Source organism: Diceros bicornis, chromosome X (assembly GCF_020826845.1).
Source record: "Diceros bicornis minor isolate mBicDic1 chromosome X, mDicBic1.mat.cur, whole genome shotgun sequence".
Classification (NCBI taxonomy): domain Eukaryota; kingdom Metazoa; phylum Chordata; class Mammalia; order Perissodactyla; family Rhinocerotidae; genus Diceros; species Diceros bicornis.
Window position 1 is genome coordinate 20,585,153 of NC_080781.1, and position 144,179 is coordinate 20,729,331.

The 144,179-nt window shown below is 40.9% G+C and overlaps 1 protein-coding gene, 1 long non-coding RNA gene and 1 pseudogene across 4 annotated transcripts; 2 read left to right on the forward strand and 1 right to left on the reverse strand.

Annotated features, from left to right (window-relative positions):
* Window positions 1–4,263: 4,263 nt before the first annotated feature.
* Window positions 4,264–103,602, reverse strand: PCYT1B (phosphate cytidylyltransferase 1B, choline). Of its 3 annotated transcripts, none has more exons than XM_058535591.1 (8): window positions 103,379–103,601; window positions 76,718–76,817; window positions 66,827–66,943; window positions 46,220–46,371; window positions 43,606–43,684; window positions 33,534–33,676; window positions 30,653–30,841; window positions 4,264–5,273 (listed from the first exon to the last, which is right to left on the reverse strand). In XM_058535591.1, the coding sequence occupies exons 1-8, from the start codon at window positions 103,493–103,495 to the stop codon at window positions 5,061–5,063; spliced, it is 1,110 nt and encodes a 369-aa protein (XP_058391574.1). In that variant the 5' UTR covers window positions 103,496–103,601; the 3' UTR covers window positions 4,264–5,060. The 3 variants fall into 3 exon arrangements, with proteins under 3 accessions (XP_058391574.1, XP_058391576.1, XP_058391575.1); XM_058535592.1 differs by lacking the exon at window positions 4,264–5,273 and adding an exon at window positions 26,063–27,426 and having other exon boundaries at window positions 103,379–103,602; XM_058535593.1 differs by lacking the exon at window positions 66,827–66,943 and having other exon boundaries at window positions 103,379–103,600.
* Window positions 58,517–58,689, forward strand: LOC131401544 (U2 spliceosomal RNA; annotated as a pseudogene).
* Window positions 103,395–114,321, forward strand: LOC131400829 (uncharacterized). Its single transcript, XR_009217465.1, has 3 exons — window positions 103,395–103,481; window positions 110,923–111,212; window positions 112,343–114,321. It is a non-coding gene; the product is annotated as an uncharacterized LOC131400829 (long non-coding RNA).
* The last annotated feature ends 29,858 nt before the right edge of the window (window positions 114,322–144,179 follow it).

Sequence of the window (144,179 nt, forward strand, 5' to 3'; positions counted from 1 at the left end):
TGTGTGTGCGTGTGGTTTGTGTGTGTGTAAACATTTTTGTATAGTGTACCTTTTTATCCCAGGGATTCTGTTTATTAACAAAGACTAACTCTCCTTGGGGAAAATATCAGAGATCTTAACCATGAGTTTTATTATGCCTTAGAACTCATTATTTTTCCCTTGAGAACATTTCTGAGGTATCATGGAAGTCAGGAAGAAACCTGTGACTATTACTCTAAATACAACCTGTCACGAATGTGTTTGATCTGTGTGGCAAAGCCAAGTAATATGGTCTATGAATAACAGGTATTCTGCTTTTAAATGAATTCCCTTGCTGACTATAGGCCTGGCTTTATTTCTTCTAGACTCGAGGCTAATATTAGAACTGTTGTCACTTCAAAGAGCTAACCCTCGCCAGATGGAGTTAATAGATGCTCCTAAATTCGGCTGGTGGAGGGCATGAGCACAATTCTCAGAACATCGACGTCTGCCTTAATTGCTGGATTTGGGATCCTGATTTAGCACCTCCACCCCCATCTATCTGCTTCAGCTTATCGAAGTAGCTTTTCCACAAAGAGGGAAAAGTGGTGGAAATGGCCACGCCCCACTGTTTAGGTACAGGTGAGAAGCATTCCATCAGGTGACAAGATAAGAAAGGCGAGTGGAACCGGAGAGCCTGTGGAGGCTGAGGCAGGAAAGCGGCCACTGATGCTGATGCTGTCCGTTGTGGGGGCCCCAGGGCACCTCTCCAGCTTCCCACTCAGTGAGAGGTAAGCACCTTCTCATGGTCGCCCAGTGACAGCATCCTAGCTGGAGAAGCTTAAGGACAATGCAGGTTGCCTCATAAATTCCTTTACAGGCAAAGGAGACCTCAGAAACCATTTCCTTCAACTCCCTCATTTTACAAAAGCAGACACTGAGGCCAGAGAAGTGAAGTGGTTTGGCCAAGGTCACAAAGCAACTTAGTGGTGGACCTACAACTCAGGGTCCTGACTGGGCTCCCCACGTGACCTCCCATCCAGATGAGTCTGTTCCTAACTAGCTTTTAAGTCAGGTGTGGGCCCCTTGGCAATGCCAAGACTTTGCCCTATGATGCACAGTACCGAGTCCCATCTTTCTGAAGTGCTGGGGCCACAGCTGGGCAGAGCCGGGACAGCTGCTACTCCTGTATTTTTCCACATTGAGCTAGAACTCACAAATAGGAACACAGAGCAACACACTTTTAAGAAACACAACCAGCAAAAGTGCAATTCTGCATCCCTTTATTTATAAACAAATTGGGATTGACGTGTTCCGTTTGGGAGCAGGAGTGGGTATGGAGCAGGAGGGCAGGAGGGGTTGGGGGCTGATTCCAGAAGTTCGCGTTATTCAGCACCAGAGCAAATGCTTGGGCATAAGGTCGTGCTTTAACCCAGACAAGTTGTTGTCGTCTTGTCTTATGTACAGCATAGTCAAGTATGTATGCTCTTCTTATGGCTTTGTCCCGGGACACAATGCAGTGACACAACAAAAAATTCAGGTCTAGAGATAAATAGAAGTTGCAAATGCCTCATGAGCTCATTCTTTTTAAAAAAGTCTGATGGCCAAGACTAGTGCTGAATGGATACCTGAGGAACAGGGACATCTCTGCTCCGTACGGGCTCATCTGATTCAGCTGAGTCTGTGACGCCATCTCACATGTCTCCCTGGGGTATGCCTGGGTGCTAAAATAAGTCCTGAAGATGGAGAGAAAACAAATCCACATTCTTCCCGTCCCTCCCTCAAAGGATGGATTTGCAGTAACTACAGCCTAAGGCATGGAGCAAGATTGCAATCCCACAGCTGTGTCTCTTCCCCACAGAGCGGGTCAGAAGGCAGACTTCAGTCTTGCGACCCTTCCTCTTGAGGTTGGTTTCCTTGACCTTCATAAGGTCCTGGAACATGGGAGCTGGCGTGCCAGAAACAGGCCGTTCAATGTGACTATGACATTACAATTCCCTCGTGTTTTTAGCTGGCGGAAGGGTGAATGTTTGATTTCAGGCTCCCCTGGGAGGAGGATGTGGCAGCTAATGGAGAAGTGCTGAAATGGGGAAGTTAGGGGGCAGGGAATCCACATCCTGCATGGATACCCACTAGCCTTGGTGTCTGTGAAAGGAAGCCTGCCTTCTTCACCTGTTAGGGGATGAGTGACACCTTGAAAGGGAGCGGAAAGTAACTTCTCTCCCACTCCCACCCTCCTTCAGCCCTAGTTTCACCCATCTCCATAACCTGCCCCCTTCCCCAACCCTAATGGCTATTCTCTAGTCCTCAGTCTAAAGCTTCCTTCTCTTTCTAGGGCAAAAAGAATCTTTCCTTGCTTTTTGTCATTTCTGCTTTCCTCTCCAAGCTTGTATCATACTTTCTACATCTCTCACTCCAGCCTTAACTCACTCTTGGCCATTACTGTTGACTGGCTGGCCCAAACAAAGAGCCACCATCTCCTCCTAGGAGCGGGGAGGGGCTGGGAGAAACTGATGGCCAGGAAGCATCAAAAGTTGGGTGGCAGAATGCCCCCCATTCCTCTCAGTAGTTTTGTAGCCTCAGGAGGGTGGGGGGAGGGTATTGCTAGAGGTCAGGAGGGGGACATAGGGTGAGATTTAGAATCCACTTGTGGCTTGTTTTGGCCCATCCCTAGAATATCCCAGGCATTGGTCACTTCCCATAATTGGCAGCTATGATGGCTCTGAATCTGATGAGTCACATAAGTGGCACCGGTCAGTATGGTGTGTAAGGCCTACAAACTTATATTCAGCCTGATGCATCAACCCCACAGTGTTTGCCTCAGAGCAGGATTCAGGTAAAAGTGGATCTATCTGCCCTGGGCCATGGCGTAAGTGCATAAAAGGTCTTCCCAAGAGAGAGTTTCCCCTAACAAAGTGAGTCTTGAAATGGTTGAGAGTGCAAGTTTTCGTTAACCTCCTTTCCTCTCTCCAGGCACCTCTCTTTTCCTTTTCTCTTCTCTTGTTCTCACCACCTTGCCTTGCCCACTGGTCTCCTCCTCCTTTCACGGTTCCAAGTGTCACCAACTGAAATGGTAGATATATGTGCTCAGTTTGCCCTGGGTGCATGATGGCAGAGAGAGACCAAATGGACACCACAGAAGAATGGGGCCTTTGCCTTTCTCTGCAGAGCAATGCTCTGGGCCTTGACTACAAAAAGAAGTTTTCTTCTCATAAGCTATGTTCCCACCAGGTCTCTGTCCCTCGTGAATGCTTGACAGAGTCTGGAGAAGGTGCCAGCAACAAGGGGGTTCCAAGCCAGCTTAGCCTCATGGTTTTGCTTTCCAACAAACACCACTCATCTCCAGGTGGGCAGGGAGGTAGTTCAACCCCAACACAAGGGGGAAAGACATGCCACCTTCCTTTATTGGTTGCCCCACTTGTCACCCAGAAGTCTGGTTCCCAAGGCCTCTGAAAAGGGGTGTTTCTGTCACAAAAGATGCTGAGCTCTGCCCATAAGTTGCTGGTTTGGGCCTCTGCTCAGTCAGGCCCCAGCTCTGTCTCTAGCTTTGCTGCGACAGCCAGGCAATGCCTCCTATTCAAGAGTGTGGTTGTACACCTTGATGACCTGCTCATTTCCTACTGTGATTAGGGGAAGTAACTTCAAACAACTCAGCAGGAATGCTTAGAGTTTTCATCCCATTTATCAAACCCAAGGCCGGGGATAACTACAATACTACCTAGAGCATTCAGATGCTGAGCTCAGACTGAGGTTCCCACAGTGCTCTGTGAAACTCTTCAGAGCTTCCCTCCACCCCAAAATATTATGGGAGGCCATGAGAACAACATACTAATTTCTTGGTTGGGACAAGACACTTCTATAAGAATCCAGGATGAGCATTTGACAAAGTGCCCAAGTCACAAGGGAACCAGGTAGTTCTGTAGACCAAGGATTTCAGCAGAGTATTAGGGTGAGTGCAGGAGAGAGGAGGATATTGTAAAATGCCATCACCATATATATTCATATTGCATATGGTATACACCCTGGATGGCATATTTGGAGCATACATAGAACAGATACGTGCAGGTAGCACCCCCTATTGGTATACTATGTGGTTTGGTACATCAAACTGTTACTTGAGGTCTATGAAACTGTTAACTGGTCAGAAATGGGAAAAGCCATTCCATAAAAGCATCCTTTAAGGAGAAGCTTCAAGAAACATTTACCATCTGCTAAACTTGGAGCAAAAGCAAAGCAGCTCCTCTTTTATATATATATATATACACACACACACACACACACACATATATATATATATATATATATATATATATACACACAGGATGTTTTTCTTTGTTGCATTTCCCACAGATTAAGGTAATTTCTGGAAAACAATGAAGTCAAACCAATGATGAAAAAGTACAACCAGGAGCACATTAGGCCTTATGTGGAGTTCTCCTTGCCAAAATTGCCCTTTGAATAAGAAATTAAGGTTCACATTAGATGACCTTATATATCTGGCCTAAAGCAAGGCTTCATCTGCGCCACATTCCTGGAACTGGAAAGAATCGATGCGTTGCAACATCAGGTCTCAGTGGCTAAACTGAGAAGGTTGAAATCTGTCTTTCACTCGACTATTTCAGAAGCACTTTGCCACCTCTATTGGAAACAACTTTATTCTGGCAGAGCTGGGGTGGTAGGAGGCGACGTGCAGGGCCCTTATGAGCCAGAAGTAGCAGGTTGAGGGAACAGCCGCTTCCACAGGTGGTGTACTCGGTAAGGGTGGGTGTAAGGGCCAAGACAGAAGACACCCCACTCAGTGCAAGTCTCCCAGGGGTGCTCTGCATCTTTCCTTAGCAAGGTTAAAGCAGAGTGATTCTAGATGATGCTAAGGTTTGTATAGGTTGTCTGGCTGGAAACCTCCATGCAGAGCCCAAGTCTTGGGCTGAGTGGAGACTGAGGGAGAGCTGGTCCCAAGGCCTTCCGTTAGCAGAGCTCAAGGTCTCCCTGATGAGCTATAGCTCCTGTGACTATTACCCTTCAAACACCACCCAGGCATCCCCGGTGTCCCCGCCCTCCTCCCCAGCCTATGTGGTGTAGCTCTTGTTGTCTGCCAGCAGCCTCTACTTCTCATCCTCATCCCCCTCACTCATGCTGCTGATGGAGGCTGAGGCTGCTTTGGGCGAGGAGGGGGGTGAGGTTTTGATCGGGAGCCATGAGAAGGTGGGCGACGGGGAACGGGAAGGGGACCGGCTCCTGGTAGGGCTGCTCACGGGGCTCTGCTTCGGGGACAAGGCCTGCAGCATCCGGCTACTCCTCTCCTGGAACATCTGCTTCTAGAGAGAAATGTGAGAGAAGGCATCTGTTAAGTTAGCCATCTGAGGTGGCAGCAAAATAAAAAGGAAAGGCAGGAAGGGGACCTACTACCCCAAAACTCCTGTGCCCACAAACACAGACTTGTACCACAGTCCACGTTGTCCAAGACTATCTCCGGGGAGCAGCGGAGTGAAATTCAGGGGCAGTGAAATGCTGACACATAAGATTCCCAACACTGCTGGTTCTCGGGACTCACTCCTTCTTGCCTTCTTTTCCTCCATCTACAAAATTTAACTGTCTATGATTTGCCAGGCAAATAGTAATGTTCTAGGTACCAGAAAGGTAGCAGGAAAGAAAACAAAATCCCTGTCCTGTCCTCATGGATATGAGGAGGAAGCACACAATAAACAAAACGAACAAAATACGTGGAACTATGGCCTGTGAGAAAAATAAAAGGAGAGGATAGCAAATGGGAGGGCAGCCGGGCTGCAATTGTAAATAGGGTGCCCAGGGAAGGCCTCCTGGAGAAGAGGCTATTTGAACAAAGACCTGAAAGAGATGAGGGACAAGACCACGTAAATGGAAATCAGGGGGAAGCACAGTCCAGACAGAGAACTCCAAGAAGAGAGCACGCAGGGCGTCCGAGGAGGAGCAGGGAGGCCATGGTGGCTGGAGTGGAGTCACCTGGGGGAGGTGGTTAAGAGGAGGTCACCAGAGGAGTGACAGATGGCTGTGCCATGTAGGCTCTTGGTGGCCACGTGAGAACTTTGGCCTTTACTCCGAGGAGAAGAGAAACCTGGAGAGTTCCTTTACCTCTGGAGTTCTGAGCACAAGAGTAACAAACTCTGACTTGTGTTTGAAAAGGACTACTCGGGCCGCTGTGCTGGGAACAGCCTACAGCAGAGCAAGAGCAGGTGCAGGGAGAACAGTTAAGGACCCACTGCAATAAGAATCCAAGAAGATGATGGTGCCCTGGACCAGGCTGATGGCCGTGAGGGTGGTGAGAAATGGTTGGAGCCCCAATGTATTTTTTTCCCAAATTTTTTATTAATGTATAATTTACTTAAAATAAAACTCACCCTTTTAGTGTACAGTTCTGTGAGTTTGGATAAATGCCTACATTTGGGTGACCCCTTCCCCCCCCCACAATCAAAGTGTAGGAGAGTTCCATCACCCACCCAATTCCCTCAGGACCCTTTGTCGTCACCCCCCCCCACCCCAGCCTCTGGCAACAGATCTGCTTTCTGTCCCTACAGTTTCTGCCTTTTCCAGAATGTCATCTAAATGGAATCATGCAGTATGTGGTCTGGCTACATTTTGACGGTAGCGCCAACAGGACTTGCTGACAGATGGGATGTGGGGTGTGGGAGGAAGAGGAATAGAGTGACTCCAGCTTCTGCCCTGGGAAACTGGAAAGCCGGTGATGCCATTTGCTGGTGTGGGGGACTATGAGGGTGGAGGAGGTTTGAGTGGTAACATGGCTTTTCCAGTTTAGGACCTCAGGTGACTGTTGCCCAGTGCTTTCAGAATTGAGCCCTTACCTGATGCTGTTCTTCAGCCTTCTGGAAAGCCCAATCTTGGCCCAGAGTCCCTGAGCCCCAGACCTCCCAGTGCTGCCAGCCGATTTGACCTTCTGCTCTTTGCCTGCAGCTTGGTCCCCACACATTCAGTTCCACCCACTTCTGAGCACCCTGCCCATGCTCCTGGGCTCTCTGCCCTCGTGTCTCTCCATTGCTCGTCACTGAGCCCCAGCCCCCAGCAGCTCGGCCCAATCTTTTGATCTTAAACTGGCTCTGAGAGCCAATTCTCCTATTAGCCATTTTAGACTTTCCTTGTCGTTTGAGTTACTCATTTTACAGACTACTACTGAGCCCCCTGGCGACCAGCTGCTGCACAGAGGGTGGTCATGTCAGAGCTGGTGCTTCAGTGATGCATGGGAATATGGGGTTGAGGTGGGGAGCGAGCTTGTGGGGCTGATGGAGGGCTCGCTTTCCAAGTAGAGGGTGCTAAGTAGAGGGTACTAGGTACAATTGCTTGGTGGGACTAGAAGCCCGAGTGCCTGTTGGGTGGCAGGAGCCTGGGGCTGAGTACCAGAAGGAAGCCGGATTTTTTTCCCCAAGAGCCCCTGGAAGATTTTAATCAAGGGATGAGTATGATTAGATTTATGTTTTAGAACTATCTTTGGCTGTGAGCATAAAAGCAAAGAAAGAAACCATAAAGGAAAAGAGGATGTTTGGCTATATAAAAATTTAAAACTGTCCCTAAAAAAAGCACCATGAAATAAGGTAAAAAGCAAATTAAAAAATAGGGGAACATTTTTCCAACATTTAACTACAAATTATGGATCTTAGTATATAAACAGAGCTTACAAATCAAAAAGAAGGTAAAAACCTTCATAGAAAAACGAGCATATGGCATACACAGGCAATTCACAGAAGACTTATAAATGAACTACAAAAAATGTTCAGCATCACTAGTAATCAAACAAATGCAAAATGATTGAAGTGAGATACCTTTATATAAATCAAATCACTAAAGATTTTTATCTTCCCAACTTAAAAAAATTTTTTTCCAGTTTTATTGAGATATAATTGACATACAGGACTGTATAAGTTTAAAGTGTACAGCATAATGATTTGATTTATATATCATGAAATGATTACCACAATAAGTTAACATCATCATCTCATATAGATATAAAAAAATTTTTTTTTCCAACTCGCATATATACCGTACAGCAGTGTTAACTATAGTCACCATGCTGTACACTACATCCCTATACTTACTTATAACTGGAAATTTGTACCTTTGGCTACCTTCATCCAATTCCCCCTCAACTCCTTGCCTCTGGTAACCACAAATCTGATCTCTTTTTCCATGAGTGTTTTTTTTTTCATTAAGATTCCACATATAAGTGAGATCATACAGTATTTGTCTTCTGTGTCTGACTTATTTCACTTAGCATAATGCTTTCAAGGTCCATCCATGTTGTTGCAAATGGTAGGATTTCCTCCTTTTTATAGCTGAATAATAGTCAGTTGTATGTATATACCACATTTTCTTTATCCGTTCATCCGTCAATGGACACGTAGGTTGCTTTTATATCTTGGCTATTTAAATAATGCTGCTATGAACATGGGGGTGCAGATATCTCTTTGAGTTAGTGTTTTCATTTCCTTTGGATATATTTCCAGAAGTGGAATTGCTGGATCATATGGTAGTGCTAGTTTTAATTTTTTGAGGAGCCTCCATTATGTTTTCCATAGTGGCGATACCAATTTACAATCCCACCAATAATGCGTAGGGGTTCCCTTTTTCCCACATCCTTGCTAGCATTTATTATTTCTTGTCTTTTTGATGCTAGCCATTCTAATGGGCGTGAGGTGATATCTCATTGTGGTTTTGATTGGCCATTTCCCTATTGATTAGTGATGTTGAGCAACCTTTTCATGTACCTGTTGGCCATTCATGTATCTTCTTTGGAAAAATGTCTATTTGAGTCCTTTGCCCATTTTTAAATTGGATTATTTGTTTTTTTGCTATTGAGCTGTATGAGCTCTTTATCTATTTTGGATATTAGCCCCTTATCAGATATGTGTTTTGCATATATTTTTCCCATTCTGTAGGTTGTCTTTTCATTTTGTTGATGGTTGCTTTTGCTGTGCAGAAGCTTTTTTGTTTGATGTAGTCCCACTTATTTTTGCTTTTGTTGCTTGTGCTTTTGGTGTCATATCCAAAAAATCATTGCCAAGACCTATGTCAAGGAGCTTTTCTCCTATGTTTTCTTCTAGGATTTTTATGGTTTCGGTCTTACATTGAAGTCTTTAATCCATTTTGAGTTAATTTTTGTGAGTGGTGTGAGATAGGGGTCTAGTTTCGTTCTTTTACATGTGACTGTTCAATTTTCCCAGCACCGGTTTGTTCCTCTTTTCCTGGTTCCTTAAGGCATAATGTTGTTTGAGACCTTTCTGTTTATTAATGTAGGCATTTATTGCTATGAAATTCCTCCTTAGAACTGCTTTTGCTACAACCCATAAGTTTATGTTGTGTTTCCATTTGTGTTTGTCTCAAGATACTTTGTAATTTCTCCTTTGATCCACTGGTTGTTCAAGATAATGTTTAATTTCCATGTATTCATGAATTTTCCAGTTTACCTCCTATTATTGATTTCCAGTTTCATACCATTGTGGTCAGAGAAGATTTAAATCATACCAAGTATCTTCTTGAATTTGCTACGACTTGTTATGTGGCCTAACATATGGTCTATCTTAGAAAATGTTCCATGTGTGCCTGAGAAGAATATGTATTCTGTTGTTAGATAGAATGTTCTGTACATGTCTGTTAGGTCCATTTGGTCTATAGTGTTGTTCAAATGTGCTACTTCCTTGTTGATTCTCTGTCTGGATGATCTCTCCATTGTTGAGAGGGGTACAGTCATGCATCATTTCACAACGGGGATACATTCTAAGAAATGTGTCATTAGGTGATTTCTTCATTGTGTGAACATCATACAGTGTACTTACACAAACCTACATGGTATAGCCTACCACACACCTAGGCTATATGGTATAGCTTATTGCTCCTAGGCTACAAACCTCTACAGCGTGTTACTGTACTGAGTACTGTAGGTAATTATAACACAATGGTATTTGTGTACTGAAACATATCTAAACATAGAAAAGGTACAGTAAAAATATGGCATAAAAGATTTAAAAAATGGTACACTTGTATGGGGCACTTAACATGAATGGAGCTTGCAGGACTGGAAGTTTCTCTGGGTGAGTCAGTGGGTGAGTGGTGAGTGGATGTGAAGGCCTAGGACATTACTGTACACTACTGTAGACTTTATAAATACTGTACACTTAGGCTACACTAAATTCATTAAAAAAGTTTTCTTCAATAATAAATTAACCTTAACTTACTATAACTATTTTACTTTATAAACTTTTTAATTATTTGACTTAAAACACTTTGTATAGCTGTACAAAAATATTTTCTTTTTTATATCCTTATTCTATAAGCTTTTTTCTATTTAAAAAATTTTTTTTTTTACTTTTTAAACTTTTTTGTTAAAAACTAAGACACAAACACACACATTAGCCTAGGCCTACACAGAGTTAGGATCATCAGTATCACTGTCTTCCACCTCCACATCTTGTCCCACTGGAAGGTCTTCAGGGGCAATAACACACATGGAGCTGTCATCTCCTATGATAACAACGCCTTCTTCCGGAATACCTCCTGAAGGACCTGCCTGAGGCTCTTCTTGAGGAGGTGTCACTCTTTTCAGAAATATGTCCATGGTGGTTTGCTTGGTTTGTTTTTCTTTTTCATCATAGATTTGCTTGTAAGCCGATAATGCACCATCAACATTCCTCTCTCTTAATGAAAACCTTTTGGTGTTGGGGTCCATGTTTTCAAACTTTTTAAGGAGCTCAATGAGGTCTGAAACAACTTCTGCTAAACCCTTCACTGTGAATTTTCTTGGGGGTTCTTTTTCTTCTCCTGCAGTTTCCTTTTCTCTTGCCTCTTCTTCAGCTGTGCGCTCCTGTTCCAGTTCCAACAACTCCTCATTAGTCCATTCCTCAGGAACCAGCTCTAGGAACTCCTCAACATCACCCTCATCCATACCCAGGGTAAAGTTGTTTGCCATCTCAACCACAACCTTGTTGATTTTTTGCAACCTCCTCATCCTTGGCAAATCCTTTGAAGCCATGGACAAACCTCTTGAGTGTCTTCTTCCAGATGCCATTCATACATTCCTTGGTGACACTACCCCAAGCCCAAGTAAGGTTCTTGATGCAGTCATAGATGTTGTAATCCTTCCATAATTGTATCTGTGTCTTCTCAGTGTCTTCCTCAGTTGTCAGTATAGCCTGGGCAAAGGTCCTCCTCAGGTTGTAGGCCTTAAAAGCTGCTGTAACTCCTTGATCCATTGGTTGGATCAAAGAGGTGGTATTTGGAGGAAGAAATGCTGCTTTGATATTGGGATGAAAATTACAAATAAAAAGAGGACGTCCAGGAGCATCATCAACAATAAGCAAAATCTTGAAAGGTGTGTTATTCTCCAAACATGACTTCTCCATTTTTTTGGCACAGCAATTCAGGAGGGCATCTTGGAAGAGGAGCTGGGTCATCCATGACTTCTTATTGCTCCTATAGTACGCTGGCAGTGTGTGCTTATTGATATGCTTGAAGGCCCTGGGGTTCTCACTGTACCAGATCACAAAGGGTCTCAATTTGTAGCCTGCAACATTGCCCCCAAGCAAGACTGTCATCCTATCCTTAAAAGCCTCGAAACCTGGCACTGACTTGGCCTCCTAATGGATGAAAGTCCTTTCAGGCATCTGTTTCCAGAATAGGGAGGCTTCATCCATACTGAGTACTTGCTCTGGCAAGTAATTTTCCTCAACAATCAGCTTTATCTAGAATTTCTGAAAATTCTTCAGCTGCCTTCACATCACCACTTGCAGACTCACCACTCACTTTCACATTATGTAATGAACAACGATTCTTGAATTGTATAAAACACCCAGAGCTAGCAGTAAAGTCAACATGGTAGTCTGGTCCAGACTTTTCTTTCAACATTGCAAACAAATCTTTTGCTTTGGCAGTGATCATCATGGTGCTGAGAGGGATACACTTCTGTTTCTGATCTTCAATCCAGGTCATTAGAAGTTTCTCCATGTCTCATATAGGCCCTTCTCAAATTTTTGTTAGTCTTGTTGCCTTCAATGAAGCAGATCCTTTAACAGCTTCAATCACTTTGTTCTTGTTCTTCAAGATTGTAGCTATGGTGGAATGAGACATGCCTGACTGGTGAGCAATAACCATCGCTGATTTTCCACCTTTGTAATCCTTAATCACTTTTAATTTTGTTTCCAAGTCAATCACTTAACATAGCCTCTTATTGGTGAAATTAGCAGTGGATTTTGTATGCTTTAGGGACCATGATGAATAAGACAACACAAGATTAAATCAAGTACAAGAGAAACTGATGCAACCAAGAGATGCGGTAAACACAAGATGTATGAGGCTGCTGCCAGTGTAACAAGGCATACTGTTTTGCAGTAAACTTTTTTTATAAGTAGAAAGAGTATACTCTAAAATAATGATAAAAGTATAGTATAGTAAATATATAAACCAGTAATGTAGTTGTCTATTATCATTATCAAGTATTATGTATCGTACATAATTGTATTGATATACTTTTATACAACTGGCAGCGCAGTAGGTTTGTTTATACCAGCATCATCACAAACATGTGAGTAATGCGTTGTGCTGTGATGTTACAACAGCTATGACATCACTAGGCAACAGGAACTTTTCAGCTCCATTATAATTTGTTGGGACTACCATCATATATGCAGTTCATTGTCGAATGAAACATCATTATGTAGTGCATGACTGTACTAACGTCCCCAAATATCATTGTATTGCTGTTTATTCTTTATTTAGCTGTTAGGTTTTGCTTTATATATTTGGGTGCTCCAATATTGGGTGCATAAATATTTATAATTGTTATATATTCTTGATAGATTGACCTCTTTATCATTATGTAATAACTTTCGTTTCTTTTTACCATTTTAGTTTAAAGTCTATTTTGTCTGATATAAGTATAGCTACCTCTGCTTTTTTTGGATATCATTTGCTTGAAATATCTTTTTCCTTCCCTTCACTCTCAGTCTATGTGTATCTTTAAGACTAAAGTGAGTCTCTTGTGGGCAGCATATAATTGGACCTTGTTTTTTTTCATCCATTCAGCCATTCTGTCTTTTGATTGTAGAATTTAATCCATTTACATTTAAAGTAATTATTAATAGGTAAGGACTTACTATCACCATTTTGTTAATGGTTTTCTGCCTGTTTTGTAGGTCCATTATTCTTTATTTTGTATCCTGCTGTCTTCTTTTGTGTTTTGATGTCTTTTGATATCATTATACTTTGACTTCTCTATCATGTTCTTTTGTCTAACTACTACAGATTTTTCTCTTGTGGTTACCATGAGGCTTACATAGAATATCTTAAAATTATAACACCCTATTTTAAACTGACAACTTCAATAGAATTCCTAAACTTTACACGTTTACTTCTCCTCCCCCTCAGATTTTAGGTTATTGATGTTACAGTTAATATATTTTTTATATTGCATAACCAATAACAGATTATTGTAGCTATGGTTATATTTACTACATTTGTTTTCTAACTTTTAAACTAGAGTTGTTAAGTAAATTATGCACCATGTTATAGAATCTAACTTTGACTATATATTTATCATTACCAGTGAGTTTTATGCTACCTTCTTATGTTTTTACAATGTTTATTAGTGTCCTTGTACTCAAAGAACTCCCTTTAGCATTTCTTGTAAGGCAAGTCTAGTGGTGATGAACTTCCTCAGCTTTTGTCTTCAGGTTCAACCTATTTGAGGTCCTTTGTGCCTCATGGATCTGGATGTCTATTTCTCTCCCCAGGTTTGGGAAGATTTCGGCCATTATTGCTTTCAATATACTTTCTATCCCTTTCTCTTTCTCTTCTCTTTCTGGAATTCTCATAATGCAGACATTGTTTCTTTTGATTGTGTCCTATAAGTCCTTAGGCTTTCTTCACTCTGTTTCATTCATTTTTCATTTTGGTCCTCTGACTGGATAATTTCAAATGTCCTGTCTTCTAGGCCACTGATTCCTTCTTCTGCATGGTTGAGTTTACTTTTGAAGCTCTCTGTTGAATTCTTTAGTCCAGTCATTGTATTTTTCAGTTCTAGGATTTCTGTTTGTTTGTTTGTTTGTTTGTTTTTGATGGTTTCTATTTCTTTGTTGAATTTCTCATTTTGTTCATGCATTGTTTTCCTAATTGTGTTCAGTTGTCTGGGTGTTCTTGTAGTTCACCAAACTTCTTTAAGAGAATTATTGTGAATTCTTTGTCAGATAGTTCAGAGATCTCCATTTCTTTAGGATCAGTTATTGGAGCTTAATTAGTTTCCTTTGGTGGTGTCGTGTTTACCAGATTTTTCACAATCCTTGATTCCTTACATTGGTATCTGTGCATTTGAGTTAAGTGGTCTCCTCTCCCAGACTTTACAGGTTTGCTTTGGTAGAGATAGTTCTTCACCAGTCAGCTCAGTTTGAGTTTCTGGACATGTCTGCTGGTAATGCCCTTGGGCAGATGGGGTTTCCTATCAGGGTCTATTTTTGGGCAAGGCCACTGCCTGAGCTCTGAGGTCATGGAGTGGGTGCTATTAGCTGGGTAGGACTGCTGGTTTGGTTCCCTGCCCATGTGAGGCTGTAAATGGGCTCTGTGGTTGCCTGGGTCCTCTGGTCAGACTTACTAGATGGTCAGGACTGGTCCTCATTATTTGGGGACCTGAATCAGGCAAGATTGTATACTGAATTTCCTAGCCAGATGGAGCCACTGGTTTTGCTCTGCAGATGGAGAGAGCTATGGGCTGTGCTCTCTGTTCAAGTGCTACTGTAAGCAGGACTATTGGATGGGCTATGCAGCTTCCTGTGTGCTCTGGTTAGGTTCCCTGGTCAGGCCAGCCAAAAGCTGCATTCAGCAATGGATGGGGCTATGAATTAGTTTCCCTGCCTGGACACAGTGGGAGAACTAGATCCAAGGCTGGAAAGGCTCTTTGTGGTCTTGACTCAAGCCTACCTGTGCCCCAAGCTCCCTGCCTGAACAGAGCCACTGACTTTGCTCTGCAGACTACCAGCTCTGCCTGCCAGACTCTGCTCAAGTCTTGCTGGGATATCCAGCTTTCTAGGTGTTATAGCCAGGCTTTCTGGTTGGGTGGGACTGGGAGTGTCACTCAGCAGTGGATGAGGCTATATATAACTCAGCTCCCTTGCATGGGCAGGACAGGAGGGCCAGCTCCAAGCAGGCTCCCAGTTTTTCCCTGGTCAGGCCTTCTGGTCAGGAGGGACCAGGAGTTATACTCAGCAGTGGGTAGGCTATGAATTAGCTCCCCTGCCTGAGCAGAGCTGGGGAACCCTCCACACCTGGCACTGGCTTTGCAGGCAATGAGCTCTGCCTGCTGTACTCTGTTCAAGCGTTGCTGGGCTATGTAGCTGCCAAGTGTTCTTGCCAGCCTTTTTGGTTGGGTGGGGCTGGGAACTTCACTCAGCAGTGGATGGGGCTATGACTCAGCGCCCCTGCCAGGGCAGAGGCAGACCAGGCTCTAAGGCTAGAAAATCTTTGTTTGAGGACCCGAATCAGGCAGACCTGCACCCCACCAACTTCCCTGGTCAGACTGTGCCATGACTTGGTTCTGCAGATGAGCAAAGCTGCTGGTTGGGACTACTACTTGGGTGCTGCAGGTAAGAACTTGGTCTGCCGAGATCCGAGTGCTGGTTGTTTCAAGCCCCTCCCCATTCCTCCATCACGATGAGAGTCCCAGTGGTCAAGTTCCACAGATTCCCCTGCAATCCCCATGGGGCAAGACCAGAGTGGGGGCTTCCAAGAAGTGACCTACAATGCTGGTGGAGCTGGATGTCCACCCAGGGCTCTCTTGACCCACTGGAGGAACTGTAGGCTCAGGGGAGACCTCTGGACAGCATGGTGCTGTGCCGACCTGGGGGAGGGGCAATGTGGTTAGCATGTAGCTATTTCATAGTGAAAAGGATTTTGGAACAGTATGTTCTGCATGATCCCAGTTTTGTAAAAGGAAATACATACATGTAGATGGAAACAAAATTGGGGTGATACCCCCAAAATATTAAGAGTGACTACTCTGGGAGATGAGACTGTAGGTGATTTTTAGTCTTTTTAAAATTTTTTTCTTTACTTTCTAATAGTTGTGTAATGAACATACATTACTTTTATCATCATAAAAAAGTAATATGGTAGAAAAAAGGAAAGATAATCAAGGCAAGGGGCTTATACTGAAGGGTGTATAATGACACGGGTGAGAAAATATTAAAGCCTCAGGCACATCATCATTTCCCCCCCAGTACTCATTTTCCCTTTATAAGTTCTAGCCCATTACTTTTTAGAATCTCAAGTCTCCTCTAGCAGATATAATACAGAAGACTTGCTGATCGCTAAGATCCTTTCCAGATTGAAAATTCCACAATTCTACAAATACACCAATTATTGACCTTCCATTAAAGGCATTGACAACTCTGCCAAAAGACATCCAATTCCACTCAATCAAACAGAAAAAAATGCTGTAGTACAACAGCATTACCTTATATTAAGCCCATTTATAACACAAAATCAAATGCCAAAAGATAGGGTGACCTATTATTAACAGCAACATTTAAAAAAAATCCTTGACCTTGTAGCAGGCACTTTAAAATATGTGTTTTTATTACTGTAATCTTTAAGTATATTTTTAGTGGCAGCCATTATCCCTCCTGCTGTTAACTGATTGTCAGCATTTCCATTAGAAGCTTACTTTCTGAGGAATCTACAACATGTCTACTGTAGTTTGCCTCAAGATCATAACTGAGAATAGTTTGCCTAAGGGGATGAAATAATTTGAATCCTCAATGATAAACAATGGTGTCGCACTTCATAAAATGCAATATCCATGCAAAACAACTCTGGGTCTTGATTTGCAAGCTCTCTGATCTGTTTCTGCTGCATTTTGAAGGATGGTTCCCCAGCAAAGGAGCTGAATTGAATCAGGTCAGAAGACAGTTTGTAATGAGCTTCCTGGGAAGAAAAGCACTTTAGAAATGTAACAAATAATGAAGACCATGGCATGGCATTTTCAAAAAGAAAAGGTATTTAAATTCAGTCTTTTACTGTATTAAGAGGTTTCCATGTATAACGTTTTCTTCTAAGAAAATAATCCCATTTATAGTCCTGTCCAAATGAAGGTAATTTTCTATTTCCCCTCCTACAAAGTTTTCCCTTTTAAGAAGTTCTAACATCTAGTGAGGCAGTAAATGTCTTGACAAATGCCTTTAAAGGTTTTAGATTTTCAGATATATTCTGGCATATCTGCCAAAAAAAGAAACAAAAATATCCTAGTTACATCTGGTTTGGACCTCTGGTAAGCAAGATGGAACTCAATGAGAGAGTTTCAGTTCTGGCCAAAACAATAAACAACAACTAACCCTTACACAGTGCCTGACCCATGCCTGGGTGCCAGGCACTGTAAAGGGCTTTAAAGTATGAAACAACTTAATCCTCCCAACAACCCTAGGAGGCAGCTGAGTGGTAAATGAACTTGCCCAAGGCTACCCAGCTAGGAAGGGAGCCCCTGCTCACGACCAACTCTCTGTCATTAGCCACTTTCATCGTAAGAAGCTTTTCATGTTTACTCATGTTTTACTTGCACATTTGTTGGAAGACAAATTTTTGAAACCAACTGTCAGAAAGACTCAAATGGGAAATCTAATTCAGATCCACAAACTGAATTTTATACTTCTTAAAATCAAAACGGTCTTAAAAATTAGCAGTGCCATTAGGATGGCGATTATAAAAAACAAACAGAAAACAATAAGTGCTGGAGAGGATGTGGAGAAATTGGAACCCTTGTGCATCATGGTGGGAATGTAAAATTCTACAGCTGCTGTGGAAAACAGTATGGCAGTTCCTCAAAAAAATTAAAAGTAGAATTACTGTATGATTTAGCAATTCTACTTCTGGGTATATACCCAAAAGAATTGAAAGCAGAGACTTAAACAGATACTTGTATAGCAACATTCATAGCAGCATTATTCACAACAGGCAAAAGGTGGAAACAATCCAAATGTCCATTGATGGATGAATGGATAAACAAAATGTGGTATATATAAATAACATCACATTGTATATATATGTGTGTGTGTCTATATATGTATATGTGTATGTATATATACACACAATGGGATTTGTTTTTGGTAGCATGAGGTGGAGTATTTCCATTATGGATGTTGAAAAGGAACATTTTGTCTGTTACAAAGTATTATGGAGAGTTTTCCTGGCATGGAGAATCTGGAAGTTGACCAAGGATTCATTCCTTCAACAAACATTTACTGACAGCACACTATGTATGGTTCAGGAATTAATTTAAGCCCTGAGGATACAGCAGTAAACAATAGAGAAATAAAAGTCTATGCTCATGTTTATTTTTTTTATTAAGGTATAATTGACATATAACATTATATTAGTTTCAGGTGTACAATATAATAATTCAATATTTGTATATATTGAGAAATGATCACCACAATAAGTTTAGTTAACACCTGTCACCACACATAGCTACAAATTTTTGTGTGTGATGAGAACTTTTAAGATTTACTCTCTTAGCAAGTTTCAAATATGCAATACAGTATTATAGTCACCATGCTGTACATTATATCCCTATGACTTATTTATTTTATAACTGAAAGTTTGTATCTTTGGACCCCCTTCACCCATTTTGCCCACCCTCTAACCCCTGCCTCTAGCAACCACCCATCTGTTCTCTCTATCTATGAGCTCTGTTTGGTTTTTGTGTGTGTGTGTGGGGAAGATCGGCCCTGAGCTAACATCCGTTGCCAATCTTCCTTGTTTTTTGCTGAGAAAGATTAGCCCTGAGCTACCATCTGTGCCCATCTTCCTCTATTTTGTATATGGGATGCCGCCACAGCATGGCTTGATGAGCAGTGCGTAGGTTCATGCCCGGGATCCAAACCTATGAACCCCAGGCTGCTGAAGTGCAGCACGCCAACTTAACCACTATGTCACCGGGCCGGCCCCCTGTTTTTTTTTTTTTTTTTTAGATTCTATATATAAGTGAGATCATATAGTATTTGTCTTTGTCTATCTGACTTATTTAATTGGCATAATGCCCTGAAGGTCCATCCATGTTGTAACAAATGACAAGATTTCCTTTTTTATGGCTGAATAATACTCCATTGTATATATATATACCACATCTTCTTTATCCATTCATCCATTGATAGACACTTAGGTTGTTTCCGTATTGTGGCTATTGTAAATAATGCTGCAGTGAACATGGAGGTGCAGATATCTTTTCAAGTTAGTGTTTTCATTTTCTCCAGATAAATACCCAGAACTGAAATTGTTGGATCGTATGGTAGTTCTATTTTTAATTTTTTGAGGAGCCTCCCTACTGTTCTCCATAGTGGCTACACCAATTGACATTCCCACCAACAGTGCACAAAGGTTCTCTTTTCTCCACATCCTCGCCAACACTTGTTGTCTCTTGTCTTTTTGATAATAGCCATTCTAACAGGTGTGAGGTGATATTGTGGTTTCGATTTGCATTTCCCTGATGATTACTGATGTTGAGCACCTTTTCACGTACCTGTTGGCCATCTGTATGTTGTCTTTGGAAAAATGTCTCTTCAGGTCCTCTGCCCATTTTTTAATTGGATTTTTTTTTTCTATTGGGTTGGATGAGTTCTTCATATATTTTGGATATTAACCCCTTATCAGATTTTGTTTTATTGGTTTCCTTTGCTGTGCAGCTTTTTAGTTTGATGCAGTCCCACTTGTTTATTTTTTATTTTGTTGCCTTTGCTTTTAGAGTCAAATCCAAAAAATCATCACCAAGACGGATGTCAAGGAGCTTACTGCCTATGTTTTCTTCTAGGAGTTTAATGGTTTCAGGTCTTACATTCAACTCTTTAATCCATTTTGAGTTAGTTTTTGTGTATGGTGTAAGATAGTGGTCCTGTTTCTTTTTTTTTGCATGTGGCTATCAAGTTTTCCCAGCACCATTTCTTGAAGAGATTGTCCTTTCTCCATTGTATATTCTTGGCTCCTTTGTTATAAATTAATTCACCATATATGTGTGGGTTTATTTCTGGGCTTTCTATTCTGTTCCATTGATCTATGTGTCTGTTCTGATTACTATTGCTTTGTAATATAGTCAAAATCAAGGAGCATAATGCCTCCAGCTTTGTTGCTGTTTCTCAAGATTGCTTTGGCTATTTGGGGTCTTTTGTGGTTCCACACAAATTTTAAATGCCATTCATATTTTAATAGGGATTGCATCGAATCTATAAACTGCTTTGAGTAGTATGGACATTTTAACAATATTAATTCTTCCCATCCATGAGCACAAAATATCTTTCCATTTATGTGTGTCTTCAGTTTCTTTCATCAGTGTCATATAGTTTTCAGTGTACAGGTCTTTCATTTCCTTGGTTAAATTTATTCCCAGGTATTTTATTCTTTTTGATGCAGTTGTAAATGGGATTGTTTTCTTAATTTCTCTTTTTGATAGTTTTTATTAGTGTATAGAAACACAACAGATTTTTGTATATTGATTTTGTATCCTGCAACTTTACTGAATTTGTTTTAGTTCTAACAGTTTTTTGGTGGGGTTTTCTATATATAATATCATGTCATCTGCAAACAATGACAGCTTTACTTCTTCCTTTCCAATTTGGATGCCTTTTATTTCTTTTTCTTGCCTAATTGCTCTGGCTAGGACTTCCAACACTATGTTGAATAAAAGTGGCAAGAGTGAGCATCATTGTTTTGTTCCTGATCTCAAAGGAAAAGCTTTCACCTATTCACTATTGAGTATGATGTCTGCTATGGGCTTGTCATACATGGCCTTTATTACACTGAGCTACATTGCTTTTATACCCACTTTGTTGTGAGTTTTTATCATAAATGGATGTTGAATTTTGTCAAATGCTTTTTCTCCGTCTATTGAGATGAACATGACTTATACGCTTCATTCTGTTAATGTGGTATATCACCTTGATTTGTGAGTGTTGAACCATCCTTGCATCACGGGAATAAATCCCACTTGATCATGGTATATGATCCTTTTAATGTATTGTTGAACTTGGTTTGCTAATATTTTGTTGAGGATTTTTGCATCTATGTTCATCAGGGATCCTGGCCTGTGATTTTCTTTTCTTGTGGTGTCCTTGTCTGGTTTTGGTAGCAGGGTAATGCTGGCCTTGTAAAATGAGTTTGGAAGTGTTCCCTCCCCTTCTATTTTTTCTGGAAGAGTTTGAGAAGGATTAGTATTAATTCTTCTTTAAATGTTTGGTAGAATTCACCAAATTTGGTCCTGGACTTTTGTTTGTTGGGAGGTTTTTTGATTACTGATTCAATCTCCTCACTGGTAATTGGTCGGTTCAGATTTTCCATTTCTTCATGATTCAGTCTGGATAAGTTATATGTTACTAGGAATTTATCCATTTCTTCTAGATTGTCAAATTTGTTGGTATAAAATTTCTCATAGTAGTCTCTTATGATCCTTTGTATTTCTGTAGTATCAGTTGTCACATCTCCTCTTTCATTTCTGATTTTGAGTCTTCTCTCTTTTTTTCTTGGTGAGCCTAACTAAAGATTTGTCAATTATGTTTATCTTTTCAAAGAACTAGCTCTTAGTTTCATTGCTCTTTTCTATTGTCTGTTTAGTCACTATTTATTTCTGTTCTGGTCTTTGTTATTTTCTTCCTTTTACTAACTTTAGGCTTCATTTGTTCTTTTTCTAGTTCTTTGAGGTGTAAGTTAGGTTGTTTGAGATTTTTCTTGTTTCTTCATATAGGCATTTATTGCTATGAATTTCTCTCTTAGAACTGCTTTTGCTCTATCCCATAAGTTTTGGTATGTTATATTTCCATTTTCATTTGTCTCACGGTTTTTTTTTTTACTTCTCTTTTGATTTCTTCTTTGACTTATTGGTTGTTCATTACCATGTTGATTAATCTCCACATATTTGTGAATTTTCCAATTTTCTTCTTGTAATTGATTTCTAGTTTCATACCATTGTGGTCAGAAAAGATGTTTGATATAATTTCAATCTTCCCAAATTTATTAATACTTGTTTTGTGGCCTAACATATGATCTATACTGGAGAGTGTTCCATGTGCACTTGAGAAGAATGTGTATTCTGTTACTTTTGGATGGAATATTCTGTATATATCTGTTAAGTCCCTCTGGTCTAATGTGTCATTTAAGGCTGAGGTTTCCTCATTGATTTTCTGTCTGAATGACCTATCTATTGATGAAAGGGGGGTATTAAAGTCCACTACTATTATTGTATTGCTGTCTATTTCTCTCTTTAGATCTGTTAATAATTGCTTTATATATTTAGGTGCTCCTATGTTGGGTGTATAAATATTTACAAATGTTATATCTGCTTATTGGATTGACCCCTTTATCATTAAATAATGCCTTTGTCACTCATTACAGTCTTTGTTTTAAAGTCTGTTTTGTCTGATATAAGTATAGCTACCCAAGCTTTATTTTGATTTCCATTTGCATGGAATACCTTTTCCCATCCCTTCACTTTCAGTCTGTGTGTGTCCTTACATCTGAAGTGAGTTTCTTGTAGGCAGCATATAGATGGGTCTTATTTTTTTTATCCATCCAGCCACTCTGTCTTTTGATTGGAGAATTTAATCCATTTACATTTAAGGTAATTATTGATAGGTAAGTACTTATTGCTATTTTGTTAATTTTTTTCTGGCTGTTTTGTAGTTCCTCTGTTCCTTTCTTCTCTTCTTGCTCTCTTCCTTTGTGATTTGATGATTTTCTTTAGTGGTATGCTTAGATTCCTTTCTCTTTATCTTTTGTGTATCTATTACAGGTTTTTACTTTGTTATTACTATGAGGCTTACATGTAACAATGTATATTTATAAAGGTCTGTTTAAGTTGATAACAACTTAAGTTTGAACACATTCTAAAGCTCTACATTTTTACTCTCCTCCTACCCGACTTTTTTTGTGTGTGAGTAAGATCAGCCCTGAGCTAACATAGATGGTTGTATGTCAACTATCTATGTAGTTGACATAGATGGTTGCATGTCAACTATCTATGTAATTGACATAGATAGTTGTATGTGATAGTTGCACATCCTTCTAGTTGCTGTATGTGGGATGCCACCTCAGCATGGCCACACAAGCGGTGCGTCGGTGTGTGCCCAGGATCCAAACCCGGACTGCCAGTAGCGGAGCGCATGCACTTAACTGCTAAGTCACAGGGCCAGCCCCCTGACATTTTGTTTTTGATGTCACCTTTTATATTTTTGCATTTTGTATATCCTTTAACTAATTATTGTACTTATAGTTATTTTTACTACTTTTGTCTTGTACCCTTCATACTAGCTTCATAAGTGATTAATCCACCACCTTTACAACATTAGATTATTCTGAATTTTACTATATATTTACCTTTACCAGTGAGATTTATACTTTCATATGTTTTCCTGTTACTGATTAGCACCTTTTCTTTTCAGCTTAAAGAAGTCCCTCTACCACTTCTTCTAAGGCTGGTTTAGTGGTGGTGAACTCCTTTAGCTTTTGCTTGTCTGGAAAACTCGCTCTCTCCTTCAATTCTAAATGACAACTTTGCCTGGTATAGTATTCTTGGTTGGAAGTTTTTTTTTTCTTTCAGTACTTTGAATATATTATGCCACTACCTTCTGGCCCGCAAAGTTTCTGCTGAAAAATCAGCTGATAGTCTTATGGGGGGGGTCCCTTGTACATAAGTTGTTTTTCTCTTGCTGCTTTTAAGATTCTCTTTCTCTTTAACTTTTGACATTTTAATTATAATGATGTCTCTTGGTGTGGGTCTTTTGGGGTTCATCTTATTTGGAACTCTCTTGGCTTCCTGGATCTGGATCTCTGTTTCCTGCCCTGGGTTTGGGAAGTTTTCAGGCATTATTTCTTCCAATAAGTTTTCTCCCTCTTTCTCTCTATCTTCTCCTTCTGGGACCCCTATAGTGCAAATATTGGTCCACTTGATGTGGGCCCTGTAAGCCCCTTACACTATCTTCACTTTTTAAATTTTCCTTATTGCTGCTCTGATTGGGTGGGTTCCACTGCCCTGTCTTTGAGTTCACTGATCTTTTCTTCTGCATTAGTCTGCTGTTGAAACCCTTTAGTGTATTTTTCAGTTCAGTTATTGTATCCTTCAGCTCTATGACTTCTATTTGGTACTTTCTTATATTTTCTCTTTGTTGAAGTTCTCACTGTGTTGATCCCTTCTTCTCCCAAGTTCGGTGAGCATCTTTATGACCATTATTTTGAATTCTTTATCAGGTAAATCACTTATCCCCATTTCATTAAGGACTTTTTCTGAGGTTTTATCTTGTTCTTTATTTTGGAACATATTCCTCAGTTTCTTTATTTTCCTTGATTCTCTGTTTGGTTTCTGTACACTAGATAAACAGCCATCTCTCCAAATCTTGAAGGAGTGGCCTTGTGTAGGAGATAAACCTTATTGTTCAACCCTGCCCTAGCTCTTAGTTGTCTCTCAAACCTTTGTTTGTCCAAGCAGCCTATTTTATATTTAGTGGCTCACAGTAGTTGGGGGTAGTCTAAGACCCGTCAGTGTCCCAAAGCGTAGGATCTCAGTCAGCACTTAAATTCAAGCTGATTGGAAGCCAGACCCTTTGGCAACATCTTTTAAAGTATGCAAATATATACAGTTTTGTGGGACTGCAAGTGTCAGTCCTACTCACCACCAGAGCCAGGTGATCCAGAGGTGTCCCTTGGGCAGCAGTTGCAAAAATCAGGGTGCGAGACCAGTGTACAAGTTCCTTTCCTATAGATACCAGTGACGTGGAGCAAGGCAGATGGAGAACACAAAGATGGCATCCACTGGCCTCTGTCCTCAGAATGTACCTCAGTAGGTCCCTACATGTGTACAAAACCAGAGGCCTGCCCCTCAGGCCAAAGCTCCAGGACAAGCAAATAGGCCTCTTTTACTGAAACACCCCATTCTTTCTGTCTACACAGTGCCCTGGGGGTGGCAGCCTGCCAAGAACTGTCTCTCCATTTGTTACAGTCCCATGGGACCCAGGAATGTGAGCCCTGCTAGCCACCAGAGCTAGGCAATCAAGGGGCATCCCCTGGCAGCAGCCACAAAAACCAGGGCACCAGACATGTGTACAATCTCCTCTCTGGGAGATACTGGTGCTCTGGAACATGGCAGAGGGAAAGTGTGAAGATAGCACCTTCCCTCAGAGGTTTCTGGAGAAGATTATAGTCAGTTCTTATATGTTTAATTAGAAGCCTGCCCCTCAGGCTGCAACTATGAAGATAAGCTAATAGTCATCTTTCACAGAAAGACTGGGCTCCTGGGGCTGTTGCCTATTGCTGTGCCCTGGGGATGGTAGCTGGTTGAGAACTCTTTCTCCATTAGACCTTTGAGCATAAGCCCCACTGGCCACCAGATCCAGGAAATCTAGAGGTGTTCCCTGGGTGGCAGCCACAAAAATCGTGATTCCAGAGGAGGAGACACCAGTGAGCTGGAACAAGGCAGAGGGAGAGCCCAAAGATGGTGCCCACCAGCCTCCATCCTGGAGAGTAACCCAGCAGGCCCCTAGATGTGTGTTAAATTAAATGACTGCCCCTCAGGCCGATGCTTTATGTAAAAGAGGCTTATTTGCTTATCTTAGTCTTTCACAATGGGATATCACTCAGCTTTAAAAAGGAATGAAATTCTGACATATGCTACAACATTGGTTGAACCTTGAAAACATTATGGTAAATGAAATAAGCCAGACACAAAAGGACAAATACTGTATGATTCTACTTATATGAGGTACCTTAGTAGTCAATTCATAGAGACAGAAAGTAGACACCATGGGGACCGGTGGGAGGGGGAGAAATGCAAAGTTATTATTTAACGGGTACAGAGTTTCAATATGGGATGATGAAAAAGTTCTGGAAATGGATGGTTGCACAACAATGTGAATGTATTTAATGCCACTGAACTACACACTTAAAATTTACCATTTTAACGTTATGATATTTTACCACCATTTGAAAAAATTAGCAGTAGACCTCACATCATATAAATCTGTTCTTTCTAAAAAACGAACACATCATAAAGGTTTTTTTATCTTTTTTTTGTGAGGAAGATCAGCCCTGAGCTAACATCTGATGCCAATCCTCTTTTTGCTGAGGAAGACCGGCCCTGAGCTAACATCTGTGCCCATCTTCCTCTACTTTATATGGGACGCCACCACGGCATGGCTTGACAAGCAGTGTGTTGATGCGCGCCCGGGATCCGAACCTGCGAACCCTGGGCCATTGAAGCGAGGTGCGCGCACTTAACCACTTGCGCCACCAGGTTGCCCCCATAAAGGTTTTTTTTAAAAAAAAGGTAATCTCATATCAGATGGCAAATGCCTATTCGGATTGGGGCAGAGGGTGTTTGTGGTCCAGGATGAACTAAAAACTTGCACCTGACGTAAGGTCATTCTCTCCTGGTGCTCCAGGAAAGGGTCTATGTTCACATGGTAAAATAAAATAGACCCATTTTCATTTCAAACAGGGAATGATTCCCTGTTTTCAGAGTCAGTGAAGGAATATAGTGGCAGATCATTCAAAATGATGCATTCTATTTAAACATTAGTACCCCAACCCCACATACGCTGTTCTTTAAAAACATTGTGTCTGCCCTGGGAATTCAGGCCCTTCGAACAAAAATAATAAAGTTTCACTAGGAAGACCTTACTCCAAAAGCAAACCCTGAAAGCTGATTCAGCATCCCCCAATCCTGGCTCCTTGACCCTCAATACCTTGGAAATGAACAGCGTCACCTCCAACATGGCAACAAAGCTTCAAAATTTAGCTCCTTTAAAGCCCCTCCCTTGAGACAATCTGTCTTTCAGAGACACACCCTCCAAAGAGAGGTAATGTCAAGTCTCTGTTGGTGTTACAGGCTATCTTCTGAGTATGAGTCAAGACTAGTTACAAGAATTAAGCAAGTATTTAAATAAGTAGAGTGGTAGATAATGAGATTGAAAAATAACATCTTGGGCTCTGATAATCCACCAATCAGACTGAATAAATGGGAAGAGATAATCTATTATAATGATGGAGAAGTAGATTGCTTGCTTCAAATTCTCAAAAGCAATTGTGGTAGCCAGCTGCCAAGATTGCCCCAACTCCTGGTATTCACATCGTTGTGTCGTATCCTCCCAAAATATACCAGGATCAGGCTGGGTGACTAATAGAATATGGCAGAAGTGATGGTTTGTCACTTCTGATATTAGATCATAAAAGACTATAGTTTTTGGCTTATCATCCTTTCTCTATCACTCACTCTGGGGGAAGCCAGCTGCCACGTCATGAGGACACTTGGACAGCCTTGTGGAAAGGCCCACATGGTGAGGAACTGAGGTATCCAGTCAACAGTCACATGAGTGAATGTTGGAGAGGATCCTCCAGCTGACATCTTGACTGCAACTTCATGAGAGACCCTGAGTCATAACCATCCAGCTGAGCTGCTTCCTGATTCCTGACCTTGAGAAACTGTGTGAGATAATAAATGTTGTTTTTAAGTCACTAAGTTTTGGAGTAACTTGTTACACATCAATAGATAATGTAGCCATGGACACCATGATTTCTGCTTGCTTAGGAAGAAGGCCGACAGTACCTCTCCTGAATCTAGATGACCTGGCTTAAAGTGCCATTTTGGCAATTAGCTTTGTCACAAAGCCTTAGAGGGGTTTTGGTAGACCTCAGTTTCTCCACAATGCTACACCCTGACCAAAGGAGAGTGAAGCAAAGTGACTGCATCCTGTGGACATTCCTATCATGAGCTGGGAGAAGAGGCTTGGCCCCAGGGTCCATGTCCATCCCAGTACCTCCAAAGTCCAGTGAGACCATAGGAAAGTTTCATAATTTTTCTAGGCCTTTGTTTCTTTATAATACTACCTTCTTGTGTGGTTAAAATGGGTAGGGTAGATATAAAAGGACTTTGGAAAAAGAGTTTAACCTGCTATACAACTTCTAGACAACAATAACAACATCATGAGCATTACCACCACCACTTTCTACTCAGGGATGGAGTATAAGGGTTTGGATTTTGTAGTTCTCGATATCAAACATAAGGTCACTTGGGGAGACTGAAATACTCTATACCACGAGGAGCAAGTGCAAATATTCCTTGGGGCCAGGTGGGCAGTGTAAATGTGTGTGTCAGGTTAGAGGAGGTGACAGGTTAGGAACAGTGGGGAATGGTGTGGACGCAGCAAACTAGAGAGTTCATGCCCTCCCTAAAAGAAATTTTAAAACATTGTTGAGGGCCAAGCAAAGTAAGGTTTCATACTGCATTTGATCCAACAAGCACTAAATTGTAACCAAGCCTTGTATTCAGCACCATAAGCAATAAAAGGCTAAGGGTATACATCTATAGTGATCTATCTATATCAATATCTATAGTGATCTATCAATATAGATATCAACAATATAGATATCAACAATATAGATATATATCAATATAGATCACCATAGATATAGAGAATTTAGGCCTCACCATATCCTTTGCAGTTGTTGGAAGGTTCTGTGAATAGGTCTTTATCACACATCCATCCATTCATACATTTATTCAATCCAGAAACATTTATGGAGTACCCCCTATAAGTTACATACTATGCTGCATACCAATCCTCTCTTACCAATTTTTGTACCTTAAATTCCTCTATTTTGTGCCTTTCCAAGTTTGGGTTATCTGTATCAGTACTGTATTTGCAGGTAATGCAGATCCTCTATTTTAAGAAATGAGTTCCAGTCCCAAATCCACAAATAAAGAATTATTATAATAATAGCATATTCATGAAAAGCAAATTACTTATCTTGGCGTTTAACATCCTTGTAACTATTCCTGTACTTTTAATGTCAACAGAAAAAAAGTAATGTCTAAGTCTGGCTGATATGGTAAATTAATGTTAATAACAGTTTTGACACTAATAGCAAGTTTTAAAAAGAAAAACCTCTAGTCTCTAAGCTACGTTTCGTTTCTTAAAAATCACCTTAGCTTGCTGTCACCTGGCTCCCCCTAGAACAACTTCAGCTACTATTTCACTGGGAGCCCAAAACTACTAGGGTCTACAACTTTTCTATGAAATTATATTCCTTCCCTGCTTTGCTCGCTCCGGGTGGAGGAAACATCCACCCCCTTGAGTTGCATACAGTACCAGGGCTTCTCAGCAGACACATATTTCTGAATCCCTGTAAGCAAATGAATACCTACATGATTCCATTAAAAAGCCACTAGCTGTTTCTTCAGAGCCATAAAATTACTTGTGAAAATGTGAACTATTAAAGTACATGCTGGATTAATGGGAAATTTCAGACTTGGTTATAGAGACCACGGAATCTCAGAGAACAGGGTCTATACTTTATCTTCATGTTCTTCCTTAGTGCTGTGCGTGTACAAGGACATTAATAAATGTCCCATGAATTAAATTGATCTGAGCTGAAAATTTTAACAGGCCCAGGGAATATGAAAAAGAAGCCAGCCTTTGGCTCCTCTGCTCTTGCTAGCTCTTTCTAGTAGTCATCGAGGGCTCGAGCAGCCCCTTGCAAACCCTCCCCCCACCACAGACTCAGCCAATAGGACATGGTTGGCCTACAACACCCACTTCTATAATTACTTAGACGCCTCTAGGCTTTAAGTAAAGCTTCTCTTCCAACTTCTCAAACGTTGTTCTTTTTCTATTACTAATTGAGTGTTTTACTTTTAGATAATCCTATAATGAACCAGCTCAAAAGAGCAGAGAGGCAGCAGTGACAACCCATCAATAAAATAATTAAGCCAAAGTGGATTTTGTTAGAGACTTCTCATGTCATAATAGGAAATCTAGGCTACTTAAAATCCAGGAAATCAAATGGAATCATTTCTTTTTGTTTTAAAAGGAAAGTTAGCTTTAAAAATATCTCTTTCATAGAACTCTCATTAACTCTGCTGAAAATACTGGTTATTTACCAGTTATTATCTAAGTGCATGCACAATAGAAATACCAGTGGAGTACAAGGTGGTTTCCAGAATTTTCTTTTCCCTTTCCATAGTTTTCACTCAGAATTGTCTGTAGAATTTAAGCAAGAGACTCTCTACATTTTCTCTCTCAGCTTTAAGATTCAAATCATGGCCTCAGTCCCCTAAGACTTTTGTACCTTATCCCAACACATACATGCCATGGAAAAACGGGAAAATCAGGGCATGGTGGGCAGATTCAGGGCAGGATCCTACCTCTTCTCTCTCTCTCTTCCAACCAATGAAAGAGGAGGGTTTCTGACAACAAAAGCTGACCAAGGCAGCCACATATCTTTTGCATCCTCCTGACCTGGTTGATCCAAGAGACCGTTAGCCTTGTCTTACAACACAAGTTCCATGATGCCACTGACCACCTCACCCCTACCCCCAAGTTTTGCATCTCCAACTGGGAGACTTGGATCAGCTATAGAACAAACCTCAGCAGTAATAGACATTCAACAATTACCAAATGGCTTCAAGCGCTGGACAAGAAATAGAAACAGAGACCAGAGCTGGCTTTGGGTGCTACTGGGTGCCATATTGAGGGATAAAGCAGAAACTGAATAAGGAAGCAACATAGACTTGAAGTCACTTGGGCTAATGCCCAAAGTGGAGGCCACATATTGGACTGAGATAAGGGACACCCTTGAGTGGTTCCATGAAAAGAAGGATAAACTGACAACACCCGTCATTGCGGGGCCAAATGAAATAATTACATACCCATGCTCCATCAGGCCCAAATAGTTCTAGGAAGTTGCCAATGAATTCCCTCGACTTCTCTTCCCACTTTTGAATGAGATCATGACTCTTTTCTTCTACTCTGTTAACAAATTCCTTTGATCTTTCCTCCACATTCTTGACCTTTTCCTTCATCTTGTCTACCTGGTTTTGGAAGCGGTACTTCTTCTCCTGGTCAAAAAGTAAAGGAGAAAGAAATGGATTTATCCAAGAGGGCATGAGAGATATCAATCATTCACACTAACAGTCATATTTTTTTCAACTTGTGTTTGTTCTTGACCTGAAGAGTCAGATGTTGTTATTTCCCAAGGGCTGGATTGACGAGAAGGCACATCTCTTGTAAGAAAAGTCATTTGTCATTAGTCTACTTGGATATGTAAAGTGAAGTACAAGTGGTTTTAATATTCTCTTTCTTTGTAAACATCTGAGTTGAATTCACTTATATAAGAGAAGAACTGAAAATATATAGTTGCTCTTTATTACAGTAGATATTGGGCAAATATACCCCTTCGATTCTGCTGGGACTTAAACAAAAGTATGAATTGTATATAGAATGGCCACTCAGAGGCTGTCTGAGTTCTCTGTTTTACCGGGACATTGTTAAACCCAATATTGGTTGAAATAAGTGGGCCATTGGCTGGGCCTTAGAACTCATGTGCTATACTAAAATTTTCATTGTAATGATATTTTCCATTAAGTTAATTGAACTACATCAATTTCCTTGGTGATGAAGAAAGCTTTTGTTCTGATCACTTCTCTGGACTAGGATTGTGTTCTTATAGACTTTATGCAGCAATGCTATACCTATGTGCCTGGAAGGCATCGTATGTTGGGCAAGTCACATATCACCTCTAAACCTCAGTTTCCTCATCTGTAAAATGGGGATATTATCATCCCTACCCTATAGGGTTGCTGTAACAATTAGATAAGATAATACATGTAAAGTGCTTGGCACAAAGCCTGGCATTTAGTAAAAGCTCACTGTGCACTGGCTGCTTCATTACTAAGCGGCATAGGCATTTAATCGTGTTACTTGATGAGAGTGGTATCAAAACCATGAAAATAACATGAGACAAAGGGTCTTCCCCTCCATGAAATCATGATATATTTTCTCTGAAGGGGTATTAAGATTTATTACCTAAAGGGGTAATAAGATTGACCATTTTCTTCACTATAGGGGACTGAAGTTTATTTCATATTTCAGAAGTTTTTGAGACACCTGGAATATTGCAAAACTGGGTCAGGATTCCCTGATTTAGACCTTCCAAACTCAGGGTGGGCTGTGAGCTAGACGTGCTGCCCTTAGGCTATGTATAATACATGGTTATTATACACAGCTCTCAGGGGCAGCATGGAGTAGTCAAATGAGCACTAGACTGGGAGTCATGAGGCCGGGAGGCTGCTGTTGCCTCCACCTCTACTTTGCTTGAGGGACCTTGGCCAAATCCCCTCTCTGAGCTCAGCTTTCCTCATTTCTAAATGGAGGGACTTGGACTGGGTGACTGACCCCCATCAGGTTCCTGCCACCTCTGAGGTTCTGTGATTCATCTACATGCCCATCCAACACATTTGATTTCATCTCTGAGCTGCGGCCAGGTTTGTTATCACAGAAAGACAACGAGCACATCCACACTGACTACATGGTTCCTTGAGCTAAGTGGCTTATCTAAAGGCCATTTAAAGAGACTGAGCAATAACTTTTGGAAATGGCTTGACATGCTTGGATGGGTGACTGAATTCAATTTAAAAGAACAGACAGTTTAATTTATTGAAATAACCAGGGCTTTATTCTCTGTAAGATACCAAATAATCACTTTGACTGAATTCTTTTCAGCCACTTCTTCTGGTGCCACTTGAACCCGACATTTTCCGTTTTGTTTCCCAGCCACAGAGCCTGGCCTCCCAACACTCCCCGCCTCGTGAGGACAACTAATAATCACTGACTTACAATAATGAACCCCTCCTCATTCTGAAGGTACCAATGGTCGATCTGTGTAAGCTGCTGGATAATTATGGCTGCACATAATTATAAGCATCTAGTTTTGTAGAAAAATCACCCTTTGAAAACACAGTATCTGTTTTTAGGGGTTGAAATTCTGTATGTATGGAGAGGTCTTGTTCCAATCAACTATCTCAGCTCCTCGGAGTCCAGGCAAATACAGTTGTCCAGACTCGCTAACATCACCCCCAGCAACTGAGCTGCCCTCTTTGCTTTTTAACAGCTTGTTTTGCTTGTTTTAAAGATTGTTTTAACAGTTGCTCTATTATTAAACTAACAGCAGTTCTGTGGGAACAATACAGCAGAAATACAAAAGGAAGCTAAAGACTTTAGGCTTTATTTAAGCAGCTGTAATTTCTCTGCACAATAAAAAATGGCTGTTAAGGTTTCTAATGAGCATCTGTAAGGCCTTAATAAAATGAACATTTAAAAACGTTAAAACAAGAAAGCATTTTCTCTGGGTATAGCTTTCATGGCCTCTGCCCTCCTTCCTTCCCTTTGAACAGAAGACAACTCTTGCCTTTCATGAAAGCAGATCTCCCAGAAAGCCTTCACTCAAGTCTGAGAGCTCTACAGAGGGAGGTTGGGGCGAAGGAAGGGAAGCAAGGCAACTCCTTTATAAAATGCGAAGCTCACTACCTGTGTGCCTTGGTTAACTTAGGTTACCCCTTTGGACATTGGTTTCTCTATCTGTAAAATGGAGATAATCATACATCATTGTGGTGTTATGTGGATTGAATGAGAATAAATGTAAAGCATCGAGTATACCGCGTGGCATGTAGTAAGCACTCAATCAACAGTGGCAGTGGCGGCAGTAGCGGTGTGAGGCAGTGGTCCTCAGGGGGCACGGGGCGGCACACTTACATTTATAAAGCTGACATTCAGTTCCTTGGCTGTGTACCCTCTCTGGAGGTTGCGTCGGGCATAAACATCATAGTCACGAACAATTCTGGTGATGATGTCTGATGTTGAGATGCCTTCCGTTCTCTGCGTTGGAACAAACATCCCTGTTCAAATAGGAAAGAGGAGATAAAGAGAAAAAACGAAGATGGCCTCGGCTGACCCATTTTCTTCAATGGCCCTCCTTTCCAGGACAAAGTTGCAGCTCCTGGGGGTGTCAGTGAGGCTTTCACATCTGGCCCCAGCAGACTCTTCCACGCTCAGTTCTGTACACTTCCTCCCTGCAATGAACGCTGTGTGTTTGTCATCCTGGATCTGCTTCCTGGACGTACCACGCACTCACTCACCCGGCTCCTGGCATTTGCTCATGCCGAGCTCTCCTTTTCTGCCCTGGATCCCCCTTCCTGGCCCACACCAGCTACAGAGTTCTTCCTCATTCTGCAGGGTCCAGCTTCAAGGTTATGCCTCTGAGAAGTCTTTCCTAACATCACCAGGCAGAACCCATAACATTTAGGACATAAACTTGTCTTCCATTAACAAAAGTATTTTAAATATCTGTCTCCTTATAGAAAGGGAACATTCTGAAAGCACAGATTATGCCTTCTCTTTGCATCCCCAGCACCTAGCTCAGTGCCCCTGTGTCTAGCACATGGAAGGTGCTCAATAATTGCAAACTAAATGAGTTAAGTGAATGGAGACTAACAACTGAGTCAATGAATTAGTCAGATTAGGGCAACTTCCCTTCTTCCCCAAGGAAGTCTGCGTCACGTTATACCAAAGGAAAAGAAGAAGTGTACTATTCTTGCTGTCTCTGATCTAAAGACATGCCCGTGGGGTGCCAGATGATTTTATCTTCCTAAGAACGGTCTACTCTGGATAGTGGTTTCACCACTCAAAGATCCTTTTAACTAGAACAAGCGGGACTGAGGAAAAAATAAACAAGCACAGAGGATGCCAAGTGGTAACAGAACTTCCTTAAAGTCTTCAGACATATATTTGGGCGTACCAATCCAGGACTATAAAGAGGTCACAAATGTTATCAAAGACAAGAACCTGGTTTATGCTTACACTTCTGTTGTCAACTGAAACGGCATGTTGACAATTGAGATCTTTCTACCCAATATGATTATGGCCACTTAGAGACATCAGGCATGGGAGGGCATGATGGACAGAGCCTGGGGACAAAGGTGCTGGGTTTTTGGTTTGTAGACTTGGGCAGGTTACTCAAGCCTCAGAAGGCAAATTACTTAACCTCAGTCTCCAAAGCTGAGAAATGAGGTGGCTGGACAACATGACCTTCGGCTCATCCATGCCACTTCCCTCTCCCTCATTCCCTACGTCCAATCAATTTTCTTCCAATCACCAATCTACTTCCTAAATGTCTCCCCAACTCACCTACTTTTCTCCATCCTCCATCTAAACCAGTCTACTACCATCTTGTTCAAAGATTACAGCAAGAGCCTCAAAACCAGTCTCCAGCAATATCGTTTTTTATGCCCTCAATCCACTCTCCACATAGCAAGATCCATAGAGCAGTCTTTCAAAATGCAAGTCAGATGCCTGCTCAACATCCTTCACTGGCTTTCTACTGTCCTCTGTGTTTAGATTCAAATCCTTACCTTGGCTCTGCAGCAGCTTGCATTATCTCTTCCCTGTGCTTCTTTCCCTTTCTCTGCCTCCCTTCACTCCCTAAGACAAGGCCCCTGTGCTACACAGCTTCAGGAGGCACTGTTATTGTATTCTATGGAGCTGGGCAACAGATTGACCCTGCCTTGGCCCAGCCACACTGGACTTCAGTGTCCTGAAAGGGCTGGCCCCCTCTCCTCACTCTGCCACAACATACTCTCTACCTTGTTAACTCTTGGTCATCCATTGGGTTTCAACTGTAGTATCACATTCTCAAGGAAATCTCTCAACCCTGAGACGTGGTATTCCTGATTTTTATTCCCTCCTATGGTCCACTGCTCTTTTCCTTCAAATATTCCAAGATCTTTATAAAACAACTTGTTTAATAACTGCCTTTCCCCCTTGACTATAAGCTACACGAGGGAAGGAACTGCTCCTGTTTTATTCTCTTCTATATTCTCAGCAAGGGTGACAAGCAGGCACTATAGGAATATTTGTTGAATGAATGACTCGATGAATATTTATCTCTAAGTGCTATTCCAAACCCAGTTCTCTCTGATTCTATCGACACTGGTGAAGTTTTCAGCCTGGCCCCTACTAGGGTGTCCCTTTCTTTCGTATCATCTGCACATTCACAGTGTCGGCAGCAGGGGGCGCTGCTGAAGTTAGAGACAAAGCATCCAGTTTCTAATATTCTGTGGCCCAGAGGACAGAGTTGGGGTTTGCCGCTAGGCCAAAAACTTCTTTTATCACCTTCTAAGAAGGTGGACTCAAACATAGAAAACCAAATGGAAGGTGGAGGATACAAACATCTAAAGGCACGGATGTAAATAGCACTCAACCGACCCAGCTGTGCAGGGGGCTCTGGTGGGCACGGAACCCTGAGTGGTCCCAAGGCGGGGGGCCTGAGACAACATCCTCTCCTTGGTGGAAGCAGCAGGGAACTTTCTGGTGAGGAGTATGTTCCATCGTTGAGCAGGCAGATATTTCACCCACACCCCTGCCTGCTGAAATGTTAAGAAGATTCCCTAGCTACTAACGGATTTTAGAAAGTCACTTCAACACGGGTGACATGAGCTCACCTGTTCTTTGAAGCCACAGGGTGACGTCTCTGTGGCTGAGTAACTGAAAGTTCAGGTTGAGGAGAGATTTGCTTTGGCTGGTTGGGAAGTAGGTCTCCGAAAGAAGCCAAGCCCTCTGCTGACATAATGAGGCACTCGGCTTCCTCCAAATCCTAATTATTGCTCTGCTAAAAATATTCAGTAACGAGCATGATCAGAGAACCTTTTTTATTATGCTTTTCAGAATTGCGGCGTTTGGTTATGGAGCTATTTTAAGAAGCAGCAAAGCACGTGTTAATGAAGAGAACTTTCAACAGTAGTAGGCAATATTAGAACGATGATGAGTAATGTGGACCTTACAGTCTACTTCATTTAAGCTCCATCTTTTCATCCAGCCTTGCTGGAGGATTTTGACATCTAGTTCTGACAAGCAGAGCAGAGTGCTGTAAAGTTTAATTCATGCCCTTCATATCTCTGGCTTCATTTAAAGTCATTTTTGACTTTCAAACTAAACCTTGATTAGAGTATAAAAGCCAAATGTGGATGCTTAGGTCATTTCCAAGCATCTTTCTCCCACAATGAATACTCTGGCCTTTTCTACCTGAGCCCCAATCAGATCTCTACTATGGCTCCCCCTTGGTGAGGAATCAGCAGAGCAGATCAATGGACCACAAGAAAGGGTCCCTGTGCATATGAAAGGTCACACATAGTCTTATGCCTGTACTCCCAGGGCAAGTAAAATACCACCTGAATGTTCAATTTGGAGATGGGAATCGTGGTGGATTAAAGATGGGCGCAATTCCGAACCCCTGGAATCTGGGCTGGTCTTAGTGACTTGCTTGTAGCAAATAGAATGTCGTATAAGTGAGGCTGGGTGACTTCCAAGGCTAGGTCAGAAGAAGCCTTGTGGCTTCCGTTGAGATTGCTAGCTCTCTGGATGCCTCCTCTTAGGATGCACACTCTTGAAGCCCAGCCACCATGCTGCGAGAAGCCTATGAACATGGAGAGGCCACATGTAGGTGCCCCAGTGTGAACCCCAACTGAGCTCCCTGTTGACAGCCAGCATCCACTGCCAGCCATGTAAGTGCACCATCTGGGACCTCCAGCCCAGCTGGGCCTTCAGATCACTGCAGCCCCAGCTACCATCTGACTGCAACCGTTTGAGAGACCCCAAGCAAGAACCACCCAGCCAAGCCCTTGCTGAAATCCTGCCCCATAAAATCATAAGCAAAATAAAGTGGCCCTTGTAAGTCACTAACTGAGGGAGTAATTTGTTATGCAACAATAGAGCGCTGGATTGCTTAGAGTTAGAAAAATGTTGGACCTGTTTCTACACCTAAACAACTGGAACTTGAGGTTTTACTCCCTACAGTCAGGAAAGCAACTTTTTCTTAGCTCAGTAGAGGCCGCTCACCCAGAAATAAAACCACCACCAAATACTTGTTCCTCCTCTACAAGGTAGCTGTGGAACTATCACCCAGGAAGTGCTGGTTCAATTTACTCTTGGTACTGCTGAGTGAACCAGAATCCCAGGTCTAGATTCTTGCTACTCTAAGTGAGGTCTGTGGACTTGCAGTATCTAACAACCTGGGAGCTCACTAGAAATGGGGATCTCAGGTCCCACCAGACCTACTGAACCCAAATCTGCATTTAAAAAAGATTCTGTGGGGGCCAGCCCGGTGGCGTAGTTGGGTTCGCACGCTCCGCTTTGGCGGCCCAGGGGTTTGGATCCTGGGCGCGGACCTACACACCTCTCATCAAGCCATGCTGTGGCGGCATCCCACATACAAAAAAATAGAGGAAGATTGGCACAGATGTTAGCTCAGGGACAATCTTCCTCACCAAAAAAAAAAAAAAAAAAAGATCCTGTAGGGATCTGTAGGCACATTTATGCTTAACAAGCACTGGTCTATACTAGGTCCTTCATGGCAATTATAGGGAGGGAGCAGCTGGCTCACAGCTCAGATCTTATAAGACTTAAAAAGGTAGTAATTACCCCATGCCATAGCCCATCATCGTGTAAATGACCCATCAACCAGTTTCTCCCCCTCCCTCCCCTCCCATCTCCTCCCTCCTCTCCCCTCCCACCCCCACCATGTTCCTCAGCAGCCTTCCAAGTCTGAAGTGCATGGGGTTTCCTTTCTTGGAACTCCTTACAAACAAGATTGGGATTTGGGAATGTCAGGCTTCTCATTCTTACCCAATGCTCCTGACCACTGAGAGAGCCCTTTCTAAGCCCTTTCTAAGAGACTTGACTATCAGCCCTGCCCCAAAAGGGTGTGAACCAACAAAAACACCATCAGGGAGACTAAGTACATTATACGTAACAGAATAATTTTCTGAAGTATTATCCAATGTCGTTTTCATTTCTGGGGATGATGTCTATCCTGAGGCCCAGTTTCCACGGATGCTGAGACCCCCATCACCTCAGAGGAAAGTAGATGTAGCTGAGAATACAGGAGCTGTGTTCGTCTTTTTTTTTTTTTTTTGCTGAGGAAGATTATCCCTGAGCTAACATCTATGCCAATCTTCCTCTGTTCTGTATGTGGGTCACTGCCACAGGATGGCTGTCAAGTGGTATAGGTCCATGCCCGGGATCCAAACCCACCAAAGCAGAGCATGCCAAACTTAATCACTACGCCACGGGGCCAGCCCCAGTGTTCAGCTTTTGACTTCTAAAACAGGCTCTTTTGAAGGCTCATTTCAAAAAGAATAGTTATGAAAGGTAAGGCTTTCATTTGAAAGAGCCAGGCTTTGAGGAATACAAAAAGGGTTTTCTAAATCCCAGAAGTGTCCCTTTAATTATTAAGAATCAGAGGCTGAGTGGACTCAGGGTACAGGATGTTTTACCATAAGCCTTGGAGTGGGAAAGACATGAAATTAACAAAGGGACAGTTTCCTGCCAACCAGGAAGAAGAAAAGTCCCTCCTGGGGTTGAGAGAAAGAGCCTAGAGAGGGATCAGGAGGTGAGCAACAGAAGCGAGAGAATGTGAGCAGGGCCCGTCTCTTGCCCCCACTCAGGTTCAAACCCCAGGGACAAGGGCAGGAAGAGAACCTCTTAGAAAGCCCAGAGCAGAGGGGCTGGCACCCTGTTTATCTCCAGGAACTTTGGGAGGAAATGGTCTCACAGAGGCCCCCTGCCAACATGGGGAGGCCTCCATAGAGCGTTCCTTATGGCAGGCAGGTCAGATAGGGCCTGACATGGCTCCCTCCCGCTACCCTCCAGTAGATTATGGAGGACACTTTTAAAGTTCCCGGGGACCCTCTGGAGGAACACTGAAGGTAGCTGAGATTTAAGAACAGCATGACTGCTGGGTGGCACACCTGCAATACAGGGAAGGGAGTCCTGCAGCAGAGGCTGTGGCAAGGACAGGCCAAAGGGGGAGGTGTCAGAGGGCTGTGATGGGGGTCTAGTAGCCAGGGATGATGGCTGAGCAGGTCTTGATACCCCACAACGAAAGGTCAGCAAGAACCAGACCCCCACCCCACGCCAGGCCAACACTTAAATCACCCCCAGGAACTTAGATCACCCCAAGAGAAAGAGGCCAAAAGCTGACTCCACACGGTCTAAGTGCAAACCTAGAAGAGTCTAATTTCTTCAAATGTCAAGTGTGTTTTTTCCTGTCATCTGTGGAAATGGGGGCTCCTAAGTAAGTTTCATTACAGAAATTACTCTTGCCCCTCTACCCGGTTGGCCCTAACCCACCAGAGATCGGCTCATGGCACTCCCCTGCCTCAGAGTGGCGTCTGGCTCCATGTGACATGCGGAATTTAAGTCTAAACCACCCCATCCCGCCAGTCTCCATCTCTGCTCTCACCTCTACACACCCTATACTATATGAACATTATTGATTTTCTCCAAATATGCTGCACTTCTTCATATACTCCCACCGCTGGACACGCCTCCCCAGCCTGCTGTATATACCCCATCACAGACTTATAATATTTTGGTGTAATTATTTATGTCTGTCTCTGCTCTCTCTCAAGGGTGAGGGCTATGTCTTATTCATATTTGCATCCCATTTTCCCTCCAACAATTCCTGGCTGTGGATGCACTCAGGGGATTCATGGGTTAACCAATAAGAGTCAAAACCATCCAAAGATGGAATAAGCTGCCTCGGGAGACAGGGAGCTCCCCATCGTGGGATATGTACAAGATGTAAAACAGGAGCTGGCAGTGATGCCAAAGAGGAGACAGGAGACTGGGTTAGTGACCCTTAGGAGCTTGTTCTGTCTCAGAAGTCTGAAGGTCCATGAGTACCAGGGAAAGGCTGTAGCAGCAGTAGGCTGAGGGTCAGGCATAGCAGGACCAATATAGGAGTTCCAGTGGCCCCCAGGAATGGGGGAAGATGGCTCTGATGTCAGAGCCTGTGGCAGATGTCAGCCACAGGAACAGCTCGAGTATAATGTGGGGTGCCTTAGACTTCTTGAAATCCCTAAATAAAGCATATGGTAACTCACTAGAGTATCTGTACCATGCCAGATAATGGTTTAATGTATGTAGGAAGGTATGCATGGATGTACCTACAGTGCCTATAGATGAGATGTATGGTAGAAAGTAAAATACCAGAAAATAAACCAAGCCATTAAAAACCTACCTCTGCACCTACCTTCAACTAAAATACCAATTCCAGCCCATCTCTTGCTCAAACTCTTCCTTGTTCGAAGATTCTCAGGCAGCAATAGGCTTATGGGAAGTTTAGGGAAGGTGGTCTGATGAAGGAAGGTGGATGGAGAAACTGAGTAATTCAGGTTACTACACTGCCCCCTCCACCTTGGACATCTCCATTTTTAGAGTAAGAAAAACCATGTGACCCTATGAGAGGATAGAAGTAATTACCTTTGCACCATCTGTCTTTTTAAGTAATCCAAATGGATATAATCCAGGGAGTCTGGGTATTTTTAAAACCTCAGCACTGACTATTTTAATTCTTAGGTGATTATTTGAAATCCCGCGACATTCACTGAAAAACTTCAGCTCAGGAAAATGACAAGTGTTGGGTGTTGAGTATAGAGCAGAGACTATTTTTCCATTACACATTTGCCCAAAAGAGCACCTATAATTTGTGATTTATATTCTCTTGGCTATTATAAGATAGAGTAGGAAAAATGCAAATTCATAGATATAACTTTAAGGATCTTTCATTCAGATCATAGTCATTTTTGAAGCAAGTCCAATGGCAAGCCCTTACATCTTGCACTGAGATTTTGTCGGGCTGTGAGGCTGTGATGGTTTAGAGTAATTTAGCACATGTGGTCAGCATCTCCTTCCATAAAGGGGTTTGTAAGGGACTCAGAGCCAAGATACCAACGGAAAGCAAACAAATTGGATACAAAGGTCCATATAATTCAGACCAAAATATCACCCCTTACATCTAAATAATTTGAAAAATTCCACAAGACACAGTGTGTGCCCAGATTATCTAGGTAAATGGCTCTGTTCCTCGTGTGTTGGGAAGAGCCCTTGCAGACAGAAGGTTTCCATCTTAAGCTAACTCCCCATCATCCTCCATGAAAGCACACTCTTGTTCAGCCAGCATTTAATGAGCATTACTAATGTACCAGGGACTGTGCTGGGGATGCCAAGATGGATGAGATACGGCCATGGCCTATGGCACTTCATTCTAGCTAGGGATACACACACACACAGAAACAATCAGGATGCTATGAGAAGGCAGCTGGAAAGGGGGTCCACGTGCAAAGAGTGTCCAAGGAGGGCAGGGAAGGGGGTGCTGAATTATGCCCCAGTGAGAGAAGGCATATCCAGCTGGCTCCTCAGCAGGACCTGGAATAGACACAGAAGCTCAGAGGAAGGGTGATCCAAGCCCCGAGAACAGCTGGAGCAAAGGCACTAAGCAGCGGCGTGCCTGGGAACCAGGATGGACTTTGTATGCCTGGAGTGTAGGGCCTGTGGAAGGGAGTGCACAGAGCCCAGGCTGGCAAGATAGAGAGGCCGGGCAAGGCCAAGGGAGAGAAACCCAGAAACAAAACCCAGGAGTGGTCAGAGAGATGGAAGGGAAATTAGAAGGTCCCAGAAGTGGAGGACAAGAGCGTGTAAGAACGCAGCGTGGTCAGCAGGGTTGTTATGTCCAGAGGAGGACTGAAATGAGGCTGCTGGATTTGGTGGTTCAAAGGTCATCACAGAACTGAGGAAGGATGGGACAGAAGCCAGAGTGTAGGTGGCTGAGGAATGACAGGGAGGTGTGCCTGCAAGTTGCTGGGAAGGAGAGGACCGAGCAAGGATGTGACTGGAGAAGAAGGCAGGAGGGAGGGCAGAAGGAAGGATCTGGGTTTGTTTTGTTTTTGTAGACTTCCACATGTTTGTAAGCTGAGAAGAAACTACTGGCGAGTGAGAACCTTGGATAGCAAAGAGAGGAAGAAGAAGGAAAGAAAACAGGCTCTGGGGAAGGGAGAAAGTAGGTTCAGATAAAGCAGTTAGCCTGGGACAGAAAACGTGCCCCTCTTCCTCAGGATGCAGGAGAGGAGGCAACGATGCAAGGAGTTATGGGTAAGTTAGGGCCAGAAGGGGAAGAAGAGAAGGTAAATGTTACCAAAGAGCACCAAGAATCCCACTGAGGCTAGAAACCACAGATCCATTATGACGCCCCAACACGATTTCCCTGGCGTCGTCAGCAGCACAGGAATAGGAACAGAGAACTTGATGAAGGAATTAATTCCGGGGAGCCTGCAATGGAAAGAAATCTGCCTTTTTCCAGCCCCTCAATAACTCCCTGGGGCTGACCAGAGTCTCTGACCTTAACAGAAATGCTTAGTGACAAATGGGACACCTTCCAAAGCTCAGGCACCATGTCTGCCCTCCATAACATCAATTAACAGATTGGGGAAGAAATACTTTACCTGATTCCACAAATATTTATCCTTTTTTTTTGCTTCTGCATGTGGTACCTGAGGTTATTACTATTATGTGACAGGATGATATATGGCAGGACTGACTTGGGAGACAAGGAGTCGAGATCGTTAATTAGCCAGCTGTCTTCTTCTGCAAGGAACTTTCTTGGAAGTATAAAATAATTTCATTGTGAAGACTTAATTGTAAATGAGGAAAATGAGTGCCCTGTAAACAATAGGCTCCTGTGATTTCAGTCTGATGAGTCCTAAAATCGAGCCTCAGACCAGAAGTTGAATACTTTGGTGCTCAGGTTAATTCCTATATAAATACCTAAATGGTGTCTGTGCCACAACTGAGCCTTAGCACACGTCAATCAGAGGCTCGTCGAGGCTACTTGGGAGACATCTGAAATTCCAACGCTACAAGCTAGGGCAGATGTCTCTTAGTAAACCTGATGGGCATGCTGCAGTGGACAGGTGAGCACAGGAGAACTCCTCACCTGCTTCCTTTATATGCTTGTAAACATCATCAGAGCCAGCAGAAGAGTAGGGGATGTCATCATGGGCCACAAAGTCAATCTGTTGGAGAGACAGAAGAGTGACGTCACCACTGGGATGGATGTGCACGTTTGCAATTTGAAAATGCCTTTTTGGAATAAAGCAGTTGTAATAAAGCAGTTGAAATCAGCAGTTTATAATGTGGATTTGAATCGTTGACTAAAAGGTATTTCCAACTGTCTCCATTTCCATGAGATAATGGGAACTAGACTGGTTTCTCTCCTTCACTAGGCCCTCTTTCTTCTCCTACCTCTGACAGTAGGTTTTCTTGGCCTTCTGTTCTGCCTCTAAACTTTCTCTTTCAGAGAATTCATTCATTCTTCAGATCTTAATCACCCCTGCTATGATGAGGAACCCAAATCTCCATTTCCTGTCCCATTGATGGCAATAGGCCCTCACACTCAAATCATATTTTATATCGTGGAAATGAATTCATGTCTCTTTTCTCATTTGATTCTCATAACCACCTCATGAGGCAGGTAGGGCACATATTACTATTTCAGTTGCAACATAAGGTTCCCGAAACGAGAAAACTTGTCAGATTTGCCCCAAGTCACCCTTTTCTCTTTCACCGCCCCCTACTGTCACTTTAAAATCAACCTGTCTGGAATTTAACTCATCCTGAAAACCAGTACCCCCTTCCAATGGCACCTCCATTTTCCCAGGTTACCTAGGCCCCAAACACCTTGGAATTGGCCTTTCCTACTTCCTTCACTCTCCATGGCACATAATGGGTCACAAGTTCCATTGGGGAGGGGTGGGGGGGGGGCTATGTGTGTATGCACCCATCACTTCCTCTCCATTGCTGCTACACCAAATCCAGGGCCCTGTCACCTGGATTATTAATACCAACTTGTACCTGACCTTCCTCACTACAGGATCTCTCCCCTCCAAGACATCCCTCTGTCACATGTGGGGTGGGGGGTCCTCCTTAAACAGAGTTTTCTTCTTATCATCCTTGTGCCTGCTAATCTTCACTAGTTCCCTGTTTCTTACTAACATCAAGTAAAAACTCCTTGCCTAGCTTTCAAAGCCCTTTATAACAAGGCTTCACTCCACCTCAAGAGTTAGTTTAGAGTAGCAGTTTAATTTTCCTGGGTATGATTCCTGCCCCACCACTTACTAGCTACATAACTTATAAATTGGTGGTAAGGATTAAATCAAGATTTCTCAACCTCAGTACTAGTGACATTTTGAGCTGGATAATTCTTTGGTGGGCAGGAGGGGGAATCTGTCTTGTGCATTGTAGGAGGCTTAGCACCCCTGGCCTTTACCCACTAGATGCCAGTAACATCCCTCTAGTTGTGACAGCCAAAAATGTTTCCAGACATTGCCAAATGTCCCTTGGGGGTAAACGCACCCCTGCTTGAGAATCACTGGATTAAATGATATAATTATGTAAAAATGCTTAAAAATAATAACTGGTACACAGTAAGTACTCAGTAAATGTTAATTATTATTACGTACTATTAACTCTATTCTTAGGACTCAAACTTAGTTCCTCCTTCTCTCCAATGCATAATAACAACAACAACGATTTCTCAGGGTAGACACGAGATTGAATGCGATTCATACAAGAGCAAGGCACTTAGCACAATGCTGGGCACATGGTAAATACCCAATAAATGGCAGCCATCATTAGCACCCCCATAATGCCCAGCACAAGTGGAATATACAATAGATGCTTAGTAAAAACGTTAGTGATTGCTGGAAGTAAATCATATTGTAGTTTTTCCTTTTTCTTTTTATTCTCGCTGGGAAATTGTCTCCTCTGCTATTACCCATGCACATTTATCAGTGTTCTCTATTCTTTTCTGCATCGTGAATTTAAAAATAGAAAAGAAAACTCTTAGAACAGCTTAATCTTATTTTTTTGTACTGCTTATAAAAGGAAAGAATAGCTCCTAATGTGGGACTGGTAGGGAGATACAAAGCACATAATTTGATGCAGATCAAAAGAATTTCTCGTGTTTTCAACTAATAAAACTCTTATATCAGTAGGAGTCTCAGGATCACAAAATCATAGATATAAAGTTCTTTCCTTAAAGGCTGACCCCTGCCCTTCTGGATAATATGTGTGTTCATTTGTTCCATGAAAATTGATGCCTGTGAATCTATCAGCACCAATAATGAGGATGGTGATGATGATGATGACATTTTTGGAGCTCTTGCTATTGGCCAGCCAGTGCTCCAAGGGTTCTACTTAGACATTCTCATTAGATCCTCAAAACAGCCCCATGAGGAAAGTACCAACATCACCCCATTTCACAGTTCAGGTCAGTGAATTCAATATCTTGCTCAAAGTCCCACAGTTAGGAAGGGACAGAGGCCGCACTTGGACCTGGGTGGTCTAGCTCTAGAGCCCACAGTGAGGAAGTGAGAAGATATCGGTTCCCAGGCTTGGGCAGAAGAGAGGTGCTACATCAAATGACAACAGGTGAAGGTTCCTGAAGTCACCTCTTTTAGAAATTGGAAGACTCTTTGGGCTTTCTGGGTGTAGGCTGCAGAACCAGACTCCCTAATTCTGCTACTTAGAGAATGTGGAAGAATAAGTACCTTGTGTTTTTCCAGAAACTCTGGTGTGAGTGTCCACGGAGCATCTCTGATGACTTCATCCACATAACGACAGTGTCTGAGCGCTTCATATCTCTCTGCTTCGTTCATCACAGTGAAACCTTTGAATTTGTGGGTGAGATCATCACTGCAAACTGAAACAGGCAAGGCAGTAAATAGCTGGCCGAGACCCTGCTCACCGCCATCCCCGTACAGACATGGCTTCCTCAGCAAGACAAAAGGAGCTCAGCCTCACTAGCTGTGTGGCATAGTCAAACTTAGTTTTTTACAGGAACAAAGGATCAGGAAAATGAGGCAAGCTGAAATCCACTGGCAATTCAGAATTTCATTTTAGTGCTAATTACAACTGCATTCTTCACTGTGGCTTTTATTAAAATTATTCTCCACGCTACCTAATATGACTTTCATATCTTTTTATTTCCCTATCACACCCTTCAGTGAAAATTACTATTCAGAAATAAAAGAACCAAATGAGCAGACAGAGAAGAGAGAGAAGGAGAGGAACCTAGAAGCCTGAAGGTTTGAACAATCAGTTCCAATTCCTTTACTAGATCATTGTACTTTAATAAGTATACACGCATGCACGTACGTTTGCACACACACACACTTATGTTCCCTGGATTGAGGTCCAGTCACCACATATCAGGCCACACAATCAAGAAAGTAAAATAGAAGATCTGATCTAGCAGAGTTCATCCTTCCCACATCTCTTATCCTTTCTAGATCTCAGGTTCCTGAATCCTCAGTATCCTGAATGGGGGTAGTGATATCTCCATTATCAGCCTTGGAAAGGACTTTTTGAAGATTTACATAAAGGGCTTTGAAATAAACTGAACAATAAATATTATTCATTATCCTATCCAGAATATATTTTTTGTTGGCAAACGTAGCTTTCTTGAGCTTTCCTACGTGTCAGGAAGAAATTGTGGTACAGTCCCTGTGGATACAGTCACCAATATCCCAGTGAGTGTCTTGCTACAGCTGGTTAGACTACCCCGACTGCTCCTTAAGATGAGTTTTTTTTTTTCTTTGAGGTATTATGTACACACAATAAATTTACAAATTTTAAGTATACAAGGTATGTTTTAAAACAAAAATATGATCATTTTCTTGGAACCAAATCATGACCCACATCCAGAACCAAATCTGGCCACAGAGTAAATGCAGCCAAGGGCCACACCCAGCGTCCTTGGAAAACCTCCTATTACAGTCCTCACACACTCGGCATCCAAACCATCAGCAAAACTGCTGGCTCTGCCTTCACAGTGCACCCGCAAGCCGTGCTCTTCTCGCCACCTTCACCACTCCTCTCCCGGGCCATTCAGCATCCTCCCACGGATTACTGCAGCAGCCTCCTAACTCGCCTCCCTGGTTCCAGCCTTGCCCACCCCTGCAGCCTGTTCTCATTGGCCAGAATGATCTCGTTAAAACCTGTCAGATGGTGTCATTCCCAGGCTTGGAACCCTTCCCACCTCCCTCATAGTAAAAGCCAAACTCCTCCAGCGGCCTCCAGGCCCCTACAAGATCCACACCTCCGCCCATTCCTTGCTTCTCTGACCGCACCTCCTATTGCATCCCAGCCCCTGGCCTCCTTGCCGTTTCCTGAAGCCACCAGGAATGCTCGTCCTCGGGTCTGGGCTTTGCACTTCCTGTTCCCCAAACCTGAAACAGTTGTGTTCCAAATATCCACAGAGCTCACTCCCTGTCCTCCCTCAAGTCTTCCCCAACCACCCTATTTAAACTGCGGTCCCGTCCCCACCACTGGCGGTCCCCTTCTCCTCCCCACTTTACTTCTTGCCATGGCACTCATCGCCATATACTTGTCATATTTAATTTTGTTTATTGTTGGTGTTCCTCTCCTAAAATATAAGCTCCCTCAGGACAGGGACTTTTGTCTGTTTCATTTTCTGATGGCCCATAGTGGGCTCTTAACAAACACTTGTTGAATGAATTAGCAGTGCTTGATACATATAGATGCTCAATAAATGTTTACTATGATTTAAAATAATAGATGTATATTATCTGTAGGCACTTTTCAACAGTATACATCCAAATAAGAGACTAGTGTGTCTCTAGATACACATGTGTATGCCTATATATCTCCTATACATATTTCTTGAGATGTTGTATAGACATACACAGAATACAATACAATATAGAAAACATTGCAGGTTTACATTGCCAAAACACCATCAACCACGTGGCTGGCTCGAAAACCTTGATGAATATCACAATCACCTAAGGAGCTTATTAAATATAAAGATGCCCGGGCCCCACTCCCCAAGATTTCGATTCAGTGGGTGCTACGGTCTGAATGCGTCCCCCTAAAATTCATATGTTGAAATCTTAATTCCCAAAGGTAATGATATTAGGAGGTGGGGCTTTGGGAGGTGCTTAGGTCATGAGGGTAGAACCCTCATGAATGGGGTGAGTACCTTATAAAAGAGGCTCCAGAAAGATCCCTAACACCTTCCACCATGTGAGAAAACAATGAGAAGGTGCCAGCTATGAATCAGGAAGAGGGCCCTCACCAGAAGGAGACCATGTTAGCACCTTGAACTTGGATTTACCAGCCTCCGGAACTGTGAGAAATAAACTTCTATTGTTTTTAAGCTACCCAGTCTGTGGTATCTTGTTATAGCTGCCAGAACAGGCTAAGACAGTGGATCTAGAGTGGGGCCCCAGCAGCTCTATTTTTGACAAGCTTCGGGAATGATTCTGATGCACACAACATCTGAAAGCCCCTGAAGCATATTATGAACATCTTGAGTAAAGAGCCCAGCCTGTTTTTGAATCACCCATCATGCCCAGCTGTGGGGGATGGAAGATGGCAGGTAGTTGGGCCATAGTGACTATGTTATGTATTGATTCACTGACTGTGTTGGCTTTTGACTCCATAATTAGGAATTATTTATGGTCCAAGCTATACAATTTAAAAATTGATCTAAGACTTTACGTGTTCTTTTAGGACTTTATTAAAATACTACCTCAAGAACCATATTAAGCAGAAACGGATTTTGAATCCATCAATTTTCTATTTTAAACCACACAAAACTAAGCCGGGCCATATTTTGCCCCCTTTTGAACCTGCACCTGAGCAATTTGATATAACTTTTAGATGACCGAGATAATGGCCTCCCAAAAGAGCACAAAGAAAACAAACATCCTGTTTATGCCAATACAGGGTCCTATTTTCACATCCCAGGAGTGACCTCAAGAAGCAGCTGAACACGCTGACCACTTATTGTCTAAACATTAATTACGCCCAAAGCAGCACTGTTGTTCTTGAGTCTTGGCAAATGCACTCTGACAAGCAGATGGAGAACTCTGAGCAATGGTGTTCCATGGATGAATTCACTGAGCTATCTGGGAGCTCGTGCTGCAGCTAACCCATCCTGGCAGCTCACTGTGCCCAAAATAAAATATTACCAGTATCCTGCAAGAGAGAAAATATAACATAGGGGTTGAATTTTGGAGCCCAACAGATTTGGGTTCTAATCTCAGCTCTGCTACTTATTTCTGGGAAAGTTACTCAAACTCTCTAAGCCTCGATTGTCTGTCTTTAAAACGTGGAGAAGTTTTGAGAATTAAATGTGATCATCTGTACGAGCAGAGAGTAATGCTTAGTAACGTTTGCCATTTATTAATAGTAGTAGAAATACAGGGCCATTTGTGGCGATATTCATTCGTGTTTTGGGCTCTGTCTTTTCCCTGCTCCCACTCCAAGCAGCTGCCCAGCCTCTTGGTACAAACTCCCCCACAGAAGCTGTGAAGTTCAAGTTGCTGGTAGACAGCCTGCCTTCCTGACTGCTGTTTTCTCCAAGCCAGAGCTCCTTGGGAGAATTCTGTAAGGAAGAAGACAAAGAGAAAGAAGATTCCTCCAAACGAGGAAGAGGCCAAAGGTCTGAGTATCCCACAAGCAGAAGGGGCCAGCGGCAGAGTCTTAAGAAGGATGAGGACATGGTACCCTAAGCACTTGGGTTCCATCTGGGCACAGACTGCAGGTGCCTTACCTTCCATAGGCGCAGTGGATCTGCTCCCTTCTAGTAATTCTATGGACTCAGATGATGAAGGTAGCACAAAAACAGCACTAGGCTGAAGACTGGAAGCTCCTTTCCTGTTTCTGTAAACATTTTGGAATCTTGTTTGACTCTGGGGAGGCGAAGAGAGCCCAAAAAGGCCTGAGACTGAATCTCCCACTAGTCAGACAAAAATGGACTCAGAGGAATATTTAATTTCAATTAAAATATGATAGAGCATAAACTCATGTTTATGAAGTAATATCTATGTCCACTATAGTAGAAGTAGTATTAATTTATTGTTGTTGTTTTTTTTAATTCCCCTCCTGTGAGGCAGAAGTGGGTATTTGGTGACTCGTATCCATATAAAAATTTTTAGGGAAAAAAACCTCTCTGAATAAATTTTAATTTATTGACTTGTTTTCAAGTGACTAAACTTTTAAATTAAAATGGAGAAAAAGGGGCTTTATAACTGGGTAGTTTCAATTCACTAAAATAACACCAACAGAGTAAGCTCGCATAAAAGAATCTTTAAATTATTACTGGATACATGTTTAAAAATTAGAAATGTGGATATTATAGTCATAGTGCAAAATGATGGCATTCTGTGGCGCCTGTTACTGCCTAAGGTTGAGAAGTAGACTATAGGACCTCCAGTTATCACAGTTTCTGGTCTTTGAATCAATTATTTCTGCCAAATACCAAGTATTTCAACCAAGTACCTGTCCATGCACTTGCCCCGACGACAGTGGTTTCATGAGCAAAGTCCTTGCTCCACCCAGGGGAATTCCTACAACAAACCTACCTGCAGCTGTAAGGGGGCCCACAATTAATATAGCAGGTTCTTTCAACTCACCATAAGCGTTTTATTTGCTAACTACACACATAATATCAAGAGCCAGTCTTTCAACCAACAACACAGAATACTTATTCGTAAAGGTTCCCTCACTTGCCTCACTATAGAATTGTCTGCCATTAAGTTGGTTTGCAATACTCAAGAAAGATAGTCTAAGGCAATGGTCTTCAAACTAGGGCACACATACCCCTGGGGATACACAAAGACTTTTCAAGAGGTACCCAAGCGCAGGAAGCTTTAAAGGAATCAATTTCTGGATGCCCAACTTCCACGGGTACCCTTTCCTAAATTTAATGGACCTGAGAAAGCCTCTCTGTCCAAAACCACCCTACTCCACTTTATAAAAGAAAGGTACCATTCAAACCTTACTATGTTGCGTTGCAAGAGTTGAGGAGTTAAGATTTCAGGCCAAACCAAACGGAAACCTCATTTAGTGACTACTCAAAGCACCATGAACCTGTAAAAGCTTCCTGCCTTGCCCTGTCTTACAAACATTTCTGTTACAGGTGAAGCCAGAGGTTAGAAAGTAAATATGGTAGAGTGGGGAATGATGCAAATTTTTGCCTAACAACTTTGCCTCTTCCTTCTCCCAACTATTGTCAAATTTCACAAGGATCTTCAGGAATAAGGCCCAGACATTCAAAGCAAAAGGAGCATTGGAAAGAAATATTGAATGCTAAAAACAGCTTTTTCATGTAGTTAAGGGCAAGCATTTTTCCAGCTATTCTCAATACTCATATTGAATCCTAAAAATGCCTCTTCTCTTTTAGTTAAGAGTAAGCGTTTTTCCGAGTTATTCACTTCAAAATCACTTCAATAAGCCAAAGCTGTATAGGCTGGTACTGCTGCTTCTTAGAAATGTAACTGGAATATTTCTAGAATTATCAAATTTTTCAAAATACATTGGAAGAAACATATTATGGATAAAACATTCACGTGATTTTATTTCAGATTTCATATGCATTACAGGCATACCTCAGAGATATTGTGAATTCAGTTCCAGACTGCTACAATAAAGCAAATATTGCAATAAAGCAAATCACACAAATTCCTGGGTTTCCCAGTGCATGTAAAAGTTATGTTCACACTATACTGTAGTCTATTAAGTATGCAATATCATATGTCTAAAAACAATGTACATACCTTAAATAAAAAATGCTAACCATCATCTGAGCCTTCAGTGAGTCATAATCTTTTTGCTGGTGGAGGGTCTTTTATAAAAAATGCAATATCTGCAAAGTGCAATAAAGTGAAGCACAATAAAACGAGGTATGCCTATATTTAAAAAGGAAGTTAAAAACCTATTTTATCAACTCACATCATAAAATACTTATTCCATTTACAGATAATCCTTATCCCATTTCATCTTATAGAATGTTTATTATTTTCTATCTCCTCATAACAAAAAATAAAATATCTACTGCCAGACAAATTATTTTTTAGTATAGTCTCTTTTCTATCCTTAAATACATAGGAAAATTATAATCATGGTGTCTAATAAAGATAATTAAGTTATTTCTGATTTTTACATTTTATTTTATTATATTATACCCAAAAGCCAAACCAGAGTTTGATACATGCACACCAATATTTAGAGAAGGAATAACATGACTTTTTATTTTTTTATCATACTCCTCTCTTTATAAATATCATATAACTTTATCTATATAAGTTACATTGAATTACTATAAATTAAGCACATTGTCTTCTTTATAACTTATTATATTAGATCTACATCATTTTAATCTTGACTGATTCTATTTCATACAATGCATTCTATAATTTATTTCTCAGTGGTTTTTACAAAGCCTCTTGAAATACATTAATACATTTGAATTGAAAAGACTTTTCCTCTCAAAAAATTAAAAATAGAAATACCATATAATCCAGCTATCCTACTAGTGGGTATTTATCCAAAGAACATGAAATCAACAATACAAAGAGATTTATGCACCCCTATGTTCATTGCAGTATTAGTCACACTAGTCAAAATGTGGAAGCAACCCAAGTGTCTATCAACTGATGAATGGATAAAGAAGATATGGCATATATATACAATAGAATACTACTCAGCCATAAAAAAAAAGACAAAATCATGCCATTTGCAACAACATGGATGGACCTTGAGGGTATTATGTTAAGCAAAATAAGCCAGACAAAGACAAACCCTCCATGATTTCACTCATATGTGGAAGACAAACAAACGCATGAATAAGGAGAACAGATTAGTGGTTACCAGAGGGAAACGGGTGAGGGGGAGTGCAAAAGGGGTAAAGGGGCACGTATGTATGGTGACGGATAAAAACTAGACTATTGGGGATGAGCAAGATGCAGTCTACACAGAAACTGATATATAATAACGTACACCTGAAATTACACAATGTTATAAAACAATATGACCTCAATAAAATAATTTTTTAAAAAAAGAAAAGACTTTTCCTTGGTTTCTAGGTTTTTAGTAGGTTTGCCAATTAGCTTAGATGATGTTTTCTGCAAATTTAGTAAGCTAAAACTGCAGCCCCAAGGTTTTGTTTTTTTTAAAAAAAAAGTTTTAAGCAAATGATAAGAGCATTTTATCAAAAATTATTGGAGGGGCCGGCCCTGTGGTGTAATGGTTAAGTCTGGCATGCTCTGCTTCAGTGGCCCAGGTTCCTGGGTTTAGATCCTAGGCCCAGACCCATACCACTCGTCAAGCCACGCTGTGGCAGCGACCCACATACAAAATAGAGACAGACTAGCACAGATGTTAGCCCAGGGCTAATCTTCCTCAGACAAAAAAAGAGGAAGATTGGAAACAGATATTAGCTCAGGGTCAATCTTCCTCAGGCAAAAAAAGAGGAAGATGGGCAACAGATGTTAGCTCAGAGTCAATCTTCCTCACCAAAAGAAAAAAAAATATATTGGAATGGCAATGGTATAATAAAATTACCAATATTTCCATTTCCTCAACCCTTTCTGAGTATATCTGGTTGAATAAGTTGCTTTCAAGTAAAAGAGTAAGGGTTATAATTAAAAGTCATTTGATAAGTTTTGGTAAAGCCTTTTTATTATACTTCCCAGAGAGGGAGAAAGCAAATGATTCTGATAGCTTTGAAACAAATCTTTTTGCAGGTCACGTCATTTCTAATCCATTGCTTGCAACAAGTTTGAAAGAGGATCTTAACAAATTTTCAATTGATAGATCATTAAAATTATTTTGATGACAATAATAATAAATTACTTTTGTGATATTTGGCAAATAACTCAGGAGTTCAAAGGTTGAGTGGCGTCACTATAATAAACTTCTTCCAAAGGGAAATATATAATGATAAAAGGGACACTCCATCAAGAAGACATATCACTTATAAATATATATGCACCCAACATAGGAGCACCAATGTACATAAAGCAACTATTAACAAACCTAAAAGGAGAAATCAACAACAACACAAGAATAGTAGGGGATCTTAACACCCCACTTACAGCAATGGATAGATCATCCAGACAAAAAGTCAATAAAGAAATAGTAGACTTAAATGAAAAACTGGACGAGATGGACCTAGTAGACATATACAGAGCACTCCATCCAAAAACAGCTGACTACACATTCTTCGCAAGCGCGCATGGAACATTCTCTAGGATAGACCATATGTTGGGAAACAAAGCAAGCCTCAATAAATTTAAGAAGATTGAAATCATAACAAGCATCTTTTCAGACCATAAGGCTATGAAACTGGAAATGAACCATGAAAAAAAAACTGGGAAAGTGACAAAGATGTGGAGATTAAACAACGTGCCACTGAACAACCAATGGATCATTGATGAAATTAAAGGAGAAATCAAAAACTATCTGGAAACAAACGAAAATGATAATATGCCATATCAAACCATATGGGATGCAGCAAAAGCGGTCCTGAGAGGGAAACTCATAGCGATACAAGCCCACCTTAACAAACAAGAAAAAGCCCTAATAGGCAACCTTAAATTACACCTAACAGAACTAGAAAAAGAAGAACAAACAAAGCCCAAAGCCAGCAGAAGGAGAGAAATAATAAAAATCAGAGCAGAAATAAATGAAATTGAGACCAAAAAAACAGTAGAAAGGATTAATGAAACAAAGAGTTGGTTCTTCGAGAAGATAAACAAAATAGACGAACCCTTAGCCAGGTTTACTAAGAAAAAAAGAGAAAAGGCTCAAGTAAATAAAATTAGAAATGAAAGAGGAGAAATTACAACGGATACCATGGAAATACAGAGGATTATAAGAGAATACTATGAGAAATTATATGCCAACAAATTGGACAATCTAGAAGAAATGGATAAATTCTTAGACTTATACAACCTCCCAAAATTGAACCAAGAAGAAATGGAGAATCTGAATAGACCAATAACAAGTAAAGAGATTGAAATAGTAATCAAAAACCTCCCAAAAAATAAAAGTCCAGGACCACATGGCTTCTCCAGTGAATTTTACCAAACATTCAAAGAAGATTTAATACCCATCCTTCTCAAACTATTCCAAAAAATAGAGGAAGATGGAACACTTCCTAAATCATTCTACGAGGCCAACATCACCCTGATACCAAAACCAGACAAAGACAGTACAAAGAAAGAAAATTACAGGCCAATATCGCTGATGAACATTGATGCAAAAATCCTCAACAAAATATTGGGAAACCGAATACAACAATACATTAAAAAGATCATACACCATGATCAAGTGGGATTTATACCAGGGATGCAGGGATGGTTCAACATCCGCAAATCAATCAACGTGATACATCACATCAAAAAAACAAAGAATAAAAACCACATGATCATCTCAATAGACGCAGAGAAGGCATTTGACAAGATACAACATCCATTTATGATAAAAACTCTCAATAAAATGGGAATAGAAGGAAAGTACCTCAACATAATAAAGGCCATATATGACAAACCCACAGCCAACATCATACTCAACGGGGAAAGACTGAAAGCAATTCCTCTGAGAACAGGAACGAGGCAGGGCTGCCCACTCTCACCACTCCTGTTCAACATAGTACTGGAGGTTTTGGCCAGAGCAATTAGGCAAGAAAAAGGAATAAAAGGAATCCAAATAGGTAACGAAGAAGTGAAACTCTCACTATTTGCAGATGACATGATTGTATATATAGAAAACCCTAAAGAATCTGTTGGAAAACTATTAGAAACAATCAACAACTACAGCAAAGTTGCAGGGTACAAAATCAATCTACAAAAATCAGTTGCATTTCTATATGCTAATAATGAACTAACAGAAAGAGAGCTCAAAAAGATAATACCATTTACAATTGCATCAAAAAGAATAAAATACCTAGGAATAAATCTTACCAAGGAGGTGAAGGACCTATACAATGAGAACTACAAGACATTATTGAAAGAAATCCATGATGACATAAAGAAATGGAAAGATATCCCATGCACGTGGATTGGAAGAATAAACATAGTTAAAATGTCTATATTACCTAAAGCAATCTACAGATTCAATGCAATCCCAATCAGAATCCCAATGACATTCTTCACAGAAATAGAAAAAAGAATACTAAAATTTACATGGGGCAACAAAAGACCCCGAATAGCTAAAGAAATCCTAAAAAAAAAAGAACAAAGCAGGAGGCATCACAATCCCTGACTTCAAAACGTACTACAAAGCAATAGTAATCAAAACAGCATGGTACTGGTACAAAAACAGACACACAGATCAATGGAACAGAATTGAAAGCCCAGAAATAAAACCACACATATACGGACAGCTAATTTTTGACAAAGGTGCTAAGAACATGCAATGGAGAAAGGAAAGTCTCTTCAATAAATGGTGTTGGGAAAACTGGACAGCCACATGCAAAAGAATGAAAGTGGACCATGTGCTATCGCCATTCACAAAAATTAACTCAAAATGGATCAAAGACCTGAAGGTGAGACCTGAAACTATAAAACTCATAGAAGAAAATATAGGCAACACACTATTTGATATTGGTTTTAAAGGAATCTTTTCGGATGACATGCCTACCCAGACTAGGGAAACTAAAGAAAAAATAAACGAGTGGGACTTTATCAGATTAAAGAGCTTTTATAAGACAAATGAAACCAGAATCAAGATGAACAGACAACCAACCAGCTGAGAGAGAATATTTGCAAAACATACATCTGACAAGGGGTTGATCTCCATAATATATAAAGAACTCACACAACTGAACAACAAAAAAAACAAACAACCCGATCAAAAAATGGGCAGAGGAAATGAAGAGACACTTCTCCAAGGAAGATATACAGATGGCCAATAGGCACATGAAAAGATGCTCAACATCACTAATCATCAGGGAAATGCAAATAAAAACAACACTAAGATACCACCTCACGCCCATTAGAATGGCTATAATCACCAAGACAAAAAACAACAAATGTTGGAGAGGATGTGGAGAAACAGGAACCCTCATACACAGCTGGTGGGAATGCAAATTGGTGCAGCTTCTATGGAAAACAGTAAGGAGATTCCTCAAAGAATTAAAAATAGAGATGCCCTATGATCCAGCCATCCCACTACTGGGAATCTATCCAACGCACCTGAAATCAACAATCCAAAGAGGCTTATGCACCCCTATGTTCATTGCAGCATTATTCACCATAGCCAAGAAGTGGAAGCAACCTAAGTGTCCCTCGACTGACGATTGGATTAAGAAAATGTGGTATATATATACAATGGAATACTACTCAGCCATAAAAAAAGACAAAATCGTCCCATTTGCAACAACATGGATGGGCCTGGAGCGTATTATGTTAAGTGAAATAAGCCAGAAAGAGAAAGACAAACACTGTATGATCTCACTCATATGTGGACTATAAACCAACACATGGACAGAGAAAACTGGACTGTGGTTACCAGGGGCAGTGGGGGTGGGGGGTGGGCACAAGGGGTGAAGGGAGTCATATATATGGTGATGGACAAACCAAAATGTACAACCCAAAATTTCACAATGTTAGAAACCATTAAAACATCAATAAAAAAAAATAAATAAAAATAAACTTCTTCCATTCCCCTCTAAATATTTGTGTGAACAAAATATTTCAGCACTTACATCTATAACAAGGAAAAACAGGTATAAAATCAATGTTAAACCCTCATTCTAGCAATAATATATTCATCCACAAATAATGAGACTGATCTCACTTAAATGTTAGAGAACACCAAACAGAATAAATGCCAAAGAAAAAATCTTGAAAGAAGCCAGAGGAAAAAAAACACCTTGCCTATAGAGGAGCAAGGATAAAAATTACATTGGACTTCACAGAAACAATGCAAGCAAGAAGAGAATGGAGGGAAATATTTACAGTGTTGAGAGAAAAAAAACCCACCAACATAGGATTCTGTACCCTGCAAAATTATTGTTTAAAAGAGAAGGAGAGAGCGCTTCTCAGCCTTTTAGCTAAGATCAAGTGTAGTATCTGTTCTTATCAGTTAAAAGAGAAGGACAAATAAAGACTTCCTCAAACAAAATTGAGAGAATTTGTTTCCAGGAGATCTGCTTTGCAAGAAATATTTTTAAAAGCTCTTCAGAGAAAAAAAATTTCTTCACAGAGAGGGAAAGTGATACGGGTCAGAAATTCAGATCTATATAAAGAAAGTAAGAGCATTAGAGAATGAATAAGTGAAGTTAAAACAAAACTTTTTATTTTTCTTATTCTTAATTTATCTGATAACATTTTGTTCAAAATAACAGCAACAATGTATTCAATTATATATATATGTATATATATACATATATATATTAAATGAAAGACAGCAATGATACAAGGGATAGGAGGGAAGAATTAGAAATATTTTCTTATAAGGTACTTGCACTACTGGTATAGTGTTATTTGAAAGTGGACTTGGATTAGTTTAGAATGTATATTGCAAACTCTAGGGCAACCACTAAAAAAGTAAAAAGAGAATTATAATTGATATGCCAAGAAAGGAGAGAAAATGGAATTACATAAGATGCTCAATTAAAACCACAAAAGGCAGTAAAAGCATGGAAGACAAAAGTATGAAGAAAGAACAAAGACAACAAATAGAAAACAGAGAAAATGTGATAGATATTAAACCAACTATATCAATAATCACTTTGAACATCACTGATCTAAATTTACCAATTAAAAAGACAGAGACTGTCAGAGTGGATCAAAAAACAAGACCCAACCATATGTTGTCTACAAGAAACCCACTTTAAATATAAAGACACATATACATTAAAAGTAAAGGGATGGAGATACACCATGTTAACACTAAACAAAAGAAAGTGGGAGTAGCTACATTAATTTCAGACAGAACAGACTTCAGAGCAAGGAAAGTCATCAAAGATAAAGAGGGGCATTACATAATGATAAAGGGGTCAATATTCTAAGAAAATATAATAGTCCTTAACATGTATACACCTAACAACAGAGTCAAAATACATAAGGCAGAAACTGATAGAATTGCAAGTAGAAACAGAAAAATCTACTATTATAGTTGGAGAATTTAACACTCCTCTATCAGAAATGGACAGATTTAGCAGACAGAAAATGAGTAAGGACATAGTTAAACTCAACAGCACCATCAATCAATTGGATATAATTGACATCTACAGACTACTTCATCTAACCACAGCAGAATACACATCCTTCTCAAGCTCACATGGAACATTCACCAAGACAGACTACATTCTGGGCTATGAAACACACCTTAACAAATTTAAAAGAATAGAAATCATACTATGTCTGCTCTCAGACCACAACGCAATCAAACTAGGAATCAATAACAGAAAGATAGCTGGAAAAATCCCAAAATACTTAGAGATTAAACAACACACTTCTATATAACACATGGGTCAAAGAATAAACCTCAAGAGAAATTTTTAAATATTTTGAACTTAATGAAAATGAAAACACAACTTATCAAGATTTGTGGGATGCAGTGAAAATAGTGCTTAGAGGGAAATTTATAGCACTGAACGTATATATTACAAAAGAGGAATGATCTAAAATAAATAATCCAAGTTTCACCTTAGGAAACTAGAAAAAGAGCAAATTAAACCCAAAGTAAGCAGAAGAAAAGAAATAATAAAAATGAGAGCAGAAATCAACGAAATTGAAAACAGGAATCAATAGAGAAAATCATTGAGAACAAAAGCTGGTTCTTTGAAAAGATTAATAAAATTGATAAACCTCTAGCCAACCTAACTAAGAAAAAAAGAGAAAAGGCACAAATTACTAATATCAGAAATGAAAGAGGGGACATTACTACAGATCTCATGAGCATTAAAAGGGTAATAAAGGAATATTATGAACAATGCTATGCCCACAAATTTGATAACATAGATGAAATGGACCAATTTCTTGAAAGATACAAGCTGCCAAAACTCACACAAGAAAAAATAGGCAATCTGAATAGGCCTATATGTATTAAATAAATTCAATCAATAATGAATAACCTTCCAAAAGAGAAAGCACCAGGCCCACATGGGTTCACTGGTGAATTTTATCAAACATTTAAGGAAGAAACTACACTATTTCTCTATAATCTCTTCCAGAAGATAGAAGCAGACGGAATACATCCTAACTCATTCTATAAGGCCAGCATTACCCTCATACCAAAACCAAACAAAGACATTACAAGAAAAGAAAACTACAGACCAATACCTCTCATGAACATTGATGCAAAACTCTTCAACACAATATTAACAAATCAAATCCCTTACTGTATAAAAAGAATTATACACCGTGACCAAGTGGGATTTATCCCAGATATGCAAGGCTGGTTTAACATTTGAAAAATCAATGTAATCCATCACACCAACAGGCTAAAGAACAAAAATCACATGATCATATCAATAGATATAGCAATAGCATTTGATGAAATCCAATACCCATTAATGATAAAAACTCTCAGGCAAACTAGGAATAGAGGGGAACTTCTTCAACTTGATAGAGAACATCTACAAAAAACCTACAGCTAACATCACACTTAATGGTGATAAACTCAAAGCTTTCCCACTAAGATCAGGAACAAGGCAAGGATGTCCCCCTCACCACTGCTTTTCAATATTGTACTGGAAGTCCTAGCTAGTGCAATAAGACAAGAAAAGGAAATAAAAGCTATACAGATTGGGAAGGGAAGAAGTAAAACTGTCTTTGTTCACAGATGACATGATTGTCTACACAGAAAATTTGAAAGAATTGACAAAAAAAACCCTCCCAGAACTAATAAACAATTATAGCAAGGTTTCAGAATACAAGGTTAATATACAAAAGTCAATCACTTTGCTATATACAGGCATACCTCGTTTTATTGCAATTCACTTTATTGTGTTCTGCAGATATTGTGTTTTTTACAAGACCCTTCATCAGCAAAAAGATTACAACTCGCTGAAGGCTCAGATAACGGTTAGCATTTTTTAGCAATAAGGTATTTTTTAATTAAGGTATGTGCATTGTTTTTTTAGACATAATGGTATTGCACACTTAACAGACTATAGTATAGTATAAACATAACTTTTACATGCACTGGGAAACCAAAAAATTCATGTGACTCACTTTACTGAAATATTTGCTTTATTGTGGTAGTCTGGAACTGAACTGAATATCTCTGAGGTATGCCTGTACCAGCAATGAAGAAGTGGACTTTGAAAGTAACAACACATTACTATTTACATTAGCATCCCCCCAAAATATTTAGGTTTAAATCTAACAAAATATGTATAAGATATATATGAAGAAAACTAAAAAACTCTGATAAAAGCAATCAAAGAAGAACAAGATAAATGGAGAGATATTCCATGTTTATGGATAGGAAGACTAAACATTTGCAAGATGTCAGTTCTTCCCAACTTAATCTATAGATTCAATACAATCCCAATCAAAATATCAGCAAGTTATTTTGTGGCTATCGATAAACTGATTCTAAAGTTTATATGGAGAAGCAAAAGACCCATAACAGCCAAACCAATGTTGGAAAAGAAGAACAAAGTTGGAGGACTAGCACTACCCAACTTCAATACTTACTATAAAGCTACAGTAATCAAGAAGGTGTGGTATTGGTAAAAGAATGGACAAATAGATCAATGGAACAGAATACAAAGTCCAGAAATAGACCCATATAAACATAGTCAACTGATCTTTGACAAAGGAGCAAAGGCAATACAATGGAGCAAAGATAGTCTTTTCAACAAATGATGCTGGAACACTGGACATCCACATGCAAAAAAAAATGAATCTAGACATGGATCTTATACCCTTCACAAAAATTAACTCAAAATATATCATAGATCTAAATGTAAAACACAAAAGTACAAAAGTCCTAGAAGATAACATAGGAGAAAACCTAGAAGACCTTGGGTATGGCAGTGACTTTTTAGATACAACACCAAAGGCACAAACCATCAAAGACACAATTGATAAGCTGGACTTCATTAAAATCAAAAACTTCTTTGCGAAAGACAATGTCAAAGGAACGAGAAGACAAATCACAGACTGCAAGAAAATACTTCAAAAAGATACATCTGATAAAGGACTGTTATCCAAACTATACAAAGAACTCTTAAAACTCAACAGTAAGGAAATGAACAATCTGATTAAAAAATGGACAAACGATCTAAATTGACACCTCACCAAAGAAGATACACAGATGGCAAGTAAGCATATGAAAAGATGTTCTCCATCATATGTCATCAAGGAATTGCAAAGTAAAACAATGAGATACCATTATACACCTGTTAGAATGGCCAAAATCTAAAACACTGACAACACCAAATGCTGATGAGGATATGGAGCAACAGGAACTCTCATTCATTACTAGTAGAATGCGAAATGGTACAGCCACTTTGGAAGACAGTTTGGCAGTTTCTTACAAAACTAAACATACTCTTACCATACGATCCAGCAGTCGTGCTCATTGGTATTTACCCAAATGAACTGAAAACTTATGTCCACACAAACACCTGCACATGGATGTTTATAGCAGCTTTGTTCATAATTGCCAAAACTTGGAAGCAACCAAGATGTCCTTCAGTAGGTGAACGGTTAAATACACTGTGGTACATCCAGACAATGGAACATCATTCAGCGCTAAAAAGAAATGAGCTATCAAGCCATGAAAAGATATGCAAGAACCTTAAATGCATATTACTAAGTGAAAGAAGCCAATCTGAAAAAGGTACATCTTGTATGATTCCAATCATACGACATTCTAGAAAAGGCAAAACTATGGAGACAGTAAAAAGATCAGTGGTTGTCAGGGGTTTGGGTGGGGAGGGATAAATAGGCAGAGCACAGAGGATTTTTAGGGCAGTGAAACTATTCTGTACGATATTACAATGGTAGATACATGTTATAACACATCTGTAAAATCCCACAGAATGTACAATGCCAAGAGCAAACTTTAATGTAAATTGTGGACTTTGGGTGATACTGATGTGCAAAGTAGGTTCATGGACTGTAACAAACAAGTGCACCACTCTGGTGGGGGATATTGATAATGGGGGAAGCTATGCATGTGAGGGTATATGGGAATTCTCTGTATTTTCTGCTCAATTTTGCTATGAATGTAAAACTTTCCTAAAAAATAAAGTTTATTAATTTTTGAAAATGTCATTACTTACAATATCCCAGAAATTACATCTTTTATAACTATTTAAATTTAGGATGGAAAATTTTAGATAACTTAAAAATTTTCAAGAAGGTACATAGTTTTTCAAAATTCTTTTAGGGATTATGGGGAACAAAGTTTGAAGACTCCTAGTCTAAGACAATGGTTTTCAATAAGGGCTTCACCATCCCCAGGAAGCATTTATGGAAATTTGTGGGGCATCTTTAGTTGTCACAATGATTGGAGGCAGCCATTGGCATTTAGTGGGCAGGGTGCCAATGATGCTAAACATCTTGCAATGTGTGGGGCAGCCCTACATGAGAATTTTCCCACATTCCACAAGATTTCTAAATGTCCCTGCATAATAATTTAAAATTATTTGGGTCTAGAATCTAACTTTGTTTTACATATAATCACAAAGTATTTCTGGAATAGCTGTGATAGATGCTGAATTTGAGAGGAAGGCAACTACCATATACATCAAAGGAAGATTGTACTTTGCCTTGTTCATAATTTTACCAAAATGTGTTTGCTACTCATGAAATTTGATCTCCAATACCATGCTCCTGTAGAAGTCTGCCTGCACACAAGAGGTTGGAGACTCCATTTAACAGACTCACTCAGAATCAAATATAATTAAATTAGTGGAAATATGTGAAATACAGGATCACACTGAATTTTATTAATAGAGTGGTTAAAAAACATTTCATAGTATTGCCATCCAATTATTTTAAATGGGATATTAAGAATAAGAAATGAGTGGAGAAAACAACATATTGAAATTATTTATTATTTACTGTCTATGTTGCTCATGGTTTTTCACTCTTACTCTGTCACTGTCCCCAGAAATCTACACGCAACTTCTTTATAGCTTCATGTAGTACTGCTTCATTTCCCACTCAGACTCCAGCGCTGTCACCTACCAAAAGACATGGTCTTCGTGGCCATCTTAGTAGTTTAACGTGCCCTTGGCTTCCATGGAGAACCCATGTAACAGCCATTGAGGGGGTATTTGCATTTCTTTGTAAATCTGCTACAGAGGACATCATTCATTGGGTTACTCAATGCTCATTATGCGGCAACCCTCTGAAAAACTTATTAGAGAACTCAGGGCAGGAAAAGCTGGTTATTCCTAATGGGGCAGGATCAGCTCTAGCATTTGCGAGTTATGGAATGACAGTGTGGCTCCTTTTGCCATGGCTGCTAAAAAGTTCAGGATTTCTTTTTGGAGTTTTTCTCCTTTTCTTCTGCTTTAATTCTTCACTTTGAATTCCTGTCCATATTAATTTCTCTGAATATTAAATCATCTGAGCTTTTACGGAAAGCCACCTTAAGATATACAAATCAATAAAATAATGTATTGCTGTAGCCACCATGTCTTCTCCACTTGTCTCAACATGATCGTCTTGACTGGTGAGAAGAACACTGCACAGGGAAGGTTCTATGTTCCAGCTTTTATGTGCCCTCACTTCGCTTAGGTCTCTGCACAAATGTCAACACTTCAGAGGGGCCTCCCCTGACAACATCCCTACCTAAAACATCCCTCCGTCCTCTACCAGTCACTCTTTTCTCTTACCCTATATTTCTTCATAGCACCACTACTGCATATTTACTTGTTTACTGGGCAGTGTCTGCATCCTCCTCAGACTCTGAGTTCTCTGAGGACATAGTCTGCTTTGTTCATGGCTGTATCTTCAAGGTACAGAAGAATGCCTGGCACACAGTAGGAGCTCAATAAATAGTTGTTCAATGAAGAAATCATTCAGTGGATCAGTGAAACCATTGTTGCCTAATGACCTAGAGAGCCTCTGATATTAATTTACTGCTTTCTCCAATTTCCAAGAATGTACTGAAAACTGCACATTTCCTTTGATCTTACTTTTGATGTGATAACCCAGGGCCATGGTTAGTGTTTCTGTTAAGTGTGACCCACACCTAACCACCTCCAAACTTGGGTCACCAAATGACCAAAGCTCACACACTGCAGAGGTCTCTCCAGGGCCCCAGCAGCTCAGGACCAGACTCCAGGTGGTCGTGCTCACTCAAGAGATGGTTTTCCACTCAAGATAAAGGGAAGTGAATGAAGGATGGATTCCCTGCTTGCCTTGGGTTCCCCTTGCATGACTTGTTCAGTAACCATTGCCTTTTATCATCTCTTCCTTCTGGAAAGAACTCCATTCAATAACCACGTGATCACTATCCTCTGCAAAATCTGCAGAAAGGTTCCTCTTAAATATCCAAAAAGTAGTTTTAAACTTGTAGAAGATAACAAAATACTATTAAAAAAAACAGATAACACAGTCTCTTACCAGCACCTTTTCTCTCACAGTAGAGGTCTAAGGGTTGATGGTGCCTAGTTCATGTAATGCCACAAAACTGATCACGGTAAAAGGATATGCTGCTTCCAGAAGCTATAGACATGAGATACAGGTCTCCCTAGTCAAGTACTAGTCCTTTTTTTGCAAATTGAAATCTGTGGGCCTTTTGGAGGAGGAAAATTTCAACCCACATCTAACCACCCTTCTCTCTCCACAAGCTTATGAAGTCAGTCACTTCCTTCACTGTGAACCAAGATTACTTGGGTATATAAATCTCCATTTCTTCAACACATTGTGCATAAATTCAACTAATTAGGGCTGTTATAAGCCACTACTATTAGCACAACATCATCCTAAGTGCTGTGGGTCACACAAAGGAAATACACAATGACCTTGTTTACCCTTAATCATCCTGAACCCCCTCAGCTCTCTGAGATTTGAAATCAGAATGATATCACTTTTCTCCTAACCCTCTAGAAAGTTTTAGAAACATAAATTGGGTCATGCCTCAAACACAAGAAGCAAGGCGTTAATGGAAAACATGAAGCAGTTACCCTTGGTGGTATTATTAGTCTCTCTCTCTCTGGGATCAGTGATGTATAATCCTATGATGTAATTTCCCTTATGGTTTTTTAAATGTCATTTTAAATTTCAGGCAGTGAACAAGTGTGCCAGTATGGGCTGAATGGGGAGCATTAATAATGTGAGATTTTAATGATGAACTTTGAAAGGTGTTCTTTTCAGGAAGCACATTATAAAGAAGTTTTCTAGATAAAGAGAAAATGCACTTACCTCCTACCAACAAGTAGCTGTTGGGAAACAATGTTTTTGCTTGCATAAGTGCCCTTGCATGACCTGAGTGGAAGAGGTCAAATATTCCATCTGCATATACTCTGACAGGCCTGTCAACTGTGGAAGAAAGAAAACACCATCAACAGAACCGCAGAATAAGGAACCCCAGTTACCTGATTCTTCCATCAGTATAGCACTGTAAGAAAGTTTACCTGAATAAAACACAATGTCTGCATACCATCAATTTCATATGAGTGCATGAAATTAATTTTACAAAGAGGTTCTTCTGAGGACATCAAAGCAGAGTAAAAAGGTAACAAAACTAAGATAGACCCAGAACACACATTTTTAGCCAACAGAAAAGACAAACACAGAGCACTCGGGAGTTCTCTTGATCCAGAGTGGAGTCTCAGGTGTCTGAGCTGGCAGATTCAGACAGACCAGGCGCAGCCAAAGGTTTGGCAGAGTCAGCCCAGTGGGAATATCAAGGCAAGAGTAACTGAGAAGCTCAATGAAACAGACAAATGACTTCCTCCTTGAGTCTGGCAGTCCTGAATGAAGACCCCCGCATCCTGCTCCTAAAGGTAGTGTGCTGGAGGCTGCTCACACTGCTCAAAGAGACAGTTATGCACCTTTTTTCCCAACTTCAAGTCACATTGGTAGTCTGAAAGCAGCCTTGGTAGGAGTATTTATACCACCAGAATTGGCAAACGCTACAAATCAAGGCTTATTTCCCTCTGGGGGGCCAAGTGTTAAACGTTTAGCAGCATACCACTGCACAAAGGTCACTCTCTAACCTCTTCAGTATCATAAGAGATGGGGGCAGTACACATGCCCCAAAGGGAGGAGAGTCAGGGTGTAAAAGTTACATGTAGGGGTGGCACTCAGGATCGGAGGCAAGGGACAAACAGTACAATCTTTCCTAGGGAGAAAGGTCAAGAGTGAAGAGGCCACAACAGACACTCTCACAGTGGCATACAGTGCTCTGGGAAGTGTCATTCCATGAGGAAGAGGGACACACTTCACCACAGCCCCCTGGGAGCCAGGAGACTGTGCTAGAAACTGCAGGATGGGCTGGCCTGGTGGCTTAGCAGTTAAGTGCGCACGCTCCGCTACTGGTGGCCCAGGTTCGGATCCCGGGTGCGCACCGACGCACCACTTCTCCGGCCATGCTGAGGCCGCATCCCACATACAGCAACTAGAAGCATGTGCAACTATGACATACAACTATCTACTGGGGCTTTGGGGAAAAAAAAGGAGGAGGATTGGCAATAGATGTTAGCTCAGAGCCGGTCTTCCTCAGCAAAAAGAGGAGGATTAGCACGGATGTTAGCTCAGGGCTGATCTTCCTCACACACACACAAAAAAGAAACTGCAGGATGACACTTTTGCTGACCCAACCCAAAAACCCATCCCCTCAAATATGAGGGAGACATCAACGGGTAGAGGGGTTGGGTGCCAACTTTTACACCATTCTGGACTCTCAACAAAGGAACTAGAAAATGAAAATACGGTAAACTACAAGCTAAATACAGTGAACTGAACACACACATGCTTATCTCCACTTCCTTCCAAACACAATAAGAATTACAGAGACAGAATTTAAAAGGTATAATCCCCCAAAGTCAGAGAAAACAAGAAAGGCAATGACAGTGGATGAAAGATGTCAAAACATTTTGGCAAGTTGATTGTCAAGTGCTGAGTCCCTACAGGGAACAAGAACCTGGGGTGGGGCAGGTAGGGAAAGGGATTGCTGGGTTTTTTTTTTAATAAGCCTACAAATCCTACTGACAGTTTAAACTACATGCATGTATTATACTGATGTTATAAAAATAAATTTGAAAAAAGAAACCAATGCAAAGTTTTGTTGAACGATCTTTAAGACCTACATTTAAAATTGTGATTATTTCTTGATGTAGTGCAACCTCATTAATTTGGAACATAAATTAAAAGGAATGTTACATTAAGATTCAGATGATACAATGTTTCTAATAAATTAAATTTCTCTAATAAAAAAACGTGAGAGACTTTACGTTAGATAGGGAATTGCAATTATTCCCAATTATACACCACTTTGAACAAACAGAATTGCCTTCACAGGATTATACTGTATTCTAAATGAAGCACAGTAAATAGGAAATGCTTTGAAATAACAAACTGTCTAATGAAGGATCCTTGGTTTCAATGCTCTTATTCAATTTGAATTCAATCGAGGAAAATTTGTTTTCAGATACAAACCCCAGGGGAAAGCAGATGGCAGTTTTGCAGAACTTTTTGTTACTGATTCAGAGGTGATCAAGATAAGTGAATCCAGGAATCAGGGAGGAAAGAAAAGTAAAGAAAGATGGCATAATTACTGAGAAAAAGGCCATTTAGTAAATCTTTGAAGAGTATTTGTGGAGTTGATTTTGCAATAAGCCCACTTTTAAAAATTGTCGTGTGTCAGCAATTTCCAGACTGGGAAACTCTGTAGAACCAAAAAAAAAAAAAAAGAACCCAGTCTCTTCAACAAATAAACTTATAAACTTCAAGGAAAAAAAAGAAAGAAACTGAGAAAGGACTTGCAGATTAAAAAAGATTTAAAAGACATTGCAACATGTTGTATGTACATTATTTGGATTTGGGTTCAAACAACTAAAAATAAATGATCACATAAGACAACTGGAAATTGGAACACTGGATATTTGATGATTTTAAAGAATTACTGTTAATTTTTTAGGTGAGATAATGGTATAGTGGTTATGTTTTTAAAAACAGAGTTCTTATTTTTTTAGACATATATAGAGAAATATTTATGGATGAAATGATAGGAAGCCTGGGATTTTGCTTCAAATAATTCAAGAGGGGAGAGTAGATGGGGGTGTGCATGGGGCAATACTGGCCATGGGTTGTTGGTTGTTAGGTATAGGTGACGGACACATGAAGTTTCATTATATTGCTCTACTTTTGTGTATGTTTGAAGTTCTCCATAATAAATTTTTTATTAGAGTGTGGCTTTTTTAGTTAATTTGTATGTTTATTTGTTTTCATCATTTTTTGAGGTTTTTCTGGACACCTTTTTGGTCATCTGAGGACTCTCCAGAGTGCCAATGTTGGGAACCACTGGCCTGTGAAGCTGGAGGTTTGACAATGATCACAAGTCAGAACACAACTATTCCATGGCCGTGGCAGAGAGACCTTGGTGGCTCCTAATGATCTCTGCCTCCTGGTATTCATGCCTTTGTGTGATCCCCCCCTTTGAAGTGTGAGTGGGACCTGTGACTTGCTTCTAACCAGTAGAATATGGCAAAGATGATAGATGTCATTCCCATGATTATGCTACATTATATACGACTAGATATTGCCAGCAGATCACTCTTTCTCCCTTGGTGGCTTTGAAGAAGCAAGCTGCCATGTTGTGAGAGAGCCTATAGAGAGGGCCACATAGCAAGGAACTGCAGGTGGCCTCTAAGAGCTGAGGATGGATGGCCTCTGGCTGACAACCAGCAAGAAGCTATATCATTGGTCTTACAATTACAAGGAAATAAATTCTGCCAACAACCTGAGTGAGCTCAGAAGCAGATCTATCACCAATCAAGCCTCCAGGTGAGAACTGAGCCCTGCATGACACCTCGAATGCAGCCTTGTGAGACACTGAGCAGAGGACTCAGCTAAGCCAGGCTCAGACTCTTGACACGTAGAAATTACAATATAATAAATGTGCATTGTTTTAAGCCACTAGGTCTGTGGCAATATGTTATGCAGCATAGAAAATTAATACAATGGCATTATAGCCTTTCTGCCCATTGATTATTACAAATTTTTAAAGTATTTCAAAGTAAATTCCTGTTTATCCTGAATGGTCAGAGTAAGGTATATCAGATAAATGTCATGTTCTGATAAAAATGCATGTCCGAGGGCTGGCCCAGTGGCGTAGGTTTAAGGTTAAGTTTGCATACTCCGCTTCGGCAGCCCGGAGTTCACAGGTTTGGATCCCGGGCGCGGATCGATGCACCGCTTATCAAGCCATGCTATGGTGGCGTCCCATATAAAGTAGAGGAAGATGGGCAAGGGTGTGAGCCCAGGGCCAGTCTTCCTCAGCAGAACAGAGGAGGATTGACAACAGATGTTAGCTCAGGGCTAATCTTCCTCAAAAAAAAAAAAATGCATGTCCGTATACCATATGTTGATTACCATGTTTCAAATAATTTAAATATAACAAACTACACATAACACCAAAACGATAATGAATATTTGCTTGAGGATCATGGATACAAATAATGACCATGGTACAGTACTGTGGGGAAAATTTGATTATTTTAACATCCTAGATCTTACATTCCAAATTTTTATGAGTTATTCAGCCCATATAAGTAAATGAAACAGTGAAGGGCGCTATGCTTACCTCGCATCTCACACCATATACAAAAATTAACTCGAAATAGATCATAGATTTAAATGTAAGAGCTAAAACTATAAAACTTCTAGACAAAAACAGGAGAAAATCTTAGTGACTTTGGGTTTGGCAAAAATTTCTTAAAGAGGACCCAAAAAGGACACACTATAAAACCAAAAACTTGATAAAACTGGACCTTATTTAAAACTTCTGAAAAAAATTTTTTTTAAATAAATAAAAACTTTTACCCTTCAAAAGACATTTTTACAAAAGTGAAAAGGCAAGTCATAGACAAGGAGAAAATATTTGCAAAATATATATATCTGATATAGGACTTGTATCTAGAATATATAAAGAACTCGCAAATCTCAATAATAAGACAAACAACTCATTTTTAAAAACGGCAAAAAACTCGAACAAACACTTCACCAAAGAAAATAAATATATGGATGACAAATAAGCACGTGAAAAGATCCTCAACATCATTAGTCATTAGGGAAATACAAATTAAAGCCATGAGGAAATATCACTTCATACTCACTAGAACGGCTAAAAGTTTTTAAAAATATATTGACCATACCGAGTGTTGGTGAGAACAGAGTACAACTGGAACTCTCATACACTGCCAGTGGGAATGTAAAATGTACAATCTCTTTGGAAAGCAGTTTGGCAGTTGGTTAAAAGGTTAAATATCTGCCTACCATACAGCCAGACAGGAGGCAATCACCAACTCCATCACATCTGAATTCACATTTTTGTGGAGTGTGTTACCGCGTTTCCTGGTATTGCTCCAGATTCAGGCAACAACCAAAGGGTGATTATTCCTTTTTGATTATGGCCATTAACAAGCTACATTTAAACAATGCCTTAAAAGTACATACAATTTACAAAGCATGTATATTTCACTTAATCTTTGCATCACCTCTGTGAGGTAGGTATGGGAGAGTGGACTTACTATCCTCGCTTCCTAGAGGGGCAAATGGAGGCTCAGCAAAGTTAAGCAGCTTACCCAATGCCATACAACCAAACTAATATGAAGTTTGAGTGCAAGTCAAACTTCATTGCCCTTTCTTCTAACTCGTGGTGCCTTCTAGAAAACTACCTGCCAACATGCATTCTTTGAAAAAAGAAGTGAGAGAGAGAGACTATTACTAAACGCCCAGTAATTATGGTAACTAGTATTGTTTTTGTGTACAATTGCTTTGCAAAAAAAGTGGCACAAAAATTAACCATTTAGAATCTAATAGTTACATACTTTATAAAGTTCATAGTTTTATATAAACTTTATAATTTCCTTCTACTTATAACCAGCGATAGTATTTTCAATAAATGATGATTGATGTCTGCTTTTTAAATACATTAAATTTAAGTAAAAAAGAGTACATTTAAAGAAAAATTAAGTAAATTATAGTACAGATGGCATACAAATAAAGCAAAATTCATTAAGGTGGCCCTTGAAAAATGAATTTGGGAAACTCTACCCACTGTGGAAACAAAATAATACCAAATCCCCTTTTTGAGGAAAATAAGAAATCAGAACTGAGTTTCCCTTTAAGACAAAAATCAGCTTTTATGAAAAAGAACCTATGAAACTGTCACTTGGACTCTTCCTTTATCTCAAGATAGAGGAATGATTCTCTCTGTCCCAGGATACATACTAAACCTTGGAGGCTCATAGCTCCATAGCTGGACTAGTTGAGCTAAGATCAAAGGTGCTGATTCCGATTGCTCTACTGTATTCCTTCTCTTGAGGTTTCACCACCCTTGTGACTTCACAGACGAGATCCAGGAGCTAAGAGCAGAGTTTGTCATGACCTCTTTTAGAATTTATACCCCAGGCCCTGTTTGGGCAGACCTAAGATCGTGAAACATATTGTGGGCAATTGTATTGTCTAAAACAGGGCTAGTGAAGGAGATAGTGAAAGACTTCAGGTTTAACTATAATCTTGAAGCTCATTATAAACCCCAAATACAGGTCTGTTTGTCTTTTTGATGGAATGCTCAAGACAGTGCCACACAAAGGTAATTGCTTACTACACTTCAAAATTGCCAAACACTTCAAAAAATAATGATATTTTTCTTGTTTTCTTAAAAAGTAGGCAAACAGCAAGATTTTTTTTTTAATTTTTTGTTTATTGCAGTAACATTGCAGCGTTATTCACAATAGCCAAGACTTGGAGGCAACCTAAGTGCCCATCAAAGGACGAATGGATAAAAAAGATGTGGTATATATACACAATAGAATACTACTCAGCCATAAGAAACGATGAAATCCAGCCATTTGTGACAACATGGATGGACATTGAGGGTATAATGCAAAGTGAAATAAGTCAGAGGGAGAAGGTCAAATACCGTACGATTTCCTTCATTAAGTAGTAGATAATAACAACAATAAGCAAACAGCAAGATTTTTAAAATTCTCTGAGCTTTTCTTCTAACAGTACAATGCTGACAATTATATTTGGGTAATCTTCCTGTCACTCCCTCCAACCACTACCAAGGGTTACTCTTAAGCAGTGGTTCTTGCAGTGTGATCCCAGGACAGGCAGCATCAGCATTAGCATCACCTGGGAACTTGTTAGAGATGCAAATTATCGAGCCCCACCTCAGACCTACTGAATCAGAAACTCTGGGGGTGGAGCCCAGCAGTCTGTTTTAACAAGCCCTCCAGGGGATTCTAAGCTCACAGAAGTTTGAGGACCACTGCTCTAATAAAGCAATGGTTATCAGAGCATGGTCTAAGACTAACATGTGCCTTCTAGGTAATAAAAGAACTAACTTCTTGTCACATTTTAACACTGATGTTAGAAGTTCTAAATAAAGGAATTTCTAACAGAAGTTCCCCAGGCCAGGTGCCCATCAACATCACAAATTCTCTTGGATAACTTCTCAGTGTCATCACCTGAGATAAGAGGGGAGCATTTCTCTTCTAAGACTGGGAGTTCACCTTTGCTCCATCTCACTCCTCCTGTAGTGACCCATGTTCCACAGAGCCCACCACACAGCTATTTCAAAATGCGCCACCATCTTATTCTAGCCTGATTCTCAGGGTTTAAACTGCTTGGAGGTTAGACAATGTACAGGTGCCCAATCTCACCCAATTAGCTGGATGCCAGCTCAAAGCATCAGACCAAACTCTGATTCTATATCCAGAGGACAAGCTCCTTCTCTTGTCCCAAACTTTCAGTCATTCGTTTATTCATCCATTCACTCATTCATGAAACATTTACTGAGCATACAATACTTGACAAGTACTTCTCCAGGTGCAGGTGAAACAGCAGGGAGCATGGCAGATGGTCCTGCCACTACAGAAGATCACAGCTACTGTCTGCCTTGTTCACACACCTTCCACCCTCCAGTTCAAAGCCTGAGCATGTTTTCACTTAACTCCACGGTGTGCTGTGGGCTGGGCTCCACAGGGCAGCCCGTTGTGGTGGACAAAGCAAGAGTTTGAGGTAAAAGGGACTTTGGGTCGAATCCTAGCTCTACCCAGTCAGCTAGGACATTTGACAAGTTATTTTTCCGTTCTCCAAGTTTCATTTGCCTTATCTGTAGAAAGGACAATAATCCCATCTCCCACTGTTTTTGCAAAGACCTAACGAGACAGAGTACAGGTCATAGCACCCAGCAGATGTAGAATAAGTTCTACTTCCCCAGAAAAGTAGGGTCCTTTTCTGCTCGGGCCTGAAGTGCATCCCTTCAGTTCAGGTCAAATCTGTCTCTGGACTTGCACTGCATTTGCATTTGTTGCTGGGTCTGTATTTCTCAGTGTATGGACTGTAGACCACCAACTTCAGAATCACCTGGGCTGTTTGTTCAAAATGCAAATGCCTGCGCCCCACCGTGGATTCAAGGGTGGGAGGGAGAGAGTAGGAAATCTGATTCTGTAACAAATTTACCAGGTGATTCTTTGCACACCAAAGTCTGGAAACAACTGGTTGAGCTGCTCTGAACTACCTCCCCAAGCCTCTTCTTGCCTTTCTCAAAAGAAACTCACAAAAAAGCTTACTAACTTTGCCCACTCTCCTCACTTCAGTCTCTCGAAGGCTATTCTTAAAGAGGAAGCAGAGGGTCATGGTTGAGAGATCAAGCTCAAACACAAACAGGCTTGGGATCAAATCCCAGCTTTACCACTTACCAATGGTTCTCAAACTGTGCTCCCCCAGCAGCAACATACCCCCCAGGTGATGTTTAGAGATACAAATTCTTGAGCCCCGCCCCAGTTGGACTGAATCAGAAACTCTGGGGGTGGCCCAGCAATCTGTGTTTTCCCAGCCCTCCAGGGGATTCTGACGCAGGCTCCAGTGTGAGAACCACTGGCACTTATTAGCTGAACAACCTTGTGCAGATTCACAGCTTCTCAAAAGACTTCATTTCCCCATCTATGAAATACTAAAGGTACTAACTATATGGAGTTGTGATAGTGAAATGACATGATACATATAAACAATTTAGTACATAGTAAGCACTTGATAAACATCTGTTGTTATTATTATTAAGCGAATTGTCCTTTGTCCCATGGATTCTATTAAATTGGGGGTGTTTGTTTTTGCGGTGGTGAGTGGAAACCATTGAGTTATGCCATCTTAAATGGCTCAAAGTTTACCAGCTCAGTCTTACTTTTCACTCCATCCCAATCAACTAGAACACCACTCATTAACTCTCTCTCTCTGTGCCTTCACTATTCCTGTTCCATTGCCCAGAATACCCTTCCATTTTCTGCCCACATAGTCCAAATCTTACTTCTCCCAGAAGCATAAGCTCAGGTCTGCTATCAGGTCTTGCCTGACTGCTCCCAGCCAAATGAATCTGCCCTTCCTAAAATTGTCAGTTATCATCTGTGTTGCAGGATTTAACCCCTAAGCATATGCATGCATGCTACTGGTGGGCTTTACTTCATATCTAGTTGTCTTATCTCTTTAATTACAGTGAGAGCTCTTGGGAAACAGAAATGGTACCTTATAGTTCTTTTTAAATCTCTTCCTTATCCATCCTCTGGTATACACTAGAGGAGTGAATGAATGAACACACTCCTAGAGCAGAGCCCAGGCTCTTTAACAGAAGGCACAATTGGAGAAACTTTTTAAAAACACAGACTTTTAACAATGGTAATAATTATAGTAGCTTAGGTTTGTATAAGCCTTCACAGTTTAAAAAATGCTTTGGTATTTTTAACAGAATCTAGTTGTCACAAAAACCTTGTGAAGCAGGTATTGACGCCCCTGTTTTGCACATGAGGAAACAGATTCAGATCATTCTCATGACTTGCCCAAGGCTGTAGAACTAGTAAATGGCAGAGCTGGGCCTCCAACTCCGGTATCCCGCTACTTCTTTCACTGGGCAACTTTCGTTGATCTAGTTTATCACTGTTGGTATTTCTCCTTCTTGCTCTGTGCTATAATCTCTAAATTCAACTCTTCCATTGAAAGTGAGTGCTGCTCAAATAACGATGGGCCTTTCTGGCACTTTAGCTGTCAGGACAGGGCCCATTTGGAGAACAAGAAGTACAGCCTCACCTGGTGTTCCTAAGCGGGCCTGAGCAATGGTCAGTCTTTCATGGGGTGCTTGGCACTGGCAGCTGCTTTCATCTGCAAATGGGGCAGGTGCAGTCAGGGTCTAGAAGGGAAAAAGAGAAAGGGAATACAGTCTGACAAACTTTCCTTTGGCACTAATCTCCCCTGAAGTTTTACTTCTGTTGGCTACACAGGTATGATTAAGAAGTAGAATATATCTGCTGAGTCTTTCAGAGAAATATTGTACTGTTATAAATAAAAACAGGGACAGTGTCACTGAAACCTTTTTTTTTGACTGATGCTTCGGAAATAATCAGAGCTCTGCAGTGTCTACTCTATGCCAGGTACCAGATGAGGTACTCTGAATATGTTATCTCTTTTAGGCCCCACAACACCCTATGATGGCTAGATACTTCTATCTTTCTATAGGCATTCTATCCTTCTATAGTATAGGGTAACACCGTGTCTATTTCACAGAAAAGGAAACTGAGGCTTCGCAGGATTAAGAAACATGCTAAGTCATGCCCTAGAAAGTCACAATGCCCAGCTTTGAACATTTCACAACCACCGAGGGCAGACTTCAATCATTTAGACTTACCCACACCCCAGGGTACTCGGCTGGAAGGAATGCCATACTCAGAAGTGTGGTAGACATCTCCTGTATTTCACACACACCAGCCTGGCCAATCACAAACTCTGACATCTCTTCAGTGCAAAGGCCAACGCCGTTCTCTGTGCCCTGGGAGGGCCTAAAAGCACAGCATTTCTGGCGGGCTGCAGATAACTGCTCTATGGCAGCTCCCACTGCCACCAACGGCTGGAGGCCCCGCCCCAGGCAGCTTGGGCTGGGGCTCTGGGGAGCGCTGTGAGAGAGATGTAGTCACTTGGAAGCCTGCCCAGGAAGTGGCTCTGCATTTTTTAGTCAGCCTCTTAAAATGAAAACCTCACTCTCTCCAGACAGAGGAAGAAAAAGCCAGTGGTATTTTTGTAAACAGGGCAAATGCAATCGAGACTTGTCCATTCGTAGTCTTTGAACTATGTCATTACCATGAGCATCACTATACCATCTTTGGTATTTTTAAAGCTGAAGTTGACAAGTCCTTGTAAACGTTACTCATATTGTTACATGAATTGTTTCTTAGAGATAGACACAGGTGTTCCTTAACTCGGGAAGACTCAACTGAAGAATGATCCATACATTTGAAGAGGGGCTATGACCCACTTCTGCCATTCATTTATTCATTCCCTCACTCATTCGAAAAAGTGTCATGCGCTATCTTAGAACCCGGGATAGAATAGGGATAAGACCAGTCCCCGTCCTGGATGAGCCCCCATCTCTTCCACGCTGCCAAGAAGCAATCCTTGCCCCGCCCCCACACCTCACCCCATTGTAGCACCTTCCACTCTGGAGGCTAGAGTCCTGCCCCAAAGTTGTTTGGGGACCTCCCAGTTGCCTGAGACGTTCTTAACCCCCACCCTCCCATTCAGGGCTTGGAAAGCAGACCAAGACTCTGGACACGGATGCAGGAAACTTGCAAGCATTGTTTGTTCTTTTGCAGATACATTAAGGTGACCTTGTGGGCCATGGTGGGCCGGAGCAGCATTTTAATGTGGCAAAGGGCGCAGTGACAAGAGCAGAGGCTCCATAGCCACAAAACTGGGGTTCAAATCCCCTTTCCATCACTTACAGGCTGTGTATTCTAATTTGACTCTCCTAGTTTAAAGGAACTGACACTCACTAAAGTTAGCTCAAGAGATGAAAGATTATTTTAAGGCTACCCTGGTGCAGAAACTGTGGGGGAAAAAGGAAGAAAGCAGCCCCTGGCCCCAGAGTGCTCTGCACCAACCTGGCTGCTCTCTGCACGTGATTCTTTCTGTCCCACCCTCATTTACCTTATATCCTTCCTCTACATTAAAGTTTCTGTTTGCCTTCTACTCCCCCATAAACTTCAGCTTGAATATGGCCCATCATGGCCTCCTAGGCCTCTCTTCCCAACACTCATTCAACAACTTTTCATTGAGCCTTTCAGCCCCAGCTCCTGCTCCTACCAACTTACTGCTTCTTCCCATGTTTCCCAATTCAAGTTCCTAATGGAGAATCAGATCAGCCAAGCTCATCTTTTCCAACTAGGCCACAACCATTGAACCAGATTGGCTTGCATTGAATCAGATGCCCCCCTGGGGCCCACCAGCTGTGGCTGGTGAGGGGAGGTAGAGTGGCAGGGGAGGTCATGAGTGGCCTGTCATTGCCTCTTTAGTAGGAACTGTCACTGGGGCAAAAAATATATTTGACCTTGTGTGCTCTTAAAAGGAAGTTCCTTAAATTAGTTGAATCTCAGTTTCATCTGTAAAATGGGTACCCATCTTGCAGGGTTTTTGTGAAAAATAGAGACAATGTATGTAAAGTACCTGGTACTCAATAAATTGTGGCAATTATTATTACTGCTATTAGTATTCATTATTATATATCATAATATAGACTACTATATACTATATATTATGATATAATAATAGATAATGTAGTTCCCCATAGAAACAAGCAAATTGACTCATGAGTGAATTTTTAGGACATAACCCAAAAAAGTATATGGATTGACAAATGGGATTGGCTTATAGTAATGATTCACTAACCTTTAATATATGTGGACAGTGAATCTTTTTTACATGATCTAAAATAAATTACTCTTTGGAGATCTTTTACGTGCTAGCCAAGAAATTTATTAAGGAGATAAGGTGTTGCTGTTTTCCAAGAAAGGTCTATTCTAGATAGTGTGAAATCTGGTAATTAAAGCAGAGATAGAGAAAGTTGTAAAGCAATGATAGTTACTCAAAGGTGAGGAAAAGCTTTTATGCATTGTGCATTTTGTTCTTAATTATTGTGGACTAGAAGTAAGAAAAAAGGAGAAGTGAAGACATGGAAGGCAGAGACAGTTCATAAGTGAGCTTGTGTGTGCATGTGTGCACATGTGTACATTTGTGTGCTTGTGAGCATCTTGAACAGCGGTTGACATGGAGAAGGGGTATTTCTTGTTATGTACAAGGCACTGTGCTTGGAATGGGGAGAATGCAAAAATAAATGAGCCATAGCCTTGCTGTGAACATTGCCAGAACACTGCCTTCCAAAGTGAGGCAGAATACTGCCTGGGGTTGAGAGTCAAGCTCTGCATTCAGGAAGACCTTGGTTAAGGCCCACCTACCACCAACCAGCCCTGTGACTTGAGGTAATATTTTTTCAGTCCAAACACCCCAGAACTCCTTCTTCTCTGAGCCAGAACAAATCATTTGATTTACAAGGGCTTCTATGCAACTCAGGTTCTGTCTTCTCCACCTATAAGGACTAACCTTATAGACTAACCTCAGAACAATGGGAGTAAGATAGCCATAAGTTCCAGAGAGGGGCAAGGACTGGTCCAACTTGGCCTTTAGGCTCTATACTGGCCTGCAGGGGACCCAGGCCCCCATCTATTCCTTACCACTTGCCAGAGCTGGGATGGTTCTAGGGATCCTCTGGTCCATGCCCTACCTAAGACATAAAATTGAGGCCCAATAACATAGCATAATAGCTAAATCTTTGAGTGCCTACATAGTGTCATGTATCCATCTATACACTAAGCACTTGAAACGTATTAGTTCATTTAATTTAACCACAACTCTGCCAGGTAGGTATCTCCACGGAATTGTACAGGACCTGTGTTCAACAGTGACACCAAGTGGTAGCAAGAAGCAACAGCAGTGGTAGATCCTTTAGATTCAGTTACCTTTTTGGCTCCCTTTGAACTGAGGAAACTCTCAGGATTCTTAGACAATTAGGATAGAAGGACCTCAAAAAGGAGACACTGGACTTCCTGATAATTAGAGAAGGGGGAGCAAACAATTAATTGAAAAAACAAAAGCATGTGACCATATTTCTACCCAGATTTAGTGTAGTAGGTCAGATGACTAACATACAGTTACTGGCTAGCCTCAGTCTAGATTCCACACCACCCAGATCACATAGTTGAGTGTTTACTAGCACATGCTATGTGTTGCTTATGATGCTAGATGTTTGGAGGGTGGATAAATGGAGGGGAGAAATAAGAAAGGAAGGAAAAGAATTGGCTCTGGGGCAGCAATCCTCAAAGGTGAAGGGTGGCCCTGTTAGACTGGGAGGAGGTATTAGTTTGAAAAGGCACATTCAATTTTAAATAATTTCACACCTGGAAAAAAAATCCTACCCTTTTCAACATACATATCCTAGAAATTAAGCCTCTGAACTGGTAGAGATCATCAGAGATAGACTATGCCCTCCCAGGAAGCTATATTCCAAATTCAAGGCTGAGGAGGCACATTAAATTTTCATGTTTAGCAGAGGAGAGAGAGGATTTTAAAGGGTTAAGAAGCCCTGGCCCAGTGCCCTGGACCTCACATGTGCAAGGGTCTTACCAGACCACAGACTTGGAGCTAGACTGCAATAAAACTTCCTTCTTCCTAATTTAAGATTTCAGAACACTCAGTCATAGCATGTGAATATGTTGCCTATTTGTCATACAAGTTCTGGTTATGGAAACTCTACTGTAGTACCATACCAAAGCTGTATTCCCATCAGGCTTTTTAAAGGGGAAGACGTTAGATATTTGGGCATTTCATTTGCAGAATATGTTCAATTGGACATTGTCAAATATTTACTTAAAACAAAAGCTATTAGGCACTAGATAAAATATACAGTGCAAACATTACTTGGGTGCAAAAAAATGGTCAGTAGAACCTGTACTTATGCAATGTGCATCACTGACTGGCAACTGGACGAATCAGACAGCAAGCTAATCAACCAATCAGAACCTAGCATAGTACTGCTGATGGTGACAACCAGCTGCAGAATTGCTTGTTTAAGCTAAGCTATTCTTAACTACAGTAGGGCAGTTCAGTCAGACAGGCATGAGTTCAAATCTTAGCTCCATTATTTAATATCCATTTGATTTTTTAAATTTAATTTTTAGAAAATTGCTAGTTCTTAACCTCTCTAACCTTCAGTACCCTCATCTATAAAAGGGGAATAATAAAGTGATCTACCTCATGAAGCTGTTGTGAGGAGTAAATGAAATGATACATATGTGATTAATATCTTCCTTTTGCCTCTCCAGAATCCACTCTCTTCCTACCCTTCTCTACTCTTCTCTGTATGGCTTCCTGTATGGACTTCACCAACAGGCTCCGTTGCCTTCCTGCTTCCAGTTGGGTTGGGTCCACCGGAAGCATGCAAAACACTGGAGGGCAAGACGAGAGTGAGCTCAGAGAATCTGTCTTCCTGGCTTCCTCTCTGTTAGGAAGCAGTATGTTGGTTCTGTCCTTTTACCAAAATCCACGGCTCCTGTGAGGGGGCCCTGTTTATGGAGCACTCTGCGAAGTTCTGATAACCACACTCTCCCTTGTCCCTTCACACCCAATGCTTCTAGGCCTAGGGTGTATACTATCCCTTGAGGTTTCCTTAAACCCTGCCCACGCCTTTGTAAACAGTCCCTTTATTAAACTCTCTTCATTTTTCCGCTTTAGAGTGAGCCGTCTGTGTCTCAACAGGGCCTTCAGTGATATAGTATATATAACAGTATGATGCCAGGCTCAATAAATGTTAGCTAGAAAATGTTGATGAGGCATGTTAGAAGCACAGAGATCAATTAAAAAGTGAATTACCCATAGTTAATAAAGTCATAACCATCTCAAGAATGTCTTCCAGTAGGATAAAATTTTACGACAGAATATTTTAATCAGGATATGCAAAAGAGACAAGAGCAGGACTTCAGAAAGAATCTACTTTTCCCACATAGGCCTTTTGCCTCAGGACTCATCAGCTGTAGGACTGCAAATTCAGAATTACAAAAAGTCATCACAAAATCTCATTCCTCAGTCTCATGCTGCTAGGTTTGTATTTATCCATCGCTGAACATATTTTTCAAGGCCTGATTTTATTTGGGATCAGAATATTCTAGTCTTTTGAAGATAGAGAGAAAAGAAAAAGTAGATTTTATAGTTGACCATCGCCCAATACACATGAATCACTGGATTCTTGGACTGTGTCATTGATTATGTAGAATCTCAGATCAGGCAGTGCTGCAAAGCCTTGACAGATGCCAGTGGAGCAGAGGAAAAGGAGGCTTAGTACATGGCTCAGCACCAAGAAATATCCATTTTTCATTTAGCTAAGTATGGCATGCACTTATTATGAAGTAATAGGCACCATTAAAAACAGTAAGACAAAAAATAAACAAATGGGACTTCATCAGACTAAAGAGCTTCTGCAGGGCAAAGGAAACCAGGAACAAAATGAAAAGACAACCCACCAACTGGGAGAAAATATTTGCAAATCATATATCTGACAAGGGGTTAATCTCCAAAATATATAAAGAACTCATACAACTCAACAACAAAAAAACCAAACAACCCAATCAAGAAATGGGCAGAGGGGGTAGGCCCAGTGGCGCAAGCGGTTAAGTGTGCGCGCTCTGCTGCGGCAGCCCGGGGTTCGCCAGTTTGGATCCCGGGCGCACACCGATGCACCGCTTGGCAAGCCATGCAGTGGCGGTGTCCCATATAAAGTAAAGGAAGATGGGCATGGATGTTAGCCCAGGGCCAGTCTTCCTCAGCAAAAAAAAGAGGAGGATTGGCAGATGTTAGCACAGGGCTGATCTTCCTCACAAAAGAAAAAAAAAAAAGAGAAATGGGCCGAGGATAAAACAGACATTTTTCCAAAGAAGATATACAAATGGCCAATAGGCACATGAAAAGATGTTCAACATCACTAATCATTAGGGAAATGCAAATCAAAACTACAATGAGATATCACCTTACACCTGTTAGAATGGCTATAATTAATGGGACAAAAAATAACAAATGTTGGAGAGGATGTGGAGAAAAGGGAACCCTCATACACTGCTGGTGGGAATGCAAACTGGTGCAGCCACTATGGAAAACAGTAGGGAGATTTCTCAAAAAATTAAAAATAGAAATACCATATGACCCAGCTTTCCCACTACTGGGTATTTACCTAAAGAACTTGAAATGAACAATCCAAAGAGACTTATGCACCCCTATGTTCATTGCAGCATTATGACCCAAGCACCCATCAACAGATGAATGGATAAAGAAGATGTGGTATATATACACAATGGAATACTACTCAGCCATAAGAAACGATGAAATCCAGCCATTTGTGACAACATGGATGGACATTGAGGGTATTATGCAAAGTGAAATAAGTCAGAGGCAGAAGGTCAAATACCGCATGATTTCCTTCATTAAGTAGTAGATTATAACAACAATAAACAAACACATAGAGACAGAGATTGGATTGGTGGTTACCAGAGGGGAAGGGGGAGGGAGGAGGGCGAAAGGGATAATTTGGCACATGTGTGTGGTGATGGGTTATAATTAGTATTTGGGTGGTGAACGTGATGTAATCTATGCAGAAATAGAAGTATAATGATGTACACCCGAAACTTATACAATGTTCTAAACCAATGTTATTGCAATAAACAAAAAATTAAAAAAAAAAAGAAATACATGCAAAAAGACACACACACACACACACACACAAAAGATGTGGTATATATATGCAATGAAATACTACTCAGCCATAAAAAATGACAAAATCATCCCATTTGCAACAACATGGATAGACCTTGAAGGTATTATGTTAAGTGAGATAAGCCAGACAGAGAAAGACAAACACCACATGATTTCACTCACATGTGGAAGATGAACAAACACATGGACAAAGAGAACAGATTAGTGGTCACCAGAGGGGAAGGGGGGTGGGAGATGGGCATAAGGGGTAAAGGGGCACATATATATGGTGACTGACAAATAATAATGTATAACTGAAATTCCACAATGTTATAAACTATTCTGACCTCATAAAAGAAAAAACAGTAAGACAGATACACATATACTGACAGAGAATGATTTCTAAGACACTTCGCTGAATGCAAAAAGCAAGTCACAAAACTATATCTATAATATGTATACATGTTATATAGTATGATATCATTTATGGTTAGAGAGATAAAAATAGGTAATTGTGTAGAAATAGTTTAGAACTGTGCTGTCCAATATTGTAGCCATTAGCCACATGTAGCTATTTAAATTCAAATTATAATTAATTAAAATTAACTAAAATTAAAATCTGTTTCTCAGACATACTAGCCACATTTCAAATGCTCAATAACCACATGTGGCTAGTGGCTACTGTATTAGCACAGATATAGAACATTCCTGTCAGCACAGAAAGTTCTATGGGAGAGCACTGGCCTAGAAGGATACATAACAAATTATTAACTGGGGCTACATCTGGGGAAGAGGCATTGGGAGAAGAGAGGAAGGGATGTCTTCATTGTTTACTCCATATATTTCTGTTATTTTGTTTTATTTTTAAAATGAGAACATATATACGTAATGTATCTAATTTAAAAATAAATATAAAGAAATATTTCCTCTCCTGTGAATTCAGAGGTGCAGGAAATTTAATCAAGGACCAGGTAAGTCCCAACGCATGTTGTGGGGGGGAGGTGTCTAACAGGAAAAGAGGAGTAGTTTGAAAAATAACAACTATTATCTATAAACTGTTAAATGATATTATTCTCAGCTATACATTTAAAACTCATTTGAGCTTTTAAAAACAATTTAAATTGTCTTCATAGTATCTACCCACTATTCATTTTTCCAACATCCAACAAACACTACTCGAGTGTTTGCTGTGTGCCAGGCACTGTTTTAGGTTCTGAGGATACTTCAGGGAACAAAACAGACCAAAAAATCCTGCCCTTGCGATCCTTAAAGATAATAAACAACCAAAAAGAATGGAAAATCTGTAGTATGTTAAAAGGTGATAGAAAAAAAGAAGGGAAGGAAGGGGGATAGGGAATGTAGGGGGTATAACTGTAAATAGAATAGTCAAGGAAGTTGATATATGTGTAAATATCTAAAGGATCAATTGAGCCATGTGCAGAAAGAACACTCCAAGTAGAGAAAACATCAAGTGCAAAGGCCCTGAGGCACGAGCATGCCTGGCTTCTTCCAGGAATAACAAGAAGGCTAGTGTGCATGGAGGAAGTGAGCAAAAAAGAAAAGTAGTAGGAGATATAGCCACAGAGGTGAGGCAGAAGGAAGGGGAGGAAGCACCCAGTGGTGTGGGGTTTTTAGGACGTTGTCAAGACTGGCTTTCACTCTGAGGAGATGGGAGCCATTAGGAAATTTTGAACAAGAAGTGATACGATCTAACCTCGTTTTAACAGGACCACTTGGCTGCTATGTTGAGGATAAACTGTGAGAGGTCAAAGGTAGAAGCAAGAAAACCAGTGAGGTATCTGGTGTAATAATCAGGCAAGAGTAGAGAGACAGAGGCTGGGGCCAGGGTGATAGCAGTGGAGGTGGTGAGAAGTAGTCAGATTCTGGGTAGATTCTGAATAAATAACATTTGGAATTGATTGGATGTAGAGTGAAAGAATGAGAGGAGTCAGGGTAATTCCAAAGTTACTGGCCGGAAGAACTAGAAAGACAGCATTGCCATTCCCTAGGATGGGAAAGACACTGGAAGAGTAAGCTTGAGGGTGGGCAGGACAGGATGGGGAGATCAAGAATTCCATTCTCACACATTCGGTTTGACATGCCTATTAGATCTCCAAGTGGAGATGTCAGGTAGACAGTTGGGTATACAAGTCTGGAGTTTGGGACCGAGGACTAAGTTAGCAATACAGGTTAAGAAGCTGTCAGAATATAAATGATATTTACAGCAACGAGACTAGGTTCATCCATTCAGCCAACGGCATGAGTGCAGGCTGAAGAGAGGTCCCGATTGTCGGATAAGGAGACGTTGTATGTTTACGGCCAGTTTCCCTGCACTACTATGGAAGCTCCGAGGAATAGGGACTTGGTCTGCCCTATTCACTGCTACATTCCTACTTCCTAGGGCAGTACCTGGCATATAGAAGGTTCTCAATAAAATTTGTTGTATAGGGGAATTTAAAGTCACTGGAGAGAGAATGATTATTGATAAAGAGCTGGAGAGAGAATGATTATTGATAAAGATTAAACTCAATAGGAAAATAAATACACTTATCAACGTTTCATAACTTTTTATCATCATCATAATATATACTATGGAAAGCAAAGAGAGGAAAGCAAACTCATCAAGAATTCTACTTCCTAAATACAACCATTGTTAACACTTTCTACATTTCCCTTCTGGCTTTCCGGTATGTTATATATACATATTAACAACTTGGGAATCTTACTGCATCGACAGTTTTTTTCACTCAATATATCATGATTATTATATCATGTCATTTAAATAGTCTTCAACCTCACTAATTTTCTTATTAATATACTTTATTTTTTAAAACTATCTTAGTTTCACAGAAAAACGAGCAGAAGATACAGATATTTCCCATATAACTCTCACTAATTTTGATAGCTATAAAACATCCCACTGAATCAAAAAAACAATTTATTTAAATATTTCTCTGTTATTGAATATTAAATTGTTTACATTTTACTAATATAAATAACATTCTAACCATAATTCTGAAACTCTCATTATTTCCTCAGGATAGATGCCTAGGAGCTGAATTGCTTAGATCAGGGGTAAGAACATTTTAACAGATAAATATTTGAAGAACATTGTAACATATATTGGTAAATTACCTTCTACAAAAGCTGTATAATTTATAGACACATTACAATATATGAAAGCACCTAGTTGGCTGCCATCTCACTGGCATTGAGTATTATCTTTGTCAATTTTATAGACCAAAAAATGGCATCATGCTGTTTCAATTTGCATTATTTTGATTACAAGAAAGATTGAACATTTTTCAAATGTTTATTAGCCCTTTGTATTTTCTTCTGAGAATAATCTGTTCTTTGCTCATTTTTCTATTGTTGAGAATAAGTATTTTGAAGTTAGTTAAAAGCAAAACGATAGCACAGTTCTAAAATTATCTTAAATTTCTTTTAAAATGTATTTTCCAACTTTATCTAGAGTCTCCTCACAAGAAGTCCATTTTTTAAACCATAAAAGTCCATTTTTAAACCAAAGTGTGAACACCTACCTCTAGGTCAGCCTAGTAATTACTGCCCTTCTAGCAATCAGGGATCAGAAATTTTATCATGCCCCAGGGATACAGGCCTCCTTAAAACACTGACCACCCATAAGCCATAACTCCCCTCCATGTGGCCACATTCCAAACCCCAGAGCAGTGGATTTCAAATAGCTGGCAGACTCTTAGTACTGTAATACCACACTTGATTGATTCTAAAATGTACATTTTCCCTCACATTTTAACATCTCTGAGATTAGTATTAAGACAACAATAAATGTTGTCTTAAAATCAGTGTCGGTATCAGAGTAATGTTGGCCTCGAAGAATGAGTCTTCTTCAATTTTTTGGAATAGTTTGAGAAAGATAGGTATTAAATCCTCGTTGAATGTTTGGTAGAATTCTCCAGAGAAGCCATCTGGTCCTGGGCTTTTGTTTTTTGGGAAGGTTTTGATTACTGTTTCAATCTCTTTACTTGCGATTGATCTATTCAGATTCTCTATTTCTTCTTGATTCAGTTTTGGGAGGTTGTATGATTATTAGTGAAATGCAAATCAAAACTACAATGAGATATCACCTTATACCTGTCAGAATGGCTATAATTAACAAGAAAAAAACAACAAATGTTGGAGAGGATGTGGAGAAAAGGGAACCCTCATAAACTGCTGGTGGGAATGCAAACTGGAGCAGCCACTATGGAAAACAGTAAGGAGATTCCTCAAAAAATTAAAAATAGAAATACCATACGACCCAGCTATCCCACTTCTGGGTATTTATCCAAAGAACTTGAAATCAACAATTCAAAGAGGCTTATGCACCCCTGTGTTCATTGCAGCGTTATTCACAATAGCCAAGACGTGGAAGCAACCCAAGTGCCCATCAACAGATGAATGGACAAAGAAGATGTAGTATATATACACAATGGAATACTACTCAGCCGTTGAAAAAAAGATAAAATCGTCCCATTTGCAACAACACGGATGGACCTCGAGGGTATTATGTTAAGCGAAATGAGCCAGACAGAGAAAGACAAACATTGTATGACTTCATTCATATGTGGAAGATAAACAAACACAGGGATAAGGAGAACAGATTAGTGGTTACCAGAGGGGAAGGGGGTGGAGGGAGGGTGAAAGGGGTAAAGGGGCACATATGTATGGTGACACATAAAAACTAGACTATTAGGGGTAAGCACAATGCAGTCTATTCAGAAACTGATATATAATAATGTACACCTGAAACTACACAGTGACCTCAATAAAATAATTAAAGAAAAAAAAATCAGTGTCGACCATTTTCTGACACTGTAACACCTCTGAAATGGAAGTGCGTCTTACAATTAATGGCATCTTAGATTCATGAAATGCATAGATGCTATTAACAATAGGAAATAATCATCTTTCCTAGAGATAAAAAGTTCTATACTCTAGATCAATTTTTTCTTAGGCAATTGAGCTAAAGGAGTTTATAATGAGCATCAATAATAATCTCATATCTTATTCACACCTCACCTCCTTCCCCAAAGGACTTGAGATGACTTAAAAAAAATTGAAAGTTTAAAATAATAGTTGCAAGATCTGGGGTGAGGGGAGAAATATGGGTTTCAAAAAAAGGCCAGGGGTGGGGCCAGCCCTGTGGCATAGTGGCTAGGTTCACACCCTCTGCTTCGGCGACCCGGAGTTCGCGAGTTCAGATCCCAGGTGCAGACCTGCACACTGCTCATCAAGCCATGCTGTGGCAGCGTCCCATATACAAAGTGGAGGAAGATGGGCACAGATTTTAGCTCAGGACTAATCTTCCTCATCAAAAAGAGGAGGGTTGGCAAGGGATGTTAGCTCAGGGCTAATCTTCCTCACCAAAAAAAAAAAAAAAGGCCAGGGGTGAAATGAGCACACAGGAATCCCTATCATGGTCCTCTACATTTCAGAGAGGGGAGCCACAAAAATGGCTTTAAGCTCTCCACAGTCAAAGCAAAGAGGAAGAAAAAGTTAATATTGTCCTTAGGCAAAAAAACAAAATAGCTATCGAGGAGAAGCACAGCATTTCCTGATGCTGAATCTTGTAGAAATTCCTTCCATGGCGCCTCCATAAGGGGGATGCTGGGTGGTGCCAGAGCGACACCAACATACTCAACAACAGCCCCCTGATAAAGACAATCATGTTTTTTTGTTTGTCTCTGTAGCATCATCCATGCAAGGCAAAGCCCCAGAACCAAAAAGCAGTTCAGAAAAGCATTTCTACAAGGGACCAAACATGCAGTCTGAAAATGCAGTTCCCTCCCTCATGGCTGGATCCAAGGGCAAGATTTAGAATATCGAGACCAGGGTTTTCCTTCTTTTTTTTTTTTGTGAGGAAGATCGGCCCTGAGCTAACATCTGCCAGTCCTCCTCTTTTTTTGCTGAGGAAGACTGGCCCTGGGCTAACATCCATGTCCATCTTCCTCTACTTTATATGGGATGCCGCCACTGCATGGCCCGACAAGCGGTGCATCGGTGCGCGCCCAGGATCTGAACCAGTGAACCCCGGGCTGCCGCAGCGGAGTGCATGCACCTAACCGCTTGCACCACCGGCCTGGCCCCGAGACCAGGGTTTTCTAATGTGGGATGAGCAAGACAATCCATTAGAGAGCAACACTTGTGCTTAGATTTATTTTTCTTGTTAAAAAACAAGAAAGGAAGCATGACTAATATCTAATTCTAATATATGGATTTACACTGGTGCCCCATCTCTGTCAACAAAAAATCTACGAAGTGTCCTCAAGGAAGAATACAAGTTATATGATAGAGAAGAGTGGCCCGGATCCCTTGACATTTTCATTTGCTTTCAGCTTATTGCAATATAATGCAGTTCACCTGGGCCTGGAGAGGTGCATTTGTGGATTATATTATCTAGTTTTAACTAAACTGATGCACACAAGATCAGCAGGTGGTTAAAACTTTCCCTGCAATGAAATAGGAAAGCAAAGATACTACAAGGACAAGGGAACAGCAAGAAAGTGGCAGAGCTGACCCCTCTACTCCTTGTATGAGTCCTGCATCAGCCACATTATCAGGTGTGAACAACGATGCCCTAATCAGATCTGACAAGAAGACAGCTGAATCAAAAATTATCACAAAGAAGACTATTGAAATATCTTCTACCATTAGCATTAAGCCTCACCTGGAGCATATATTATACCTTGATGATAATAGCCAATGATGGTATGAAGCTATTGTAATTACCATGATACTTAAAAATGAAGCATCCAGAACATGAAGACAAACCTCTATGATTTCTCAGCAATGTTTCAAGTCATATGATACTCTATCAAGTACTTCACAAACCACCGCTACATGTGATGATAAATATTTATTTGAGTTGCCATAATTCAATAGAGGAAAAACAAAAGTCTCATACCATTGCAGAAACACCTGCTCTCACACCACAGTAAAACTGGCTGCTCTAATGTGTAGAAAAAAAGTCATGTCAAACTAAAATGCATTCCTTTGTCAGCAAATATATTTAGAAGACATATAGAAAACATTGCTGGAGATAGGAAGAAACAAGCATTAGAACAAATTATGCAGTGTGGGAGGTTTGCTATACAGTTGGATGGAAGTACAGATATTTCTAACATGCCTCAGCTTGAGATATTTGCTAGATTCTATTTCAATAACAAAACTCTTTTTTTCTGAGCCACTAAAGGAAAGATGTTCCAAAGAAAGATGTTCCAAAGAAGACTGATTCTGCAAAGTTGATCACTTCTTTAAGAAAAACAATATTTTACAGAAAACTGTGTAAGAACCATTGAGGTGATTGCTTTTCTCTTGGACCCTGATCTCCCACCTATCTGAGAAATATCTGTCTTCTTTTCATGACCTTTCCTCTATTGACTCTCTAAATGTTGTTTCTCGGGGTTCCATCCTAGAACATTGTGGGGTAAGTAGATTAATTTAACCAGATCTCATATAGAGATAGGCAGATATAGAGAGGATTCTAATAGTTTTGATTACAGCTCTTCTATTTTTCTTCCCTTTAAAAACCTCATTGCATGGTGAGGGGTCAGTTATTTTCTAGAATTTTCCCTATAGCAGGATGATCCTGAGATACTCTTGCTAGCTAACCAATTCCATCCACTCCCTTCTGACTCTAGAAACTGTGAGGCCAGGCTATTGTTACAAAACAAATATAGGGGCCGGCCCGGTGGCATAGTGGTTAAGTTCACGTGCTCTGCTTCAGCGGCCCGGGGTTCACAGCTTCAGATCCCAGGCATGGACCTATGTACCACTCGCTCATCAAGCCATGCTGCTGCGGCTTCTCACATATAAAATAGAGGAAGATTGGCACGAATGTTAGCTCAGTGACAATCTTCCTCAGCAAAAAGAGGAGGATTGGCAACAGATGTTAGCTCAGGGCCAATCTTCCTCACACACACAAAAAAGATAACAAATATAGATTGGGCAGCATGGATTTTAATTCACAGGTTACCTGACTAGGGCTGGACTGGTCCTAGAAATAAGGCAAGTTTAGCTCAAGGGCTTATCTACACTCTCTCTGGGGCTGGGTATACTGACCCCTGGAAGGGATGAGCACATTGAAGCTCTGTGAGTGGCCAAGAGCTGTAATTGTAGGTAGGATCTGATACCATTCCTTGGAGCATTTTATCTATTAGATCCCCAGAATTGTTTGGAAATTGGAAATCTGTTCTCAAGTGTACTCTCTCTCCATTACTGTGGCCAGAATATCTTTAAACTTTGTATTAAAAAACAATACACATACAGAAACGTGCACATATCCTAAGAGTGTGACTCAGTGAACTTTCACAAACTGAGCACACATAGTATCCAGACCAAGTAACCAACTGCTGCCAGCGTCCATCCTGTGCTCCTTCCACTATCCTGACTTCTAACATCAGAGATTAGTTTGTCTACTTTAAAAATATTTAATAGCAATGGAATCATGTAGTATATATGTATTCTTTTGCACCTGGCTTCTTTCATTCAATGAAAAATTATGTTTGTGAGATTCATCCATATTTTTGCAGGTGGTTGTAGATTCTTCATTCTCACTGCTGTGTAGCATTACATTATGTGAATATACTACAATTTATTTATCCCTTCTACTTCTGCTGGGCATTCGAGTAGTTTCCAGTTTGGGGTTACTACAAATATTACTGCTAAGAATACCCTAATGCTATTTTTTGGTGGCCATATGTACAAATTTCCCAGATGTAGAAGTGCTGGGTCAAAAATATTTACTTTGGGGGCTGGCCCCACGGCCTAGTGGTTAGGTTCGGCGCACTCTGCTTTGGCGGCCCAGGTTTGTAGGTTCGGATCCTGGGCGCACACCTAAACCACTCATCAGACATGCTGTGGCGGCGACTAACATACAAAATAGAGGAAGGTGGGCACAGATGTTAGCTCAGGGCTAATCTTGCTCAAGCAAAAAAAGAGGAAGATTGGCAATGGATGTTAGCTCAGGGCGAATCTTCCTCAGATAAAAAAAATTTACTTTGAATATCTAAATTTACTACAAAGAGCCTAGACATCTGATTTGTTTCCACTCCTAGTCCTGAAAGCAGAAAATGTGACATGGGAGAGCTCAATACAGCAGTTCCCAAAGTGCAATCAGACACATCTTGCTTCCGAATCACCTGGGAGCTTGAGCAGGTGATTCTCCCCTCACTGAGGTTGGAGAAGCATGTGTAGTGGAAACAGAGGGCTTTAGAAGTCAGACAAACCTAATGTTAAATCCCAGCTTTACCAGTTAATATTTGATCTTTGGGGAATTACTTAATTCTTGGTTTCCTTGTCTATGACATGGGGAATAGTAATTCTTATTTCACAGGGCTGTAGCCTGGTTAGATGAGATAACACATATAAAGCATTCAGCATGGTGCCTAACACAGTGTGCACTATAAGTAGTTGTTCCATTCCCCACTTGCCACAGAGAAAAATGAGTGAGACCTCTAGCCTCGAACCCAGTATAGAATAATTACCTTATAACTAAACAATCTGGAGGTACAACAGAATTTATTATTATGTGACTGTGCCTACAGTCAATATTAGGCACACTAGAGATGAAGCACAGAAGCCTGTGTGTGTACCAGGAACGGGCTTTCGACACCATTTAGTTGGCAATAGGCTGTACATATCATTCCTGATGCTTCTATGAACCTATTATTGTTGTTGTTATTTTTCTTAAATGCCAGTTTAAATAGCCCTCAGCATCCTTTTACACTGATGTCAGGTTCAACGTGCATGAATTACTAAGTGGAAAACAAAAACACCAAGTCAAAGACTTTGGCGGGAGGGAGGAGATTATATGAAAATGAATCCTGCTCAATGGGCTGGCCCTGTGTGGCCCTGCACATTATTACACAGGCGCACACTACCAGGGCTTGCTGCTTTATTTTCTAATCACTGTGTTTTCAAGTGTGCCTTCAAGATTGTGGAGTGCTCAACTGTCTCTTTATCCCCAAGCAGGGTCAGCTTTCCCAGCCTCCCATACAACCTGGTTCATGCTGGGATAAAGAGGAAGGTAGGACTGTTAAAACAATAATGCTATGGTCTGAGGCCAGCAACGGGTAATCAGATCCTAGCAAGGTAGAGGCTGTTACCTGGGAGATTATTGGAAGAAAATAGGCCTAGCTTGCAATAACTTAGTTTGTTCCTACCTTCCTTGCTTTCTCCTTTTCATTCTACTCCCAGTCATCAGACAGAATAAATCTTTTTCTACATTTATTTCACTAAGGGGAACTAAGAAGCTTTGTGTGGGCATCAGCGAAAGTCACAAGAGTTTCAGGACCACAGCCTGACCCACTGTTGGACTTTAACCCCAAGTATTAAGCTTAGATGGATAGCATCAGTTAGAGAAGACCCCTATATTCAACACCACACTGCCACGCCTCAAAGAAAACCCAATCTTTCAAACTTCAGTATTATGAAACAGACAAATTAGGAGGCTATTGTTACATTGAAAAGAGATTCAACATAGGTCTCTTTGAACAATGACTAGAATATTCAACATATAGTTCAAAATACATTCAATCTTTCTGAAGAATAAAGCGGAAGACAACAGAAGTGGTTTGTACAACATTAATGTCAAGTTCCAAAGTATTTTATGAACAGTTGTTATTCATATTTAGTCAATGTGTCTTACCATCAGATCATTCAACCTGTTTTTGCCCCAAATGGATCAAACCAAAAGGAGGTGAAGAGTGAGATAGCCCTGATTTTTTTTTTTTTGCTGAGGAAGATTTGCCCCAAGCTAACATCTGTTGCCAATCCTCCTCTTTTTTTGCTTGAGGAAGATTAGCACTGAGTGAACATCTGTGCCAATCTTCCTCTATTTTTTATGTGGGTTGCCGCCATAGCAGAGCTGACAAGTGGTGTAGGTCTGCACCAGGGATCCGGGCCTGCGAACCCAGGCCGCCAAAGCGGATAGCGCCGAACTTAACCACTATGCCACAGGGCCGGCCCCAAGGGTAGCACTGATTTTTGATAGAAGCATCAGGTCAAACAGAGCACACTGTGGTGGACCCTGTTCCATGGCTATAGAAGCTAGAATCGCAGTCTTGGAACTGGAAGAGATCATCTATCCAACCCATTGTGGGTAACAGAATTGAGGTCCAGAGAGGAGAAGTGATTTGCTTAAGCCCACATAATGATTCAAGATCAAAACTGAGCTTGAAATGAGACTGTGGGGTCCAGCCAGCAGACATCAAGCTGCAGCAAACTTGTCTTGCAAGCCCTTTTGCTGTGAGCCAATCCATTTCCCCCCTGGAGCTCCAGATCTGGATCTGCCTTGACCTTGCGGGTTGGTGTGGACTCCCAGAGGCCATAAGGGAACAGATCCATTTCCTCTCAACACTACTACATCTCATCAGGAACCACTCAGCCTTTCCACCTTTCGCTACCCCCCAGCCTGGAGGACTCTGGAGAGAAAATACCTGGGGGCTAGACCCAGGCTATCCCCTAAAAACACTTCTGCACCTGCCAGAACCAAGCCACATTGACTTTGCCTCCACCTCCACAGAGAAAACAGAGGCTATCAGATAAGAGAGGCTTTCAACTTTCAATATCCTTCCCCTTATAACTTATTCTTACCCAAAACATACTTGCCAGCTTCCTGATCATCACAATGGGAGAGGTGTCTCTTTTCCTACCTGAAGCCAATTCTTCTACTTGTGCACTGGAGCCCAACTTCTCCAGCTTAATGGTCATTCCTTTCATCAATTTCCCCATCACTTTCACCCTCTCCCACTGGCTGTTTCCCATTTATATTTAAGTGCAAGTTGCTACTATTTTAAAAGAATGAGCCAACCAAAAGCTTTGGCAAATTGGATGGATGCAAGCAAGAATGGAAGGAAAGAAGGAAGACAGGAGAAAAGCTAGCCTCTCTCAACTCTAAACTCTGATTTATCTACCTTTGAGTCCTATACATTCTATCTGCTTCCCCTCTCAGTCAAGCTTCTACTTCCTCACCCTTTAAAGGCTCCTCCACCTATTGTCATCTAGTCTCTGGCCCCACCACTTCACTGAAACATCACCATTGACCTCTTCTTTCTAAATACAAAGGAGACTTTTCCTTATTATCTCATTCGATCTCTCCGCCGCATTTGGCTGTATTGGACATTCCTTCCAGAGAACTTACCCTGCTCTTGGCCCCCCGATCTCCCAGATACTTGAGAAATACCTCTCTGTCTTCTTTTCATGATCCTTCCTCTATTGGCTCTTTAAATGGTGTTCCTCAGGGTTCCATCCTGGAAAGATTCTGGGATAAAGTAGATTAATTTAACCAGATTTCATGTCGAGACAGGCAGAAAAAAAGGAGCTTTCTAATAGCTTTAATTACAGCTCTGCTATTTTCCCCCTTCTAAGAACCTGATACGATGGCTTAGGGTCAGTTATTTTCTAGAATTACCCTGTAGTAGGATTATCCTGAGGCACTCCTGCTAGTTAACCATTTCCATCTACTTCCTTCTCAGTTCAGAAACTGTCTGACTCAATTTCCCTCCCATCAATTTCACTACCTAATTTCACTTCCATCTCCTCCATGCTGATGTCTCCCAGATCTACATCTCCAGCTCAAAACTCTCTTCTGAGTTCCAAAACCAAACAGTAACTAGACACCTCCAAATGGAAGTCTCCATGGTATCCCCAACATAACTCTCACAAACTATTGTCCCCTGATGCTCCCATCTCAGTGATGGCACCCACTCGCTGGAGCCAGAAAACTGAGTCTTCCTTGATACTGCCCCACCCTCAGACTCGGTTATCAAATCCTGGGGCATTTACCTTCTTAAAGTCTCCCATATCCATCCATTTCTCTCCTTCTCCACTGCCCCACCCACAACTTCAAACTTGTTAATTCCCATCTAGATTACCACAACAGCCTCCTAACTGAAACAGAACAGGACAGCATAGAAAATATGAGTGCAAAATATGAAGTAAAGTGCTTTTTGTAAAGCTATGAGTAAATATATGTATGTGCGTGCTATGCAACATGAAATGTATTTATCATTGTGGCTTCTCAGAGCTCATCCTCCATAGGCCTGGGCAGTGTCTGAGCTCCTTCTAAAGCCACATGTGGCTACTGAGCACTTGAAATTGGCTAGTCTGAATTAAGATGTGTGGCAAGTATAATATACACACCGGATTTCAGACTTAGTATAAAAAAAAGAATATAAAATACCTCATTTATCATTTTTATATTGATTACATGTTGAAATAATATTTTGGATATATCAGATTAAATAAAATATATTGTTAAAATTAATTTCACCTTGTTTTAAACTTTTTAAACTGGCTACTAGAAAATTTTAAATTACATTGTATTTCTACTGGACAGCCCTGCTGTAGAGGCTGGAGTGTGCCACTCACAATGGGGGTTTAAGATCCCCTCAAAAATAGACTGATCCTGGGGGGCCGGCCCCGTGGCATAGCAGTTAAGTGCACGCGCTCTGCTGCTGGCAGCCCAGGTTCGGATCCAGGGTGCACACCGACACACTGCTTGTCAGGCCATGCTGTGGTGACATCCCACATAACATGGAGGAAGATGGGCACTGATGTTAGCTCAGGGCCAATCTTCCTCAGCAAAAAGAGGAGGATTGGCATGGATGCTAGCTTAGGGCTGATCTTCCTCACACACACAAAAAAATAGACTGATCCTTTCCATGTCCAAAGCTAGATCTTCCTCACACACACAAAAAAATAGACTGATCCTTTCCATGTCCAAAAATGTTTTTGGATCAGTAAGTTGTATCTTTTCTTCAAATGGAGGAACTTGTCTTAACTTGAGGATCAGGTTAATGGAGTCCTCCCTGCCGAGAAGTACTTCTGCTCAATGGATAAAATGTAGCTTAAAAGCTGTAGAAAGTCCAATATATTAAAGTCTAACTTACAAAAAAGCTCTCTTAAGAGATTTCAGCATCTGGCGTGCTTCCACATACAAAACTACTGCCTTCTGTTAAGTGGAAATGATCTTTAAGGGCAGGGGCTGTGGATTACTTCTTTTATTTCTCTCCACAGCACCTGGTGCATTGCTCTGCATGGAAGTTGCTAACAAGCTGGCTAACTGTGGATGCCGTTGGTAGGGGACTGAGTTTTCTCTCCGTTACCTTCCAAAGCCCTGCATCATTGAGTGCTTTAAATCCTCCTCTCTGCCTGAATGAGGACACACGCACTCTTTTCATTTCTATATGCTCAAACATAAAACAAAGAACCTATCTTTCTTCTTATATTTGATTTAGATTTATTTCGTCCATAAGGAGTTTAATATTAGGTAAATGAGGAGTTGGAGGGGTAGTGAAAGTACAAACTTAAAAGAATGGAAGAAATTAATCCATTGATTCCATGCTTGATATGCCTGACTATTATCAATCTGCAAGAAATGGATGTTGCATTTGGACCAGAACCAGCAGGAAGGTGTCTAATAATAACCTTGGGCAAAATTCCAGTTGACCACAGTAAATGCCCAAGGAAGCTCATATTTGCTTATTTTTACCAACACAGCACATTAAGTGTCTCGCTTTTAAAATATATGCTGCTCTGAGTGGCTAAATAGATGGTGATACTAGTAAAGGAAGCCATTGATGTCTTTGGAAATCCAATCATCTTGCTGAGCACTAGCGGGTGCGTGTCCTACCTCCCAACTGACATAATGCACCTTCTGCAAGACAGCAGTCTCTTGGCACTGTTCCACTTCGAAGTAAAGCCTGAAATGAACTCCTGCTAACGTGGCATATCGAACAGCCCTTTTTTATTTCCAAGGCCTTCTCAGTTGATCCATGGTACATCTCTCTTCATGGAAGTGGCTATTGCAGGCTAGAATTACAACTTCCTTCTGACAGCAAAATGCACTCCCAGAACAATTTGACCAAGGTCGTTAACCAAATCCTTAAGCAGACAGCTTTCAGGGTGGCTGGGCCTTGTTAGAAAGGGTCTGTGGAGCACCTGCTGAGCCCAGAGGATTTGTCTAAGCATAATCTGAGGGTTGGGGAGACATGAGGACACAGTCCTTGCCCTCAAGGAGTCCTCGCTCCTTGGGAGTTAGGTCTCCAAGGAGGGCTGTTACATCATATCACCCAAGGCCACTCAGTTTCTCTGCTTGACAGTCAAGCTTATAAGTCACTTTGCATCATGTTTAAGCAAGAAAATAGCAAAGAACGGAAAACAAGTCCAGGATCAAGAATAAACATTGTAATAACCAAAAGAAGAGTTCTTGGAAACGTCTCAAACCCGAGCACCATGGTAAAGTAGTAAGGGTAATAAGATTACATTCCTAAGACAGAAGCTCTGTCATAAAACCTAGGTAATTTTCTGTTATTTCTTTTCTAATCTATCAGTGTTACTTAATTCTATTTACTCCTCTCCTTTCTTATATTTTCTTCCAATGAAAAATAAGGCAGGTAGAAAAACTACAGGTTTACCTTTCAGAAAAATTCCCCCTTGAACATGATTCCATTGTATCCTCAATATCTTTATCAATTTGCTACCTAGAAGAATCTAAAATACAGATTGCTTTAAAGTCATATTTATTTAGGTATGCCAGCTTCCCACTTCATTTCCTTAAAGGACTATGCCAGACTCTGTATTAGAGACCAGAGATACAGTGATGACAAGACAGGTTTCTATCTAACATCCCCCTGGCAAACTTTGACTCACTCTCATGGAGTTCACAACTGTCTCCTTTCTGCCCCGACTGTGCCTGGTAACACACCTCTTAGCACACTGTGCCCTTATCAACCTATATGAAAACTATCTGTTTATGTGTTAGTCTCTTCTAGAATCTCTAGATCTCAAAGTACTTGAGGGCTTAGAGCTTAGCACATAGTAGGTAATCAACGTGGGCTGAGTTAAACCAGATCGCAATAGACAACCTTCACTGTAAATAGTATATAGACACACATATATAGACACAGGAACACTGTACACAGCTTCTCGAGTGCCATGCTAAATAGAGTTCGTTACAGTTCGTTACAAAAAGGGCACTTTACACAATTGTTGAGATTTAAATAAAATTTATATTTACAGACAATGACATTCGGTGACATAAGTTCACATTCCAGGACTTGCAGTAGAGCTTTATGGCCCTTTACAGACCCATAAATGTCCTTTTCCATGTTCCTAGGTCAAGTTAGAGTGAGTCTGGGGAGCCAGTGTGTGCCTCAGCTAATACAATGAGAACCACTCTGGTAATTGCTACTTTTTTCTAAAGACGATGTTTTGTTATTGAGTCCTGTTTCCTCTTTGTTGTTACTGTCATCGAGTTGATTCTGACTCCTAGCAGCCCTGCACAGAAGAGCAGAACCCTGCCCAGTCTTTTGGCTCCATCCTCTCATCTTCTGGCACTGTATCAGACAATGCTCTGCTGCTATTCACAGGGTTTTCATGGCCAATTTTTTCAGAAGTGAGAGGCCAGGTCCTTCTTCCTAGTCTGTCTTAGTCTGGAAGCTCCACTGAAACCTGTCCACCATGGGTGACCCTGCAGGTATTTGAAATACTGGTGGCATTGCTTTCAGTGTCACAGCAACACACAGCCACAGTATGACAACGGACAGATGGGTGGTGTGGTTCCCTGAGAGCGCTGAATCTTAACCACTAGACCACCAGGGCTGGCTCCTGTTTCCTCTAAACCATATGAATTCAAGTTTGGTAACAAGTGGGAGAAGGAGCCTGTCCTCTGAAGGGGAATCATTCAACCCTGTCATGCACTTTCCAAAGTTAGTTAAGCAACTCAGCACCCACACCCTGCTAATGGTTGTGGCGCCAGTGATCCACATGTGATTTTGGGCAATATGTTTGGGTGCTGGCAGAGACACAGAATTTACATAATTTGAAATATGAAGATATTAGCAAAGCTAAAGACCAACAGAAACTACTAAAAATCATAAAAAGAAATGCTAATTGAACATTTTCACTTGCCACTCACTCTCCTCATCAACAAACTTTGCTATGAAGTAGGTAACATGTGCCTGAGTTACTAAAGCAAAATCATTAGCAAAGGAAAGTTGGGTTCTGAAGTGTAAATCTAAATGCAGAATATGCCCCTACAGTGATCAAAGTTTGCTGATAAAAGAAAAGGTGCTTCAAAAACTTTAGTAGTAGTTTACAAATTGGTTGCAGCCCCTATTTAAACAGAGCCAATTTTCAGTAGACCATGATAATGATGGACAACATGGAAAATTTTTATCAAAAGTAGAACAAAGCAATCACTTAAAAAGTTAACTTCTCTACATCTTTATCTCATACACACACATACTTAAGCCAGAACTGCCAAAAAGATGGGAAGGGAACGTATCTCACTTAAAAGTGTGTAGAGCTCTGGGTTCAAATCCCAGCTCTACCCCTTCGAAGCAACGTGACTTGGGGAAGTCACTTACCCTCTCTGAACCTCAGTTTCCTCATTTCTAACACGATGGGGAGGTAGAGGTGTAACATTGCCAACTGTGCATGGTTCTTGTGAGTTACCTCCAGGATTAGCTGTCACAAGTGAAAATGGAAAGTACTTGAACTTTCTTCCTTCCCTTAATTTCCTCTGCCCATCCTCTCAGGCAGAAGCAACCAAAGAGCAGAAGAGCTAAAAGGCCAAAAGGGAAAGGAAAAGAAGTGGGCACGAAAGACTGAAATGATACACAAACTGGAAACGGATTCTGCCTCTCTCTCCCCTGCCCTTTACCAGTCAGGAAGGTGTGTGATGCAAATTTGAACATTGGATTTAACTTTATATTTTGACTGATCTTGTAAGAAGCTTTTAGTGGTCAATTTTTTTTTCAGTGCTAGACTATGAGTTGTTTGGTGGCTCAAAGGAATCCCTTGGTAACAAACTTATTGGGATGGTTTGTATCCTATGACAATATAGGTAGTACGTCGTTCAGTAAGTGGCTTAAATACTGGGAAGCAGTTAATACTAAAGTGCCCTAAGAAAATATATTTTAAAAAGAACACAGTGAACAAAAGCCCACAGCGCTCTAATATAACTTCCGTTTGTTTTCATGTTTTAGGAAGTTGTTCTAAGCCTGCCTTTGAACCCTTAATAACCCTTATGAAGAAGTGACAGTTCCACGATGTGCTGGCCTTGGAACCTGTGAGCTCTCATTTTGGGAGTTCACAGAAAATGCTACATTACAAAATCATTTAAAAAAAAAAAACCTCTTCCCAGGGTCAAACTCCAAAGCCAATCAAAATATTGCACCTTTTAACTTGGGGGAAATTGCTAGAGAGAGGACAGCTCTAACTAGTGTGTCGCTTGGATTTGAGGGTTCAAAGAGAGGTCTCCCCAAGTTCCACAAGACTTCCGGCCACGGGAAACCCACCACCCATTTGGTGTTTTTGATTCCTTGAGGATACACGCTGAGGTGGCTGACAACCACCTTCCTCATTTACTTAAGGAATCATGACCAGTGGCAGAGAAACTGATCAAATTTGGGATACCAGTTCCTGAGAGGGAAGGAAGCTCTGAGTGCCCCGTCTCCACACTTTCATTATTAAAGGCACGCGGCCCCTTTCTAAGGAAATGTAGCTTCCCCAGGTTCCCACTAGCTGAAGAGAAATCATCACAGCACACTCCGGAAATGTTTACAATTCATTTAAGATGCACATTATTTCTAAATACATCATTGAGGGACTCAATTATTTTGAAATTTTCATAGGAATAGGGAAGTTTTGCTTCCACGTCGTTTTCATTTTTTCCAAAATTGGCATTAGGCACCAAAATTAGTTGAGGACCGAATCATTCCTTACCTAGAATTCAGAACTTAACCACGGACTCATCCCAATCTTTGCGAAGAGAATACCATTTTAAAATTGCACTGTAGGATTTTTATCTTCACATGAGACTACACCTAAAAGGAAAAAGGCCATCCCCTCCTCCCAAGGCACAAAAACACAGCATAGCCCAAGAAGCCCGTTTCCTACCCAGCCAATACAATAATGTAAACTGAGAGCAGCGCCCAGTATAGAAGCTAAGTATAAACAACTGAGAAGGATTAGGCGGTAGCTCCATTCTCATTTACATGAAAATCCTCTAAGCGTCGTTTTCCTCGCTGGCTGCGGGCGCATAAGGAACTCTTTTGTGCCATAGCCATGCATACATTTGCATCCTTTGTCTTTACTTACCAGTCGAGGCTGTGGGCATGTGTGCTCTATTTCCTCCATGGTTTCTGAGGGAGGCTCATTGGAAAGGGATTTTGGGATACCTGTTTCTGACTCAGCATCAGTGGTAAGTACTGGCATGGCCAGTGAATGCTCCCTTCAGCTCTACACCCTCTGTGAGTCTCCTCCCAGGCAAAGAATGTTTTCTTTGTCACGTATTTTTCTCTTCCTCACCCATCCCCCCTCTTCGTCCCTTCTTGCTGTCTTCCTTGCGGGAAGCAAAGAGGTTACCCCCCACCCCCCTCCCCCCGCCCCTTTTCTCCTCGGAGAAGCCAAGAGGCAAGGCCTCAGTTTATCACTATAACAACCAGACGGCACTGGTGCGGCGGGTGCGGGATACAGTACCTCATTTGCATGGAGCGCGCTGGTTGGCTACTGTCATCATAGTACCACTCCGCCGGGGAGCGGCCGGCCCCCATTGGCTGGCGGGCCGTGCCCACGGGGCCCGAACTTGCTGCTTTTGTTTCTTCTGTTTAATTCAGTTGCAAAGGTCTCAGTCTGTTCTGGGCGAGGGACCCGGGCTGCGCTACCCAGATAAGATAAAACGGCTTCCTGAGGAGCCCAGGACGCCCTGAGAAAAAACATAGCTGACCTCCACTAAAAAACGACCATGTCCCTGGCATGAGTGTTTGATGTGCTATAGGCAGAATTTTGCCAAATAGGAGTCACCCTGAAGACAAAGCCACTTTTGAGCCCAAACTCCCTGTGCCCACGATTGCCAGCTGGCCTCGGAGGGCCTCTCGGGGCATTCATCTTGGGCACCTGAGTGTTCACCCCCTTGACTGCAACAAGAGCACTAGCAGATCCCCCGCAGCCTGGTGTAGCCCTGGAGCCTTCCCCGGGGGCGCGCTGGGTGGAACTTGGGCGGAGGTAGATTGTCTTGGACAACCTGCCTCCCACCCCTGACTGCCCTCCCCGATTGCTTCCTCCCTCAGCCGCTCCTCCCTCTCCTCAGCTAGAGTTTCTTCAATCAAGGCTTGCTGTTGTCTGCCCTTCAATATACTGTTCCATACGCTGGTCTATTACTCCTCTGCTCCCATTTCCTAAGCACCTTGCTTTCAGCCAAATGCTCATGGCAATCACAGAAACATCCCAGATGGGATGTGCCTTAATGTCTCAATTGTCCAGGAATATCCCCCACTTTAAGAGGGGTGTTCTGAAGATACGCACTCAAAGAAAAGAATTTACAAAGGTATTCATTCTAGTGACCTGTGACACTTTTAATAACATTAATAAAAATCATGGTAATTGCTAGCACAGGCACAGTGCTAAGTACTTTACCTAGATCTTGTTTAATCTTCATAAGAACCCAAAGAGGTTGATCCTATTATTAGCCCCATTTTACAGGGGAGGAAATTGCAATTTAGAGTAATTACTCAGGGCCTCAAACTCATAAGCAGTGGAGCTGGGATTGGAAGGAATTGGGGGGAGGGCAGGGATGCAGCAGGTGTAGTAGTAGAAAAAGCACCTAGGTAGCAGTCCTCTTAAGACAAGTCCCTGAGCTTCTAAATCTTTCATTTTAATCTACAGCAGTGGTTTGCATCCAAGTGTGGCCCAGGACCAGCAGCACCAACATCAGCATCACCCGGGGAACTTGTTAAAAATGCAAATTATTAGCCCCTCAAGATCTGATTCAGTAGGTCTGGGGTGGAGCTGGAATTTGCATTTCTAACAAGTTCCTAGGTGTTGCTGATGCTTCAGGTCCAGGGCCCACACTTTGAGAACCAGTAGTCCAAAGGATGAGATAAAAATACCTGCCCTGCCTTCCTCACAGAAATTGGGAGATCAAATAAGATATCATGTGAAAGCACCTTGTAAATTAGAATGTGCTATACTAATGTAAAGGGGTATTATTTTTATTCTCAAATAAGCAAAGAGGGCTACCCTTAAAAGAAGAAGAAAATGGATTCCGCAGCAGATTTACAATTTGACCGTTATAGATCCTGCCACTTTAAATCAGAATGACATCACTTGACATCGCAGTTATTACCTATGCTTGAGAGAACTCCAGAGATGCAAGAATTACAGTGACACTTTGCTCATCTGCAAAGGGGCCTTCCTACCCATTTCGTACCCTTTCCTTCCTACCCTATCTGCCCTCCTGGAAGCACAAAACACCTCAAGCTGGAAAAGCCAAGACTTGCAATACATTTAGGAGCCCCTTCCCCCACCCCACTCCTCACCTTGTGCTGGGTGATGAGGGAGTGAGATTGTTCATCTAATCTCAATATTTTCTTTGCCTTACAGTGGTGGTTCTCAAAGTGTGGTCCCCAAAGGAGCTGCAGCAGCAGCCCTGGGAACTTGTCAGAAATTCTCACTGCCCAACCCAGACCTACTAAATCAGGTGGTGGAGACCAGGAATCTGTGTTTTAACGAAACCTCCAGGTTTTGGAGGCATTTTGCCACATGCTAAAGTTTGAGAACACTGCCTAGAGCCACATGATCCCACTGGAAAGCACCTAATCCCCTAACCCCCACAGTGATCTGGGCCACTGAGCTGCCAGCTTGGTTCCTAATTGGTCATCTGATTCCCTCTCTAGAATGGGAGGCTCACCTGTTCACCTGCCTATTTAGCAGAGTTCTGATGTCTAGCAGGGTCCTTGTGAACCCCTCTTGCCCAAGAGCCTAGACTGTGCCCTTATCCTCCCACCCCAGCCTTTTCTGTCTCAAAGTGGGCAGATGCCCCCTTCCTCCCCTCCTCATCCTCCCCTATCCCATTGAACCAAGATGCTGCCTCTGCCTAGGATGAGTATCTTCGTTGTGTCACCCAAGTCAGCCTAGCTATCAGTGCCACTTTGTGCTAAATCCAAGTCACACCTGACACATATTCAGCCCAAGTCCTTGAATCTCACAATTTAGACTTCTAACTGCCTTGAAGTTCAGCTCTACAATTCCGTTCCCACTAATCCTACTCCCCCCTTGTCTTGGCTTCCTCATGCCCCTCTCCCCACAGCCCAGTACTTGAATCTCAGTATGTCTCACAGTCCTAATGGGCAGAAATAGACTCTCTCAGGGACCACTCTGAGAGGAGTCCTTACCAGATCCACCCCCTCCGAGGACCAGAGTCTTGGCTGCAATTGCAACCTGATTCGGGAACTTCTTAATACCTGAATGGGTTATTTTAACTTGGGGGCTTCGTCATGCTATTGAGATGATTAGCTGAGAATGACCAGTTAATTCCAGACTATGGAGTTAAATTTCCATCACCTTCTAGGAGTTATGTGGTGGGGGTGGGGGGTGACCATAAAGCCATAGCAGAAGGGAGGTTATTGGAGTGATAGAATTGTTCTTATCCTGATTATGGTAATAGTTACACAAATCTATACATGTTAACATGTTAACATTGTTAAAAACTCCATGGAGGACATTTGTCAGTACGTGCTAACAGCTTTTAGAATGTTCATACCCTTTGACCCAGGGATTCCCCTTGGGAATTTATCCCTAAAGAAAGAATCAGAGAAGCACACAAATAATTATGTACAAAGACGCTTAATGCAGATTTATAAAAGGCAAAAAAAAAAAAAGATACAATTTACAGCAATAGGAGGAATGGTTAAAATAAAAATAAAATACATTCATATTCATTCCTGTTATACATGCATTAAAGAGTCATGTTTTTGAAGAAATTCTAATGCTATGGGAACATGTTAACATTATGTCAGGTGAGAAAAATGGCCACAAAATACAATTCAAAGAAATGATCCCAATTATGAGATATGTGCATGCCTAGAAAAAAGCACTGCAGGGAAATGCACCAAGATGTTAACAGTGACATCTTTAAACTCTGGGATTATGGAGGATTTTTGTTTTCTTTTTTATATTTTCCTGTCTATAACAAGTACTTAAAAATGAGCATATATTATCCTTATAGTTAGAAAAAAAATGAACGTTACTCCTCCTCCCCAAAGGCATCAAGGGCTGGGTATGGGGGAGGGGTGAGGCAGGCAGAGGCTAGCGCGTGATCAAATAGGAAGGTGCAGGGCGTCCTATCTCCACTTAGCGGAAGCAGAGGAAATGTGTTGGAGGCAGGCTGTTCAGAAAATCCGCAGGGAAGGTTTGGGGACAGGGCTCCTGAGTCTTGTAACCTCTGCGAGAAAGGCATGGCTCTGGTGAGAACTTGTTAGCTCAGCACTGCCCCTCACAAGCACCACTCCCTTGATTCCTACCATTTATCCAGTACCTCTTACGTTCTTTGCACTATGCTACGTACTTATCACTGGCTGCCGGTAATCCCCACCACACCTGACCGGATAGGGATAGTTGCCCCACTCTGCACATGAGGAAACGGAGCCATAGTGACCTTTGCTTCAGCTTGGAAGAGACCTACAAATGACATCATTCTTCCTACAAGAGGTCTTCACTTCAACCACATCAAATTGTTGAAAATACCATTCCCAAAGATCTGCAGGGAAGAACTAAAATAATCTCTTGGGAACAGCAGCTGCCAGCTGCTTGCACCTGCATCTCTCTGCCTGAGGGCTTTCTCTGGCCATCGGAAACCCCTGCCCCCTCCTACCAACACCACTGCGGAGGCAAGGCTGAAGGGCCAGAAAATTAACAGCCCACACCCCCAAGAGTTCTCAACCACTGACTGATAGGAGTGAATGTATAAATACCCCAGTGCTCTCAGCCCTCAAGTGGGAAAACTCTGAAACGCATGTTCTACACTGACTCCCAGAGTTCCCCAGTGGGATTAAGTTCCAGTTGCCAGGGTGGTAGCTAGCTTGACAGTGCACTCTGTATTGGCTGCCTTCCTTTCCTTGTCTCACTTGCCCACACTCCCATGGGTGTTCCTGGGCTCACCTCCCAAATAAACTACTTGAACTTGAATCCTTGTCTCAGAGTCTGCTTCTGGGGGATCTCCAACTAAGACACTATTCCGGTGCCCCATCATAAAGTTCTAATATGATCTGTTTCTTGTGGCAAAATACCTTTCATATCCTCATCACATGTGGATAAAAATGAGTCATAACATCATATATAAATATCTCTTAGACTATTTTTTTAAAGTAGGCATTACATTTAAGCTTTTTCTTCTTTAAAAATACCTTTCCCTTCCCTTTTATTTTCCAATCTTTAATGTAATCATGCTGCTAGAAATTTTATATCCATTGTATAAAAATATTAGGTCAACCATACTGAAAATTTTAAATTATTTAGCTACGGCTTGTATGCCCCTACACATTTATACTGCTCTTAACAATTATCAAGAAGGCCATGTGTAAAACCTCCTTCATCCCAAATCCTTCCCCCTCACCATCACTCCTGACCCCGCTGTCTCTTCCACTTTTCCTTTTTCTTTTTTATTCATTTTTTCTCTCTGCCTCAGATTTACCAAATAAGGAATTTATTACAAAGATGGAAATGAGATGGAAAAAACAAAGTAAAGTTGACAGAAGAATTTAAGGTTTCCCAGAAACCATTATTACTTTCTATGGAATTTTATTACTTTTGTGCTCTATTTTGAGCCACTTCCCCACTTTTCCACATGTGGCTTATGGTTTGGGCCTAAAACCTGACATAGTCCAGAAAAAAATTCCACCATACTAAATAATGAAACCCATGCATAAATCCTTGTCACCCCCTCTAGGTAAATTATGGTAATCAAAATTTTTTTCAATATAAAGCATTTCACCCCTCACTTGGTGCTTTTACACATTGGATTATATATATATATATATATATATATATATATATATATATATAGCACTCTGAGATTGACAAGTTTGTTTTTTTTTTTTTAAAGAGTTTATTTTCTTTCCCCCCAAAGCCCCAGTAGATGGTTGTATGTCATAGCTGTACATCCTTCTAGTTGCTGTATGTGGGACGCGGCCTCAGCATGGCCGGAGAAGCAGTGCCTCGGTGCGCGCCTGGGATCCGAACCTGGGCCACCAGCAGCAGAGCGGGCGCACTTAACCGCCAAGCCACGGGGCCGGCCCAAATTTTTTTTTTTTTTTTTTTTTTTGTGAGGAGATCAGCCCTGAGCTAACATCTGCCAATCCTCCTCCTTTTTTTTTTGCTGAGGAAGACGGCCCTGGGCTAACATCGGTGCCTATCTTCCTCCACTTTATATGGGACGCCGCCACAGCATGGCTTACCAAGCAGTGCGTCGGTGCGCGCCCGGGATCTGAACCAGCGAACCCCGGGCCGCCGCAGCGGAGCGCGCGCACTTAACCGCTTGCGCCACCGGGCCGGCCCAAAATTCTATTCTTTTTTTTTTTTTTTTTTTTGTGAGGAGATCAGCCCTGTGCTAACATCCACCAATCCTCCTCTTTTTTTTTTTTTTTTTTTGCTGAGGAAGACGGCCCTGGGCTAACATCTGTGCCCATCTTCCTCCACTTTATATGGGACGCCGCCACAGCATGGCTTGCCAAGCAGTGCGTCGGTGCGCGCCCGGGATCCGAACCAGCGAACCCCGGGCCGCCGCAGCGGAGCGCACGCACTTAACCGCCTGCGCCACCGGGCCAGCCCAAGAGATTGACAAGTTTTAATACGAACAATTTTCAAATAAGTAAACAGATTCAGAGAGGCTAGGTGACTTGAGCAAGGTCACACAGTAAGTGGCAGAAGTATCACTTGAATCCAGGTCTCTCGAATCAAAGTTCAAATCTATTTTCCATCAAACTACACTGCCTCACTTTTTGATATAGTTAGATTTGCTTTGTTAACAAGGTTGCTGAGCTAACTCATGCTGATCTCATCATCCAAAATAACCCCTTCATGGATTTCTATTGAATGCATGTAACATGAAGCACTCTTCACTTATATTCATTCAGTTCATTTCATATCTCTGAAACCATGGACCTGGATTCATTGTAAGTGCTTGAATTTACTTATGACAGAAAAATAAACACAGATGCATTGCCATCTTCACCAGTAGGTCAAGAGCCAGGCTGATACAGGTCCATGACCTATAAAGTCCATTAGGGGAAAAAAAAATAATGGTCAGACATAAAAAGTAGCCAGAGCTTCAAAACTTATTTATTTATTTTTTTGTGAGGAAGATCAGCCCTGAGCTAACATCCATGCCAATCCTCCTCTTTTTGCTGAGGAAGACTGGCCCTGGGCTAACATCCATGCCTATCTTCCTCCACTTTATATGGGATGCCGCCACAGCATGGCTTGACAAGCGGTACATTGGTGCATGCCTGGGATCTGAACCTGGGCCACCAGCAGCGGAATGTGCACACTTAACCACTACGCCATGGGGCTGGCCCCCAAATCTTATTTTTTGAGAAACAAAATCAAGAAGATAGAATGAGGGGCCGGTCCAGTGGCCTAGTGGTTAAGTGCAGCGTGCTCTGCTTCAGCAGCCCGGGTTCAGTTCCCGGGCGCGGACCTACACCACTCGTCAGTGGCCATGCTATGGTGGCAGCTGACACACAAAATAGAAGAAGACTGGTACAGATGTTAGTTCAGGGCGAATATTCCTCAGCGAAACAAACAAAAAAAGATAGAATGAAAGTGCTTTGTTTTTCTTCTTAACATGGATTTTCTTCTTTTTCCAGCTTCTATAATAACCAAAAAAGAATTGACTTGCGCTCATTTATTTGGCCAAAATTTATTGAGTCTAAGCACAGTTTCAAGGCGCTCGGGAGCAACTGCACAGACCCAACATGACAAGCCTACTGCATGAATGAAAATGCCTCTAACGAAATGTCATCGTACATCCTATAGTTAGAAGAAAGAAATATTTGACATAAGTCAGACAGATGAGCAGTAAGGAGCTCCAGTTCTTAGCACTCGAAGACACCATACCGTAACGGTTGTGCCTCTCTTTGAGATGATCCGAAAAGAGGTAAGTTGTTTTTATCAAAATCAGATGTATTTATCTAAATGCTGATAAAATCAGTTGTAAATATGATATATTTTGTTTTGCTCTAGCAAAACAGATATGATAGCAGCTTTTTTTTTTGCATAAATTAAAGTTGCCCTTAGCTGGAATAAATAGTTCTTATTGACATTAGCAGCTGTGTAGTCAGTAAAGAATTATTGTTGCTATTACTTGGTGGTATTTATAAACACTTTTATTTTCTGAGTACTTTACAATCACTTATTGTCTAATTAATATCTAATCATCTGTTTACAAGTAATAATCACACATGTAGTGCAGTTTAATCAAAACTCCAAATGCAGCCGCCATCATACTGAAGAATGTTGTGTAAATTTTGGTCCCTGCTTGATGGGGTTTGTGTCCAGACATACAGCTGAAACAGATAATACAACAGAAAAAAATGAATGAAGATTTCCTCACTTGGATTTGAGCATAATTTGGATTTACAACTTTTGCATGCCAAATATATTATCTGAATGTCATATAGGTAATTTTCAACACTTAATGGCTCAATTACACAGACATATAAAATTTTTAATTTATTTAAGCCATAAAATTGAATGATAGTTTATAATAAATCTTTAAAGGCAGGGACCGACTTAACTTTGGAACTGTTAGTCACAATCACCATTTCAGTGATTTTCATGAAAAAGATCAAATGTAGCAAAGATGGTTCTGGGACCTTCAAGGTTAATCTAACCAGGTTCAAGTCTAGACCAAGCTATGGCCAGTACAAATACCTGCCAGTCTTAATTACCCAACATAAGTGGATGTACTGCTATCTCCCTTCAGTCTCCTCAAGTGTTATTCTATAAGCAGTTATAGGAACCATGAAAGGATATTTTAAGCAGGTGAATGATATGCATACTAATCCAGTTTTTTTTCACCTAGGATAAATTTTCCTACAAGTAGAATTGCTGAGTCAGAGTACTTGCATTTTTAAGGCTTCATATACATGTTTTTTGATATTATTATCAAATTGTCCTCCAGAATAGCTGACCAAATTTACACTTCTTCTGATACTCCTAAACAGTTGTCTTTCTTGATTATTGATCTGCCATAACCAGTTTTCTTCCTTCTGGCTTTCCCACCAGGCACAGTTTCCCAGTACTGCAGCAAATACTGCAGGGTCCTGACGATTGTGCCTGGAGCCTTCTGAATGTGGTACAAACGCGCTTGACTGGCAAGTGAGTAATCAAGACCATCTGATGCCAGGATGGATAAATTCACTCACAAATAAACTATTACCATCCTTGGACATTATACTAATTGATGTTGAACAGCATGGACTTCAAAGTGAAAACTTCATCTTTCAAAATCTGCACTCAGAATCTTTGAATATTCAAAAAACTTTGGTTTCATTTTCTGTATTGGTGTCCTATTGCTGCTGTAACAATTTACCACAAACATAGTGGCTTAAAAACAACACAAATTTATTATTGTAAAGTTCTGGGGATCAGAAGTCTGAAATGGGTCTCAGTAGGTTAAAATCAATGTATGTATGAGCAAGATTGCATTTCTTCTGGAGGCTCTAGGGGAAAATTCATTTCCTTGCCTTTTCCAACTTCTAGAGCTGCCCGCATTACTTGGCTCATGGCCCTCTTCCTTCCATCTTCAAAGCCAGCAATTGAATCACTCCAGCTTCTGCTTCAGTAGTCACATCTTCTCTAACTCTCTGCCTGACCCTTTCACTTGAAAGGACCCTTGTGATTACATTGGGTCCACCTGGATAATCCAGGATAATCTCTCCCATCATCTCAAGATCTTTAATTTAATCACATCTGTAAAATCCCTTTTGCCATATAAAGTAACATATTCCCAGGTTCTGGGAATTAGGATGTAGACATCTTTGGGGGGTTATTATTCTGCCTACCACACCTTCCTTAGCATGAGCTGGACCTGATATCTCATCTCCAGATATTCAAACAATACATTGTAATTTTAATACTTAGTAATTTATGAAACCCTACTCTGTGTCAGGCTCAGGCACTATACCAGGTTTGCAGACAATAATCAGTGCTTAGACTGGGCCAGCCCTGTGGCCTAGTGGTTAAGTTCAGCATGCTCCACTTCGGCAGCCCAGGTTCAGTTGCTGGGCGCAGACCTACATCACTCATCAGTGGCCATGCTGTGGCAGTGGCCCACATATAAAAAAGAGGAAGATTGGCAACGGATGTTAGCTCAGGGTGAATCTTCCTCAGCAAAAAAAAAAAAAAAAGAGAGAGAGAGAGAATCAGTGCTTAGAGAGGTTAAGTAATTTTCCTAAGATCACAGAACTGGACAATGGCAGAGCAGAATCTCAAACTCAGGTCTGTTGGATTTCAAAGCCCCTGCTCATTGTATGCTGCCTCCATAGCTCAACATTTCCTATGCTTGGTTTGCTCTCTTTGGATAACCTTCATGTCAAAAGCTTTTCATTTAGTTTGACATTTAATGATACAACCTAGCTAGATAAACTTTTTATTAAGCCCCTATAAATCTCACATTTGACTCATTCAGTAGGTGCCAGTGGATGATGTCATCACTAAACACTCATTCAAGATGTTGTCTCCGCATCTTCTAATAAATCTTCCAAAAAGTAGCATCAGATGGGTTCCTCCTCCATAATACAAGCAGAAGTGGATTCACCAGGTTATCTTCTTTGTGAGTGAAACGTAAATCTCTGAATAATATCAGGTGGTGCCAGTGAGAAATGATCTTTCCAAAGGCCCACAAGTATATCCAATATCTTATTCTTTAAAAAAGAGAGCCTAACACTTTAGCAGTCTGAGTTCATATCTTCATAGAGTCTCTCATCGTCCAACAGCAATCATTTTAAACACCTAGTCTGCTTAAGTGCCAGGTGAGGGGCTATGTTGAACGACTCCCTAATGGTGCTTGAGAATAACTAGATACAGTCAGTGCTTCACAGGAGCCCATCCTTGCTACAAGAAGAAATTCTCTTGAGTAAGCAAGTAAGTAAGCGTGGGATAAGCACACTTTCAAAGAAAAATAATTCTTTATTTCTGCAAAATAGTCTGGATAACCTCACCACACCAGTCAACCATAGGAACTCAAAAGAAGCAAAACTATTAGCATTAAACCATGGCAGTCCCTAGCACATATAATACGACCATTGCTCGAAACATTTTTGGAATAATTCTTTTGAAATTTTCATCATGGCAACTTTATAAGGCCATTTACGAAAATCAGTTATTAAATAATAAAATTGGAATTTTGGGATCCAAAGAAGTATTAACCAGATTTATCATTCACCTATCAAACTATCAATTGACTTCTGGTTGTTTCAAAAATATCAGAAATAACCCTCAAGGATGACTGTGCCCTCTGATGATATCCGATAAGAACAGAGAGGTGGCCTGCTCTGGTGAGAAATGCCTGAAGAGCTTGAGATCTTAAGTGAGGAAGGTGACCCAAAGCTAGGCTTTGAAGTCAATTCTTGTAGAGCAGAGGTTCTCAAACTTTAATGTGCATAAGAATCACCTGGAGAACTTATGAAACTACAGTTTCCAGGGCCCCATTCTCAGAGATTCTAATTCAGTGGGCCAGGGTAGGGCCCACTAATTTGATGTTTCATCAAGCTCATAGGTGTTGCCTGAGGCCCACACTTTGAGTAACACTGTTGTAGAGCAAAACCATGAAGATAAAAATACTCATGCGAAGGGGGCCGACCCGGTGGTGCAAGCAGTTAAGTGCATGCACTCTGCTTTGGGGGCCTGGGGTTCATAGGCTCGGATCCCAGGCGCGCACCAACGCACTGCTTGTCTAAGCCATGCTGTGGCAGCGTCCCATATAAAGTGGAAGAAGATGCGCACGGATGTTAGCTCTAGGGCCAATCTTCCTCAGCAAAAAAGAGGAGGATTGGCATCGGATGTTAGCTCAGGGCTGATCTTTCTCACACACACAAAAAATACTCACGTGAATATGAAAGTTCTATTATCCTTTTTTAAAAAAAGGATAGAAATTGTTAAAAGGACTCTGGAGCCAACTTGGAGAGACTTTTGCCAGCCAAAGATGAAAAGTTTAAGCATCAATAAGGATAAGAACCACAGTAGATTGAAATCCATCAAACATGTTTAAATCCATGAGTTCATAATACTACAAAATAAATCCCAAACAAATCAAAACCCTTAGTTGTCTGTATTGGAGGATGCAATGGAACAAAAGCATTATTTTGAAAACTGGAAACTAGAGGGAACAGATCAAGCATTTATCTTACCTTTCCTATACAAACTGTACCTCTGGGTGACCAAATAGTAAGTAAGAAGTGTATCATCTTAGAATGAGTAATCAAGAAGATATGAAGGTAATGAAGAAAGTAACGAATTAGACTATCCCTATTTTATAACCCCTAATGAATGATTGGATCTGGGCATTGAGCATCAACAACTGCTAATGTGACAAAAAGACAACCCCGAACGTTAGAAGTACATGCACCACCTATGAAGTAGTTTGCCAAGTAAATATAACCTGGCTTTGATCACACCTCTGGATCCAAGACCAATTTACGGGAAATACGAAAGGGATAAAGGAGTATGTTAACACCACAGGGATACAATCAGCAAAATCCAGATCATGGGAAGCTCTATAGGACAAACCTAGTTTCTGCGACCAAAAAATTGCAAGAAACCTATGGATTAAATGACATCTAAAAGACATAGCAATCAATTGCAATGTATGGACCATATTTTTAGGATCCAATTTCAAAACACTGTAAAAAAATTACATTTCTGAGACAATTAGAAATTGAACAATTTCTGGATGCTATAAAAGAATTATTATTAATTTGTTTTAGGTACGTTAATGATATTGAGTTTATGTTTTAAAAAACTTTATTTTAGACATATACACTGAGGGCCGGCCCCGTGGCTTAGTGGTTAAGCGCGCGCGCTCCGCTGCTGGCGGCCCGGGTTCGGATCCAGGGCGTGCACCGACGCACCGCTTCTCCGGCCATGCTGAGGCCGCGTCCCACATACAGCAACTAGAAGGATGTGCAGCTATGACATGCAACTATCTACTGGGGCTTTGGGGGGAAAAATAAATAAAAATTATAGACATATACGCTGAATTATTTGCAGATAAAATATATTGTGTGGGTGTGGTGAGTGGATAGGGCTCTAGATGAGTGGTTCTCAACTGGGTGCAATTTTGTCCCCCAAGGTACATTTAAAGACGTCTGGAGACATTTTTAGTGTCACATCTTGGGGGGTGGTGCTCCAGGCATTTAATGGGTAGAGGCCATGGATGCTGCTAAACATCCTACAATGCACAGGAACAGCCCTCCACTGTGGGAGAATGGCTCTGCCCTGGCACCCTGCTGACCTTGAATGTGTCCACATAGATCACGCCAGCAAAGACTTGAACTGCAGTTCGTCTGAGCGTTGGCAGAACGCCTTGTGATCTTCCTGGAATGTGAGTGGTGGGAGGCCTTTTAGGAGCTGCTCCAAGGCCATCTCCCACTGGCCTCCCTATCTCTCCTGAGAGGCTGTCATGAGGCAGTTTCTAATCACATCCTTGGTTCTGTTGAGGTATGGGGCTTCCTGCCCTGCCCCCCTCAGTATAGAGCTGCAGAATAGAAAACCAGTTAGTTGTGATCTACAATGGGCTCCTCAGCAACAAGAATCGAGGTCTTGACCATGTTTCCATGTTGTCCTCTTTGGTGTGTGGGACAAACAGGAAGCTGACACCATTGGCTACATTTCTTTCACTTTCTATGTAAGTAATAAACTGTCAGAATCCAAAAGCGACTCAATGTACTTTTACCAGTTGAATCAGTCATATCTTGGCTTTGGTCTTGCCTTGTCTTGTGTATGTACTGGACATACATAATAAATAATTATCCAGCCCAAAATGTCAATAATGCCAAGGTTGAGAAACTCTAAATGAAACAATATTGGTCACGAGTTGATCGTTGTTGAAGCTGGGTGAGGAGTACATGAATGGCACAAATGGGAAGATACTGTTTTGTCTAATTTTGCATATGTTTGAAACTTTCCATAATAAAAGTTGTATCTTTTAAAAAGATGAAAATTGGTCACCTTGCTTTATTAGATGTCTAGCACTTTAAGTGCATATACTGAGGCAATATACAGAAATGCACAAACTTTGCCATCAGACTTCTAGCTCCACTGCTAAATTACGGACTGTATGTTCTTGAGCAAATTACTTAACCTCTTTAAGCCTCAGTTTCCTCACCGATAAAATAAGGCTAATGATGCTCCCGAGGGTTTTGTAGGGATTAAATATAAGTGTTTAGCCAAGTGCCTTAAATAAATACCTTTATTAGACCTTCTTCCTTTGTTCTTTTTGTCCACTACTTTTCCATACAGAGATGCAAAGAGCCCTTCTTGTTATCTGGACAAGTAATTCCGATCCAGTCAATTTCTTTTCAAATAATTCCCTGGAAAAGGTAGATGGCCCTGGTACAAAATGCTTGGTTCTAAGGGTTTAAAACAGCAAACCCTGGAGGGACCTGGCGGATGGGGAGCAAGAAGGAATGTATGTGGTTAATTCAGGAGTTCTTAATCCAGGGTGATTTTGCCCCACAGGGGCCATTTAACAATGTCTGGAGATATTTTTGGTTGTCACAACTTAGATAGAGGAGGTGCTACTGGCATCTACTGGTTAGAGACCAGGGATGCTGCTAAACATCCTACTATATGCACAGGATTGCTCCTCATGCAAAGAATTGTCTGGCCCAAAATATCAGTAGTACCGAGGTTGAAAACCCATGGGCTAATGTGACCAAAACTCCTTGATGAAGCTTTTCCTAGATAATTAACTTTGCCTTTCTTTGTTCTTCTTACCCAACACATACAGGTTATTAAGGGCATGCTCAGGAGAAATCACTCAAAATGTGATTACTCTAGCTCTGTGGTCCTAATTTGTTATTCATTTCTTTATGAGAAAAAAAATCTGAGTAGTCTTCTGATTTTATTGCCTTTGAGTTTCAAATAGCAAACTCGAAGCAGGCACTGATTACCTTCTTAATTAATAGACTGTGAAGGCAGGGCATCACTTTATTAACTAGTGGGAAGGATGTACCATCTCCCAACAGCTCAGTAGTCTTTATTCCCAACTGTTATGTCAATGGAGGAGGATTGGGATGAAGGGGATTCAGACACTTCTCTCCAAACAGATATATTTCTCTTGTTAAAATAGCCATCTCAGTTTAGATGATGCCTGCCGACCTTGTCATTATTAAATAGAATTGTTTATACTAATATTTTGTTTCCCCATCCCCTTTCTAAAGTCAGGATACTTGAGGTCAAGACCACAGTGCCATAGGCACTGAAGGAAAGAGTTAGGCAAATGGTGGTAACTGTGTATTCAACCAGCAAACAACAGTAAGGCCATTTCTGTGAGATATGTTGTATGTTTTGGGGGAGCAGTGGGGTAAAAATGTTTGGGAAGAGGAAAAGTGGGGAAAAAAATCTGTGGTGGTGGAAGGGCTTAAGGATCTATAATGTGGTTCCTATCTCTTTATTTCTCCCTCACTCCACCCCACCCGTTCTATGAAAACTGTCCCACCCCACGGCCCAGGGAATTGGGTTGGGACACCCGATTAAGAAAGCCAAGCCATGGCCTGTTCCGTGGGTTCTCAGATCCTCAAATTCCCTCTTTCGGGAATTAGAACGAAGAAATGGAGACTGAGTGGGTCAGGAGCTGAGCTGCTGGCAAAGCATTAGAGTAAATATATCCACAAATAATCCCTCTGAGGGCTTCTCATGCTCTGGTTCCTGTCCTTGCTGAGGTCTGCTTTTCAGTTTTCCGTGGATTCTATTAGACAGTCCTTCGCATTCCGCCTTACTGAAAAAGCCAGCTTAGTGGGTACTGTTCCTTGCAACCCAATAATCTATGTCTGAGACAGATGTGTACATATCCCCACCAAGAGACAAGGTTAACAGAGAAATGAAGCTGAGAGCTAACAGAGAAAGGCCACTTAACACTCATTTGCACTTCATGCCTAGGAGGGTCAAGGGATGACACTGCGCCCCAGAGACCAGCTCACAGTAAATTCCCCTTCTCAGAAATCCTATAGTTCTAGATATACCACACTTTTGATACTTTCATATACAGTCTTACAACTCCTTTGTGTTGTTATATTGAATTATTATTTATCTCATAACATTAACTAATTCTCATTTGTAACCTTGATACTTATCTCTCACATTGTTAATTAACTCACCAACCAGACTTGAGAAGATCAGTTCACACCCTCAGGTCCATCCACTTTCTTACATCATCCTCAACCCACTCAGACCAGCTTCTGCCTCCACCACTCCACTAAAACTGAGTTATGTTTCCATGTAAGTGTTTCTTAGCTGCACAGGAAGATCTTTTAGAGCAGTGGTTCTTGAGTAGGGGAGATTTTGTGCCCCCCAAGGGTGATTCTGCAGTGTCTGGACACAGTTTTGATTGTCACAACTTGGGGGGTGCTACTGGCATCTGGTGGGCAGAGACCAAGGATGCTGCTAAATATCCTGCAATGCACAGGAAAGACCCTACAACAAAGAATTATCTGGCCCAAAATGTCAATAATGCCAAGGTTGAAAACTCTTGCTTTAGGGCAAAGATGGGCCTTTGAGACAACACAATTCAAAATGGGCAAAGTATCTGAATAGACATTTCCCCAAAGAAGATATACAAATGGCCAATAAACACATGAAAAATGCTCAACATCATTAGCCATTAGGGAAACGCAAATCAAAACCACAATGAGATACCACTTCACACCCACTAGGATGGCTACAGTAAAAAAAATGGAAAATAACAAGTGTTGGAGAGGATATGGAGAAATTGGAGCCCTCACACATTGCTAGTGGGAATGTAAAATGGTGCAGCCTCCTTGGAAAACACTTTGGCAATTCCTCAAAAAGTTAAAAATAGAGCTGCCATTTGACCTAACAATTCTACTCCTAATTGAAAACGTATGTCCCAAAAAACCTTGTACAAGAATATCATAGCAGCATTATTCACAATAACCAAGAAGTGGAAACAACCCAAATGTCTATTCACTGATGACTGGAGAAAGAAATTGTGGTATACCCATACAACGGAATATTATTTGGCCATAAAAAGGAATGAAGTACTGATACATGCTACAACATGAATGAACCTTGAAAATATATGCTGAGTGAAAGAAGCCAGACACAAAAGACCACATATTGTATGATTCCATTTATATGAAATGTCCAGAATAGGCAAATACATATAACAGAAAGTAGATTAGTGGTTGCCTGGTGCTGGGGGTGTTGGGGGGAATGAGGAGTGACTGCTAATGAGCATGGAGTTTCATTTGGGGGGATGATGAAAGTGTTCTGAAATTAAATTGTGTTGATGGTTGCATAACCCGGTGAATATACTAAAAAACATTGAATTATACACTTTAAAATGTGAATTATAACTTTAAAAAAATGTCTCTGAATCTCCTGAGTGCCTACCACAAAGTAGGTGCTCATTAAATAATGCAGTACACCTGAGGCATGGAAGACAAACACAAAAATATTACCTTCCTACTCTGATTACTATTGTTTTAACACTTTATGTCCAAAGAGGAACAGTAGTGATTCCTTTAAACAACCTCCAAGTTAACCAACCTGTAGAATTAACCAATGCTCTTCATTTCCCCTAAGAGTCCTAAGGGCACTCTGAATGCTTCTGGCTAGTAGGTAAGCTACTCTTGAGAAATGCCTGCGTACTTTTGCTCCCACCAGTTGAGCTGTACATTCTCTGTTACCTGAACTTCTCCCCAAACCTGTTTATGCCCATTGTACTTGTGATTATAATGATATAATTTAATTAAATGTTATGTAAACTGATAAAATGATGCAAAAAAGAGTTGTCTTTAAGAAGCTAAATAATTGTTTTGGAAAGACAAGATACAGTTACGTAACTTTTAAAAATTGCTGTTAAATTAGGTGAGGTCAGGGCCGGCCCCGTGGCTTAGCGGTTAAGTGCGTGCGCTCCGCTGCTGGCGGCCCTGGTTTGGATCCCGGGCGCACACCGACGCACCGCTTGTCCGGCCATGCTGAGGCTGCGTCCCACATACAGCAATTAGAAGGATGTGTGTATGACATACCACTATCTACTGGGGTTTTGGGGAAAAAATAGATAAATAAATAAAATTAAAAAAAAAATTAGGTGAGGTCAAGACAACTGTAATAGATAGGGGAAAAAATTCTCAAAAATATAAGATTCTAGACTCAGAGTGTTTTGAAAGTATCTTGAGTTTTCACTTCATTTAGAATAAACCAAAAATGGAGATCATTGACATTGCATATTTGTATGCCTAATGAAAAAAGGACAACACAGAGCTCTAATCACTGGCCCAATTAAAGGATTGCCAAATTAATATCTTTATCTTAAATTTAAATAAAATGTTTAATGTATGTATTTATCATTTTTTAAAACAAGTCTCCATTATAGTCATTTTATTTTTCAATTAACTGACCTACCGGTCCCCATTGTGTAGGGTAAGAAGACTTCTATTGTGTGCTTCCTGGTGATTATAACTCTCTCCTACCTTGTAAATGGAGAAAATCCTACAAAGCTCTTTTATTAATTCTCCATTTTTATCTTGAATTCCTTGTGTGATATTTAAGAAAGTCCTTCAATTGCCATCCTAAGGAAAGGTGAAATAGCTGCATAAAAAAGAATTTATGGGACAGATTTGTGTACAAGTCTTACCCATCTCTCTTGGAGGCTGATCCAGCTCTGCCCATCTCTGGGGAAGCTGAGGGAGAGCTGTAGAGGGGGGTTTGCCATCTCGGTATCTCTAAGCGGGTTCCACCTGGCCTTCAGATATCGCAAACCTATAGCAACCCTAGGAGTTTGGCAGAAATTGGGGTGGAGAGCCTTGTGAACAGTGATAACATCTTTGTTGCTGATGTTAATGATAATGTCAATCAATTTAGAGGCTGGATGGAGTCAAGTTGAAGTTGTTCCACCCAAGACTGATCTATGCCTCAAAGGCTGGGTTGAAACTCATTCATTCTCCTGGACCAGTTAGAGAGGACCTTAGATGGACAAACTCAGCACTCTCTCTGGGCAAGAAGGATATAGAATAAACAGTGATTTAAATTCCTTTCACTCATTCAACAAACATTTACTAAGTATCTACAGTACGTCAGGAGACACGCCTCCAAGATGAATGTGATAGTTTTCACTCTCAAAGAATATATATGTAGGGCAAACTCTTAAAGACTGATTTGTTTTTTTTAGTAAATATGATGGTATTTTACTGTTAAAAATTCTAATCTAATCATACTGGTCTTTGCTTTAAAAAGAATTATCATTTAAGTTCTTCTGCACTTTTATTTATGACTTAATAGAACTGAGGAAGACAGATTTGAAACAGATTTTATTTTTCTTTTTGTCCTGGGCCGTACTTTCCAATTTTTTAATTCCTTTTCTCCTTCCGTGTGTGTGTGTATGTGTGTGTGTGTGTGTGTGTATGTGTGTGTGAGAGAGAGAGAGAGAAAGAGAATTTGTAGTTCATTGAAAGAAAAAGAGAACTTTAAGATGCTCTAATACCTGGGGTGACACTGAAATAAAGAGTATGTTTTCACATTATGAAGTCTCACTGTGAGAATGGGGCAAGATTAATTTATGCCAGTTCTTGTATATTCTTTACTCCATGGTATTTAAGAGCTGGCTCCAAGTCCCTGAGAAGAAAGGACAAAAATAAGAGAAACCAATAAGATTCCTTTTCTCTCCATAGTTCCCAGCACTAGGAAGACCAGGGTAACCCCAGGTTTCACCAGACACTCCCAAGTCTAGCCTCTCACTCCACATCTTTTTGCATGCTAATTGAGCCATTTCAGTGAGCCTGGGAGAGTTCTATGATGCGTGATAGTCAAGGCTGACCTTAGAGGACCACAGTGGGTGGGGATCTATAGTTTAGGGAGAAAGATTAGTGTCCTCTAGAAACCCAGGTTCAGTTGTACCAGGGATGGAGCACGTGCTCCACCTGTCAATTTTCCAATAGAGAATTATCTAAGCAGAGCAGCCTATGGCAGTGATTATACATCTGCTAATTGGGTTAAGAGACAGTGACCCTTGGATCAGTCTACCATATAGTTTCCAAAGGAGACAAAGACTGTCGAGTTAGCTGAAGGCTGTGCAAATACATGCCCGATCCTGTAATATTAGGATTCATGTGCAGGAATTACAGAGGGATGAGAGGAAGAAGGCCTAATTGTGTTTTGGAACAAAAAGTAAAAATATAATATCTACTTTCCCTTTAAGTGGTTTTTATAAATGCTCAGATATCTAAATGCTCAGATATCTAAACGCTCAGATATCTAAACTTTATAAATTTAGAGGGTTCTAAATTGTTTAATTCCATCCAAATAAAGACTAAATATTCAACATACATTTATATTGTTTCTATTAATTTTTCTTTCTTTGCTTATGGCCTACACACTAGAAATTTTCCTTAAGGAAGACAAGGAAGTGACAAATCATATTCTTTGAAGCTTATTGCTAAATTGAGGAATTGAGTTTTATTTTTGCTAAAAGGCATTAATGTTTGGTATGACAAGTCCAAGCAAGCTATAAGAAACCACCTCAGCCAAGGGATTTAGAAATGCAATTGCTATTCTTTTCTAAATAATTCCAAATTCTCTTCTTCTGTCTATTACCTAGAACCAGCGCAGTACCTGGAAAATGTGCTCAACATAGTATTTAAGGACTGATGGACCTAACCAATGACTGGTGCCATGGGAAGGCAGCTCTCCCTTCTGAAGGAGTTGGTTGATCTAGTTCGCAAATCCTCAGGCTGGATTGCATTCCCCACCCCTACCCCCATCCCCTCACCTGAATGCCCAGAAATCATCTCTTTCTCACAAACAGGAAGCCTTTATCTCACCATGAAGACTTTGCAGCAAAGACTAGTAAAGGGAAAAGAAGAAATGGGAGACAGTATCCCATTTAAGCCACGCATTCTCTGTAGAAAATCGGAGTCCTCTCCAATGAGTGGTATCTTGAAAGAACTGTCTCTGTTAGTCAATCAACAGATATTTATCGAACCCCTACATCGTGCCAGGATCTACACAGTGCCCATAGGAGTACTCCTTCCAGGGAATCTCCGGATATAGTGGGAGAAGCGAGGGCTTTGGAATTCCATCTTGAGCTAGTAAAAGTTTCAGTGTGAAAGTATTTTATGGTATCAATTTACTTTATGATCCAAAGGAAGAGAAGAAGGTAAATCAGTAGTATAAAATGACTTTCCATAGAATTTAGACATAGCAGAAGGGTTGCTAGAAAGAACTAGGCTAACCACATTATTTCCTACCAGGGCACCATAGGGGATCCCTGTTTTAATGAATAAATAAAAATGATGTGTAATTATCATATCAATTGCTTGCATCTAAGTGAGTGCTTCTGGAGTTCTTTGATGGTGCTTAAAAATCTTTGGTCTCTGAAGTGCATTTAACGTCTCCTTGACTCTTATCTATATTATTAATTTGTGGATCAAAGTTAACTTGGTGCTATGCAAATGAGGAGACTTCAAATGAATGAGATTTTACTATAAAATTTTAAATTCATATTACTTGTAACAGAACTGCAATATATTTTGGAGACATGTGTCAACATATGTAAAAGAGATATTACAGCTTAAAGCAGTGCTATCCAATAGAACTTTCTGGAATGATGGAATATTCTATATCTGCACTGTCCAAACAAGGCAGCCACTGGCCACATGTGGCTATTGAACACTTAAAATGTGGCTAATGCAACTGAGGAACTAAATTTTAAATTTTATTTAATTTTAATTAATTAAAATTAAAATTTAAACACCATATATGGTTAGTGACTACCTTATTTGACAGTGTAGTTGTAAAGAAAAAGTGAAATTAAATTCCAAGAACCTGAATTCCAGCCCTACCCTTACTACATTGGACAATTTACTTAACCTCTGTGAGCTTCAATTTTCTCACTTGAAGATGAGAATATAAGTAATACCTACCTCACAAAATTTGAGGTAAGAAGAATTGAGATAATATTTAGGCATTCTGCTATTTCCAATAAGTGCCAATCAAGTACCAAAGTTAGATATATGGAAAAGGAATAACCAACTCTCTCGTTTCAAGGGAGTTTCCGTTCCTAGAGGGCTCAAAAATATTATTAAATTCATAATTATCCTCACTGTTCAGATACAATATTTAATGACAATGCTTGTAACTATCTACTGGTAAGCAGCACCATTAACAATAGCCAGAAATGGTCGTGTGTCAGCTTGGGAGTATCAATGTATGGTGCACAAAAAGGCTGGCAGGCAGAAAGTTAAATTTACAGAAATTGAGGTCAGCTTGTGTATGAAAAGTACACTGAGAACTGAAAAGCATGATTAAAATGTTAATGCAATCACTGCTTTAATATTGTTACAATTAATAATGTAATTCATCTGGATTGCCCAAGAAAGTTAAATAAACCCATTCCATTTCACTGGCAGAAACTGAGGTACAAATTAGCAGAATAGGCTAGTGGCTTAGGAGTTTGAGCCCTTTCATTGAATGTGATAACCTGAAATAAGGCATGTAAAGTATTTAGCACAGGGCATGCCACCTACTAAGGACTAAAAAGGTCAGCCATTATTAAGACAATAAGTGACACTATTGGGAACTCCATGAGATTGAGGGCTTTGGCTATTTTTCAATTAACAAAAGGTATGGGAGTACAGAGTGATATTTGCACAGATTTAATTCTACACGACTGGAACATAGAAAGATCATCTCAATTTTCCATATCTGCATCAGTAAAGAACCGATCTAGGGGCCGGCCCCATGGCACAGAGGTTAAGTTTGCACACTCTGCTTCAGCAGCCCGGGGTTCGCAGGTTCAGATCCCGGGCAAGGATTGACACACCGCTTATCAAGCCATGCTGTGGCAGGCATCCCACATAAAATAGAGGAAGATTGGCAACAGATGTTAACTCAAGGCCAGTCTTCCTCACCAAAAAAAAAAAAAAAAAAGAACTGATCTAGTTGTTTTGATACTACTTCAAATCTATTCTTGGAATGAGGCATGAATGAATGACTAAAATGCCTCTCGATTCCCCCATTAACTCAATAAAATGAGCTGGTAAAACTCATGAGTCTTCAACATACAAATATCTCCAAATCTGAGATAACATGGAGGTAAACAGAGAAGGGACCAATTGGGGGAAATAATCTACCAGTCAAAGTAGACCAAGTGCCCGGTGGACATGGACCCAGACTACTTTCTGACGCATATGGTGCTTTACCCAGCCACCCACAGCTACCCTAAGAGGCATGAGAAGGTTTTGAAAGAGTGCTGGGACAGAAAAGAGCAGAGCAGGCGTCCCCAGGCCTGAGAAACCACTCTCAGGGGAGTGGTGTGAAACCAGCTTTACTGTGAAGTAGAGAAATTACATCATTGCTAGGAAGCTTCCCCTGGTCCTAATCTCTTCTTCACATCACCTGGAATCCTTCTTACTATTTTGTCTCACTGCATAAAGTTTTTCCATCTAGAACTCATTTGGTTTAACAAGGCTCCACTAAAATGCACATTCCCCAGGCACCTCCCCCCCAAATAAAAGACCAAACAATGCAGGGGCCGGCCCGGTGGCACAAGCGGTTAAGTGCGCGCGCTCCGCTGGGGCGGCCCGGGGTTCGCTGGTTCGGATCCCGGGCGCGCACCGACGCACTGCTTGGTAAGCCATGCTGTGGTGGCGTCCCATATAAAGTGGAGGAAGATGGGCACTGATGTTAGCCCAGGGCCGTCTTCCTCAGCAAAAAAAAAAAAAAAAAAAAAAAAGAGGAGGATTGGCGGATGTTAGCTCAGGGCTGATCTCCTCACAAAAAAAAAAAAGACCAAACAACGCAGTCTTGCTTATATGATAGTTGCATTGCAAAGAATTCAGAAATGGGTGTTCTAGTCAGGATTTTGTGACTTTTCTACTAGGGGAATTTCTCATTTTACAGGATAATGAACATTTTGTTAAAACATGTCTCCACTGCTCTCAGGCTCCCACGGCATCATTCTTTGCCGTGAACTACCTACATTTCCTCATAAAAATTTGACTTTTGTTTTAGAAAGAGAATTTGTTCCTGTCATCAAACTCTATCCAGGGAGCTGGCATCCTCACTAAGGAGATAAAGAAATATTGGCCACAATTTTTCTTTTTTATCACCTTAAGAAGGAGAGGATGATATTTCCATTTTGAGTGTGACTCTATTAATTAGCCCAGCTCCATTACACTCGCAGATACATACGACTTTACTTTTTGAACCTACTTTGATATTCAAAGAGGCAAAAACCAATAAGAAAGCATGTACATTACCTTGCGCCAGAATTTGGGAGTGTAATTCTCCCTGGGGTCCTCTTCCATGGTGCATTGCTGGCAGCCCACCATATCTGCTCCTGATCTGTTTTCCCTCTTTTCTAGAGTCCTCTCTTCCCTTTGGAGTTCTTTTGAGTCACAGGGTGAAATTTTTCTTTCTCCAGACTTACTGGGCTACTTGACCAAGGGTTAAGCTTCAAGATAGGCTCGGAGGAGCTAGTTGTGTCCCAGTGATTGAATAAGCGGAGATCCACGTTGCTGGGCACTCTTGCTTTGTTTACCACAAGCCTCCTCTTGTCCCCTCTGGGCTGCTGTTCACTGACAATTGCTCTGCTCTGGACTGGTGCTATGATGGCCTGTTGCGCAGGGACAGGCAGGTTGTGGTGAAGGCCGCACTCGTGAAAAAGGCCATTGTTTAATCTACCCTGTCCCTCACTGGAGCTATGGCAACAAATTCTGTTGGTGAATTAACTATGTCATTGTGTGCCGGCTCAAGTGATTATGCTCCTGGAATGACAAACATTTTCTCTCTTTTTTTCAAGATAAAAAGGCAGAAATAGAAGTACAATGATGTACACCTGAAATTTTTACAATGTCATAAACCAATGTTACTGCAATAAACAAAAAATTAAAAAAAAAAAAAGAATTTCTGTAAAAGATTTAAAAAAAAAAAGTGGTCAAGACCTTCAAGTGTTAATATACAACTCAGCACTTTCTTTAAATAAGAGAATAAAGATAGAGAAAATAAACCTCTCAAACATACTTTGATTCTAATAAACATTTTATCTCTTCCAAGGAGCTATTCTAAGCACCAGCTGATGATGAATTTGTGCATTTTAACAATGTAGAGTCTTCACAATTTGTGTTAAGGTAATTTCCCCTCAGATAACGCTGTGTGTGAAAAGAACTCTTTAAATATGCATGTGCTTAGGCCTTTCTGAGAAAAAGATTCTTTTTAAATCTGGCTGCAGCAAAGTGCTGTGGGAACTTTGGCTGCGGAGTGTTAACGTAACTATCACATCTCAGTTCAGAGTGAAGACTGTTGTCCCTCTAAATTCACCCTAGCCACGTAAAGATTTCCTATGTCCCATGCTTACCAGGAAAACTCTTAGTCACTTTCTCACATGTTATAATCTCCAGCATGGTGAAATTTGCTCTGATCAGTCAAAGGATCCTTTCAACGTTGCCGTCCATCCATCCATCCCACACTTGCTCTGTCCCAGTGCCGGGCCAGTTGCTGGGGCAGCTCTGTCAATGAATTTGCCACTAGTTTCCTAGCATGATAGTGTGTAGTGTGCTGACTTGGTGAGCTGGAATCACATTTCCAAGGAGCCCCTTCCCTTATGGGTCTGGGGTAGAGTTGGCCAAAAGAGGAATTTGCACAAAATTTGGAAGGCGCGAGTGAAGCAAGCAGTCATAACTTTCTAAAGGTCGTTGTGGTGGGGTGTGGTGACAAACAGATGCGGAGGTGATGGCAGGTCCCAGCTTGTCCTCACTCTCCCTCGCTCTATGTCCAGATCTTCTTCCCAATTGCTGACCCTGTTGACCAACAGCAGCCCGGGGCCCACCATCGGACGTTTGTGCAGCCCCACAGAAGTAGGAGCAGCTTCCCATAGCTTCCCTTGGGCTTCCTCCTCCACTTTGGCAGCTGGATGTGTTGGGCTTCCGACTGCCAGGTGGATGGCTTCTCCCATCCTCCAACTCCCCCACTGGACGGCCACTTTCCCAGCCCCTCCCATGACGGGCCAGGTCTATTTCCTATAATAAATCCCTTCCTCCACAGATCATAGTGGTTCTGCTTCCTCAACCAAACTAGGACTGATACACTTATTTTTCCAAAGGATACGAAGACTGTTACGAGAGAATCCTCAGCATGGGAAGAGTTTAGAGGGCAATAGGGAGAAAACCCCATGGAACTTGCATCTAGAAGTGACTGAGGAACCCAAGGAAATAGATGTTATGTTTGTATCAGTCTTCTCCCCACAGTTCCTTATCGCCCTCACCCTGCAATGCTTCTTTTCCAAGTATTTTTGCAAATACCTTTTCCTTCTCTATTCCTATGGTTTCCCCTCCTCCTCATTCTTATTCCCCATGGATCATCCCCCCCAAAGAAGCTAGGATTGGCTATCAGAGGTAAGCCACACTCCAGGGGTGGGTTCCAGGTAGTAAACTAAAAGAAGAAAAAGGAAAACCAACCCAAGTCCTGGGCACATTATTTCTTCCAGAGTGATTCACCTGATCCATCGAAATGATGGTCCAATTCGACGCAGCACAGATCAACTTGAACAGAAGGTTTCTCTGAAACTAAACTGAAGCCTGCTTCAGCTGTCAGGAAGGTATCATCTACCTCTATTTGCACTGGTTTGCTCTTCTCAGTAATGGAAAAATCACTCTCGTGTCATCAAGGCCCAATGGTTCACAGGAGAGGCTTGTTTTGAAATTGCCTCCTGTTGTCATTTCTTAGAATAACAGTGCATTTGATTATATTTCCAAGCTTCGTGTCTCACGTCCAAAATAAGAGTCACTGCCAATCTATTCCCTCAGTTAATCCCTGCTTAGAGTAGGTGATTATTTGTCATGAGCATGAGAAAGTTGAGAGGATAGGTTTTGATTAATTCTGACTGTAAACCGAATAGAACAGAGACAGGGCTACCAATACAACTACATACTGTATTCTTGTCACATACTTAGGTCCGTAAATTAAGCTGTTTACCCTTGGCTTATGAAGGTATCTATTATCTGAACATTTATTGTTGGCTTTCTGGGGTCTTCTCTACTTTTGAGACTCTCATGAACTAAAACGGTTTTGGGATCCCTATTAACAATTCCCAGTGGTCTCCAACAAGGGGGCACTCCAGAGCTCTGAGAGTTGTGTCAGTGGGTGGAGCCTAATTGCCCAGGCCTGAAGACTTGGAAATAGGTGGGCTGCAGCTCTCAGCTACCCTATATGGCACCTTGTGTGAATTAGAAAAAGGTGCCCCCCTCTGGGCCGAAGCAGCCTCACTTGGTGTGCAGAGGGAGGGCTGGATTTCAGCCCTATTCTCCCAGTCTACAGGGAACCTTTGCAGCTCCTGACCCTCAGAGAAAAGGGAGTTGTTGGGGAGGCAAACTGTGTCAGCCCCATCACAGGAGATACACACCTGTATTTGAAGGACAAGTATCCTTGTGGCCCAGGAGGTGTTCTACACCGGGAGGCATGGATGGTCAACCAGGCCTCAGCTCTAGAGCTGGTGAAACCACCCTCCTTCTGCACAAATTCTCCTATGGCATTCTGTTTGCCTTCCTAGTACCTCACTAGTGGGCAGGGGGTGCCCTGGATCATGGCCTTAGCTCCCATGTTTAAGAGGGCCCTGCTTTGGCTCTCGTCCTTTGAGGAGTCCATGGATCTATGGGGACAGGATGCACACCTGGAGACCCTCACCCCTCTTCTAGAACATTCTGGAGTTCTCTGCCCAAATGTCCTCAGCCTGCTTCCAGGGCCTGCGTGGCCTCTTCCTCAGGGCCACCTTCCTAGGGGTAACCTCACTGTAGAGTTCCATATCCCTGGGCACGGAGGGGTGGTTGAGCAGGGACTTTTAGCAGGAAAATGTGAACAGAATCTGGCTAACTGGGCTGGCCCCACCCCATGGTGTGGCACAGAGGAGGGGCTGGGGCTCTGGCCCTCCTCGCCTGTATATGTACATATGTATATATATATAGTCTGTTAGCGTGATTTCAAACTTTTAAATATTTAGACATATGATATATGGGCCTCTATTTATGTTCTTGCCCTGACCCTGCAAATGTTAGGAGCAGGCCTAGCTAGAAGTGTTTTAAATCACTGTAGAAATTAATGAATTAATTAGCATTTTATGGTTATTTTAATTACAGTTAATTACCGGTAGTTTGTCATCAAAAGTCTGATCATCTCTGAATGTATGAACAATACGATTTTCTAATTCTAAGTGGCTGAGGGCTAGATTCTGGACTGAGATGTAATAATTTGCTCCATCTCTAGCATAGTTCTTGGTATATAGCAGTTGCTTTGAAAATGATTGTTAAATGAATAAAGGAATAAATAAAGGAAGCATTCTGTAACTGCCCCTCATCATTTGCTGTGTGTATGTCAGATAACTAGGCTTAGAAACTCTTTGACTGATGAGTACACCCAAGGCTGTTTTCGGGGGGTCCTAGTCCTGAGATGAAGCTAGGGAACAGATGAGGAGATGGCAGCATCTTTGGTCCTGGAGGAAAGTGACTACTTGTGACCCCCTGCCTTTTTGTTTTTCCTGATCCCCTGGAATTAGCTAGAAACTGTTCTGAAGAAGGAATGCAAAGTATAGACTTTGTATTTCCAAAATATGGACTAAAAACATAGTCCATCCATATGATGTCAAAACATGTCCGAGTTCAAGTGTAGGATTTAGATATTTTACATATTACTGTTTCCATCGAGTTTATTGAGCATCTACTTTGTGTCAAGCCCTCAACCAGGTCAAAAAATGAAGGCAATTACAGCAGTATCAGCCTTCATGAAATTCCAAATCAGTATATGAGGTGCTGTTAAATTGAATATTTCCCGGACTTAAATAATCTATTTTACCACCCCCAACTCATCATTCTCTATTCCTCCTTACCCTGCTTTGTCTTACTTCATAATACCTATCACCAAGGGACATATTATGTTTTTATCTATCTCTCCCAGCAGAATAAAAGGGCAAGGACTTTGCTTCACTGCTGATATCCTCAGTGCTTAGAAGAGTACCTGGAATATATTAAGTGCTCAATAAACATTTTGTTAATGAATAAATTAATTTGGTATCAAAATTGCACTATTTTCTTGTTGTTCTATTTGGCTTTGAGTGGATAGGAGAATAGTACAAGGAAAAACAATCTGATTTGACAGTGGGAGGTACTCCTGAAAGGACTGGAGGCGGATAAATGCCGAGGATAGAGTTTGGATCTGGAGAACAGCCGGTGTCAAAGAAAAATAGATGCATTGAGAAATTGTAGGGAGCAAGGACTTTTGGAATTTATTAGCTTTCTTTTTAGGCACACAGTAGTTTTAATTTGCAATAACTTGCTGAAACAACCACACTCCAAGAAAAGAAACATGTTTGTTGATCCACTGGGCCATTAACAAAACTTCTCCAAGATGTTAGAGCAACAAACCAAATAACTCAGAAATTATTTTCTTTCCCTCACTTCATAACAATTATTTTAATGGATTGCTGGGGTTTTGCAGACATTTTTCTCCCTAATAGAAAAGCTGACTTTCTGCCTGGTATAGAACTGACTTGAAGAAAAACTGAACATGATGTATTTTGCAATGGCTTCCCATGGCTTTTTGCTGTTTGCCAGCAGCCCTCTCATGATGCAAAATTTCTGTGCTTGACCAGGGAACATAGCTCATTGTGTCTTTCTCCTTTTCCTTTTCCTCTCCTCCATTCTCTCACCTACCAAGGTAAAAGGGAGTCTTTACCTTCAACTGGGAATCTTGAAGAAGTTATTTTGTGGGCGGGGCCACAGGTTAAAGGATTTCTAAGAACTCCACCTCCAAATGTTCCTGACTGTGAACAATGCAACTGCACCAATTGGTGAGACACACTTAGATGTCCTGTGAAAATCTACAGAGAAAGAGAACAACGCTTAACATTTCCAAACTTTTGAGTCAAGAAAATGAACTCTAATGTCTTGAAATAAATCTAAGTAGTTAAGAAACTTTGTGCCAGGGTCTTGGAATCAAAACCAAGATGCCAATTTAGAAATGGCTTTGCTTCTCTCCACATCGGGCTCCAAAGGAAGCCAAAATGTTGGGTGGCTCAGTAGCAGTGTTCCAAACTGCTCTCTGCATAAACGACAATTCAGCAGAAATGCCAAAGAAAGAAAATTCTGTTCCCACAGTCGTGTCACCTGCCCTGGTTGAGTGAAAGGAAAGATGGCCATCTGTTTTGGGATGGCATTAAAATCTTAGAATGACAACAAACAATGGGAAATTGACATTTAAAAAACAATACCAATTTAAAACAGCATCAAAAAACATGAAATAAGTATAAATTTAACAAAACATGTAGAAGTTATGTGCACTGAAAATTATGAGAGATTGCTGAGAAAAATTAAAGAAAACCTACAAAAAGGGAGAAATGTACTGTGTTCATAGATTGGAAGGCTCAAAATTGTTAAAATATTTATTTCCTCCAAATTAAGCTATAGATTCAATACAATCTCAGTTAAAATCCCAGCAAGCTTTTTGGTAGAAATTGACTACCTGTTTCTAAAAATTATATGGAAATGCAAAAGACCTAAATTAGCCAAAATAATTCTGAAAAAGAAGAACAGTGTTAGAGAACTCAGATTCCCTGATCTTAAGACTTACTATAAAGCTACAGTAGTCAAGACAGTGTGGTATTGCCATTAGTATAGACATATAAATAAATGGAACAAAATAAAAAATCCAGAAATAGACCCATGTATATGTGATAGATTGATTTTTGATAAAAGTGTCAAGATAATTCAATGGTAAAAAATCACCTTTGAAAAAAAAACATGCCGGGCCAGCCTGGTGGTGCAAGTGGTTGAGTGCGCGCGCTCTGCTGCGGCGGCCCAGGGTTCGCTGGTTCGGATCCCGGGCGCGCACCGACACACTGCTTGGCAAGCCATACTGTGGCGGCATCCCATATAAAGTGGAGGAAGATGGGCATGGATGTTAGCCCAGGGCCAGTCTTCCTCAGCAAAAAAAGAGGAGGATTGGCAGATGCTAGCACAGGGCTGATCTTCCTCACAAAAAAAATAAATAAATAAAATGAAAAAATAAAAAAACTCATGCCATTCATAGCAGCATTATTCACAATAGCCAAAAGCTTGAAGCAACCCAAGTGTCCATCAATAGATGAATGGATAAACAAAATGTGGTATATACATACAATAAACTATTATTCAGCCTTAAAAAGGAAGGAAATTCTGACACATGCTACAAAATGGATGAACCTTGAAGACATTATGTTAAGTGAAATAAGCCAGTCATACACAAAAAAAATACTGCATGATTCTACTTACACGAGGTACCTAGAGTAGTCAAATTTGTAGAGACAGAAAGTAGAATGGTGGTTGCCAGGGGCTGAGGGGAGGGGGAAATGGGGACTTATTGTTTAATGGGTATAGAGTTTCAGTTTGAGATGATGAAAAATTTTGAAGATTGGTTGCACAACAATGCAAATGTACTTAACACTACAGAACTGTACACTTAAAAATGGTTAAGATAGGGGCCAGCCCCGGTGGCCTAGTGGTTAAGTTTGGCGTGCTCTGCTTTGGTGGCCAGGGTTCGTTTCCCAGGTGTGGACCTACACCACTCGTCTGACGGCAGCCAGGCTGTGGAGGCGGCTCACATAAAAGGAAGAACAGAAGAAGATTGGTAGATTGGTTAGCTCAGGGCAAATCTTTCTCAGCAAAAAAACAAAAAAAAAAAGGTTAAGATGGTAAATTTTACATTATGTGTCTTTTACCACAATTAAAAATTAAAATTAAAAGTGATGTTAGAACAATTGGATATCTATAAGCAAAAATATGAACCTTGATCCTTATCTCACACCATATACAAAAATTAATGTGAAATGAATCATAGACCCGAATGTAAAAGCCATAAAATCTCTAGAATAAAACATAGGAGAAAATCTCTGTGACCTTGGGTTGGGCAGAGATTTCTTAGATAGGACACAAAATCATGAACCATAAAGGAAAAAAATGGGTAAATTGAATTACATAAAAAATAAAAACTTTTGATCTTTAAAAGACAGTTAAGGGGCCAGCCTGGTGGCATAGTGGTTAAGTTCACATGCTCTGCAGGTTCAAATCCCGGGTGTGGACCTATGCACTGCTCATCAAGCCATGTGTGGTGGCGTCCCACATACAAAGTAGAGGAAGATGGGCACAGATGTTAGCTCAGGGCTAATCTTCCTCAAGCAAAAAAAAAAAAAGAGGAAGAGATGGCCAAGAGACTTCTGGTTTCAGCTCCTACATGTAAAGTGCTTGGAAGTTGTTGCTGCCATCCTTACCTCAAGAAAAATATAAACTGAAACTCAATGACTTTTCTTAGACCCATCAGAGAATTGAGATAACAGGGCAAACTGTCATCCCCAAATCTGGAGAGAGAGGCATATACAGAGAATCACAGCTGAGATCAGCTTACCTGGAACAGAAGCTACTGGAACCATAATCTGGTGGGAACACTTAAATGGTAATTTTGATGAATTGCTGGAGGCTGAGTATGGACTAGCAAGAAATTCCTTGGGGCTGCAAGCATAGGGAGGACTCCACATTTTTGTGGCCTTTTTCTTCAGGAACCCCACTAGATTCTCACCTTGAGGATCTGAGAAAGATCCCCTGGAGGCCCTGGCAAGGGAAGAGGAAGAGTAACCATCAGGAAACACTTCCAGAAACTTCTCTATCACAAAGGCCTACTCTCCAGGGGGAAAGACTTTGTTAGAGGGCAAGACTTCGTCAAAGGGCAATACTTCAATATTATCTCATCTTGGGGAAGGAAATTTCAGCCCTCTCCAGTCTTCCTGTCTCACCCAAAGAAAAATAAAAACAACCATAATCAACAGGGACAAGACTTTGAGGAACTAGATTGGAACTGCTGCAGTCAGGGAAAGGAGTAGGGGAACAATATCAAATTATCAGTAGGAGAAGAAAGAGAAAACAAGGGAGAGGAAATATTTGAAGTAATAATGGCCAAGAACTTTCCAAATAATATATCATTAATATGACAGACACAAAACTACAGATCCAGGAAGCTCAGGGAACACCAAGCAGGATAAACACCAAAACAAACCAACCAACAAACAAACTACACCTAGGAATATCATATTCAAACTGCAGAAAACAAAAGACAAGGTGAAAATCTTGAAGGGAGCCAGAGGGGGTGGGGGTGGGTGGGAATTTACTTACAGAAGAATAAGGATAAGAATTACAGTGCACTTCTCATCAGAAACCCTGTAATAAGTGTTCTGAGACCCAATTTCCAATGTGTGGGTGCAGGCATTTCCCCACACCAACAAGTAATTCCCAGACACCTGCTATAGATCGAAGGTTCCCATGACCCCTCCTCAGGTTTGATTAATTTACTAGAGCGGTTCACAGAACTCAGAGAAACATTTTACTTACTAGATTATCAGTTTATTTTGAAAGGATATAACTCAGGAACAGCCAGATGGGAGAGATGCACAGGGCAAAGTATGGGGAAAGGGCACAGAGCTTCCATGCCCTCTCCAGGCACGCCACTCTCCCCAAATCTCCACATGTTCACCAACACATAAGCCCTCCAAACCCTGTCCTTTTGAGTTTTTATGGAGGCTTCGTTACATAGGCATGATTGATTAAGTCATTGGCCATTGGATATTGAACTCAATCTCCAGCCCCTCTCCCTTCCCTAGAGGTAGGGAGCGGGACTGGAAGTTCCAATCCTCTAATCACATGGTTGGCTCCACTGGCAACCAGTCACATCCTTAGGTGCTGGTCCAAAAGTCACTTCATTAACATAACAAAAGACACCTTTATGGCTCTCATCACTTAGGAAATTCCAAAAGTTTTAGGAGCTTTGTGCCAGAAAAGGCCATGAAGACTAAATATATATTTCTTATTATAAATCACAATATCACACCATACAAACAAGTGGAGAGTGCAGTGAAATCATTACAGTGTTGGAAAATGAACACCTGTCAACTTAGAATTCTATATCCAGTGAAATTATCCTTCAAAAGTGAAGGTGGACGATGTGGTTGAGAACAACTTGTAAAATTTAAGAAATAGAACGAATTCTTTCTACTTGCTTAAAATAATAGCAACAAGATATTTGGAAATCCTAAGACAATTCTTAGCAATGATCAGAAATATTCTTGACTTCATTTATCCTTATTTTGATGATGTATAAAGCCCAGAGAATACAGAATGTTGTGTAAAAAATATATAGACTGACTCTCATTTTAATTCCCATTATTGTGGATATGTAACAATTCTGTTTATGTTTTTCAAGCTTAATGATTCATAATTTATTATTTTGATTTTTGTAATCTTTTGTGGAATTTTGAAATATTGATACAACAAAATGTTATGCCAACTTTGAAACTTTTTCATTATTTCTAACACTATTTAGATTTTGTCTATATATTTAATGTCAAAAGAGCAAGGCCTGCTTAACGATTGCTAATTTTTTTCAGTGTTTTAGATAATTACCATTTTTGAGAGATTATTCTCCTGTAGGAAATGAAATGCTATTTACTACAAATTCACATTTTTTCTTTTAAAATGCAGTTTTGAAATAACTTCTCATTATATGGTCTTAATAAAAATAAAGATGCTTAAGTACAAAAAAAAGTGAAGGAGAAACAAAGACTTTCTCAGACAAAGACTGAGAGAAGTCATCGCCAGCAGATCTGTCCTGCAAGAAATGTTAAAAGAAATTCTTCAGGCAGAAGGAAAATGACACAGTTCAGAAACTAGGATCTACATAAAGTAAAGAAGAGCATCAGAGAAGGAATAAATGAAGGTAAAATAGAATTTTCATTTTTATTTTTCTTAATCGATCTAAAAGATGACTGTTTGTTTAAAGCAAGGCAGTAACAATATATTGGGTGATCCTAGTGTATAGATAAGCGAAATGAATGACAACAATGTCACAAGGGACGGGAGGGAGGAATTGGGAATATTCAGTTATAAGGTACTTGCACTACACGTGAAGCAGTACAATGTTATTTGGAAGTGGACTTAGATTATTTTTAAATGTATATTGTAAACTGTAAACCACTAAAAAAGTTTTTAAAAAGTATAAATGACATGCTAAGAGAGGACATAAAATGTAATCATATAGGTAAAAGGCTCCCGTTAAACCAGAGAAGCGGAAAAAGAGAAACAAAGAACAAAAACAAAGAACAATTGCAGTGCAGAGAAAGTTACAAATGGCCAATGAGCACATAAAAAGATACTCAACATCATTAGTCATCAGGGAAGTGCAAGTTAAAGCTTGCAATGAGATACTAATACATAAACACTGGAATGAAAATTAAAATAACAACTGATAGTACTGCTGAGGATGCAGAGCAACTGTATCTCTCATACATTGTTGGTGGGAATGGAAAGTAGCACAACCACTTTGGAAAACAGTTTGGCAGTTTATTTTAAAGTTAAACGTATACTTACCATATGACTCAGCAATTCCACTCCTACGTATTTACCCAAGAGAAATGAAACATGTCCATACAAAGACCTGTACACAAAGTTATAGAAATAGAGAACAGATTAGTGGTTGCCAGTGGTTAAGGATGGGGTGGGGGGTCAAGTAGGAGGGGAGCAGGTGTGGCTGCATGAGGGCAACATAAGGGATCCTTAGAGATGTAAATAGCCTGTATCTTGACTGTATCAATGTCAATTTCCTGGTTGTGATGTGATACCATAGTTTTGCAAGATGTTACCATTGGGAAACACTGGGTCAAGGATACATGGAATTTTTCTGTCTTATTTCTCATAACTGCATGTGAATTTACAACTATCTCAAAATTAAAAGTTTAATTTAAAAAATGTAAGGTGGACTACAACATGTAAAAAACAAGTAAATACTGACAGGAATTTTTAGAAACATGCCCATTGTGTTAAAGAGGTATAGATATAACATAGTAAGTCATCAAGTGCAACTAACCATTGATTGTTTATGCCGTTGGAGAGAAATGAAAGTAAAGATCAGTCAAGACATAATCTTTGTTTTTGATCCAAGGATAATGTATACGGCTCTGGAAAGCATCAGATTTATACACAGACGCATAACTTTTTAGCAGACTTACCTTGCTAGTAATGTCTGATCTAGAGGACATGCCCCTCCCCCATTTTTGAACACATTTTGTTTCCAGGATGATCTTTTAAAGCAGATGATTATAAAACAAACTCTTGACTGTGCCTGAACTATTAATGACTGTTCAGGCAAGTTTGTCTCACTGGCGGAAATTATTCAATAAGTAGTTAAGGACAAAGGGAAATGAAATGTAAGTTGTCTTTACTGTGGAAGGAACACAGAGGGTGACATGATGAAGCAACAAGTGATGACTGCTTGAACTAAAATAATTCTCCATTCCCTAAACCCATACCATGGAGACACAGGATTTCTAGTGGTGACAGATGCATAACAACGGGGGTGATTTCACATTATTTCTAACAAAGCTAGGGCCGGCCTTGCCTAAGAGTCTTTCAGATAACCCAGATATTCAATTCATAGGAAGCCACAATACTAAATGTTATAAGACACTATGGGGTGAAAGTCTTTAGAACAGGTGGGAAATGAGCCCTCCTTCTGTTAGTGCTGCCGAAATAGCTATGATAGATATAGCCAAGGGTTAGCATAAGTTAGCATAAGGGAAACCATCTTGAGGAAAGGAACTGCATTGGAACTATAAATGACCCTGATCCACAAGACACCCCCTTTGCTGAGTCAGCCATGCTTTGGTTTGCACGTAGCCTGGATAAGTCGACACCTGCTTGTGAGCAATATGCATGCTCCGCTACTTTCTCAGCCTTAGCTTATACACAGACCTCCCTATTGCGATAAGGCAGTAACTTTGTTCTTTAAGTTTTCCCAGGAATGTAACAACCTCCAGAAAGGAGCCCTATGCTGGTATCCATCATCAGTGACAAGAAAAAGGGATGATCCAGCATCTCAAGGACTACAACACCAGATGGTCACATTCCCAGACCCCCCTCTTTTCAGCCCATTTGCTCTATATATCTGCTTCAAAATTTTATAGTTTTAAGATGGTTCTTTAAGGACACTAGTTCGCCATCTTCCCCCTTGTTAGCAAGCTGTAATAAAAAGACCCTTTCTTGGGGCCGGCCCTGTGGCACAAGCGGTTAAGTGCATGCGCTCCTCTGCGGCAGCCCGGGGTTCGCCGGTTCGGATCCCGGGTACGCACTGATGCACCACTTGGGAAGACATGCTGTGGCGGCGTCCCATATAAAGTGGAGGAAGATGGGCATGGATGTTAGCCCAGGGCCAGTCTTCCCCAGCAAAAAAAGAGGAGGTTTGGCAGATGTTAGCACAGGGCTGACCTTCCTCACATACACACACACAAAAACGACCCTTTCTCTCCTACCACCTTGCCTCTGGACTGTTGGCTTGTCTTTGCGGTGAGTAGAGGACCCCTATTTGGCGGTGACACTTCCTCAAGGAAAGAGGTGTGTCCAGGCATATGTGATGCATGACCACGTAGTGTTCAAGTGAATATTTATGTTCAACTGAATATTTATATTATGTTCAATATGAATATTTATTTATTAGGTTAGCCATCCTTCTTATGACTTTCAAAGGTTTAGCAATGCCTCCTTAGACCACTTGTTCTCAACTTTGTCTGCACATTGGAATCCCATCTGTTATGAGAGGTTCAGGGGATTTGATCAGAGATGTAAAAGAAACTTTCCACTCCAAACAAATGGACTGAAGGTATATTTTACCATATAGAGGATAGTAAAGGCGATAGTCTGCAAACAGATCCGAATAGGTCAAATAATAAGAGGGAAAAACACCAGCTCCACTGGAAAGGGAAAACATCCACATCGGCTGAGATAGCAGCAGATCCGAATAGGTCATATAATGAGAGGGAAAAACATCAGATTGACTGGAAAGGGAAAACATCCACATCGACTGAAGGGAAATGACACAAATCAACCAGAAAGAGAAACACCAGGTTGACCAAAAAGAGAACACCTCAGATCAGTTACTCACAACATCCACGCCTCACTGCCGGGGAGTGTCCCTTCAATTGACACAGCTGGGTGGGAATCCAATCATCAGAGGTCCTGGGCCGGGTGTCCCCTCCACAGGTAAGACTCTCACCAGGCCTCGGTTTCCAGCAGTTTATATAGGCAATTACAGAGTTTACAGAGCAAGCATTCAGTGTTCCCATGCACAAATGGTTATCAGTGGCATACGTGCACTGAGCCTCCTGGCTATCGTCCCAGCCCAGCAGTTGTGTACGTGCATTGTTTTCCTTGGTTATCATCCCAGCCCGGCACAGATGGCCAGTCTGCCCCAGGCCATGTTGCCCAAAGGACCTTGAAATTCTTACAAATTGCAACTATCTCCGTGGGAGAAAGGGCAGTTCCCGGGAAAAAGGCCAGTTCCCACCACACAGAAAGCAGCTTTATATTTCTTTGTGTGCTGGTGGCTGTAGGTTAATGGAACAGTCAAACATGGCTGCACTCATGTCAAGACACCATCCTTAGAAATTCTGAGGTCTGGGGAACTATTGGGCATTGGAACTTTGAAAAACTGCTCAGATGATTCTAATTTGCAGCTGAAGTTGAGAACCATGCTCTAAACTTTATAGAACACTGGCCATATGTAAATTAAGAAACCTTCATGCTGCCATCTTCTGCTAAAATTCTCTATTCACTGACTACCTGATCAGTGTTCTAACTCATAATTCTTTCTTAACTTTGCTACAATACCTTTAATAATTCTCAGATGAATTCTGGTTTTTCATTCCCAAGTATTAGTTCTTGCTGCTGGTTTAGAAGTTTCTGAGGCATTAGTACAACAATTTGTCTTTGGGGGCAGGTTTCATTCACCATTGACATTGCATATTTAAGCTGTGAGCCAGGGCTCAGTTATCACAAAAGATTTGCCCATTGGTCAATAATTCATGTTGAATCACTTGAGGGCACAGATCTAACATTGCTTTCTGGGTGGGGGTGGGGGGCGGGACCTAGAGCGTTATGCACTAGGGGGTTTGAGAAAAGGGTTCAGATGTGTTGGCCTTGATGGCTAAAATTAATTCTACATAAAATGGTATTCACAGATGGTTAATTTTCATTCTAAGTTCTTGGTTTAATTAGTGCTCTCTAGTTAAGATATACATGCAGATGTCGTTTGTTTTCATTGTTTGTTAATTAATTAATTATTTTTCATGACCATCTTAAGAAAATAGAATTTCCTGCCTGGAAGTCACTAGAGCTGCAGGGATTAGGGTTCAAGTCATTCAAGGACACAGTCTCTAGACTCAGTGTTTCATACTCTAGTCTCCAAGATTAAACCTCACAGGGTATAATGTGGGGCAACATATCTACACGGATGGCACACATTTATTTTATTTATTTATTTTTTTTGCTGAGGGAGATTGGCCCTGAGCTGACATCTGTGCCCATCTTCCTCTATTTTGTATGTGGGATGCCACCACAGCATGACTTGATGAGCGGTGTGTAGGTCTGCGCCCGGGATCCAAACCTGTGAACCCTGGGCCGCTGAAGCGGAGCACACGAACTTAACCATTACACCACCGGGCTGGCCCCAAGGATGGCACACATTTAAATTGCTGTTGGTTTTTCTGGAATCTCACAGTATTTATTCATTAAAAAATTAAAATTTGAGGGAAGATAATTGAGCATTTTTGTTCATTAATCCCTTTCAGGATTATGTCTCCCCCCTCCCAATTTAATTGATCTAGAAAACCACACCTTACAAAATGATTATTTTGCCTGAAATGGATATATATTGAGGGAAGACAGGTCAAGCCTCATGGGGAAGTTCCCTGGTTAGGGAGGATGTATGTATGGGGTTGTGGTCTGGGGGTGCCAAGTGCTAGCTTGTTGTAGGGAAGGCTTCTTGGGGTTACCCTTCTCAGCCTCCATGATCCAGGGTCTTGTTCTTTGTGTTACGAGTACTGACTGGATTTCCTTAGATAGATACCCAGAGATAGTCCTTGGAGACAGACCTACTTTATTTAAACTCACAAGAGACATGTTCTAACTAGAATAAACACCTATTAATTGATAGCTGGGACCATCACTTTCCAAATGCTGGAATGCTCTAATCTTCTGTTTAGCATTTTTCTGTCCTAGTATTAAACTATCTGAAATACTAACTAGGAGATTGCTTGGTGAGTATGGATGAGAATAAAGGAAAGAAACAGAACGCTGTGGCAGCCAGGGATATTAGTTGCAAGCAACAGAAACAGACTTTGGCTGATTTAAGAAAAAAAGAAGGAGAAGGAGGAGGAGGAGAAAGGGGAGAGGGCAGGGGCAGGAGGAGGAGGGAGAAGAGGAGGAGGAGAAGGAGAAGAAGAAGTTTATGAGAAGATATTAGGTAGCTCAGAGAATCACTAGGAAGCCAGGAGAAGCAAGCTGAAGTGGGTTGCACAAAGGGAGACTCTGAAGCCAAAATCATGGGTAAAAATCACAGCTCTGAGCAGTTTGGTAAAAGGCATTGTGGCCATCTCTGCCACTGCAGGGGGCCTGGACACTGGTCTTTGCAGTGGCTCTGAAGCCATTGCTGCCTAGCAGGAAGTGGGAAGCTGCTACCACTGACACAAAGAATGTCCCCATTTTTTGTGACACTAGTTCCAAATTCAAAACCCCTTGTGGAAATGGCCAAGCCTAAGACATGTTCATGTGGTAGCTGGCAGAATTGCGGAGACGAAAGCATTTTCAGCTTCTAATCTTCTGGGTGTCATCCATTCTTGCTTTAGGGGTGACGTGGAGTTCATAATTAAGCCAAAATGTCTCTCCCATTGTGTGTTGATTCAGTTAGTCTCAGCCTCAGAATCACTGCTGTTAAGCAAAGGACTCAACAAACACCATGAGGCTCCCACAAGCATAGGTGCACCTCACGG

Excerpts from the sequence above, each read along its gene's own strand:
- PCYT1B (XM_058535591.1), bottom strand. The coding sequence starts at position 103,495 with ATGCCAGTACTTACCACTGATGCTGAGTCAGAAACAGGTATCCCAAAA. Across the intron at positions 76,818-103,378 it reads CATGCCCACAGCCTCGACTG|ACCCTGACTGCACCTGCCCC; the intron begins GTAAGTAAAGAC and ends TTTCCCTTCTAG. Across the intron at positions 5,274-30,652 it reads TTGGGCCTGATGGAGCATGG|AAGCAGATGTTCCAGGAGAG; the intron begins GTATGTAATTAT and ends ATTTCTCTCTAG.